Source organism: Coccidioides posadasii, chromosome 4 (assembly GCF_018416015.2).
Source record: "Coccidioides posadasii str. Silveira chromosome 4, complete sequence".
NCBI classification, from domain to species: domain Eukaryota; kingdom Fungi; phylum Ascomycota; class Eurotiomycetes; order Onygenales; family Onygenaceae; genus Coccidioides; species Coccidioides posadasii.
In genome coordinates this window covers 1,928,033-2,059,142 of record NC_089410.1, presented here as the reverse complement: position 1 = coordinate 2,059,142, position 131,110 = coordinate 1,928,033, and the positions used below count along the sequence as shown (strand labels likewise).

The following is a 131,110-nucleotide window of genomic DNA, read 5'->3' as shown; positions in this document are numbered from 1 at the left end:
TTGCTGGCCCTATGGTCAGCAGCTGGGCAGCTCGCCGGTAAGTAACCCCTAACCTAGTGAGCCTTGTCGTTCAGTATATGCTGACTTGGCTCAAGGTGGCCTGCCCAGCAAGAGGCAATAGAGCTGGTTGCCGTTGAGAGGCCAGCTCGAGCCCAGGCTGGCCAAGAGCCAGCAACACCTGCCCCTGCCGCAGGACAGGGGGGAGAGGTGGTGGGGGGGGTGGTGGCCGCGGCCGGGCGGGACGCCGGGCCTTAGTTTTTATTTTTTATTTCTTACTCCGTATTTCTTATTTTTTATGTATTTTTTACTTTTTATATTTTTACCTTCGGGCAGGTGGTGTGTGGCGGCGCGCCAAGCACGCAGTCTGAGGTAAGCCAGCCCCTCCCGTCGATCCGCCTTTGAGATCTATCGATTTGCCCCATCGTCGTCGGCATTCTCCTTCGTCCACATCACGTTCCCGATTGCTCAGATGTTTCTCGGTTTCTGACAAACTCCTCCCATTTTCTTCTCCAGATCTTTTCGCAGGCTTCAGTCGAGTTTCTAACATGGCATCTGTCACTTCACTAGATAAGGATCTCAGATCATTGCGCCTGTCTAGATACACGCCCCAGGCTGCCAATGAAATACGCGACTGGATCGAAGAGGTTTTGCAGGAGAGATTGCCTCCGGGCGACTTCCTGGAAGCGCTGAAAGATGGTGTGGCTCTTTGTCGGTATGCGCGAACGTCGCGTCTTATCAGGGACATTCGAGTGCACTAATTGGTAAAAACGCTTCTAGGCTAGTTAACCTTGCCGTCGGTTCTCCGGGAGTTAAATACAAGGTCTCAACAATGCCCTTCGTTCAAATGGAAAATATATCCCACTTTCTCCACGCTTGTCAGATGGCGCCCCTGAGTCTTCAGCCCCACGATGTCTTCCTCACAGTCGATCTCTACGAGTCAAAGGATCCCGCCCAAGTCCTCCAATGCCTCATTGCATTCAGTCGGAGAGCCCATACCATCCAGCCAGCACGGTTTCCACGCGCAATTGGCAAGATCAAGAGTGATTTGGTGAGCCCTCAATTGAGTGGATCTAGTCAGACCGGCTTCAAAGCACCCTCCGCATCTGGTCGAAATCGCGGAACTAGCAACGTCAGCGAGTCTGGTTCAAAACCGTTTAGCCCCGTTTCCGGACGGTCAAGCCCGGAAAAGCGACCTCCGGCATCTCCAAGTTCTCCTGGGTCAGCCAAGGTAAGCGCCTGGAGCACTAAGACTGAGGAGGCTACGACATTACCAGCATGGAATATCCACCAGTACGGGTATATGGGAGGAGCTAGTCAGGGAAATCTGGGAATATCCTTTGGCGCAAGACGACAGATCACTTCTCAGACTCCGCCTGTCCCAAGCTTGGCCGAGAAGGAGAGACGGAGAAAGGAGGCCGCTGAAGAAGAAGAAAGGCGGAGACGAAAAGCGGAAGAAGCCGAGCGCCAGCGCCAACTCGAACGCGAAGCTGAGGAACAACGTGCTAGGGAGGAAGAAGAAAGGAGATGGGAAGAGGAGACAAGAAAGCTACGGGAAAAGGAGCGGCTTGCTGTCGAAGAGGAAAAGAGACAGTGGGAGGCGGAGCAGCGACAATGGGAAGAAGAGGATCGCCGGCGACAGCAGGAGGAAAGGGAGGCTGAAGAAAGACTGGAGAAAGAAAAGCAGCGGAAACGCGGCCTTGCGGATGCTCGGCTGAACGGCCAATTCTTGAGTCAGTATCAGGCGGGTCAACGATCAAACCGTGGGACTTCTCCTGGTGAACCGGCTCCCACGCCAGAGAGTGAACGTGTTAAAGCCCTCGAACGGGAACTCGAGCTTGCGAAAGAAAGAGAGAAACAATACGAGAGAGAGCGTCAAGAACTCGCCCGCTCGCGTCAAGTATCGAGCACAAGCAACGCCTCACAAGATAGTGCGCGCAGCCGTCCACCCCCCAAGCCCGCAAAACCAAGCTACGACCTGACCTCTCAGGAGGAAGAGCGGAAACTCCTCCGGTCCGAATGGCAAGCCAACCAAGATGCTGCATCAACATTTGAACACGCACCACCCGCCTTACCACCGCGCTCTCTTCCCGAGCCGCCCGTATCTCCGCGTCCACTCCCGGACCCGGCTAACTACCCCAAAACTCGCACAGACCGATTCTTAGCGACCAACCCTGCACCACAAGCAACCCAGCCGGCCTCCCACCGACCCCCGGAATTCTCCACCGAAGCTGAAGTCGACGAAGAAAACCGCCGCCGCGTCGCTTCGACTCAAAAGACTCGTGCCGGGGGCTGGGCATCGAAGTCTCTCCTGGAGCGAGAAATGGAGCGAGAACGCGAGCGCCAGCGGGAGTGGGAAGAAAATCAAAAGCATACTAGAGAAGCCGCTAAATCTGGCGTGAATACCGCGGGGACGGGTCCCGGTGAAGGCGGTTGGGATGTTAACCAGTACGGGTACATCGGTGGCGATAACCAGAACAGAGGCTCGACAGGGATCGGATTTGGTGCGAGGAGGCAGATTATTGGCCCGCGCCCGCCCAGATAAGTTATCTGCGCTGTATCTGTCGTGTCGACGTGGTTGTGGGCGGGATGGCTTGAAATTAGGCCCTTATATGTTTCGACTGATACCATGCATTGTGTTATCCTTCATTTTTTTTTTTTTTTTTCCTTTTCAACCTTTTTCTCCAATCCTTTGCACGCCAAGCTCGGCTTGATATATCGTTTCTGCTTTTCGTTGCCCTTTGTCTGGCCCTTTAAACAGCCTAATTTTATTGACACGCGGCTGCCTGGAGAACTGTGCGAGCAAACCTGTAAATACATTCCGAAATAGTTCTTTCTGAAGTACATAGAATTGTGTTTAATTATGCTCTCATGTAGATGTATGGGCTTCTATCATTGACCGTGCTATCAAATCGGGTTGTAGCTGGGTATTATAATATCAACGCATTAAGGCGGTACGTTCATAAGGATCGATACTAAATAGACATCATGAGCCGGTTCCACCGGTTTCCGAAAACGAACATCCCTAAAACGGGAATATTGTCTGCCGTATGGAGCTCAGCGCGTATATATGAAGCCTGTTCGGCTAAACCACCCGCGTGGACGGAATCAACGCCGTTATGAAGGTGCAGCCAGCCACGGTACACACGGCTGCCATCTTGCTATTTGCTGTCCGGACCAGGCCTCGTGAAGAGGAACGGTAATTACCAGAATAAGATCTCTGAAATTCAACACTCGCACCACGAAGGACGGACGGTATCCTTTATGGGTAAACCACTGCCCTTTGCCGTTGGACCTCAGATACACACGTCTCCTATATCAATTTGACCAATGCCAAATTCGCGATCCATTTACTAGCGCCATCCCAATGAGATTTCACTCCACTGGTGGTTCAGGCGGTGCAACCCGCTCAACCAGGCACGTCAATCGCTCTCCACTCTCAATCAACCACGTCCATCCAAACTCCTCTGCCTTCATCTTACTCTGCCCTATCTTCGTATCCTTCAGCGCTTTCTCCGCCCTTGCCTCAATTCCCATCTCAACCGCCTCCTTCAATGACGGCCCGCCCTGTAGCAATCCGCTCGCCGCTAGCAGACGAAGCACGGACTCGAGCAAGATCGACATCCTGGCGTTGTCGATAGTATCGGAGGTGGTCGCGGCGTAGGGAAGAAAATCTAACTCCAACTTGTCCTGGGTGAGGTATGGCTCTCGGCAGGTAGGCTTCCTACTTTCGCAGAGGCGCTCGAGGAGCATCTCGCATAGGGTGGTTTGGGCATCGACGGAGAATTGACATAGGACAGAAGGCGAGACGAAAACTTGGAATATGGGCAGGGGCAGGTGGCGGATGAAGTCAACGTAAAGGAGGTATAATCTATCAACACTCATGAAATGATCTGGGATGGAGGCTGAGACGCGGGATATGATCGCCAGAAAGCGCTGGCGAAGAGCGAGTGAGTCCAGGTCGCCGAGCATGGTCAGGTTTTCGGAACAGGCTCTGTTTAATAAATCGTAGTTCTTGTCGACGTCGTCATTACCCGCATGGCGGGCTTTTGTTGTCCTCTGTCTCTTTGGGCGCGTAGGCAACGTCTCCCTGAGTTCGTTGCGGACTGAATCACTCTCGTCGTCGTCGACGTCCCACTCCAGGTAGTCCCCGTAGATCTCCTCATCAATATTGACGTTGACCTCCCGTTTCCTCGGCTTAGCGGTCTCCTCCTTGCGCTCCAGCAACTCTTTATGGAAAACTTCTCGAAACTCACTCGTCGAGCCAGGAGTTCCATCGGCAAATATAGCCCTCATCATCCTTCTATCCGGACTCGACACTCCCGACGTCGCTTTGTAATACTGGTAAATCAAACTGCCGCACAGAATCCTCTCGCACTCCGCACGGACAGCTGTTTCCCCCTCAGGATCTCTCTCCAACTCCACGACCAGCCTCATTCTTTCCCTCCAATCCGCCTCGAGGGCCTCACACAAAAACTCCAACAGCAATCTCCACCTCGGCCACCGACTCGGATGCAAAACGGCACAATTGAACGCCCAGCCAACAACATGCCAAAAGTCCTCCGCGCGCGACCACAGAGCGCCGCGATGCGCCAGCTCAAAATTCAACGCCTCCTTCTCCATGGGCTTCTCCGCTCCATCGTCCGCCACGGCCCGCCTTGCTCCGGACCGGGATTTGGTGAAATGGGTAAAAGTAAACGCGGCGTCGAAATTCGCCGCCAGGGGCCCGACCAGCGAATTCGTCAACCGGAGCAGCTCCAGGGCGATGTTCGCGGCCTGCTTGTTATCGGCAGATTTCGCTCGGGTCGTCGTGGACGGGTGCACGACGATCGTCGCGGCGACGGCGAGGAATTCAGGCGGTGGTGAAGGAACTGGCGCGTCGGGCGTTGCGCTGCCCGAGGAGACGAGGCTCAGGAGGAGGTTAAGACCATGGCAATCTGGAAGAGTTAGATTTGTTTGCTTTTCGTTTTTAGATAATTTTCACAATGTGGAGGATAATTTATGCCCGTGCGGGGCTGTTGGTGAGGGGGAGACGAACATAGTTGTTCCTCGAAGTAAACGCCGCAGTGCTCGCGGAGCTCGAACGAGAGCTGCTTTGTCGGTCGGTATTTGGACCGTGAAGGCCTCGCCTGGGTATCCATGGCTGGATCGAAGATACTCATACCATCCTTGCGATGGTGTAATGGCTGTTAGAGCGAGTTTCCAGCCAGCTAACCCAGTAACTAAGCCGTAGTTGGTTGACCAACGCGCCGAGGGGACGCGAGAAGTTAATGAGGCTTCTGGATAGCCAGGACCAGCAAATCGGGAGAGTCAAAAGAAGGTTACCGACCAACTAGTTTAGCGTGACGGGGCAAATCCACACAGCCTGAAAGTATTTTAGCTCCTAAAGGTTCCAGAAAATATGGTCGAAGTCGATGATATGAAATGGCGATCGAGTACGGATTAGGACTGCATGGACAGCACAAGAAACGGTCATTATGGCTCCCTTTGCTGTCTCCCTCGGCCCCGTTCATATGGCGGAATCAGACAGTACGAGAGCAAAGCCAATATCTTCGCTCCATCTGCCATTGAACATGAAGCCAAAGCCATCCCAAAGGTTTAATTTTCGATATTTTTGACCAGAGAGAATGGCTCCTCCTGCAACTGAATTAATCGCTGCTACCGGGCGTCGGTGTCTGTTCAAGCAACTGATTCAGGAGAGACGGCGTTACTCGGTCGCGTCTGGTTAGCAACATACAAGCATCCTTGCCCCTAATAGTATATTCCAATGACCTCACAGTTTTGTAGGTCCGGGCAGAACAAACTTGTTCTAGACGATGTTTTGAAGACCATATTCTCGGGCTTTAATGAGGACATAAACCTCGGCTTCACGAAAGTCCATATATACATAATTACCCCATAATATCATTCCGGATCAGCAGATACTTGTATACAGATATCTTCCTGATGACTTCCTGAACTTTGCCAGGGCAAGGATATTCCTAAGCAGTTCAGAAAACAGATTCCCAAAGCTTACTTGAAAGGGATTGCTGAACCACAACAGCCATGATGTTATCCGTTTAAGTGATTCAGAGCCAGTTTCCTTTTTCATAGCCCCTATCTACCTTCATCCACATATCAAGCCTGACAACATCATGGTTGACTACTGTGGTGTCAGCGTGCAAGACCTAGGCAAAACAGACGAAATCATCTCACTGCTCCATCATCTCCCATAACATCAAAATGCTGAATAACTACCCCGCCAGGACTCAGTGTGCTGCCCTCGCCGACTGGGAATTTAACAGCCACAACTCAGTTTCCGGCGAAGACCTCAGGGTCGTTGCACCAGCTCATGTGATTGGCCTCACAGAAAGTGGGCGAGACAACCCGGTATTCCTGCTGGACAGAGAGAGCGGCGTCATTTTATTAGCCTGAGTGTCCCGGGGAGATCCGGTACAACTCATCCGCCCTGCGGGATATCTACAGAGATATGATTACATTTGATATGACTACGCGCGGGAGACTGAGGCGGTATGGCGTGCCAGTGGTGCAGTCTGGGAGATCGCGGATGTCTTTGAGATTCTTAAGGAGTCCCAGTTTTGGCGGCTTCACTTTGTGCCCACAAGCAAGCAGTTGGTCACGGATGTCTACACCTTGTACTCTCCACCAAATGATGGAATGATATCCATGCTGCAGAACATCTATCACGAGCACGGCTGGGACGACTTACAGAAATATCGCACGCGAGAGTGTCTGGAAGCGGTGAAGAAAGCATTGGAGGAGCACTGTCCTTGACGGGATGGACTTATCATAGCAACAAGGCCTTGGTTTTGTGGTGTTTTCCCAGAAATTTATCTCATCCTTATTGGGATGGGCGGCTTGCCTTACTGAGGAGTGCACAGACAATTTGTGCGCATAGATGGTTGTATAGTATGGAGATATGGAAGTGAAACCAATTGAACGGTTACTCGGTTGTCCAAAATATGAAATGTACGTACACGGGTGCATCATGTACTGGTTATCGACCAGTTGTTGGGATTGGATATACATACATGTAATATCGCATCTGCGTGGACCAAAAATATAAAAGAAACATTTGGCATTCAAATTTGTATTTATTTAATCAACTAGCTTACTGACTATATGTTACGTTGTGGGTACTGATATGGCCTACCGATTGTCTTCTCCACAACTTCAACGTTGAGAAAATATATAGCTTCGTTCTTCTCCCACGAGCTGGCCTTGAGGAGTAGGCTGGCATGTTGGAGGAGTAAGGCGAGTAGTTTTACTTGGGTTTGTTCCCGAGAAGGCCATGCAACATCGCGGTGGGTTGCGTTGGATAGGGATGGAGAGGAAATCCAACTTTCACCCTTGTAGAGTCAGCATCAGGTTTTTAGGCCTCCCCCCCAGCGGAAGTGGTATCTTTCTCTGGTGTTACTCGCAAATTAATCCCTGCATTTATCTACTAGATGGTAACTGTTGGTGTGAAGACCTGAGTTGAGAAGTTTGACATTTCAACTCTCAGCTCCCATCCATAACCACCACCCAATAGAAGCAAACCGCAGCGAACTTAAATTTTCTGCAAGACATCTTGGCACTTCTACGCGTTTCGCGACGGCGTCGCCCATGCATATGTACCCTTGTCACGGACTGATCTAGCCAGCTTGGGGTGATTGCGGCTAGCATGATTTAGCCCGCCGTGCTCGCAGAGGTTACAACCCCTGTGGAAGTTCCTAGCAATTCTCCGTACTCAGGATGCCCTCTCATGATTGAAAGTGGCAGAATGATTGGGCTGACTACCTGGTGAAAGTTATCCAACCTTATCATTTGGAATACGCAGTCCATTCGTTCGTGACTGAGACACTATGGCGATGCTGACATGGATACGGTGTACACGTATACGTATACAAAGAGAGACAGATACAACATACGGAGTACTCCGTACAGAAGGGGGGGGGGGGATGGAAAAAAAGCATGACTCCTTTCCACGACCCTTTGAGTCAGCCGCGGCTGTTTGTATCGTGGTGGGAATCTGTCTGCCAGGCCCCCTGAAGCCATGCTTGAGAACCGGAGTGCTCCGTACGCCCCGTACTATATATAGAGTACTCCGTACTCCATGTATGCTTTTACACCTCGAGGACGGCCTGGTGAAATGCTAAATTGGCCAATCAGATTCTTCCGAATGCCCGTCATATCTTGGTCTTGGAATCCAAGCATCGAGCAGCGTACTCCGTACATTATTATACATATCTGCTGGCTGGTGGCCTCGGTGTTTTGTAGTAGTATGGAGCTGGCAAAGCTTTTCTCTAACTACTCCGTAAACAAAGTCGCTTTTTAAGCCCCTGGCTGCCAAGAAGTGCCCGCCAGCCAAACCTTTTGGTTAAACGATGGAAATGCCAAGGCACTAGGCCTATTTTGTTAAAAAGTGCAAAGTAATTCCGTTTTCCGTTCTCCGAAAGTATTGAATGCGAAGGACGTGTCATTCCGGAATAGAAGCCTAGTGTTTTTTTGTGAGCTCGCTTTTTTCTATCTCGATAATTCTAAGTAGAAGAAAATTGACATAGAGTGGCATGAGGACTTGGCAGACGTCGATTGCGAGGGGAGAACAAAAAGAAAAAAAAAAAAAAAAAAAAAAAAAAAAGAACACTTCGCTAAAGCCGACACACAGTTCCAAGTTACAGAGCGGGCGATGTCCCAACGGCATTCTCACGGGAGGGAGTAAAAGGGGATGAAAAAAAAAAAAAAAAAAAAGACAATATGAAATTTGCTGTTTTGCGCTTTGCTTAGACTACGAATCCTCGTCCTCCTCAACGAACCAACCAATCCGCATGCGGTGAGACTGGATGAGTGTGTTAGCTCAAATTCCCATTTTGACTCATTGGCATATCCACGATGGTCTTGCCGGGATAGAAACCCCAACAAGAGGGGAAGGGGAGAGAGTTTTTGGGGGGGCCCTCACTATCGGAAGCTTTGGAATAACGACACCAAGGACTGCCAAGAAATTGATAATGAAATATGTCAAGTCGTAATGCGTGTAGTGGGTGCTGAGGAGAAACAGGACTATTGGAACGCTGAGGAGGAACTTTTTGGCTGGGGTGTACTGGTCGCCATTGTCAATTTGCTCCCACATATTAAGGTTGTCGTAGGCGCCGGCGTTAAACTCAAAGGGTACGCCACGGACCCAGTGGAACATGAGGAAGGAGCCGAACATGTAGGATATGTTGGTGAGGGTCCATGAAGTCTCCTGGGAGACACCGGGTATGATATCGTAGAAGATCTTGAGGGCGATGATGAGGACGAAGTGGATGGTCCAGGCACCTGCAGTAAACACCCGCAAGAGTCAGCCAGATGCATTGCAAACGCGGCGGAGACGCGCCTCAGGGTCACGGCGACAGTATTTTCGGCTGCTTGAAAGGAAAAAAAAAAAAGGAAGAACCACCAACCCCCTCACTTACCTTTCGCATTTACCCAGTTGGCGTTTAGGTTCGGCAGGGCGGCTTGGTCGCTGGTATGCTCGATGGATTCCTGCGGCTCCTGGTAGATGATGCTGCTGGAGCGCCGTCTGCGGCCTGTCTTGGTTTGAGACATGGCGGCGTCGGGCGAAAGATGGTTTGGCCGATTGAGCTTTCCGGGGTCGAGTTCGGCCGTGAGGGCGGAGGTTCGGGGAACTAGGAGGGACGACAGTTTGGCGGTGTTGGGCGGGTCCCTTTCTTTTAAAAAAAAAAAAAAAAATATAAAAAGAAAATAGATAGATAAATAAAAAAGGGGGGGGAGAAAGGAAAGGGAGAGGCAAAGAAAGAGCAGAATCGGGAGTGTGGAGCGAAGAGGATCGAAAGCAATGAGAAAAGGTCGATGTAGCACTGCTAGCGCTAAAAGGCCCGGGGGAGTTCTGGCTACCGAGGCGAGTTTGAAGACAAAGCTGGCCGGAAATCGGGAGTGGGTTGTAACGGAAGGACAAAGAGGACGAAGAGGAGGATGGAGATGAAGAAGCGAGCGGAATGCAGGCAGGCAGGAGGCGCTGGGCGCGGAGACGGCGGCCGGGCAGTAGGTAGTATTCACAGGTAGGATTGTATATAGTAGAATGGCTGTCCTGTGTGGCAAGCGATATGTATAGTTGGTAGTAAGCACTCCGTAGTTATGTGACAACAACAACAACAAAAAAAAGGTACCAATGACTATCAGACCCTCAAAAGAAAAAAAAACCCCCTTAAGAGATATGTAAGCAAGCAAAAAATTGAGATTTGAAAAGTGTTTTTCGGGCGACGAGAAGAGCGGCGAGAGGGAATATCAAGGGCACTTCCAGGGCGGGTCGACGGAGGCAGACGGGGGGGGGGGGGATGGCAGAGCAGCAGCACGACTGAAGAAGGGCGGGGGGATGAAGATGTCCGGACAGGCAGCGCGATGGCGTTTTTGAAGTTCGAAGCTTCTGCCGTCGTCATCTTGCGGCACCGGCCGCACTAGGCCAGATGGGGGATGGCGTGGCTGACTAACATGTTGGCACGTGCATGCAAATATTCAGAGCGAAAACCAGACAACAAGAGACGAGAGAGACAACACAGAGAGAGACAAAAACACAGAGCACTCCTGCTGCTGCGAACGGTGTTGGGCTAACTGATTCATCTGTGAACCACCTAACTAGTTACCCCACTACTTGCTGCCGTTGGTGTGTCCGTCTGTCATGCCTGGCCGCGACCAGGGAAATGACAGCGCCGACGACTCGCGGACCGCTGCCGTCCGCCCTCGATCCAAGCAGAAACCTTCCCGCGTAACAAAGCCGCCGCCACCACCGCCATTGTCGTCGTCGTCGCAGTCCGCCAGAGGCCGTCGCCCGCCGAGGAGTCGCAGGGCCGGCCGCCAGGATCCCCTAGATTTCGTCCCGCGCGGCGCCACCTTCACAAATGCGTCGCTCCCCGTCGAAAACGGAGATTCCAGCTCAGATCAGCTCTCAGACGACGGTGGAAGCCAGCACTCGCCTTCAGATGCCGCTGCGCAACCTCTCTCCGACGTGATCATGCAGCCTGCCGTCAATTGGAACAAAGGCGGCGGGGGCGCGATCAGAACAAGCCTCCGTGGGTCTGGAGGCACATCCACTCCCGTCTCTGCGCCTGCGTCCGCCGCGTTCGACGCTGTCAATGACAGATATTGGCGTAGTCGAAGCGCTTCCGCCTCGGAAGACGAGCGCCCCAACAGCTCGACGTCAAGTGCAAATAAGCCAGGTAACAATTCTGGTGATGATGGGAGGATATCAAACGAAAGTGCTGGAGGCTTGGTGATGTCTGAGGACTCGGAGCTTGAGAGTGACGCAGAGGCTGATAACTCCATAATGCTCAACCTGAGCACGCCGACTCAAAATGAAAACGTTGTACAAACAAGTGCAATAAATGGAATGGAGACCTTTGATTCCCACGCAAATGGGCCCACTGAGACCCAGACCCAGATGCAAGAGGTCAGAGCAGAGAGTGTTATTGAACAACCACCTGTCTCTCGTGATAATGCAGTCTCTCGCAAGCACAACAGTGCAGAGAAAATTGCAGCATTTGAGTCCTTTAGTTCAAAATACCCCTCTCCTCCACGCACTCTGGCTGACCTTGCCCGAGAGGACCGAGACATGCAGATAAAGTATATTCATTACAACAAAGAACTTAAAAATGTTGATATGAATCTGCCGATTAGATGTACAGATTGTATGGCGGAAGGCCACCTTTCGGAGATCTGCCCTTATAAAGAAGTGAGAATTCCATTGTTCCCTTCCCCTCTCCTCTTTTTCACTTCCTTTCTTATTTGCTCTCGTTCTTTTTTTTTTTTTTTTTTTTTTTTTCAAAACTATATTTTTGCTTCTCTTACCAAAAGAAATATGAGCTATCTGAGAAGTTGACTCTGAAAACAGTGTAAACATTGTGGCGCTTGGGGCATACACGAAAGCAGATTTTGTCCCGCTTGGAGGCGGTGCCAGAGGTGTAGAGAACGGGGCCATGATGAGGTTGACTGCCCTTCTCTGCTCAAGGGATTGGCCTCCGAAGTTCCATGCGATTTCTGCTGCTCTAGCCAACACATCGAGGGTGAATGTGACCTGCTATGGAAGCTACCCAAACGTGACCTAGGTATAAGTCAAATCTTTGTGTCTGTATGCTGCAGTTTCTGCACGAGCAAACAACACCTTTTGGGCGACTGTCCAATCCGGCCGTTTTCTATGAACTCTTCGTCCTGGACTCTGAGAACCGTTGATCCGGCCTCTATTGCCAATCTTGGCGACACCAAGCTTTCCCTCGACGGACAGAATACCAACAGAGATGAACATCTTACAGGCCTGCGGATTAAAGGACGTGCCAATGAACGTGCGGAATCAGATGAGGAGAATGACGATTTTACCGGATCTACCCGCTGGAAGCCACTCAACAAACAGCCGCCTCGTACACATATCCGATTCGGTAGTGGAATCGGTCGCGGACGAAATCTAGGCGAAGACCGCCAGGATGGAAACGGAGGTGATAGGTACATACCTCACGATTATGGACGCGAATATCGCGATCGAGAATTCTTCGCTGGCCGTAGCTCTCGGCAACGGTCCTTGTCGCCCGAACCGTACCCTCCACGGCAGCGAGGCGGTGGTTCTGGCAGACATCCACCACCCAGATCCCCACCTCGTGGACGTGGACGACACCCACTACCACCCCTGCCGCCGCCGCCTGCTCGGGGCGGGAGCAAGAACAAAAGGGGTGGCTCTCGTGGTGGGAAAGGCGCCAAAAATTCCGATAATAGGGATGTGTATCGACCAATGCCCAGTGCCGCGAAGCGGGCTTGGGACAAACATAGGTTTTGAAAATATGCGATTCTAAGTTCTAGTGCATATTGTTTTTGACCAGCCGTGCCGAAACGCTTTCTTTTTTTCGTCCTTGGGTTCAGCCACGCGGGGAATCGAGGAATAAGTCGATGGGCTTGCAACAGCATTGCGTTGCTAATGGCTCTATTGATGCCAGAGAACATACCTGCCCGCCGTGCACTTTAGGCTACTGGGCTTATACAGTACATACACGCAGTCAGTGGCTAAGACGAGAAATGATCCTGTCCTGCTAGGTTCGCATCGTCCAGGAAATCATCATAAGGCCGATCTTAAAGCAGGCTTGTCGCTGATTGTAACAACAGAGCACATACGTCTATTTTGCAAGGGGAAAATAGTTGTCCCCGGGTCACCGCGCCCTCTGATTCATTTTTGTCCAGGAGGAACAAAAAGGGGATAGGAGAAAAAAGGAGAAACTGATATGGAACCTCCTAATTGCCTCACTGTCATGGCCTAAATAACTAGTAATTACTGCTTCGCGTAGTGAGGCCCATGACATCAGGGGCTATGGAGTAGTTTGTAGCAAAAGAATCGGGTATCCGCCATGTTTGCCATGCATAGCGCTGATCCATAGAAAACACTAGTAGCCCGCACCAAATTAAGATCTATGTTGGTCAACTCGCATGTCAGGAATTTTCTATCAGACTCATTAACAACAGATAGAACTAGGCACTACAGAGTACAGCAAGTCTATTAAAGCCATGTTTAGTTCTATGCTCAGTAGCTATTTATTTACATCATTTGTCTCTATGGCGAGTTACGGGTAGTTAACTAGTAGTAGTGCATGAAAGCCAGAGGGGAAAGGGGAACCCGTCACCGCGGGCCTTAAATTACTTAATCTTCCCTGGGAGATACAAACCCATTCTCCAAAATGTCAATCAAATCGTCCAAGCGCTCTATCCACAGATTCGTGTGGTCATGTTCTTTCAGCGCCTGGTTACGGTCGTTAACCAAGAGCACGGTGGCGGCTCCGGCTTTATGGCCGGCTGTCATGTCGTCAAGGCTGTCTCCGACCTAGAGATTCGAATATGTTATTTGCTATCTTTCCTCACCTTGAATGGCCAGGGCTTGGGAAAGCGGTCCCCTTTTTTTTTTTTTTTTTTTTTTTTAATTTTTTTTATTTTTCCTCGCGTAGGGGAGGAAAGTCGGTTGCAAACTCACCATAATCAAGTCATCTGCTCCATTCTCCAGCCCCCATTCCTTCGCAATGTGCAAGATACCAGCTGGGTCCGGCTTTGGCATCAAATCGGGAGTATCCCGAGTTACTATCGGAGTGAATACATGCGTGGGCAGATGTGTTGTCAGGAGATGCGTTACCGGCGCCCTTCAACAAGCAAATCAGCTGCCAGGAAAACAAAACAATTAGATAAAGAGGAACATAGCATACTCGAAATTTCGCGTACACAGTGCTCGCTTCATGCCCCTTGAGTGGAGGTAGTCCATGAGTTGGGTGAGGCCCGGCTGAGGTTTCTGCTTAACCATCGCAGAGCGCTCGATTGCTTGGACCTTGGCTGCGGCGGCCGTTCGTTCTTCCTGGGTGGGAAGGCCGCGAATGTGGGTTATGATGTCCACGGATTTATCGATGCCTAATGCGGACCTACGAGATACAAGTGCTGGTGTTATCATTGGGCTGGATTATCCTTTTCCGGGCGAGACGGGATAGCTGAGATGAAAGGCAGCACATACCGCATCTCTTGGAACATGTAGTGCTGTGGCAGGCTAGACTGGGGGGTTAGCTTGATGTATTTGAATAGGAGATAATGCAGCAATTCAAGTCATGAAACACACTCTTTTCTTCCCTTGAAGCGGAAGAATGGAAGCTCATCAGGCCTAATCGTTGCGAAAAATTCACGCTGAAGAGCTGATACACCTGCTTGCTCGCAGCATCCCATGGAGTGGGGGTATATATATGTCCTCCTCCATGACCATAGAATAAAACAAGGAAAATGGAAGCAAATTCCCTCCTCAAGAGACGTACATGACAAACCAAACCCAAGAGGAACGAAATGAAAGAAAAGAGTGGAAAAGAACTCACCAGAGTGTCCCATCAACATCAAACACCACGCCCTTCAAATCCGGCGCTGTTCCCCCACTTCCGAGCCGCACCCTCACCTCCGGATTCAACGGCGCGAATCTGCGCATTCTCCCCCGCTGCTGCTGCTGTTCTGACTGCGCGCGTACCTGCGGAGCAGACGACATATCTCTTTTTCTACTGCTGCGGGTTGCTGTTGGTGATGAGACGTAGTGGAGAATGTGGTTGAACGGGTGGGACGAGAATAGTCGGATGGTGTGGTGATGCGCGGATCTATGGAGGGGCGCGAGCATCACTTTTTCCAGAGTATTAGGGAGTCAGGGCAAGGGTGGACGGGACGCGGCGTGTGTGTCTATTGGGGGTATTTCATGCATGCACAACCGTCGACGTAGTTAAACTGGCTGGTGCGGTCTCTGCGGCGTGATTTCGGCGGGAGAATCGGCCGCCAAGACTTTGCTGCAATATCAGCTATTTACGCAGTACTGACTGGCTAGACCGCAGCCACAGATATTAGGATTGGAATTGGAATTGGAATACATTTTTCACATTGATCATAGGGGGGTTTAATTCATACACCAGAAACACAAAAAAGAAGAGGGGGGGTAAAAGAGAAAAGCACACGACGCAGAAACGAAGGTGACAAAACCCAGGCCCACATTTATCGCCCGCAGGATTTAACAGTCAAAAGCTTCATCATCGGCGCTGAGCTGCATAGGCAAATTAAATCGAAGAAGAGAAAGCAAAAAAAAAGAAGGGAGGCCATTGTCATCAAGTCATCATACCAATCCGCAACGAGGCTTCAAAAAAAAAGAAAAGAAAAGAAACAGCAACGCGAAGGAAAGCTAGGAAGGGGGAATAGAAAAATCATAAACACAAGGGGGAGTCAATATTATTTTTGTCTAAGGGGGGAAAAAAAGAGAAAAAAAAAAAAAAGAGAGGATCCATCAAAAGCGCTCTCCTTTTTCAACCTTTTGCATAATGGATCGTCTTCCACTTGTCGCAAGTGCCACACAGCAAAAGCGGTGCATGGGAGCACGGAAGAAATCGAAACTGATAGACAAAATGTGTTCACAGGCCTGGAAACGGAAAAGTGGAAAGACAAACAAAGAAAACTGAAAAATAGCAAATTTAATACTCGTCGTCCTCATCATCGATCTGATGCGGACTACCCTGATGCTTTGTGTGTCTCTTCACATTGGAAAAACCACCTTGACCACTGCTATATTTCCCAGAACTGGGGTTTGGTCGAGGACCGGTAGGTCTCCGCTGAGGACCAGTGCGGCCGGGAGATCCCTTAGGTGACCCAATTTTCTACAAGTAAAGTTAGCGGTCAGTCCCTGAAAAAACTAGTAGGTAACTAGTAGAGAGGATTGAAAATCTTCCAAAAAAGGAAAAAAAAAAAAGAACATACCCCATCTGGATTGCTCATATTACCAGTTTCTCGCAGCGCGACTCTCTCCGCATAGCTTGGCTGAACTCCATCTTTAATACTCGCTGGTCGGTGTGGAACTAAGGGGCCCTCGTCTCTGATCTTGGGCGGTCGGGGTGGCCCAGTGTGTCTACTGGTGATGGATGAAGTAGCCGAATATCCTCCGTCGGAAAGTGGCGACCGACGACCCGCGTTAGACTGAGGCTGATGCTGATAGCCAGCTCCTTCGACGCTATGGTTCGACGCCCAAGCTTCGGTCGCCGGTGACTCCATATGCGTGTAGTTATGCGCCTGCGTTTCAAGGTGCGTTTGGTACCGTGCGCCAGGACGCGGCTGCGGGTGTTGAAGGTTCAAACTATCCCTGTGAGCGCGATACTTCGGAATCTCTGATACCTGCGACGGGACGAGGGGAGAGGGCGGTCGATTCTCGGATCTGTGTTCACGATCCAAACTGCCGTTTGAGCGGAGTCGATCGTCACCTCGGTGGTCGTAGCAATCGTTCGTAGCATATCCGCTCAGATTCAGATCGGACCCGGAGCGCGACATTTCTGAATACGGACGCTCCTTCCGGCCCAGCTGCATGCTGTTCTTGATGTTCTCGCCCATAGAGGACGCTGTCGTCTTCGACCAGCGTGATACTCTCGGGAAGAAAGAGGAGCTGCTCGATTTGTGCTTGCGAGATTTGTCCGTGGACATCTTGGGTGTTGTCTCGTTGCTCAAGGCTCCACTGGCGACGGCAACTCGTTCAGGGGTTGTTATCGGAACCGACCCTCCTCGCTTATGGCGGCCGAGAAAATGAGCATCCGGGTTCATCTGAGGGTCAAGAAGCACTTCTTCCTGAGGCGTCAGGGGCTCTTCGTTATCCTCCATCACCGGGCTAATACGGCGTTCGGTCTCATGCTGCAGGGACAAGTGCTTGGCATCGCCGGTGGAACGAGGAGAGTTCGAATACCGCGCGGACTGATTCGAGCCGTTTGCCGGCTGTCCTTGAGACCCGAAACCATCTAAGGAACCGCGGGGGTTATCCAGTGAGTTACGAGTTTCCGTCAGCGTATTCCCCCGTAGCTGGTTCTCCTGCGTAGCCCTTAAAGCCTCCACTTCCCCAAGTAGATGAACAAGCATATCCTCGATGTGCGTCAAATCATTGGAACTCTTCAAGCTCAGACCCTTCAGCGCGCGTTTAAACACGTTCTTCTTCTTCGTCGGCGTATCATCATCGTCTTCCGACATGCGTCTCGGGGCCCGTGAAGCGCTCGCTGGCTGTGGTCGAGGTCCATTGAGCATTTGACGAGTCTGTCCATGATGTTTTTCGGTAGTATCCAGTAATTTCTCGTCCTGCGTCGCAATAAATTTTTTCATATCTTCGAAAGAGTTGCGCATTTCTGCCGCGCTGCGTACGAGAGTGACCAATATCTCAGTATCACGAGCATTTCTCTGAGCATCCCGAACGGTCAACTAGAATAGCGGTTAGTATCAGGATATAAAAAAATAAATATATATAAATAAAAAGAGGGAGAGGCCAAAGCAGAAGAAAAAACGATGGTAGACAAACATGATCCATAAGCGCGACAATATCCTTCGACTGAATCATATCAATCCCACGTCCAGTAGCACTATCGTACAGAGGAGACGCAATGCCATGAGAAAACCCACTGAGCTGTCGTCTGTGCGTATATGGATCGTCATCCTCTTCCAACGGGCTACTAAACGGAATATCTTCCAGCGCCGCCAGACCTTTCCCCTTTGGCTCTGGCGTAGCGGAGCTGGCAGATCGGTGATTCGCACCAGAGATATAACCCTCGTCTTTCCCTCCTCCGGGAGAAATCACATCGACACGGTCGTTGTGATAGGCGTTTGATTGGTCATAGTATGGCTGATCGAGAGGAGCGCTCTCTTCGGCGATCACTCCCAATCCCGTAGGTCCAGATCTGTCCATGAGCAAGGGACTTGGTTCGAGAGGGTCATGGTATTGGTTCGGATTAGTCAGTATATCTCCCTCGACGCCTGGGGGACTGGAACCAAAGGGCCAATGTTCACGACTGCCTTGCGGCATGCCGCCGATCGGACCTTGTATGATTGACGGATTCGTATTGATCTCAGATTCCTCTGAGTCCGGAATATGTCCAATTTCGGGGATCGGGCTTCCGGCGCTTGGAAGGCCGGTGGCACCCATATATGGTCTGTCATCTTCATCCGTGGAGTTTGCGACGCTTTGAGGCGGCGAACTGACTCCCATCCGTTTCTGGAACGATGTCTCAGCGGGTCCGGAGGGAATGTTTAACTGTTGTTTCAGGGGGCTTCCTTTTCTGTTTATGGTGACATCGCGAGTCAACTCTCTCACGGAACCCGAAGAACCCCAGCTGCGGGGACGGCTAGGTGGCTCGAGGACTGGCGAGTGAGTCGACCCCGCATCCACGACAGACGGATCAAGCAGAGACGCCACGGCGGATTCCACACCGATCGGCGTATGGATAAACTCCGCGTTGGCAGCGGCACCTCTTGCAACTTCGTGACCTGGATCAAAGGGATCGTCAAAGTTCTCATCAGTGTACCTGGTCATTCGCTTCGCGTCGACGCTTCCCACTTCGGTTTCCTCTCCTACGCTTCGATGGTCGTCATCGTATTCTTCGTGCTGACTCTCCTCCCAGTGCTCATCGCTCCGCGAAAGTCTGGGGGAGTCACCGTATCCAAGCTCTACACCAGATTCATTCTGATGGTCGCTCAGGGCTCTTCGTCTCTCGCTGCTATGGTCTGTGTTTCGCGTCGACCTCGCTAGGTCTGTGCTTGGTGCTGAAGAAAGAGAATCAATCGATAGTCGGTGGTCGCCGTGGGCTAAGGGGGCATGTTGAATACCTTCTTGCTCTTCCTCATTCTCCTCTTGCTCCTCCTGGCAACTTGCAACGCTCTGTATCGGGCTGAGCGCACCACGCTGTAAAAATAGGTTGCCGCCCTCCTTACCGTAGGGATAATCAATGTCGATGCCTGGGATGTCCGGGCTTGGAGAGGCGTCTCGTTCGTGAGCTGGTTCCTGCTCGATCTCGTCGATATTGAGCGGAGGGTTTGACAGATTACTTCGGGGCGATTTAAGGCTGTTTTGCGAAGCTCGTGGAGTAATATCGAGAGTTCTAGTGGTGGGTGAGGTAACTTCCCGGGGTGAGCCGCGGACGACCTCTCCGCGGAGAGGGCCGGCGCTGTTATCGGACATCTGTGATTGAATAGACTGTCTGGTGACTTGTGATTCCAATTCGCTCCGCAGGTGAGGCATAGGCGCCACATCGTGCTTCTCAAAGATAAGTTCAGTCTCGTTGATACCTCCACTGCCGCTACGTCGCGAGCCGCGTTCCCGCTTGCTACCAAAGCTCGACGTCGAATCATGGTGCTTCAACGCAGCCGCAGTAAGGGCTGTTCCAACGATCTTTGCCGCTTCGGCGTCGCGAAGACCTTTACTCTTCTTCCGGTAGATTCCTGGCTCTTCTGGGGCGAGGAATTCGGCGAATTTCGAACCCCTCCGTTCTCGTGGCGGTGAATGCTGCTTTTTCCGCCTTCGCTCTCTTCTGCTGCTATATTCGTTTGACGGGCTCCGCGGACTCTGGGGATCTTCATTGCCAACGACCAGCCGTGGCTTACTCACATCGGGAGCGCTGGCATGCTTCGACAAGCGTCTGGTTAATTCGTCTTTCGAGCCAACGCTTCCCGAGGCGCGGGAGGCACTTGTGTCGTGTTCAAACTTCGCACGGTTGGATTGCACCTTCTGATCTTTCTTTAGCTCCTTTAGCTCGGGGAGAATGAGTCGTCGAATCGCGTCTTCCACGGTCTCTAGGAGCTTAGGATTATTGAGAGATGAACGTGAAGTGCCCGATCGGAAAGAACATTGGTCACCGCCGACTTTGTTGTGTGAAAGTGCAGAGTTACTCAGCAGGCTGGACTCTGGACTGATCAGATCTTTCTCTCGATGCTTTCCGGATCGCTTTCTCGGAGACTTTAGATCGGACTCAAATATATCCCGTCCCATATCCCTGCTGTTCTGGGTTCTCTCGTTCGGTCTCTGTTTTGGTTGCGAGACGTGGTCTCTCGGCGCACTGCTCAGTTTCTCCGCGGCCTTTTGCGCGATCCTCTCACGACTCAGGCTGCGGCTCCTTCTACGTGAGGGTGTCTTCAGCAGATTATCGTTTTGCTCAAATTCTTCTTCGTCACTGAAACTATGGCGTCTGCGACGTTGGGTCTCGGAAGCACCACCCATCGTGCTCCCAAACAGGCTCTCGGGGGGCATGGAAGAAATTTCAGACGTAGGTTGTACGTATCGCGAGGAGACACCGCTATTCTGGTCCACAAATTCGATCTCTACCGGTGGTTGGCGCGCAGTCGGGGTCTCATCCGCTCCAGACGTGGCCGAGCTATCGTCAGCGGCTCCCTCTGTCGACTCCTTTGTGCGATTAGGCGTCCCGAGGGAGATGCGCCTGGTGTAGGACGGCTTGCGCCCGGAGGAAGTCTCGGTGATGTGAACGTGGTCGTCTCGATCTTTATTCTTGCGTGACGAGGACGGAGTCACCCTGACACGCACGCTGGGTCGGGAGTTGACGCCGCTGGATCTCTTCCCGCCTTCGAAGTACTCTATCAGAAGGGAGGTGTGGGAGTTGTGTCCAGAGCGCGACACCTTGCTTTCCTCTCGCTCGCGAGGCTGGGACTTGCGGCGAGTGGAAATGGTGATTGGGCTTCCGTCGTCGGGGAGGGAGTAGGATGTTTTGTCAGTGCGGCGGGATATATCAGTGGCGATGTCGGTGCCGGTGCCGGTGCCTGTGCCGCTGCCACCGGTTGTGTCGAGGAAAGTAGAATCTGTGGGTGCTGGGAGAATCGGTTTGCGGGTGTCAACACCCATCTTGATCAAGGACCCTTATCCGGCCAATATCATACTCAAGAAAAAAATTGATTAAAAAAAAAAAAAAAAAAAAAAGGTGGATGCAAAGGGAGGATGGAAGGAAGGGAGAGATAGCCAAGCGGAGGGCGGTCTTCGCGAGGTATGTATATGTTATATATGTATGGATACTTCGTGGAATTGGAAAAGCGAAAGAACTTGCAGGATTCGACTTGTGAAGAGGCTAAGAGTGCTGGCTTGTTGGAGACATCTGGTTCTGTGACACAGCGACTATTACCTGCTGAGAAATGTTCCGAAAACCATGCGATGATGTCGCCTGGGGGTGGGTGTTGTTGTTGTTGTTTGAGAGGCCTTGAGGAACGCAGTCAGCCAACCTTCTATTCACATGAGAGAAAAACCGATTTTTTTTCTATTTCTAAGGTATCTGCTTGAAGCTTGGATTGGGTTGCGAGGGAGAGGCAATGCTCACAATCTGGTTTGTTGATGTTGGTCTGTTTGCTTTGTTGTGGTTGTTCCTCGAGGCACAACGAACTAACTAGCGGACGTAACTAGCTAGCTTCACCGGTTGGGAGGTGGTCGAGATGATATCGCTGGGCAGCCAAGCAGCAGGAGATGGCAGCAGTGCGTAAGCACGATGTGGGAGATGAGTGGCCTTACGAGGGAATTGAAAAAAAAAAAAAAAAATTCAAAAAAAATCAAAAAAATCAAAAGGGTAGCATTCAGAGAGGCTCGAGGGCCAGGCGGTGGTTGCAGCGGGCGGCGCTGGTGGTGGTGGTCGGTGGTGGGGGCAAGCAGGTGATACAGCAAAAGGAAAATTCCGATCTGGGTGGCTGGAGAAACGATGGGAAGAGGAGGATAGGAGCAGCGTGAACAGCGAGAGGATTTGGGGTTGAACGAATACAGGGCGCGCGAGGTGCGTTTGGCCCAGTCAGCTAGCTGGTGTTTGATGTGTTGTCCAGCTCCTCTGGTTCTTTTTTATTTTTATTTTTATTTTTTTTTTTTATTTATTTTATTTTTCCCACCTTGTCTCGCCCGGCAGAGGTTGAGTGTGAGAGAAAAGCACCGACCGAGAGAGCAGGGCTGAGATGGGCGCTCACATTGGCGGCCTTGGAGAGCCAATGAGGAGGAGCAGGCCACTCATAACTCATCAAGCGATTCACGCTGGCCGTGACAGCCTGTCAACGCCGGATGTGCCTAGAGTTAAAAAAAAAAAGAGAAAATTCTCCCAAAACCTACAGAGTACTCCTTACATAGTTCAATGTCAACAAAAAAGGTGCAGACAGACTTTTTTGCCCGATTTCTGGAACGTTGCTGGGGGACGAGCCACAGCCGCCTGCCGCTCCGCCCACCCGCCAACCAGCAAAATGGCAAACCCAACCAGCCCAGCCAACCCGGGCCAGCGTGTCTCATGTCTCTGTCTCTCTCTCTCTTCCCCCCGCAGCCAAAACTTACTTAACTGGTTAATTGGCTAGCCTTCAGCTCCGTCACTGTTTTGCTCTGTTTACTCTTCAATCCTTCCAAATAACCATGGCTGGTTTGAAAGGGTCAGGGTTTGTTATGGAGGTACCTTTACAGGGTACAGTGCTTCCGAAGAAACTTTTGCTGGTTTCACCCAGCTCTCCCAGGATGATTTTCTTCTGGACTTACATCATGTTATATATAAGGCAGCTTAATATTTCATTTTATAATTTTGACCTCACCAAACCATTTACAAAGTTCTAAGTCTCAGGCAGTTGATGAAGAGGGGCATCTTTTCAGACCCTCATTTGGGTTCCATGTGTATCTCGACGCAAGTACTCTGAAAAATAACAAATGAGCTCCACAACTTATATAAGATCAAACTGACCATCACAGATCGTACGACATTAACTTTTCCTTTGCCGCAACGAAGGAAACAGCACTGGTCTCAAGGAATGCATCGACAGTAAACTCTTTAAATGGAGCTTGAAAGGGCATTCAGATCAAGGTGGAGGTGCTTGATGGGGGAAGGGCGGGATTTAACCTTTACTACAATGCAGTTCCAGTCCGTGTAGATATCGAGGCCTACAACTGCAGAGAAGTCTCTGGGTTAGAGGTATTAATTCATCGGATACCACAAACAAAGTATCCTGCGGGTATGTTAGCTTCTCATTCTCGAGTAATCTAGGCTTCTTTTTTTTTTTTTTTTTTTTTTTTTTTTTTTTTTTTTTTGAAGCCTCAATATACATTGGTCAAATAATGGTACTTCGTAGACTGTAAGACAGTTTCCCCAGAGGATGTTAGGTACGCCGCCCGAACTCAGAAGTTGAGAATGGATGAAACCAAAATTCATAAAGACGGAGATTGCGAATTTCGGGGCTAGATGTCTGACTGTTGGACCACATATATACTGGAGCTTGTATCTCTGTGTTTTGGATTGGAGGGCAAGAAGGTCATTCTAAGGCCTGTTTTCTCAGAGGATAAGCTTGGGTCCGGATGCGCAGTCTTCACTACCGCGCGTTCGGGCCCTTCGGAACGGACATACATACATACAGCGTGCATCGTACGTACATATGCTGGTAGCTTACGGATACTCCTCATGCCCTGAGTGTTCCCGTGAAGATCACCGAGCCTTGAAGATGGTTTTCTTTTCCCTTCCCTTAAAAAGACCACTAACCAGTTTATTATTTTCCATGCATGGATTAAATAAACTGTTTACCCCGGCGTAACGCCCTAGTTACATACATACGTATACACACGGACGCCCCCGCAATCCAGGGCGGGAAACAGCCTGCAAAAACAGGGAAATCCGCGAAATGACGCCGTATGTATGTATTGCCGACCGGCCGAATTCTCCAGCATTGGCCAATCACAGTGTGCCGTCACCATCCAGCCAGCCTTAGCCCATTCCTCTTCGGGAAAGTAGTTGTAATTGCCTGCCGGAGTGTCCGTTACGTGATCGCTGCTTGGCTTAGTTTGGAGAGTTGCTTGGAATGTTCCTCTCACCGCGCCTGTATGTGTGTGTGTGTGTGAGTGTGTGAGAGCGCTTTTGAGCCCCGGAGCCGGCAGGAGGACGTGCTGTGCTCGAATTGACATCCACTCCATTCCCGCTGAAGAATAACTAGTCAACGGCGTGGTGTGATCCCCTCGAGATTGCCCCGTCCTGATACATTACGGGAGCAAGAATTTCAGGCCAGCCATGCTCTTGTCACGGTATACCCTTTTCTGGACGTTGTCCGCCGCGCTGAGCGGATACGCCAGTGCCGCTGGAGAAGTATTGAAACGACAGGATTCAGTCGGATGTGAGACCATCCTAGAGCTTCCAATGTTGCTCAAAACGGAATGATGTTGCTAACGATACTACTGCCTCCTTCGACCGACTTTAAGTGTCTGCTACGACCGAATTACCATCTACTACGGCCACCGCTGATGCCTCCGTGTCTGCGCTCACTTCAGAGGCAGTAGAGACCTCAACCGCTACGGTACCACCCCCCACGCAGGACGCTTCTCCTCCAGAGCCCACGGATAGCGACGTGGAGGCATGCCATGCCGACGAAGGCAGCCCAGGCTACCCGTTCTGCAAGCCGCATGTCGGCCAGGAGCTCTATGTTGACGATGTTCCACATCCAGGTAATGCCAAACAAAGATAATAACTGTGCTTTCTTTGAGCAGTGCTGACTCGATATTGGGGGGGTTAAAACCACAGTAACATGGGACGTCGATGCATTCGGAATCAATTCCACCGTCATCATCACCCTCGAATTCGTAAACGTCTCGGAAAGCGAGAGCAAACTGGCCTACACCTCCGAGCCCAGACCCAACAAGATCGGCTTCGTAGATATCAAGATGGACAAGTCCTGGCTCCGAGACAAGCCGCGCAACAACCTGACCCTGCACCTTATCAACTTCGTCGCGAACAACGAAGAGCACCGCACCGTGAAGATCGGACCCACATTCTCCTTGACCAAGAAGCCGGTCCAGCACTACCCGCCGCCTCCGCCGTCCAAGCCCAATAAGCTGGGCCTGATGGTCGGCCTGCCCGTCGCCCTGGTTGTCGTCTTCTTCATCGCCTGCGGCCTGTGCATCGGTATGCGCAAACACCGTCGTATCGGGCTGGGTAGCATCATGGGCCGTCGAAGCAAGGGCTACGGGGGAGCGAAGTCGAGAATAGAGAGGCTAGGAGGACGCGGTAGACGTCGAGATCGATCCGTCCGGCTCGACGACCTGGAAGATGTGGATCGGTACACTGATGACCCGCAGGGAAGGGCTGAGATGGACCGGTTCAACGATATGGAGAGGAATCAGGGGAATGCGTTCAAGACCGATCTTGCACGGATGAAGACCTGGAGATAAGGGGGTTAATTTATATTTTTCCCTAGAGAGGGCCCTACTCCTACTCCAATTCCTGCTTGGATGAAGGCTCTTCATGCCGTGGTGTTTCCTTTGGTAAGATGGCCGGCCTGTTGGGTTACTGTGGCTTCTTTTTTCCGTCACATTTAGGAATAACAGAGGGGTCTTCATGCCCCATGACTACCCTCTGGTATTGGTAGTTTGGTGGATGCTGCCATTACATGCGGGAAACATTCTTCTCAATTGTATGATATTAGCTATTATGGATTTATTGTACACTTCTTTTGCGGGAACATGTATATACTATGGGGGAAGTAAAAAAAATGATATGATGGGTCGGGGTCGGGGTCAGTTGGGAAAATAAAAGGGGAGGCTAATTAAATAGAATAGGATACTTTTGTGATGCCCTGATTGCAATCTTGGACGCAAACTACCATAAGAGGGAGAAAAAAGCATTGGGCTTGGGTCCGGGAGTATATTAATTACCCAAGCCCAATTCTTTTTTATATCATATCCCTTTCCATTTCGGTCTTCCGCCTCTGCACGGGAATCCATGGGCTAGCTCTCTTCAGCAGTGAAGTTCGGAGTATATGAGCTTTGTATGGAGTAAATTCCTGCAAGAGCAATCCAAATATAACTACATCGGTCTCAAATACTACATCCCTTCAATTAGAGAGTTCAGCATTTTACGGTTATCTGGTGAGTAGGAGGCTAAATCCGATCCATCTTGTGGCCGGACCCGGCGCTCTTCTCGCTGAAGCCGTCTCCACGCACAATGCTAGGTAACTATTCAACAAGTTGTCGCTGGTTTCTCTTAGCGATTCAAATCGATAACTTGTCAAACAGAGGAGAATGTTGCGAGATAGAAGAATACAAATTTTCTCTTTAAGTCCTCACTTATAATCAAAGGCACATTGCCACACTGAACTGGGGAAAAGCAATCCTTACAACATCTGTGTGATGAGCTTCTAGGGAATTACAAATTGCCAGCGAGAGATTAAAAGAAACAGAAACAAAATCAACAAATCTATCAAACTGCTGAGATTGCACTTTTTTGATGTCATGCACGGAGTAAGTTAACTATTAGTCAGCAGAAGTACTTTCTCGGTTAAGGTAGTTCACCACTAAACGAGCCACACCACTAAATGAGCCAAATTTCGCCAAATGCTCCACGCAACGAATTTATTAAATATCTCAACAACCAGATCTTTATTATTAAATAGCTATTAAATATTAAATAAATGTATTCTTTAAAGCATAGAAATTAGTATAGTTAGGAAAATAAACGGGTGGACGGCCTAATATTACAGCCAGAGTGAGAGATTCGGGGGGTAGATAGGAAAGAATTCAAAGGAATGTCAACAGTAGATTTCTCGGCTAGGGAGCCTAATGCCTTGCTAGGGATGCTTGTAGAGCTCTTACTTCCCCTTTTGGAAGGTTGTATAGGCTCTCCACAATGAGGCTCTTTAGTAGGGGAGTCCTTCCGACGGCGCTTTGAAGCCGGCGCTTGAAGCCCTGACTGCCAGCATTTATTAGCACATTCAACCGCCCGTTTTTCCTTCTCTGCTAGTTGTAAAGCCTTCTTCTCCTCACAAGCAACATGTTGTGCCTCTCTTTGTCTAGCACGTTCAATTTTTTCGGCCTCTTGTTGCTCCCGGGCCTTTTTACGGGCATCCTCCCATTCAATCTGCCTTTTTTCAACATCCCTAGCAGCCTGCTCCTTTTGAAGCTCCTGTTGAAGTTTTGCCTCTTGTGTTTGAGCAATTTTATCAGCTTTTTCAGCCTCTATTTCATCCAGGCGCTCGCGTGCCTTAAGAACTTTTGTTGGAGACCAGAACTGCGCTTGACTAGGATTATCCCTATTGAGTAGGCCTAGGGGCTTGCCTTGCTTGCGGCGTTGCTTCTCCATCACTAGAGTTGATCTTAGCTGCTGATTCTCATGTTCCAGCAGTTCATTACAAAGAGCAAACTGCTCACTGGCTTGGATAACCCGTCCAATGCTCTGTGAATTTAGGCTGTGCCGGAGACGTATACCCTTGATCTCTTGTCGGAGCTGGTGCATATTGCTAGGAATAGGAGGTTTAACTGGCAGTGTAGAGGCTTGAGCAGTTTCAAATCAGTGTAGTTGACATTGAGGATCCAGAGGATTAATCCCAGTCTTTGCAAAGCCAGCAAGTATATTTTCAACTGTCAAAGCCTTCTTCCAAGCCACATTGAATAATCTCCAGAAATCCCTTTTTGTCATTTGAATATAGCCCATTCCTTGACATAGTAGTGCTTCCAGCTCATTGGAATATGCCTTGCCCAGCGGCCCAAAGATTCCAACATCAAGAGGTTGCAAATGGTGGGTTGAATGCGGCGGGAGGATCATAAGGAGGATCTTTTCATGGTCAGTGTATTCAATAAATTTCATATTTATATGGGAGGAATGGCCATCTAGTAGAAGCAGATGTCTTTCTTGACCAGCTTGTTCCTTAGTATGCCAATTGAAAACCCATTTCAACCACTCCAGTCCATATTCATCATTGCTCCAACCATTTGTTGAAGCTGCAAAGTAGGCCCATTTGCTTCCATCATAATCATCTAGCCATGTATCCTGGAGATCTCGCGATTCGCCCTGGTAAATAAGAGCTGGAGGTAGTGCAATTCCTTCAGCAGAGACTGAGCAGAGTAATGAGAGGAATTCCCAACTACCATCCTGGGTGGCGGCATTCTTTCCAGCTCGTAGGGCTTCAATAGAGACTAATTGCTTTGAGGCATGGCAGGAGCCTAGGAGGAATCCTTTTTCATCAAAGTTGTAGATGTTTGAGGGCTCAAGATTATATTGATCAATTTTCTGCTCCAACTACTCCATAAGTAGTAGTCAAATAGTTAGCCAGCATCAACAACTGCAATCACAAGTAATCAAATAAATCATCAAATTACAAGCATATAGAAGTGCTTAAAGCACTGATAGTTATCTGCTACCTGCCTATTTTGATCAATTGCTTTGAGATAAATGCATTTGATCTTGTCATTATGCCGCTCGCGAAATCAATTAACCCAGTTGATCCCAACATCCTCTCCTGTCATCTCTTGTACGATATTTCGTAGGATCTGAGGTGTAATGGCAAGGCCGCGGCTAGAGAGCTTGTTTATATAATTCAGGAGCTCCGCCTCCTGTATATCAGAGAGCTTTTTCTTATATCGGGAGGCTGCTTCATCCTGAGCAAGTTGCAAGCCTTTATGCTGTTGGCGCAGGGTCTCTTGGTTAACTGAGTACTTTCTCGCGGTTGCAGTGTAATTTGGGGTCTCTTGCGATTCAAGATCTTCAATTGCAAGCCTAATTGAGGCGTTGTTGACCATGTTGTCGCATATTGAATGTTGAACGTTGGAGGAATTTTGGTGGTGGAAGATTTGGCTCGTTTAGTGGTGTGGCTCGCTTAGTGGTGAACTACCTTATTTTAGGAGATCCGGCAGTCTCCCTCCGAGCATCATCTTCACACTTATCACAACATGTCTGCTAGCGATCTGCTGTTGTTAATGACTCACCTCGCTTCCTCTAAGGGAGCTCAGGTTAATTGGGAGATGTTTTCAAGGAGTTCGAGCGGCAGAGAGGTTAATGGCATGTCTTCTTGTTTTTCCTTAGTGGCACCGATGGGCTGAGGATTGGGACAATCCGCGATCGTGGTGGATTTGAAGATAGTCAAGGTGAAGGTCAAAAGAATTGAGGTGTGTAACCATCGCATGACGACCTGGATCATCTTCTTCCAGATTAGCGCGCCACACACGCCGCTTTATCTTCACCCTTCCTCGTCTTGCCCTCAACTCTTGTTCTCCACCAAGTCGCCCTTTACTCCAATCACTGTACTAGGTCTACGCAATGGGCTCTGTCAACTCAACATCTCTACTCTAGCAGGGGGGCCTGCCCGGTCCCCAGGCAGCTGCTACTTTTTTCTTTTCCTTTATCCAGGCTTGCCCTACAGTCATGTTGACAGGCTTGCTTTTTTCCCCCTTTTTTGTTCTTGCAGAGTTCCATTATGTCTAAGAAGATCGCTCCTGAAGAGTGGTACAGAAACTACATGCCTTCGGCTTTGACTTCAACAAATTAAAGCTAAGTGGCAAGTAGGTGCTTAGGACACTGGAAGATAGCACTAAGAGAAATTACAGAAGTAGCTGGAAGCTCTGAGAGGAGTAGTTCCCATGAACCCTAGGCCTTTGATATCTTGTTGTCTGCAGGCTGACAATCTTGGAGGTTCATGTAGGTATTATAGCACGTATGCTGAGCATGATATCCACCACAAACAGACCAAAAAGCATTTCATCATACAAACTGCTCTAAGAGACATGTGCAAAAGAAGCCCAAGGACACATACATTCACCAACAATGAAAAGATCTCACAGCTGAGTGGAACAGCCACACTGATAAAAAGCATTTCATTACTATGACCAACTTATGTGGCTATTTTCCTTTAGATATCAGAACAGAAGAGAACACCCATGATTGGCCTGCTTTTTCCTCTCTAATTTATCTAGGAGGAACTGCACAAGTGTGTGCTAATTAATTGTGGGCGGCATAAAGTGAAGTACTTGACACTGGTCCATTTCAAAATCATCCCCCAGCAGCTCTGGTGCAATGACTGGCATCTCTATCGGTATCTGATCTACTGCATATACATGCCTAGCCTGCTCAAGAACTGCATGTAAGCCTGGACAAGTACTGGAATGAACATCATGCTTGGGTTCAGGCTGCAAGTTCTATATAGAAGGAAGAGACAGCGGTTGCGAACTAACCAAGCCAGAACTTGACCATTCTGTTGCCCTCAAGAGGGACACAAAGAACATGTTCAACCAGCGGCAAAAGCAGTTCAGGCCCCTTTCCAATTTTTCCTTGTGGCCCTTCGCCACTCTCAAGCCTAGACCGAGCCCTTATCCCCCGATGACATTTCACGGGTATGTCTTGCCCTCCTCACACACCCGCTTAAACACCTCTTCCGTGTGCTGCAGCACTTTCTCCACCGCGCCCTCCTCCCTCGTCTTCCCCAATTTCTTGTTCGCTGGGAACACCTCTCCGTCCCAACTCACCCAGTAACAACCACTCCCCTTCGTACTATCGCTGCCAACCGCGACATCCCCTTCCATCCCCTCACCCTCAGCTTTGGGAGGAAACCTCTCACTCGTCGCAGCAAACAAATGCCTCTCCCCACTCTCGTCAATCGGCACCATAAATGCACTCAATAGCGGTGTCAGCACAGCAGCCAGCACGCCCCCAGCCGGCATTTCACGCATCAGGCCCGTGGCCACACCGGAAGGGTACGCGTGGACGAACGAGGTATGCGGGTGTCGCTGCGCCATGCCCTCCAGGAAAAAATCACCCATCAGGCTGGCATGCGCGCCGCAATTTTTGAGGCTGAACGTGTGCTTCAGACTGAGGTCGGAGAAGTTGAGCTTACCGGAGCCGCCGGCGCGGACGGAGACGTGCGGGTCTAGTACGGAGACTACGCGGGATAGTCTAGCATTGGCCTTGACAGAGGAGTCTTGCGCGGCCACGGTTAAGAGGGGAAGCAAGTTGACAATGAATCGCATCCGCGCGTAGTAATGCAGCACGAATTTGCGGTCCAGGCCTTCGGCCGTCTCGTCCCGGCCTTTCAGCGTCATGTATCCCGGCGTCATGAATAGCAGGTTTAGCTTTTTCTCTTTTGCTGCGATCTCGGCGCACACGCTATCGACGTTCTTAAGCAGGGATATGTCGGTTTGGAGAAAGGTCGGCTGGGCGGAGGAGTTTATGCTTTTCATGGAGGCAATGGCGGTGTCGGCGGCGGACTGGTTGCGGCCGATGAGGTAGATTTTGGGGGAGAGCGTGTGACGAGCGAAGGCGAGGGCTGTGGAGAGGGAGATGCCGGAGGTGCCGCCGACTGGGGGGTATTAGTGAATTGAAAAGGCTTACAAGAGATGAGATAGGGTAAAGGAGAGCCTTTGCAGCGCGGGCATTCTGCTTCAAGAGCAAGAATATTTTCGGCGGGAGTACGTTGGAGCACGTTGAACTTACCAAACACCGCGACGAGACCTGGGGCTAGAGATTTGAGAGCCGCATTGTGGGCTTGGATAGCTTGGAGGTTCACCATCGCTGCTTCGCGGAGACTGGATACGGAATTATCGGATGTAGGACCTTTATGAGATCTGGGTTTCCTTATTGCGAAGAACACTTGGTCCAAGAAGAGGAACTGCAAAAGCAGGGGAGGCCGTTACCGTTGGTAAATGATTAACTATCCGATAGCCCAGCTGTGCCTTGGGGACGTGAGATAAGCTTCAGCAACCGGAATGAGGTGGTGGAACCGCGTCAAGTACTCCGAGTGCTTTCTCGTGTGTGATTCATACGTTGGTTGAGCTCCGACGGGAGAAGACTGGACAGCACGGTCCGTAAACAAGGATTGGGTTTTGGATACAGACGAATAATTTACTTAAAAGGCCCTGATGGTACCGGAAGGGCCTACGCATACGATGACCGCAGGCAGATAGCTGATGTTCCAATTAATGCCAAGCCCTTCTGTGAAGCTGATGAAAGCTCAAACTGCGCAGGACAGACGAAGCAAGCCTAAGTCGAACCAATGCAACATGGGCTGGGGGGGAAAGACCAGACCACTGGACAGGTATAAGTCGGTTTCTGGCCCAAAACGGCACAAACCCGCGTGGGTTCCTCTAAACTAGGTTGAGCCAAGGCCCGAAAACTGATCTGGCTGACACGATACATCGATCTGGCTGATGTGAGCCATTGCCTGAATGACGCAGACCAAAATTGGTCGCGAAACACGTCCAGGCCTTGTTGGTATGGATCACGTTAGCCATGTGTTCGGTTCAAAACCGAGAGCGAAGAAGCCCGGGGCGCGCGCTCAACAGTGTGCTGCTTCATCTAATGATGCTGCCCTGGAGAATCTTCTGCTCCTGGCAGTTGACGCCCAACCCGACAACCGTATTCCACCCTTCCACCTTCAGTCCTTCTTTTTTTTCTTTTTAGTATAGTTAATACGTTCAATTGATGTTTATTCGCGCCGTCGAACCAGGACACCCGCAGAGATGAGCTTGGTGGGCAATTTCGGGGCTAATGACAACCGCGGTGCTGAAAGTGCGAAGGACGGCGTTTCCAGCGTGGAGACGAGGGAAGAGGAGGTTCATCAGCTGGCCAGGCGGTTCACAGAGCAGAGCACTTATTCAACGACTGTGCAGAACCCCTTTGCTGCGGATCCTGGATCGGCCCTCGACCCCAATGGGGATAACTTCAATGCCCGGGCTTGGTGCAAGGCCATGCTGCGGATGCACACCGAGGACAACCAAGCACATCCACTCCGGACACTGGGCGTAGCCTTCAGCAACTTGAACGTGCACGGTTTCAGTTCCGATGCCGATTATCAGAAGAGCGTAGGCAACGTCTGGTTAGAGATTCTCAGCCTGGCGAGAACGTTCATAGGTCAACGTCAGCGCAAAATCAAAATTCTACAGAGCTTGGATGGATTGGTTGAAGCTGGAGAAATGCTTGCAGTGCTTGGACCACCTGGATCGGGATGCTCGACATTCTTGAAGACCATCGCTGGAGAGACATACGGCCTTATTGTCGACAAGACCTCAAACATCAATTACCAAGGTACGTCCGACATCATTCATAGGAAGCCTTCCTGCTAATGGTCATCAGGTGTGAGCGCAAAGCAAATGGCCAACGAGTTTAGGGGGGAAGCCATCTACACCGCTGAGGTCGACGTCCACTTCCCCAAGCTCACGGTTGGAGATACTCTCTTCTTTGCTGCGCGGGCCCGAGCACCACGCCACATTCCTGGAGGAGCAACTGTGAACCAGTACGCCACGCACATGCGGGATGTCATCATGGCCATTTTCGGTATCAGCCACACCAAGAACACTATCGTAGGAAACGACTTCGTCCGCGGTGTATCCGGTGGAGAGCGCAAACGTGTCAGTATTGCTGAAGCTTGCCTCAGCATGGCGCCGCTGCAATGTTGGGACAACTCCACTCGTGGTCTCGACAGTGCCAATGCCATCGAGTTCTGTAAGACTCTTCGCATGCAGACTGACATCAACGACACCACGGCCTGCGTTTCCCTTTATCAAGTTCCTCAGGGTGCCTACGACAGCTTCGACAAGGTCCTGGTTCTATACGAAGGTCGCCAGATCTACTTTGGCCGCACAACCACGGCTAAGCAGTATTTCCTTGACATGGGTTTTGCCTGCCCTGACCGACAAACCGATGCCGATTTCCTCACTTCCATGACTAGCCACCTCGAGCGTGTCGTGCAGCCAGGCTACGAAGCCCGCGTGCCCCGGACGCCTGATGAGTTCGCCGCACGATGGAAAGCCTCAGCAGAGCGAGCACAGCTTGTGAAAGACATTGAGGCGTACAACGCAAAGTTTGCACTCGGTGGTGAGTATCTGGACAAGTTCAAGCAATCCCGGAGAGCTCAACAAGCCAAGGCCCAGCGTGTGTCGTCACCCTACATTCTTTCATACGTACAACAGGTGAAATTGTGCTTATGGCGCGGTTTCAAACGATTAAAAGGTGATCCCAGTATCACTATTTCTTCATTAGTTGGAAATTCCATCATGGCTCTCGTCATCGCCAGTATCTTTTACGACCTCAAGGCCGATACCAACAGCTTCTTCCAGCGTAGTGCTCTCCTCTTCTTTGCTGTTCTCATGAATGCTTTTGGTTCCGGCCTTGAAATGCTCACTCTTTATGCTCAACGAGGGATTGTGGAGAAACACTCTCGATATGCCCTCTACCACCCGTCTGCTGAAGCATTTGCATCTATGCTCATGGATTTGCCCTACAAAACTCTCAACGCCATCACTTACAATTTGGTTCTCTATTTCATGACAAATCTAAGACGAGAACCTGGTGCTTTCTTCTTTTTTGTATTCACCTCATTCATTCTGACTCTAACCATGTCCATGTTCTTCCGGTCCATTGCATCGCTGACAAGAACCCTTGTTCAAGCGCTCGTCCCTGCCGCGATTCTAATTCTGGGTCTCAGTATGTACACTGGTTTCACCATTCCGACGCAGTACATGCTTGGATGGGCCCGTTGGATTGCCTATATCAATCCTATCAGCTATGGTTTTGAGTCTCTAATGATCAATGAGTTCCACAACCGTGACTTCGCCTGTGTCAACTACGTCCCGTCGGGCCCTGGCTACGCGGGTATTGGACCTAACAACCATGTTTGCTCCACAGTCGGATCAGTGCCTGGACAGCCCTATGTCAATGGCGACAGTTACATTGAGTCATCTTATGGCTATACCGCCTCGCACAAGTGGAGGAACGTTGGCATTATATTTGCCTTCATGTTCATCCTCATGATTGTCTATCTGTTTGCTACTGAGTTAGTCACCGAGAAGAAGCCAAAGGGCGAGATCCTCGTGTTCCGTCGCGGACACAAGGCCCTGAAGAAGAGCAAGTCAGAGGATGATGTCGAAAGCGGTAGTGGCCGCAGTGTTGTTGTGGAGAAGTCCCAATCAGATGACATTGCCATAATCGAACGCCAGACTGCTATCTTCCAATGGAAAGATGTTTGCTACGATATCAAGATCGGAAAGGAGCATCGCAGGATTCTTGATCATGTTGATGGATGGGTCAAACCAGGTACTTTGACCGCGCTTATGGGTGTTTCTGGTGCTGGGAAGACCACACTATTAGATGTTTTGGCTACTCGTACCACCATGGGTGTTATCACGGGAGAGATACTTGTTGATGGCAAACCTCGTGATGAATCCTTCCAGCGCAAGACTGGCTATGCTCAACAACAAGATCTGCATTTGAACACCTCCACGGTTCGCGAGGCCCTTACCTTCTCTGCTCTTCTACGCCAGCCTGCTCACGTCCCTCGTCAAGAGAAGATTGACTATGTTACAGAGGTCATCAAGCTTCTAGAAATGACTGAGTATGCCGATGCTATCATTGGTGTGCCTGGTGACGGTCTCAATGTCGAGCAACGCAAACGCCTCACAATCGGTGTGGAGCTTGCCGCCAGGCCAGCTCTACTTCTCTTCTTGGATGAACCTACATCTGGACTTGATTCTCAGACATCGTGGGCTATCCTTGATCTCCTTGACAAATTGAAGAAGAACGGCCAGGCTATTCTTTGCACCATTCATCAACCCTCCGCCATCCTGTTCCAGCGCTTCGATCGTCTCCTCTTCCTCCAGGCCGGTGGACGCACCGTGTACTACGGAGATATTGGCGAGAACTCTCAAATCCTTATTGACTACTTCGTCCGCAATGGTGGACCCCCGTGCCCTCCTGCTGCTAACCCCGCTGAATGGATGCTCGACGTTATCGGTGCTGCTCCTGGATCCCACACTGACATCGACTGGTACGACACATGGCGCAACTCCCCCGAGTATAGACGTGTCCAGGAACACCTCGCCAAACTGAAACTTGAAAGTTCCCAACAGGTCGGCCTTGCCCGCACTCTCTCGGACCAGAAGCGCGAGGACAAGGCTAGCTACCGCGAATTCGCCGCTCCATTCGGTGCACAGCTCTGTGAAGTCCAGACCCGAGTGTTCCAGCAAATTTGGCGCTCACCCACGTACATCTACTCCAAGACCGCACTATGCGTTAGTTCGTCTCTCTTTATCGGTTTCTCTCTGTTTAATACTCCCAACACGATCCAGGGACTTCAGAACCAGATGTTCGCTATCTTCATGTTGTTGACTCTTTTCGGTCAACTCATCCAGCAAATCATGCCACATTTTGTTGCCCAGCGCGCTTTGTACGAGGCCCGCGAACGTCTATCTAAAACTTACTGTTGGAAAGCTTTCATGATATCTAACATTGTCGTTGAACTCCCTTGGAACTCGCTCATGTCCGTCCTCATGTTTATTTGCTGGTACTACCCCATCGGTCTGAACCACAATGCCGAACCTACTGACTCCGTCACGCTACGTGGCGTGCAAATGTGGCTCTTCATCTGGACCTTCCTTCTTTTTTCATCCACCTTTGCACACTTTATGATCGCGGCTTTCGAAACTGCCGAGAACGCCGGTAACACGGGTAACTTGCTCTTCATGCTCTGTCTCCTGTTCTGCGGTGTCCTCGCTACGCCCAACCAGCTCCCAGGTTTCTGGATCTTTATGTACCGCGTCTCACCATTCACGTACCTCGTCAGTGGTATGCTGTCCGTCGGCATCTCCAACACAGAAGTCACATGCGCGCCAAACGAGTACCTGCGCTTCGACCCGCTGAACGGGACCTGCGGCGAGTACATGGAAGCGTACAAGGCCACTATGGGCGGCTACATCGAAAACGAACTTGCGACCTCAAACTGCAATTTCTGTCCCATCAGCGACACAAATGTTTTCCTTAGTTCTGTCTCAGCCAACTACTCAGATGTGTGGCGCAACTTCGGCATTATGTGGGTGTACATCATTTTCAATATCTTTGCGGCGTGTGCGCTGTACTGGTGGGTGCGTGTCCCGAAGGCAAAGAAACCAGTGGCCGCCAAGACCAACTAGTGTCTGACACGATTCTTCGTGTTTAATAATATTGATTATCTTGAGTATACCTTGCTGGCTCAACTTGCCAGGACTTTACGACAACAGAATAAGTTCTTACATTGGGCCTAGTTCCTCTTAAGCATTCAGGACGGAGAAATACAAGAAGGCTTCTCCCCAAACTTCCTACATGTTTTCCTGTACCCAATAGACGAATGTTTCTTTTTCTGTTGTTACCCTGAGGTTTGACTTTGTTCTGCTTTTTGGAGATTGCTCAGAGGGTGTTATCTTTGGTACCTGCTTGCATATCTCTTTTCGGGAAAGCTATTAGGTGTGACATGCCCTGTGGTTAAGGCTCAGTTGGGATCTGCTACTTTCGGGGTTTGCCTTTTTGAAGCTGGCATGAATTGGTATATGGTCGGTAATTTGCCTAATCCGGCCATTCCCCATTAGAATCAAAACAAGTTACCCCAAGCAAAGGAATTTTGACCTGTTCTATCGTTACTTTCCTTTCATCCATGGCCTCTAAACTGCAATGGATTTCCGCTCTGATGTTATACAACATCAATCCACCTTCAGTCTCATACTCACCCTACTCCTGATCATACCCACTTCACAATGCATTCCGTCACATTCTCCTTCATCTCGCTTTCAGACTGTCTCCTGATGTCGACTGTTGTTGCTTCAGCTAGGCCTTCGACATTTGATCTAAAGAACTTCACATTGTCATACGGGATGTGGCTGTTATCGGTGGCGGCTCTGCAGGCACATATGCAGCCATTAGTCTGAAGGATGAAGGCAAATCCATCATTGTTATTGAAAAACAAAACGGGTCAGGTGGGCCACACCGAGACATATATTGATCCTGCGACCGGCACCACAATTGATATGGGGGTCCTGATCTGGCACAACATTACAGTTGTAAAGGACTACTTTAAACGATTCGATATCCCAATCACTAATTCTGCCGGTTTCTTTCAACCTGCGTTAAACTATGATTTTCGTACCGGAAAAGAAGTCACAACTCCATCGGAAGCGGAGGTATCCGCAGCCTTCGCAGCCAATACGACACAGAATTCCAAATACCCCGGTTGAACGATGGGATATTCCTTCCAAGCCCTGTGCCCGAGGAGTTGTATATGCCTTTTGGTGAGTTTGTACAGAAATATGGACTTCAAGCGGCGGTTCCCACCATGTTCAACTACAATCCGGGTGTCGGAAATATACTGGCGAATCCAACGCTTGAACAATTCCGATACTGCGGATTGAATACGGTGCGGTCCTTATCGGCTGGCTTTCTGACTACAGCCCGGCAAAACAGCAGCGAGCTGTACTCCAGAGCCGAAATAGAGTTGTCTTCGTCCTCAAGTCTTCTCCTTGATTCCAAGGTCGCGTATGCGGATCGAGGCGAAGGAGGGGCAGGTATCAAACTCGTTGTTCATACACCCCAAGGCTACAAGCTTATTCTCGCGAAGAAGCTCCTCATTGCCATAACCCCAAAGCTTGACTTCCTAGCCCCGATGGACGTTAGCGACAAAGAAAAGAGAGTCTTTGGAAAGTATATTGACGCGCTATGTCGGCATCTTAAAGAACACGGGCCTCCCCGAGGACGCCAGCATCTCCAATGCTGCCCAGGATTCGGAGTACAACTTGCCTCCTCTCCCGGGAGTGTACAGCTTCGCCCCATCTAGACTTCCCGGATTGCAAATGGTCACCTACACCACTCCGCAGAGTCCTAAATCCTTTCCTCTGTCTAACGCGATGGTGAAGGCGGACATAATAAGGACCGTCAAGAGACTTCAGAAGCAAAATCCGGACAAGTTTGGCCAAACAGATCCTGAATTTGTTGATTTTAGATCGCATGCCCCGTATACTCTTCAAGTCAGTGCTGAGGATATTAAGGTCGGATTTTATGAGAAGCTGTATGCGTTGCAAGGCCCAAGAAATACGTACTGGACTGGCGCGGCATTCAGGGGGGAAGATAGTAGTTTACTCTGGAAGTACGTGGAGGAAATAGTGGTGCCGCAAATGCTTGCAGGTCCATGAGCTTTTCGTCCAGGATCGATAGATAGATTGAACTTGCTTGCTCGGGCCATGACTCTGTCAAATCTGCGATTTAGAAAGACAGCACAAATAAACAACCGTAAATATGACTTGGACTTCATATTTCAATCCTATCTAGAACATCTAGTGCAGTTTCAGGTATATATTTTATGTGATCTGGTCCGGGTGATCTGTGTCCTGTTAACTAGTTAGCTAACTAACTAACTGTTAACTAGTTAGCTAACTAACTAACTGTTAACTAGTTAGCTAACTAACTAACTGTTAACTAGTTAGCTAACTAACTAACTGTTAACTAGTTAGCTAACTAACTAACTGTTAACTAGTTACTCCGTAGTTATTACATATGAGCGCTGCTCCGTACTCCGAGCGGTCCGCTATGCTCCGTAGTTGTGATCACATCACAGCCACTCCACTCGTCCTCACCACTTCTCCAGACTTTGTCACAGGCATTTGGCACCACACCTTGTCCATCAGAATCGCATCTGTGGCTACACGATGCCATTACAAACTCGAGAGATCAGACAACAGAGTGAAAGCGTAGCAAAGGAGAAACGGAAACCTGTCCGCCGTGACCCGGAGAAGAGGCGGCAACAGAACATTCGAGCACAAAGAAAGTACCGTGAGTGCAACTCTTCTCTCATGTCAGCAACCCCCAGACCATAGGCACAGGAATCTCTGGAGAAATAAATACTGACTATTCATCCACTAGGAGAGAAGCTTCGTGAGCGTCTGGCTTATCTTGAAGCACTTGCTGCATCTGCAGCACAGAGCGATGCTATTGAACGAACATCGACTGCGGGCACAGGCCAATCTGAGGCGGTCACAACACATGGCTCATCCAGCACTCCAACCCATATACTTCCAAAGACTCCCCCATCTTATGATGCTTCGGACATATCTGTTTCCAGTTTATCTACAGTCACTCTAGGAGAATATCAACGATTTATTCCACATTCAGATGACACCCTATCCTCACTGACCATCTGGGATTCTACACCACATTTTCTACTGTCCGATGACATGTCATCCGCACCGAGTTTATGGGATTCTCCAACACATGTTGATCCTTCCCATCTCATTCTTGATAAACAAAACGACAGTCTTGGTCCATATTGGACCACCACCATCGATTGCGGCTGCGCCAGTCCACACTTCCAGATACAGACACACGGTTCAGATCCATTTCGCTATGGCGAGGTCAGGGTACTCAAATTTAAACCGAGTGCCACAGCAGCAGATCCGTATGCCAACAACCTTCGCATTGAAAAAGTCTGCACTATAACTGCATTATATGCTCTTGGAATGCATGTTGGCATCACCGAGGAGATGATCTGTGCTGACGAATCTTTCTCACCGTTCTTCCGGTCTATCACGGAGTCGACAGATGATATGATCAAAGCAAATACGATTGGCACAGTGCAGAGAATCTTCAAAACACTGAAGCCTGACTTGAGGCCGAGTAGCGAGCAAATTACTATCCAGCATCACCCATACATAGATATTCTACCCTTTCCGACACTACGAAAAAATCTCATCACCCATCAGGAAGAGATTGACGAGGATGAGTTCTTCCTTGATATCCTTACCGGCTTAGTGTGTTGGGGAGGTGCAGGCATTGGAAGGAAGGATCGAGAAGACTCCACTGGATATGCTTCGACAGGTACACCCTGGGACGTCCGTAGTTGGGAGGCAAGGGTGTGGTTTTTGAAGAAATATTGGACTTTGCTAGGTGGTGAAGATGGAGAGCTTGTACGGCAAAGCGAGTGGTGGCGCAGTATCCGAGGGGACGACACGCTGAACACGGAGGTGCATAGCTAGCAATAGAATTCCGCAATCGTTGCTAAGCTTCAGGTTACAGATGGCCCGTGGTGTCACCAATATATGCCAAGCATACCGGACCGAGCGTAGCATTCTCAACAACGGGAGATTATTAACAACCAGCCAATCCTGCAGCAATAGCTATGAGGGCAGCGGCGCTCACTGTGCAACTCACATGTACGGACCGGAATTTTTGGCAAGCTCTCTACTACTAGGATTGGCCTCGTGACAACTGACTAGGGCGGTAAAGCGATACGAAGCACAATGATCTCAGTGGTATCAGAATTCTATCTACCGTGCTATCCCCTACCAGTCTATGAGCTCCAGTGACCATGGTCCCTGCACGAGAAACACAGGTCACAGGTCTAACCATAGTCCGTCCAGCAGCTATCCTACACTTTCAGCATCTCTAGCATCAACCTCAATGAAAAGTTCTCTTCACCGAACTTTGCTTCTAAGATTCCAACCTCCCTTTCCAACTCGCCATGCAGTTCCCTGAGAACGTCGAGCGTGTAATCCAGACTTTTTGTCTTTTTCATAGTTGCCAACACCTCTCGCTTGGCCTCAATGCTGAGCTTTCCGTCTAGCCTTCTCTTCATGAGGAATGCCCGCAGCTGCATTGCATCGCCCGCAAACTTGGGCTCTGACTCAACAGTTCGGATGCAGTGGATCAGCGTGAAGGAGAGCTTCCCTTCATCGAGGTCCTCGGCAAAGCCCTTCTGCTTAGCGTAGTCGGCGGAAGCGAGGTTCTGGTAGTCGTCGCGGATCTGGAAGAAGCGCCCCACGAGGCAACTCAACAGGTTCAGAGCGTCGTCTGACACCTTCTCGCGGACCGGGCTTTCGGCGACCATCAATCGCGTCAGCATGCGGAATAGGCCACCCGTCTTCATATCAACCATTTTCAGATACTCTGATACGGACGGGCATAGTGTATTGTGCGTCCAGTAGAGGTCATAGCTCTGCCCCACATGCAGCTGTTGCATCTCTTCGATGAAGATGCGAAGGCATGACGGGTTGCCGAGCTCGGTAGCCATACCTGTCGCTTTGACATATTGGTACGTCGCGCTGTTGATTGTCTGGGCGGTGCCATAGATGTTGTGAGTAGAGGGCCTACCACGACGAAGTGGTGAGTCGTCTTCGATGTCATCAAGCCTGAGCATCGTTAGACGGTTTGAATGAGACATGGCAGGATGGAAGAGTGAGAAAAGAAAAGGTGGGTAGCAAGGTAATTGGGCCTGAATGAGTAGAAGAAGACTAACATGAGAGATGCGCTATGCAGCATCTTGACGATGCTCTTGATCATTTTAGCCGACTTCTGGGGCACTTTAAGCCATGTGTTGAGGGAGTCTATGGCCTGGTCACGGAAACCCTTAGAAGGAAGGGAGGTGAGGTATCGATATGGTTGGAGAACAACCTAATAATTACCGTCAGTTACACCTCCGAGGATATGTCATATCTCTATTTGAGGGGAATCAGCGTAGGGAAGACGCCCAACTCACATCATCGCTCAGCTCTGGTAAATTCAGATCAACGGCCAAAGACACCACATCCGCAAGAGCAAATGAATCCGTGCTCAGTTGCGATATCTGTGCCGACTTCTTGACACATTTAGTGCCATTCTTCTTTGTGTCGTCACCCGTACCGTTACCGTTCCTCTTCCTCTTGAGGCCGTTGGCCTTGGTTGATGCATAATGCCCATTACCGTTGACAAGAGGCTCCTTACGTTCGGTTTCGACAGGAAGGCCGTTAGTTGCATCCTTCGGTGGCCACATTGCCGGGTATTTCTCCAGACCATACTCAGCTCTCAGCAACTGCAACTCATTGAATTTGGTTGGTCCGTTGTATCTCGGACAATTAGTACTCCAGGCAGCGTTTCCTGAAAGTGTGTACTGCATGACCTCTATGTATCTCTTAAGTTCATCACTGATATCCGTCCGTGCCCTGGTGTTCTTGACCACGCGGACATAGTTGGCACATTCGACGCGGATGCGCTCTTTACAAATCTCTCTTGCTTCTTCTTCGCTACAGCCGTGCTCCCTCATGACAACCAAGATGGCGTTTTGAACATTGGCGTCACCGCGCTCCTTCTCGAATGAGAATAGATCATTAGTGAGAGAGGCAGTGATCAAAGCAGGCTTCAGAAGCTCCCTCGCCTCATCCGCCTCTTCCTCGGGGATGGTAATAGCGCAGCCAAACGTGACAAGACCATGCCAGAGCCTTGATAGCAGAACACAATTAGTCCCAGCTAGGTAGGCTTAATCTAGGATGCTGAAGTCATTGGTGGGTGCGGGAGGCTTACATGTATCCCACGTCGAGGGCCCTATAAGGGATGTACTCCTCAAGAGTATTAAAGTGCGTTTCGTCCTGCCGTCTACTGGAATGTTGGACACCAGCAGCCCAGCTCTTGGCGACAGTCATTGCTCTCTCAGGGTCAATTGCCATCATCTCGCGGAGAATCTGAGCGACGATTTTACGCTTTCCAGAAGCGGCTTTCTCGTCGATCTTGCCGGTCTGACCGCCCTGTTCCAAAGCATGCTCCATTTCGTCCAAAGATGCGTTGTGGATCTCTTTATCGATGACGTCTGCAATCAATTAGCCTCATTCAGGATACTTCACAGAGCTACAGGCAATTGACCCATACCGTCATGCATGAAACCAAATTCAAGCGCATAAGCGGTAATCTCCATTCTGTCTGGGAGACATTCGGGCACCGCGGCAGTGATGAAGCTAAAGTCTGGGCCCAAGAGGCCTGCATAAGGCTTCTCTAGGGGCCCAACCAAGCGGCGCCAGTCTTCCTGAGCCCTAAACGCACCGACTTCTTCAAGGTCGCCAGCCACGTGCCTCCTGAGATCTATTCCAGGACAAAGGCCTTGCGTGTCGTAGGTGGAAGAGTCGATGATTGTCGAATACTTGTGGGCCATTTTATATGCAAACGCGAAGAATGTTTCCGTGGTAAAGAGGTGTTAAGGCTTTGAGGTCGCAGAGAAACGAGACAAGTTGTAATACATAAACACGTACAGGCTCAGCAAAAGGAGATGGATAACAATGATATTTCCGGCTTGAGCAATCGTTCTGCGGGACATCTCAGCATCCACAGTGCTGGCTTTTGAACAGTCAGGCGCTTCTAGGAGTGATCCGCTTCTCTTAAATGGCGCATTTCTACTTCTACTACATTTGCCGTATGAAGACATTCGACTCAGATCTTCTTCTTCTGGTAAAGTGCCTAAAGGGCAAGGCCCGATGCAGGACAGCGAGAGGCGAGCTAACAACCCGTAGCCCCAAGAAACGAATAGACAGGTCGAAAGATGGAACGGGCGAATTTCCGCCCCTCAAAGAGGGCAGAAGGGGACCTTGGTAAGACTCCTCAAGGCGCCGAATAGAGAATAGCCATATTGGGCGATTTACCGAGATATGTCACCCAATAAGCGACTGGGGTCGTTTTTGGGGCCGCGAAAGAGCAAGTCCCTGAAGAAGTGTATTCCGGTAAGATAGCGCGACTTGTGTTCAAGCCCTTTATAAAATGTGAATTCAAGACTTTTATCTTGTCTGGTGCCGCAACTCACTTGTGCGTCGTGATTTCACTTATCCATCAGGCCTCGTTGAACCATGAGAGGCCCCCCTTCCCCTGACCCAAGCGTCTCCCGACTTCTTTTCTCCAAGGCTCCCATCGGTCTATCTCAAATGGAGGCATACTTGCCCAAAAATCTCGGTTTGCGTGCTACCGTCGCTGTCCTCGTTATAAGTGTGTTCTATATTCTCAGCCTAGTCATATATCGCCTCTTCTTTTCTCCTATAGCAAAATTTCCGGGTCCCAAGCTTGCCGCAGTAACGGGTTGGTACGAGTTGTACTACGATGTTGTCAAGAAAGGGAAATACCTGTTTGAGATTGAGAAGATGCATGACAAGTATGGTATGTACTATGACTTTCGTGATTTTCAACAGCTCCACCGCACAAGAACCAGTGCGCATGTTGTAGAGGAATGAAGCTCACGACTTTACACTATGTAGGACCAATTGTAAGGATTAACCCACATGAGCTCTCCATTCGGGACCCAGAATACTACGATGAACTCTACGTCGCGGGCTCCGTCCGCCCAACGGAAAGGTATAAGGGTTTCGTTGATGGTATTGTCGACTTTGACGGATCTCATCTCGCGACTATAGGACATGACCTCCACCGCAAGAGGAGAAAGCCACTCGACCCCTATTTTTCTCGAGCTGGGGTGACAAAGCTAGAACCCATGGTGGCAGAGCTTTGCGAGAAGCTAATTATAGAACGGTTCGAAGGGTTTAAGGGAACTGGGAAAGTAGTGAGACTGGATCATGCCTTCACGGCCTTCTCTGGCGACGTGATCAACAGGATTTGTATTGATGACCCGCCCAATCTCGTGGACGATCCGGAGTTCGCTCCATGGTGGTTTGAACTTTTCCATAGTGGTATAGTATCGCTGCCTCTGTTCATGGGTCTGCCTTGGCTAATCCAGTAAGTAACCTCCGCATCCATAAAGTTCATTTGCTAATCCGAATAGTTTCATCCGTCTTATTCCCGAGAGCATTCTCGCGAAACTGGATGCCAGGAGTCAGACCTTCAACAAGTTCAAGCTGGTATCAATAAGCCCCAAATCCCATCATCTCTATCTTCATTTCCCTGCTGACACTTTTTAGATGTGCGACGAACATCTCCGCGTGGCCAAGCGTGAAAAGGCTGCCCTAGGATCCAAAGATACGACAGCGATGGGTGGGCGCCTCACCCTTTTCCGGCATATGGTCAGCAGTGACCTTCCGCCATCTGAGCTCACAGACGAGCGCCTGTCGAAGGAAGCCCAAGTCCTAATTGGTTCTGGCACAATCACCACAGCTGGGACGATGGGCTTCCTTTGCTATCACATAATAGCCAATCCAGCTATCAGGAAACGTTTAGAAGAAGAGCTGAAGCCTGTCATGGAGGGCTACCCTCAGAGGAAACCGAGTTGGGCCCAACTGGAGAAGGTAGCATATTTGCAGGCATTGGTTAAAGAGGGCCTTCGGTATTCTTTCCTCGTGTCTCTGGTGGCTGAAACATCATTAAAAACAGCTGACTGACTGACATTGTGTGTAATAGCCTCAGCTACGGCACAATGCACCGTCGTCCGCGTGTTTCTCCGAAACAAGCTCTCCGGTTCAAGGAGTGGGTGATCCCAGCCGGCGTTCCGGTTGGCATGTCCGCATACTTCGCGCATCGCAATCCTCACATTTTTCCGCGACCATTAGAATTTATACCTGAGCGATGGCTGGAGAACGTTACTCCCGAGATGAATCGCAACTTCATCCCATTTTCAAAGGGGTCACGGCACTGTTTGGGAATGAAGTAAGCCTGTCCTTTAAACCCGGCCCTATTGTCAATCGGGTTGACCGGAGGGGATATCGTCTCTGACTTGCCAATTTGAATAGTCTTGCCTATTGTGAACTTAATCACATCCTCGCCGCTCTGTTCCGCCCCGGAGGTGCCGATTTCAGCCTTTACGAGACAGACGAGTCGGACGTCATGCCAGCTCATGATTTGATAGTACCTTTGCCAAAGCTGGATACAAAGGGTGTTCGGGTCATGTTCCATTAAGTGCCAGAGCGCGCTCTTTCCGGACCTTGGCATGCTCAGCATTGGAGCTATGTAGTGTATTGTGATGAAGTGGTGAATGCCGTAGTTAAACATTCTGAGTACGCGCCAGTGACGAGGGCTTAACTAGTTAATAAATCCTCAAGCACCAACCTTCTTCTATATCACGCACGTAACCTTTTAGTTGGCTTAAAAACGTGTGCATAAGGATCGGCACTCGAAAACAAACTTCATACTAGGAATGTTTTACGGAGTAGAGCATTCACCTCTGTATATATCTTTCTCAAGTTCGCCGAGTCTTATTTCAGCTCGCGCCAGGTTTGCTGTCTGCGCCTCTCCCAGAACCTTGCTACCCACGTTCTTCAGGTCTGCTAACAACTCCATCACCGCCCTTAATTGGAGAAGGATTAGAACGCGGACCAGATGCTCCCATTCGAGGGGGGAACTGATCTCGTAGTCGCCTAGAAGGAGCTTTCGCCAGTCCGACGATGTTCTCGTGCGCGTTGATACGATTTGGCCGGAGTGCCTATAGTCGGTCTTGGGTGAAGAGGAACAAGCGGATGTAGCAAGGTCTCGATCCTCAACGTTGGCATGATACGAGTGGCCATCGGTGGGCGAGCAATTCGGCAAGGAGGATGGTACCAAGCCTGCCCTGGTGTCGCCGTCTTTCATACGGTACAATCTGACAATCTGTCCACAACCCGCAACGAGTCTTTCGGCCATGAAAACCAATAGAACAAGATTCTCCCTCTTAGTCATACAACTACTGCACTTGAACTTCGAACGACAGAACTTGATGGCTTCCTTCTGATACGCGATGATGGAGTCCAGTTCGGCGCGGTTGCCAGGGTTGTAACTAGCCTCAAATTCCTCGACGGCGAAGATAACTGCAGCCAAGCACCGGCATGACTTCCCCAGGGGGTTCTCAGACGAAAATGCAGTTGAGGCTAAGCTGGATATGTGTAAGGATGTGGGCGTAGCGATGCAGCCCATGTCGAGGGAGAAATCTTGGGATTGTCCGGAAGATGGGGAGTACCGTAACATCTCATCTCCTAAGCTTAATGGCGGTGATGGGAGATTTTCAGACGTCCTAGCACCCGTAGGTTGGATTGACTCAGGGCCCGTTCTGGGTAAGATCGTGGAGAAACTAGGCGATGGTGAGAGGGTATAGTTGGAGGTGTTATCTCCATCTCTATCACGAGCTCGTTGATCAAATCCAGCAAGAGAAGACTGGAAAATGTTCAGTGGGGTGTCGGTCAATCTATCTGTTGGAAGTTCTGCAAGCAACTGTTGTCCTTGCTCAGCAACAACATTGCCATCCGCCGGGAGTGAAGACACAATGGGCTGCTTGTCTGAACACAACCTTTCCTCGTGCTCGGTTATTTCGGAGCTTGAAGGGGCCGACGACGGAGTCAACAGGGCCGGCGGGTGCTCGTTCTGTGGAATATTGATGCTTGCCTTTTGTATTCTCTTATTGCCCCGATGCTTTATGGAAGCGAAAGTGCATTTCTTTCCAAGGCGCTTGCATCGGCCGCAGCCATCATGAGCGGGACTGCATTTGACCTACGGACATAGATCAAATCTGTCAGTATGAATGTCCTGATCTCTACAATGTATGTGATCCAGAATTTGCATTTGTTACCTTCTTGGCTCTGCATCTATCGCAAACTAAAGTTCTTTCTAGATTTGATGATCCGTGAGGCCTCTCAACAAACTCTACCTCGTTATTATGAGAGTTCCAGTGCAGAGTCCCAAACATAATGTAAAGCCTGCTATTAGATATATTATAGAACTGACTGCATAAGATTATAATGAATAATAATAATAATAATAATATATTATAGTCAGGCTATGGTTGCTAGGGTCTCGGGGGTGTGGTCTGACTATTTGCTTTTATATATACATGTATACTCTGTATCTGGTTTTGTTTTTGAAAACAAGTGCAAGGTTGCATCCAACAGATCCATCAAACAGCTTAGGTTCCTGAAGGTTTGTTTCATAACAAAGCTTATATCAACGGAGCTCATATTTCCGGGCCATGACTAGCTCGTCGACCGCCTCTTGCAGAATCAACCTACCAGCGCTGACGTTGGCCCTCCAGGAATGATGAGCAGTCCCGGATTGTTGACAGATATCCCCACCCTTCCCTTGGGGTTAGAATCCATGCTGCACTGGTCGGGGACGCTGAGCCACAGAAATGGTATTGACAGGTGCTTGTCCTCCGTACTGTGGGTCGCATTCACCGTACCTCAAATAGAGTGTTAGCTACGGCACAACATTGTCAGGAAATGGACGATGAAGCGGAGGGAAATTGGGTACAAAACGAACCAAACCAATCCCGAATTTGGCAGCTTGCTTTGCTGATGGCAGCCCGACAAAACATGTATCAACTGGTGCTCTAGCTCAAATTGAGGTCTTCAAATCACTCTGTGGCTTAAGGGTATCATCGGGTGGGTTCGGTAGGATAGATAAGACCCCTGGAGCCCAGAGCGGTTAAAAAGACATGCGACAGTTTTATAAATAGCAAGGAATCAGTGTGAAGCCAGATCCATTTGGCAATCGTTTAAAGTGTGTGAGCAGGGGGGTGGCAAATGTAGGATGTCAAAACGAGGTTAACCGCTTTGGCCAGAGCAATATCACCCCTCTGTGTTGCTTTGTGAACTTGTCATCCAACACAAGGCTAGAACCTCAAGCACATGGATCCTTTTCCGGACTTGGCACAATCATTTATTGGAAAATTTACACGAGGAGCGCGATTTTTGCTTGCCAGCGAGGGCTGTCGCTCACCCTGCCTTTACCCTGCTCTACACTTCACGCCCGCCTTCAGCCCTAGGCTTCAGAAAAGCCTGTCGCCAATCCAGATCAAAGCCGCTCGCCCTCAACCCAAATGCAGCCCCAGTGCCAAAAGCGGATTTTCGCTGAATGCAGACCTCCCTATGGCGCTTAGAGGTTATTTGGGTGGGGGGGTTCTTATATTACGACCATTTAACTATTGCTGGGGGCACAGGAATTATTGGCCAAAAGCTTCTCACAGCGGTCAAGTAATAGCCGCGAGTCTGTCCAGTAATCCTTGGAGTTTCAATGCCTTGCAACCGCAAATAGAGCATACCACGACGGCTGTACTTTATTACATGGCACCAGGGCTTTGTATGGATGTGAAATGTAAGTTGGTTGGTATTATACTGAGGTGGCTGTAGGCACCAGTGTCTCTATTCTACTTGGGCACAATATCTTGAATGCTGAGTGTAAGTGTGCTACAAACAGATTATCTTATATCCTCAGAAGCTTTGAAAGCTCTCGGTATCAGTGAAAGAGTGGTAGATTTAACTAGGTGTGTTCATTTTCTATATATTTGAAGCATTGATTGCTGCAGTTGCTATATGCCCACTGTTCACAGCAGAAAAGATCTCTCGATACCTAGCCAGAATCAGCTCTCTTCTACCATAAACAGAAGCTGTGTGTTCTTCTTATGAAATCATCAGCATGTCTTGCGTCCTTGATCCTGCATGCTTTTGTCATAATCAGAAGTTGCAAGAATCTCTGTGAGGCTCTTTCTGAGCTACAGATGAGCCTCTTGCCCACCAGCAAGTAGCCTGTAAGATGTTCAATCGGAGGCAACAACAGACACAAGCATCGGGATATCACTCATCAGGAGCACTAGCAAGTTAGAGACAATGGATAGCTTGATGTGTTGTATTGCTTTTGATATCTTGATGAACAAGCAAAGTGTGTTCTGCTTCAGAGATACGGCCCTTGAGCTGCTCTCACGTTCACTAGTCATTTAATCATCTTCCGCCACATCATCTCCGTATCGAGACTGATGATGTAGCTGTAGGTATTCCACTTACCGCCGGGCGCAATGCTGGCGTCAACAGCTGAAGGGTAAATGGGATGGGGTAAACCATTATAGCCCATAGGTACTTCCACAGCCAGGTGCTCTAGAGGACACAGATCCTCATTCTCCGCAGGGGCTTGCAATGGAGCCTGACCAGAGACCTGGGTTTGGCTTACTAGGTCTCTCAATGGATGGAGGGAGATCAGAGAAGTATATGGTGCTTCACTGGTTCCAGTTCTCACTTCTATAAATGTCTCTATCTGTAGTGGGCTAGATGTTTCACTCCATCTACATTGTCCAAAGTGATCACAATTGACTGGCCTGGCAGGATTGAAAGGGTGATGTCAATGATATAATAAGGACAACACATTATAGACAAAAGAAAGGAGAGGAAGGAAACTCAGCCATACCTGTCACATACTTGATTTCATGCTATTTGCCGCCGCAGGGAGCGGGCTTGACTTGGTGTCACAGCTTTCGCACATGGGAGAAGAGTCATGATTGCTGGTGAGATAGTCTACAGCCAAGATGACAGAGCATGTCATGAACTGATCAAGACATTGTAGATGTTGATCTCTCATCTGTCTTGAGGCTTGGCTCTGTGCTTGCTTCATGCACGGAAAGACTGATGGCGGTGAAAGCCACAGCCTCAATATCCTGAAGTGCCTGATTGAAGTGAAACGCATGAAGACTCTCTGCAATGGACAATCCCAACTCTGGTTCTGATTCATCTTCATGTTCATGTTGCAGTTCGCTGGTACTCTTGAAGCACATCTGTGACATTGCACATGTAGTGGATGGTTTGAACATAATGGGTGTTGGAGGTGATGCTGGGCCTGCAATCGCCTGGATAGGAGTTTCTGGGGTAGGGCTGATAGGAGGAAAGCTGGTGGTGGTCCAGAAGTATGTGTGGGAGTGGAAGCAGCAGAAGTGAAATAATCATGGTAGGCAATGTAGGTTGAGAGAGACTTGGAGGAGAGAGAGACAGGAAGAAGAGCGATGTGTGTTCCTTGAGATAACTTTTTGCCGGGATTGAATGAAGACCTTGACAACCCGGGGGTTTGGTGTAATATTATATCATCCAGATTGACTGTCATTACCAATTGGTACCCTGGGGCCATCTGTTTATGCTTCCTGAGCGATCAGAGGATATACAGATTATCGAAAGGGCACGAGGCTGTAGGGGTTGCTGATCCCTCTTGATCGCTGCAGCACATCCCCATAGTGATCCCCAGAGATAACATTCTGTAGAATCATGATGGCCAGGCCCACGTCATCTCGCTCGTGTATTCAGCTCCACACGGCTGATTGTTATATGCAACCCAATCTTTACCCTTGGCTCGTTGCGTTGCAGATTAATCTGCGGGTCTCACAACGTCTCACCAGGTGGTTCTGCTTCCATTTCCAAACAGGACAAAGAGACAAGCCTGGACTACCAGTGACAGCTGGAAGGGGGCCTGGAGGTTGGACAAATGAACCCAATCCAGCATTCTGCTTTGAACAGCAGCATAAGACAGCTGGAAATTATCTCTTGGCCAGATAGAATTGCATATTTCTTGTCATTGTACACCACCGAAGATCAATCTATTGAAGTTCATGTTCAGAGTCCCCAAACATGAGGCATTTGTGTCATTAATCAGAAGCAAAGCAAGCAGCATTGATTTCAATTCCACATCAGCTTAAGTGTGCTAGCTCAAGTGCTAGAAAAGGAAAGAAGATCCAGCATCAAAATGATGCAGTGACCACAGAGACAGAGAAGAGAGGATATAGTTGGATCGAAGCCTAGATGGTAATAGACAGTCACAGCAAAAAGTATAAAGAGTTGAAGAGTATGAGAGAGAAAAGGGAGGGGGGAAAAAAGAGAGAGAGAGACAGAGGAAGAGGAAGATGGATGCGGAGCACACTGATCTTAGATGCATGATGAATGAAGGCAAAGGAAAGGCCAGGAGAAGGCAGCTAACAGTGTGAGGGAAGTGAGCACTAGATTGAAATGGAAAAGAGGAAATGCTTGCAACACAGGCAATTGAAGGAGGTGTTATATAACTTGAAGGGCGACACGGTCATGGCATTGCCAGCAAGTGAAGACTTCCAAAGTGATAAACACAGGACTGAGAGAACGGCGCGAGACTATTTGCAGCGAGGCGCCATGCCAGATGGGGCATAGCGGGCTTGATGAAGAACTCCCACTGGAAAGATTACAAAAGAAGTAATGATCAGAAACATACTCCGTATAGGGAGTATTAAATATATTGCGTATCTTCTCTTCTTCCACAAGGCATACTCCACACGGGGTAAGCTACATTAGCTAGCTAGCTAAAAGCTCTCACTCATACTTTTCTAGTAGCCATATAAAGCAAACAAGCAAACAAGCAAACAATTTCTTTTTCTTTTTTTTTTTTGGAAAAGAAAATATAAAGTAAAAAGAAAAAGAAAAAAAGAAAAAAAATTATTAATCATGGATCATTTCAATCATTCTTCTAAGGATTCATTCCCTTTTTCCATCCCCCTTCTCCCGCTTCTGTCCTTTCCGTAGGTAGTTTAGGGAAAAAAAAAAAAAAAAAAAAAAAAAGGGAAAAAGAACAAGAAAGGAAGGAAAAACAGAATCCCATGAAGGAAGCTTATTTCTCCATTTTGTCTCCCGTGTATCGTTGAGAATATAGAAAAAAAGGGGCAGGGAAAAGAAAAGGTGAAAGAAAAGCAAGAACGCCGTTTCTTGATTGCGAGATACCACAATAAAAAAGGAAAGGAAAGAAAATAAAATAAAATAGAAAACGAAATAAATAAACCCGACCGTTGATATGAACTCCCAGATGTTTTCATTCCTCTTGTTCCTCGGTCTTTCTGTGCCTAGGGCACGTTGAGAAGACGAGTGCTTCGACCCGAATCCCAGTAAAGGCCAGTGGAGTGGGAAAGAGATGCAAAATAAGAAATGATATGATCAGAGGATTGCGGGGTTACAGTGTGAAGGAGGTAATACATAGATGAATAGGTGGCCTGAGAACTTGAGAATGAAGGGAACAACCTAATCAGCTCTATTACTCCATTGGAGCACCGTAAAAGCGCTTCAGCAAGTTAGAAACCTCCTTATATTCTTGCTTCACATCGGTAAGAACCCTGCTAGCTTTTGCTAGACACTTCGCTTGGTCGGGCTCAAACCGAGTACCGGACTCGTCCTTTTGGGCACCAAAGTGTTGGATCTTCTCGCACGATTCTTTAACCTTGTTGAGTCCAAGGGTGGCTGAGGAGCCTTTTAGAAAATGTCCCAATTGGGAGACTTCTTCGAGGTTTTTGGAGTTGCTAAATAAGCAAAACTTCCGTCAGCAAATCAAATTCAGCGGGGAAAGAAAAAGGAGGGGAAGGGAAAAAAAAGACAGGAAGAGGGGAAGCTCGTCGGATAATCGTAGGGTTTGATTGCCCAAGTCGTGGTGGGTGTATAAGGGATTGTCGGAACTTTTGAGAGAGTGTCACGAGGTATTGCGATGACGTCATACGGTGCGCTACTCACATTGCCTGTTCTATATTGTCAAAAGTGGCCTCCGCCTGCTCGAAAAAGCCATAGACGATGCCTTTGCTGAATTCTCGCTCTTCCTCGTCGTCGTCCATTTCCAAAATCTGTTCAAATGTTACACGGTCGATCAGCTCGTTTTTGAATAAAATATCAGTTTCGCCGGTCTATGGAGTAGGACAGCAGGTCAGCTCTCCAAATCCCGCATCAATGAGAGAGGATGGAATGATCTTGGGCAGGGGCATGATACCGAGTTTTCCTCAGCCGGGGTTGCTGGAGGCGCCATTTTGGATGATGAAGGGTCGGAGTGGGAGGAGGAGTATGAGGAATGCACCAAGGATGGCATTGATTATGGTGATGTCGGGTTTCTTGCTTGAAGTCGATGAGCTTCCCTCCGATGCGCCTTAGCAATGTGGGCCTTTCCTTCGCCGCACTTTCCAATATGTAGTAGAAATGAAGAAGCAAGCCAGTGCAGCGAAGCGTGTCTTGCCAGAGTTTATCACCGTCGTATGCAAGTCAAAAACCGCGGGGAAGAAAGGTGAGCGGGGTCTAATATGGTGGACTGGAGGCTGCGCCAAACGTAAGGAAATAGTTCTAGTGAGATTCACTCCTTGTAATGAAGTTAGCCAAATAATCTCATAAGTATTGTGGCAAACCAGAGAGTTTGAAAATAAAAGATCTAGAAGCACGGTGGGGTTGGAAATGCCATTGCTCCCTATGTTAACAGGGCTTTGCCACGCTACAGTTCAAGCCTTGCCCTACGCTTTTTTTTTAATACATTCCTCTCCTTTTTCTTTTTCTTTTTCTTCTCCTTCTTCCTTTTTCTTTTCTTTTTTTTTTAGACGTGCCGTAATGGCCCTCGTGGGTCGACACAGCAAGATTCGGAGAGTGAGTGGCAGGCTTTGCCGATGAAACAGGGTGTGATAGTGATAACAGCGTAGCAAAGCAAGGAAGGCTGCGGGACCCGGGGTACTTTGGTAGAACACAATAAAAATGCAAGTCTGTACTGTAGGAAAGAGGCACACGAGCAACAAGACGCCCTACTCACCCCTCGGTTGATTTCAACTTTGGTATCGCAAGCCGGAGTGATTTTGACTTCGGAAATGCCGAGGCCAATCAAGCACGTCTAAGCCAAGCGGAAAACGTCAGGTTAAGCTCAGGGGGTAATTAAGGAGTAAGAGAGAGAGAGAGAGAGAGAGAGAGAGAGAAAGAAAATGGGAGGGGAGGAATGGATGGAGTGAGGCAGCGCTGAGAGACAAGGTTAAGAGGGAGGCGGCGGTAGTGGTGGTTTGTGGTGGTGGGATTTTCTAATGGCGCAGCGGCGGGGGGAGCCAAAATGAGGTAATCAGGTAACTAACAAGTTGACAGCAACAAGGGTAGCACACAAACAGAACCAAGCACAAGGGAGGAAAATGGATATCTCCTGTTCATTCAACAACAAAATGCAGTGAAAGGGGGGAAAAAACCAAAAATGCATGCAGTGGTCAAGTCGAGGCTGGCTTGAGGTGGTAGGCCCCACAGACAACAAAGTGCTCCTCTCGGAGCTGCGAAAATAGTGATAGAACTGTAGATGTGGGTTTGATGGAATGGGAGGGGAGGGGGGAAAAAAAAAATGTTAGTGTTAAAGTGTTTTAACATCGCCCGAGATTTGGCTCTTAGGTTTAAAAGGTACACTCTGTTGCTGAAAAAAGCGTTATTTTATGAACTGCTTACCTTCACCTTTGAGGATTTCACTCTGAACAAGCAGAGAATCCAAGTGATACCACAAGAGATATGTTCTTTTTGGCTAATCAGAAGCAGGAAACAATGAAGGAAAGCTTAACAGAATTCTCAAGAGAAGGGCCGAATTCTTTCGGCTGTGTGATTCAGCGGAATGGGAGCTTTTGAGGACCGAGAGACAAACAAGCTGATAGAAAACAGGGTGAAGGAGGAAAGACAGAGGAGAATCTTCGGTGCAAGGATGCGAATCACGTTGTGGAGGAGACCGAGGAGGATGTGGGGGGAGAGGAGTGATGAGGAATAAGGAAAAGTGAACTGGACAGACGGGCGCAGAGGGAGAGGGAGAGAGGAAGACAGCGCGTGAGGGAGGGAGGCCAAAGAGGCAGCGGACCAGTCGAGTGTCAAGCTAAATAATTTTAACTCTACAGGAGTGAATAGCAGCGTTGTAGTGGATAATCAGCAGCGGAAAAGACTGCTGTTGCTGCTGCGTCTCTGCTCGTCTCCCCCTCGAGGGGCCTGCACACAAAATGAAAATCATTAATCTATCAGTCTTGCTGTTGAGTTACATAGCACATGCTCCGAACTGCCACAACCCTGCTTGCCGATGCCAACTAATCCTTTCTCTTCCTCCCCCCCTTCCCTTTTTTTTTTTTTTTTTTTTTTTTTTTTTTTTTCCCTCCTCTCTCTTTTCGGGCTCATCATTACAGCGTCCTATTTTCCCCCTACTTCTTTTTGGCATAGGGTCGAAGAGAGCTTTGTATCCATTCTTCCCTCCCTTTTCTCAGCGACGTGCCACTGGGGTTGACGTGGAAATGCGGTCTCTGCATCTGATCCTTGCGTCTGGCCTATTGACTTTTCCCCTTTATCCTCTATGCCGCTGAGAGCGTCTTGTCCTTCAAGGGAGGTGGGCTTCCCTGTTACTCTGTACGGTCCGTCATTTGACCGCTTCTTTTTCTACCTGCCTCAAGAAGGGGCTGCACCCTGCGTTGCAGGATGGGTGAGACCGAGCAGCCTCCCCGGCGAACCGCTGTGATCGTCTCTCCTGGAGCATGCAAGGAGGGCTGTCACACTAACTATGTATGTATTTCTTATTTATACCCGCACGCGTGCTCTGGACAAATTAGCCGCCCGCCTTTTTGCCGTCGAAGCATCTGCTTCCGGCCTCCTAAGATTCCGTATCGCTGGGGAGACTCTAAGACCGAGCGAGCGCACAGTGGGCCGGGTCTTGTCCAACTGACGTAATGGGAAACGCCAGGGCCAGACTCCCACAGTAGCCCTGCTTCACAGCGCTCACACCGAACCCCGTCCTGGTTCCTTTTTCTTTTTTTCCCCCTCTCCCTTGTCCCTTTTTCTACTTCCCGGAGAGGGATGAAATCCAGCATGTTGGGTTCGCCTCTCTCCCGCCGGCCTGTCAGAGGCTTGCAGGGGTCTCGTCCATAGGAAAAAAAACAAAAAAAAAAACAAAAGACAAAAAGGCGCCGGAGGAGCGTGTCGTTAATATCCACCTTGAGAAAGTAAAATCAAAAAAGAAGGGAAAAAGAAAAAGAAAGAGAGTGAGGGAAAAGACAAAAAAAAAAAAAATCAAATATTGACTTTCGTCAGATCGTCTACCCCAGCAATGGTGTATCGTCGGAGGGGGGTCTCGGCCTTCCCCCGTTGGCTGGGAGGGCGACGTTTCCGTGGGCGAGCAACTGTCCGAGCAGAGGGAAAAAAAGAAAGTTCACCCGTTTCACGCGCTGCTGCTGTTCCTGCAAGATGACGATGTCACGATGAAACCCACCAGCCACCAATCACTCTCCCTCCGCATAACTCCCCCCAACTCCGCAGGTACTTGGTCGTACTCACGACGGCTGGAGTGACTTGACTCGCTGTGACGAAGCTGCATAGAGTTCCTTCTGCATCTACCCCCTTTCCTTTTCTTTTTTTTTTTTTTTTTTTGGTGGCTTCTGCTGCTGCTGCTACTTCCTCTTCTTACCCAATCTGTGGCTCAACTAACCCCTCGGCTACCCGATCCGGCCACCCTTGACGACCGGGGAGGGAAAGAGCTCCCCCGCCCGCGTTTCCCTCCCCAAAACACCCCCGATGATGTCACTGGTGGATACCGTCACAGGCGTACTGCAGATACGCTGTGGAGCTGCCATTGTTACCAGATTCCGAGAACTGGGCCAATCAGCGCCCACAGCCCTCGTGCCATGTCTCGCTGGCCTGTGGGTTCCGGACGTACCAGAGGCGTAAGTGTGTCTTTTACCGTTATCGAGCCGCCCGAAAACTAGCCGGTTCGGGCTGCCCAATTAGACCGCGGCCCTCTCCTATCTTTTTCTTTTTTTTTTTCGCTCATCGTCGGCGCAGGTCTTGCTGCCGTTGTTGTTGTTGTTGACCTGGCTGCAGCAAGCGGGCGGTCTCAGCTTGAACCTGCAGACGCCTCCGGTCACAGGTTGACTTGGTCGTCCCGGTTGGTTGGCTAGAGCTATGTATCTGTTTCCTTCCCCGGAATCTGATCACAGCAAGGACCGGCCTTCCCCCGCTGGCTAAAGTCGCACCATCGGGGCGACCGGCCACCAGCAGATGTGCTGCAAAGAGCACTGCACTGGACAGACTGCATGCAATGGAATCCCTCAAACAAGGCAAATGAGTTGCAAATGCCGTTCTTCACTCAGGATGCTCGCGTCCTGTGCACAATGGATATCCTCTGCTCCTTTTAGGAAATATACATTCCGTACATATATATTTTATATATGATACTTTTGTTCACGTGTGAGAAAAGTGACTGATCCGCTCATACTCTCCCGTGTTGCAAATGAACTTGAGATTCTACGTCCAGTCACGAGCTTTCCTTCCCACATTCCCTTCCTACCGTCTTAACCTCCCAATCTTCCCTCTGGCTTCCTTTGACAGGCAACTGAGCACATCCAGGTGGACCTCGGGTTCTGTTTTGAACGAAATCATACATCTCAGACAACCCTAGTGGGACGTAGGCCACCACAGATCAATCTGGAAGTAACGTTGCCAGCTTCTTCCAGTACTAGAGAAGTACTTCGATCTCTTCTCCCTTCTCATCTTTCAGCTCAGCTCCTCCTGGACAACAGGACAAGCCAGCCGACGACGGATGTTGTGGGAAGAGTTAAAGCGACGGTGAGAGATTGTGAGGTTTTTTTTAAAAAAAAAGAAAAAAAAAAAATAATAATAACAAATGTCTCGCAGTTCCTCAATCGACGATAGACAAGCAAGGAGATATCTCTACTTCCGGTTCGTTGTAGCATACTTACAAAACAAGTCAAAAAGGGAAACCTACCCTTGACCAACGAGGTTAGACTCTAGACGAAGCATAACGTCTGGACAGGCCCTAGATATCTTGGAGAATCCACGCTTCAGGCGCTGGTTGGGAGGATGTTCGGGAGCGAACTTTCTGGTGAGTTGATTTCGACGGGATGTTCAAAGGGAGGAGAAGAAGGACGAAGAGAGAAGAGAATGGTTAAAGGCGTACAGAAGGGACGGGCACATACGTATCCGGATCTGACTGTGAATTGATGCCAAGCACGAGGATGGCTGTGAAGTGGAGTAGCATTTGTTCCTGACGCCCTTCCTACATATATGTTTTTGCTCTCATTGAAGGCTGGGCATGTGTTTTGGAATCTCCCAACCTGCCGATACACTGGTTTCCTGAATAGGCAGGTGGGTTGCCCGGACGGTATAACAAGTTCTACGCCATTCACCGCTTATCTACACCCTCATTCTACGTATATACAGGGGGAAAGCAGGCATCGTATCACATTTTGCGGTTTTATTTTCTCTTTACGACACTTATAATTTACCGAGACTCGAGGCTCCCTTTTGTGTAGTAACTTTTGGAGGGGTAATACCTTCTACCGAGAAGAAGATGGAAGACGAAAAAAAAAAAAAAAAAAGAAAAAGATCCCAAGAGAAAATGTCTCTCTAAATTCGCACTCTTCGGGAAGGCCGTCGCCTCACCAGGGCTGTTTCGTAACCGTTCCTCGTATCATCATCCAAAGTACTTTAAAATTATAACAACAAAAAGAAATTAATATCGGGGGCCGACCGAAAGAGAGTGTACGAGAGAGCAAAGGGGAAACAAAAGTGGCCGAAAGGAAGAAAAGGGGGTTGATGGTATAAGAGTGGCGGGGCGACCGGGGGTAAACACGAAGGAGAAGAGTAAGTAAAATTTTTAAAACCAAAAGCAGAACGCCCTACTCTATGCCTCTGTGTACTCCTTCTCCTTGGCTGCGAACTGCGCCTTCTCGTCGGCAGTGAGGTCCAGGAGGGGGTGGTCCTCGCCGGACTTGAGGTTTCTGTGGTATGCACGAATAATGCTGTCCGCATCGTCGATGGCGATAGGCCTGATGTCGGCGAGCGCCTTGATCTTGGCCGTGCACTCCTTGTACTGTGCGTCGGTCATCTCGAGGTTGAGTTGTTGAGCACGTGACTTGATGGCATTCCAGCCGGTGAGCCGGGAGGCGAAATGCACGTATCTCGTCATGCCGAAGTCGGCCGGGTTGATGATCTCATATGTGCTGGGGTTGTTCAGGATGGCCTTGGCATGGATACCGGCCTTGTGGGTGAAGGCGCAGAAGCCGGTGATGTAGTTGTTGAAAGGAATGTTGATCTCGACAGCTTCGGCGACGAGGTCCTCGATGTCCTTGAGCTTGTGGAGCTTGTACTTGCTCATCACGTAGTCGCGATCAACGGCGATCATGCGGGCCATGAGACCTCCGAGAGGGGTGATACCATTGCGTTCACCGATGCCGAGAACAGAGGTGTCAACGTGGGTGGCACCACCTTCCAAGGCACAGTAGGCGTTGGCAATCGCACATCCGGTGTCATTGTGCAGGTGGATTTCGATGTCGCACTTGACGACGCCACGCAGGACACGGACGAGCTCGTAGACTTGGCGAGGGGAGGCGCAGCCAACGGTATCTGCAATACCAACTCGATTGACACCGACTTGGTCCACGGCTGAGTACAGAGAGAGAAGCTCTACCAAATCAGATCTGAAAGAGTCTTCGCTGGAGAATCTGACCTCAATGCCCTTGGACTTGACGAATTCGATGACCTCAATCGCAGTGTTCTTGATGTATGTCATATCCTTTCCGTGGGAATGCTCGCGGAGGTAGGACGACGTGCCGATAACGACATCACTATTGAATATGTCAATGGCCTGCAAACACACGGCACAATTACACACATGCAGCAAGAGAGGCTTACACTCCATCGACACCGGTTTCCACCGCGACTCGGGCATCGTCCATGTGACATCTGATATGTGTGAGAATCTACAGCGGCAAAATAAAGAGGTCAGCTTAGTTGTCCCTCGGCCTGTCACAGCGTTAAGCACGTGGAGGCACCGACCTTAGCCTTCAATCCAAGCTTGCAGATAGCTTCACAATCCTTCCTCGATTGTTCCGAAGCGCACGGACTAGTGAGTTCAATCTACCCGACAACCATGTCAGCTTTCTTTGTTTAATTTTCTCGTCATTTTTTTATTTTTTATTTTTTTATTTTTTTTTCCCCTCCGATGTCTGACGATAAACAAATTAGGCCAAGGGTCCCCAAGGTAAGTATGACTCACATAGTCAACGCCAAAGTCGTCCAGTGCCTTGGCGATCTCAATCTTCTTCTGGGTATCAAAGAACGCATTGGCGAACTGTTCGCCCTCTCGTAGAGTACTCTCGATGATCTTAAACCTCGAGACGTTGCTGAGGAAGTCTGTGACTCCGGCATTGTGGCCGTATGGATTTCTGGCAGTGTGTGGGTGTGGGTTCTCTCGGGCAGGAATGGCTGTGTAACCTGGGTGATTGGGGAGACCTGTCCCTGGAGGCAGGGAGTGTGTCAGTAGAGCAAATTTCAAATAAGTATCTGAGGGCTGCAAGAAAAATAGACACCAGACTCACCGTTGACACCATTCACGCCATTGGCGTGGCCGTTGGTTGCGGACATTGTGAAGGCGGGGTATGAGCTCGAGGCAGAGTGGTGGGATAAGAGAAAGGAACTGAGCTTCAAAGAGGAAGAGAAAGGATCAGAGAGATATGTGAAAGCAAAAGTGACAGTGAGTCTGAGTAAATAGATGAAGCGCAATTGGCATAGAGAAGAAAAGAACTTTTTTTTGAAGGTAGTGAGAGCGGAGCGGAAGAGAAAGGAGATCCCAAGCCAGAAAATTATGACTCTTTCACTTTGACTTTTTTTCTGGTTTATTTTTTTATTTTTTTTTATTTTTTGACTGATATCGAACTCGACCAAGGCTCGGCGCGGAACATTTCACGGCAAAAACTAAGACAGGCTAAAAATACACCAAGTTTAACTGGCAGCCAGCCACTCGGAGCTCACCGCTTTTGTAATCAGCGGTATCGTTACGGGTTTGCCGCGGAGAGACAGGGGGGGCAAAGCGGTTTACGGAGTACTGTACTCCGTAATTCCCCAAACCCAACTCGCGGAAAAATACGTACAGGGATTGTCATGTAACTAACCTATTATCTTATCTTCGAGCTGCCTCGACATGCAAAGCGTCTGCATCGTTGCACTGCATCTTGTGAAGAGAGGTCAATTGGCCTTGAAAGAGAGTGGCTTCCCCGTCTCGTTTAAAAGAAGAGATCCAGGGAAGATGAAATGCCACGTTACGCCCCAGCCGCAAAGAAAACAGAAACCTGTTCTGCTTGGTATCGAATTTGAAATAATAAAAAAAAAAAAAAAAAAAAGGGAGCGACAGGACAAGCTTCTTGCAGCCGATTACGGAGCAAACAGAGGAAAAGCCAAACCCACAATCCTGGCTACCAAGAACGCTATTTCCCACCCAAACCCGCCCGAGCACGTATATTTTGGCTTTGCTTCCCTTCCTCCCCCCCACACACACACACACACCAGACATATTAGCTCCCGGCCCCCCTGGATCGCTTCGTTGGCAGACTAAGCCACAAATGACTGAGACGTGAAACCAAATGGAAAGTCGACGCAGAACATACATAAACTTGTAAAAGGGATTGACCGAATTCGACGTTGATTCTAGTACTTGCCTGTTCCTGCAGGGTCTTGCGGTGGACGAGAAACATTTGGCTCTACCCCACCGGAGACGAAGCCCATGTGTGGTGTGCTGGCTCGTCGTTCGTTTTGCGTAAGGACCTGCTTAGGCAAATGCGCCGACGATGGACATTCCGGCCGCTTTGTTGAAAGAGGTGTCAGTACTCCTCCGCTTAAATGTAACGGCAATGTCTCATTAAGCTTACCTCCCATCAAGACATAGATGAAACCGGAGATCTTCTGTTTCTTGGTCAGATGCTGGGCCTCCTCAGATAGGAAATCTTCCGCTAGAAGGTCCACGAGGGCGGCGTAGATAAGGAGACCAGAAGAGCTGGTTTCAATCAGTATATGGCTTTTCAAAATATTTCCTCCAAAATATTCCCTCCTCTCTCTCACTCTCTCTCTGTGTGCGCGAGAGAGAGAGAGAGAATCAGGTGGGAAAACAAGGTCTTACATCGCATTGAATGTTCCAACCATAATCAAACCGAACGCGCTCTCGGCATCATAAGTGTTGCGAGCAATCAACCCAATCGCCTGGCCAATCGGGGCCGTCGTGCCGAATGCCAGAACCAAAAGCCATGGACGCATTGATCCCTTTGGATAAGGTACTGCCGCAATGCGAGACCCCAGACCCAGCCCCTCAAACGCCTGATGGAACAAGATGGCGACGAGCAACACCATAAATCCTTCCGTTTCAATGGATACAGTCATCCCGACAAACACGGAGTGGAACAGGATACCGCCTTCGAGAATCGTGATGTTGAGAGACATTTTCCTCAGCACCGCCGGGTCGACTTCCCCTACTTCTAGGTCCCGAGGGATATCAGATTGCACAGGGGCGGTCTGTTTGAGCTCTATGGTTTGCATGTCATCATCGCGGCGCGCTGCTGTCCGGAGCATCGCTTGTGTCCACTCGCGCTCTCGCACGTATTGTTCATAGAAGACCATAAACCACGTTGGCATCGAAGACGGTTCGGACAAGTACGAGTCTTCAAAGCGGTTTGCACCGGAGTAGACCCTAAGAAAGAATCAATTAGCAAGCAGAAATCTCACCCGCATTTTCTTGCCAGGCCTAGTAGTCGACTGGGAACGAACTTATAGGCCGCTTTCTCCTCGTACCAGTCATCGGATGATGCATCGCTCATAACCTTGTTCTCTTTTGGCCACGAAATTTCATTGTTCCTGGTCTGCGCATTGTGATGGTGCTGGTGCGGACGGTTGATACTCTCCCCTGTGGCTCCGCCATGGCTGTGGCCCCCGGTTTTCGCGTTTAAATACATCTCTAAAGCGAAAAGCGCAAAGAGCGACCCGAGCATGATTACGCCCGGCATCGCGGGGTATTGCTCGGTAAAGAGAGGCGGTAGGCATGGATCATTCAAGGAAGTGAATGCAGTTGGGAGGAGCTATTTAGCCGTTAGAAGCGGAGCATCCAAACAATCGCGTCGCTGGAGAGAATGTACATGTACAAAAGCCGTTGCGATCAAGACACCTGTGCCGAAATGCTTACAGAAAAAGAAAGCATTCGGCGGGATCTGTAGACGCGGAATCTTTTTGGCCACGACTGGGAAACCGGCGCCTGGAAGAAAGAAAGTGCGTGAGCTCAGATGCTCATCGGCGACGTCTTCTTTAGGTTCTTGCTCATACCCATAGTACTAAACGCCAGGACGAGGACTTTATTCCATGTTAGATAACTCGTCCATGATGCTGGTGCAAATGAGTGGGGATGGGCATACACAGTGCGGCGACGTGCAATGGGAGATCATACTCCGCATCGTTCCCTTTCGCGCCGCCACATTGGGGTCGAGACATGTCCTCCATGATGATTGTCCTTCCGCGTCCTGACTGCGCAAAGATACAAAATTACCGCCCAGCGGTAAGAATCATAATCAGAAATGAACGATGAATGGAAGCAAGGAATAAAAACGGGCTTGCATTGACCAGCAATGTGCACGTATGAGAAGAAAATAAAATAATAATAATAAAAAAAAAAGAGGTCAGGATGGCCCAGTCAAAACATTATTGAGTGAAAGATGAAATGGACAAGAAGTTCCAAGACCTGCATGATATGTCACTGGAATTTGGATTTTAGCTTCCAGTCCGCGGAAAGACTGCAGGCTGGGATTTGTTAAAGCTCGCCGATCAGGTGCAAAAATTAACTACCAATCGGTTGTTGCAACAAAGGTGGTTTGATAGGGGGCCTAATCCATTCCCCGTCCGATCAGATAACTATCTGATAGTGAAGAAAAGGGGCGCTAAGCAGCCCCGAGCAGACAAACCCGGTGCTCTAGCCCGAACTGCAGTCTCCTCTCAGTCTCGTAGATTTAGAGCTCCAGTGAACAAGCACGTCGGAGCCGTCACGAAGATCCGCTTAGTTTAAACCTTCTGCGAGCGGAGTTTCGGCTAGAATCTGTCGCTGGAATAGGCAGTGCTCTGACCAGAGAATCGAAGACGTAACTTCCAGCGGTTTATCCAGTGTCTGGGGACGGCATTCTTGGACTCTCCCATCATGGCAATGACCGGCAGGGCGCTTGATGCCAAGAGCTGGAGTATTTGGGGATTCCCATGCCAGGAGATCTCAAGCTCAGAACTTTAGCTGTAGTGAGACACCACCAAGTCAAGCCAAAACAAGCAGCACCAAGCACAGCCCAGTCATGGGTGTGCATCAGGAGCGCAAAGTCTTTTTCATCAGTCAAGTGTTCCCCAGAGAAGACGATGGTGGATTTTAAGGTCTCTTGTCTTGCACGCGGCTTGGAGCCGTCGATCTTGGCATGCGGTTATGCGACAAGACAAGTTTGGGACTGCGCGGCAGACGTCTTGGCGGCCATCGCTCATGGTTACAGATCGTACCCGCGACGGTGCTCGACCATTGAGCGTTTCAGGCGAAGTTACGGCGAGAAGAGGCAAAAAGGAAAAAAATGTCGTCCCGGGGTTGCAAAGCGATGAACACTGCCTCAATGGTGTTCGTGACGTAGCTGCTGCCGCTAGAAAAGAACGGGCATCTGATGCAGCTTATAACGGCTCTCTTCTCTCGTCGTCGGCTTGCATCGACCTTACCTTATCCTCATGAGGGGGATTGTTTGCCATCTAGATTTCAGATCTTTTGCTGCAGCTCTGCATGAAGCACCGATCTTACTGTTTTGTGACACCCGCCAAGCCCCTTAAATACCTTCCTCTTCCACTGAAGGATCGGTCATGGCGACAACTCCTGAGGGCCAAAACATAGATCGAGATGTCGTTATGCGCGATGCCTCCGAGAACGTTCCACGTTTGAATCAACCAGTCCCCGGTGACGATGCAATCCTCGCAATCAACGCCCCTTTCAACGCGTCAGCTCCCAAAATCGACCACGAAGACCCTCTCGGACTTAGCCAGCTCAAGAAGGCCGACCTATCCTCAATCAAGGTAGACTACCCGGGGGGGAATCAGAGGAAGATCAAGGCGTACTACACCAAGCAGAACGCACTCATTGATCAGTTCCTCCAGAGCAAGGATGAAGAGGCCCTAGCTGTCCAAGACTTTCAGAGGAACGGGGGCAAAGTTAAATGGGCCGTGAACCTGAGTTTCATGGTCAACTTCTGTTTGTTCATCATTCAGCTGTATGCCGCGATCTCGACTGGATCCCTATCGCTGTTTGCAACTGCGGCAGACGCGTTTATGGACCTCGTCTCATCGATCGTGATGTTGACAACTTCACGAATGGCGGCTCGTCCCAAGCCCCACAAGTACCCAGTCGGCCGGCGCCGGATCGAGACCGTGGGAATCATCCTCTTCTGCGCCTTGATGACAACAGTCGCGATCCAGTTGATCATTGAGTCGGGCCGGGCTCTGGGAAGCGGCGACACCGACAGCAGCGAGGAGCTGCACATTATCCCTCTGATATTCGTAGGAACCGCCATCTTCTCAAAGTTCTGCCTGTTCTGCTACTGTTTCTGGCTCCGACGGTATCCAGCCGCACGGATATTTTTCATCGATCACCGGAATGATTTGGCCGTCAATGTTTTCGGTCTAGTCATGTCCATCGTTGGCGATAGGTTTGTTTGGTACCTCGACCCCGTCGGCGCTATCTGCATTGCGCTCCTGATCCTCGTCTCTTGGGTATCCACTGCGTTTGAAAACGTCTGGTTGCTGGTGGGCAAGGCTGCACCCAGAGAGTTCGTCAACAAGTGCATCTATGTTTCACTTACGCATGATGCCCGCATCCAGAAAGTAGACACCGTAAGCACCCCACCCCTATTTCCACAGGCTCCTGTATCCACTGGTCACTGTGGGTTTATCGTTCATAGCTCCCTTTATCCTCCTTCTATCAGCACGTTAACGTGTGATGCCTCTGTTGTTTAGTGTCGAGCGTATCATTCTGGCGAGCTCTACTATGTCGAAGTAGATGTTATCATGGACCCAACCACTCAGCTTAAGGACTCACACGACGTGAGCCAGGCCTTGCAACGAAAACTTGAAGGTTTAGCAGCTGTAGAACGGGCGTTCGTCCATGTTGATTATGAAGATGATCATAATGTGCATGAGGAGCACAAGCCGCTATTCGATCCTGCGACCTATCGGCAACCACGAACACTGAAGGAATGGTTGAAAGATATGGTGCAGCGGCGATAAACTGAACAATGCACCAAGTTTTGTGTGGGAAAGCTCCCAGCGAAAACTCTTTCTTTTTAGCGAATCGATTGGGTCTCTGCGATGGCTATGGATGGCTCGCATGCCGGCTCCTATGACTTCTCTCCTAATGATAGAATACTCGCAAAGATTAATGCACCTCAGAGCCGCTGATCCATCCCTAACCAGCACTGGATTCTGGGAACATCATGTGTGGTTTTATTCAAAGTATTTGCGTGCTTACTGCCTGGAGTACACAAGGAGCCTCAACATTCTCTGGAATAAAGCGGGCCCTCTCAGTGCCCCCCTCTGTCGTCGTCTCCTGCCTCCTGTCCTTTGGACTGATCTTCATTCATCACGGACGAGGTAAAACCCTGAGAACTCTTCCAGTTCAAGGCCTATTTTAACGTTGCTGTCACGGATCCCTTCAGACACATTTGACAGCTCTTTTATTATTTGATATAGAACGGGTATTACTGGCCAGAGAAGTATACGGCCGTTTTGCGTTTGCAATGCCCCTACCTGCCCAGCCATCATGGTCCCCAGCAAAAAAAATTTGTTGATATGCCCTTAATTTTATTTCTATGCTTCCGAGTCTTCAGTAATAATTTTGCTTTGTACTCCGTACGGAAATTAAAAGCCCAGAACATAGCAAATGAATCGGGTCACCAACATGCTGATAGAGGACTGGTGTGCTAAGGGCCCTTCCCTAAGCCAGCCAACCCTAACCGGAGCTGAGCATATGTATGGCGTTTCGAATATAGAGGCTCCTGTACTCCGTATATGGTCACTGCCATCGCTATGCAAAAACCTTCCGGCCTAAGGGCTTAACGTTTGGGCTTGAAGGGCAAAATTAAAAAAAAAAAAAAAATAAAAGAAAAAAATAAAAATTATTCCGTAAATCGAAAATGAATGCACATACAGAGTACGAAGTATGGAGGACGGAGTAGAACCAAAGCTGATTATTTGGGAGCACAAATCAAGGTTTGTGACTTGTCAACAGGTTTGCTCAGACCTGTGGTGCCCAAACAATGTGGCGGTTCGCTCTGTGCTTGCAAGTGTTTATCATGCAAGATCAACACAAAGTGAAGCCTTTGTTGTCTTGGACACAGGTGAGAGGTAGCTTGCAGCTTCATGCTTGACCAGGCACCATGTATGTAGCCCTTCAAGCTCAGGATTCCTTCTCGGCTGCATCCAAAGGTTCAAAGAAGCAGTGCTTCCGGTCCATAAGTGCATGCCCTGGGAACCAAAAGAGGCGCGTCTCTGGAATGCGCGACACGGAGGTCCTGGTCCTGGCCCTCAAAACACATGGACTGTTCCCGCTACTACAGTGTTGTCGAAAGCAACCCCGCGTTAAAGTGGACAGGAAGTCATTGAGGCGAGCACAGTGTTACTCCCTGGTTACAGGGTAAAGACACTTGGTTCCGCACCCAACAGCTTATTGATGTGTCTTTCTCGAACATGCCGGAAGCAGAACTCTGTAAATGGAGAACGGCGACTGCAAACATGGCTGGAATGAGGTAACTCGGCTGGATGCAGGTATGTGTGACTTGAGTGTTGGGGTCCGATAGTTACTCCGTAGAAACTAGGGTGTTTTGGGACTGGGCCCCAGGTTAGCAGCCTGTTCACCCCTGGTTCATGAAACAACCTTGATCTCGGTCGCACACAGCTGCCTGTCCTTGTCGTTGCACAAGCATCTGGAGCCTTCGCGTCTTCATTTTTCTTCTTTCTTCTTTGATTCTTCTTTTTTTTCACTCCGTGTCATTTATTGCCAATACACCTATCTAATCTCTTATTTTGAGGACCAGTGCTACCGAGAGCAAGCTCCAAAGGTTACGTGTCTCCTTTCAACAGCTCCTATCCACAATGCGTCTCTCCTCGACCCTCGTCCTGCTTCCAGCGCTTGCTGCAGCGCAGAATCAATTTCCATTTGCAGAGCAACTGCAAGGACTGATAGAAAAAGCGAAGTCTTTCCTTCCGACCGCTCCGGCCGTTGCTACGCCCCCGGAACAGTCCGCTGCCCCTCCAGTTGTACCCAAGAGAAAGAAGGACGTGGCCTCCGTGAAGTTAAGCAATTGGCAATCACTACTTGCGCCTGTTCCGGCCGACGCGTCACAAGAAGCGCGAGAATGGCTCGTCTATGTCACTGGAGGGAACAAGACGTGTTTCGGGCGTTGCGGACCTGCAGACAAAGCCTGGAATGTGAGTTTCCCTCCCCCCCCTTTTTTTTTTTTTCCCCGTCTGTAACAAGTTCACTCGAAATTTTTCCAACCCCAATAATACTGAACTATGCTATGACCTATTAGGAGTCGATTCCTCTATTTGCGACGGACCTTACCTCCCCTTCCCTGGGTGTTCTTGACTGCGAGAAGGAAGCCATACTTTGTTCCATTTGGTCTGCTGGTGCCCCTTCACTGTGGTACTTCCAGATTCCCGTCGCCCCAGAGGCCGAGCAGCCTAAACCTGCCACTTCGATCCACACTTTGCACGTGAACGTTACCACAGTCACGGCGGAAGACATCTACAAGGTCCATTCCGAGAAACGCTGGGAGAAGGTCCCCGCGTATGAGGGTGCCTTTCACCCGATGGATGGCTGGCTCGCCCAGTACGGTCTTAATGTGGTTATTGGCTACATCGTTTTCGGAATCGGCCAGGTCCCGAGTTGGCTTATGATGGTTGGTGTCAGTTTCATCAGTCGATCGATGATGTAAGTTTAACGACATATTCGTTGTTTTGTTCGCAGTTGCTTACACCACCTAGGAGCCGCCGACTTGGTCCACAGCAGCAGCAACAGCAACGGAGAGCAGCTGCTGCACCCCAGGCTGCAGGAACGCAGTGAACGCGCTTTGCTCTTTTCCCTGAAAAAAATTGGTTCTTTTCCTTTTTTTTCCCCAACCTCTACGGGTTACGAATCTCCGGTTCTTCGAAATGTTTTGCGATGCTCGATTGTAGATAATGAGGATTTGGACTGGATGAAAGCCACTTTATATCAATGATTAATTGGAGGGGCTAGACTTAACTATGTGATTTCTTCATGTATGTATTTGTTAGTTTTCAATGGAGTTCACGAGTATGTGATCATCTTTCTCGACATTCAGGCCCCATCGCGCTACGGAGTATGGGATATAAAAGTTGGAAGCAGAGCAATACTAAATAAAGAATTAAAAAAAAAAAAAGAAAAAAAAAAAGTATATATATATATATATATATATTCACCTATAGAAATGACTTGGCCGAGTTGAAACAAAAGTACTGTTTATACCCCGTGCTCAAACTGCAGGACATCATCAGAACCACACGCGACCAAGGTTCGATTCGGACAACCTTCCCTCAAAGTTTAACCTTCCACCCTCATTCGATACTCCGGCTGTACAGTACTCCGATTTCACGCGTTTCCATTCACTTTCAGCATTAAAATACTATGGTCTCACCCTCCATGTCGCCAATGGAGCGGCCCCCGCCAACGACGACGGCGATCGTGATCGCGACAGCTATTTTGGCAGGCGTCGCGGGATATTTTATTGGCCAAGGAGCATCCATAGGGCTTTTCGGGTCGGCGCCTGTTTTGCACCGACGCGCGCCTGCGGTGAAGGATGTCTCTGAAGACGAAGAGAACGACGAGGAGGAGCTGGAAAGTGAGGATGAGGGAGGTGAGCTTGCAACGTTCGAAGGCAATGCAGAGGAGGTGAAGCTTGTTCTGGTGGTGAGAACGGATTTGGGCATGGGGAAAGGTGAGGATTTTCATAAGTAGCCTGACCTTTCTTTTTTCTTTTCCTTTTTTTTTTTTTTTTTTTTTTTTTGTGCTATGGCTTTATCTAGGATTCGCCTCTCGATTTACCTTGTACAAACATTTAGAATAGAGGCATCTCGCTCGCCATCTTTCTGAGGGTTTTGCTTTGGCGGCGTATCGTTTGTCTTCTGCTTTCTTGACAGCGTGCTGACTCGTCACGGCTTGTTCTTCTCCAGGCAAAATCGCCGCTCAGTGCTCCCATGCTACGCTCGCTTGCTACAAATACTATTTCTCCAAGGCTCCTGACTCGCCTATCCTCAGACGCTGGGATAGAGGTGGTCAGGCCAAGGTTGCGCTTCAGGTGAAGAGTGATGAAGACATGCTACTCCTGCAGGCGCAAGCACTAAGCTTAGGATTGTGTGCTCGGGTAATACAAGATGCTGGACGGACACAGATCGCGAGCGGCAGCCGGACAGTTCTAGGAATTCTGGGACCGAAAAGTGTTGTTGACAGTGTCACGGGCCATTTGAAGCTACTGTGATGGGTGCTCTTCTTTTTCAAGAGAACATTCTTGATAATCTGTTAGACACGGGCGTTTGAGGGAGTACAAAACCACGGGAAAGAGCTGTTTGGGATAGGAAAGGTTTTCTTCAAACTTGTTTTCATTGACTATATAAAATGTGTGGCTGTATATATGGGTTTTGCGCATGCAGCAAACATAGAATTTCAGGCCCATCAAGGCCAGGGCCCTTCATACATGAAAAGCAAACTCATTTCGTCGCAAGCGTTATGGCTAAGCGAATCAATTCACAGAGGAGACAAAAAAGGTATGTTGGCTGCCATGGTTTTTCCCTAACCTCATCAGCCGACGGCCTAATCCCATAAAGGGATGTATCGGTGAAGGGAGGTGGAATATGGCGTCTTCAGCATATCAGGCCATCTCACCGAGCTCACCAAATGGGAGCTCAAGGCAGAGTGTACTCCTGACCGCTGCATCTCAATCTGAGATCTGTCGACCGGAAATTGACACCATGAAATTTAAATAGTGATGGCTCCATAGGTCGTCGAACTGTCCAGAATCAACCGAAACACAGCCGAAGACCACCACGAATGGTGGTCGACCGCTGGAACAGGATTGCTGGGCACAGATCTGTGGTTTGGTTGAGGAAAAGAAAGGAAAAAAAAGGAAGAGAAATCAAAGAAGAAAATTTTGGCCTTTATTCTGCCGGCGGAGAGTTTTCGGGACGGGAGAATTTTGATCCGCTGATCTAGTTAAGTAAGCAGGCTGCCGAAGCTTATGGCTGGCCGAGACCGTGCTGGTATTATTTGCCTCATGCCAGGCGCGGCCGTACAGCATAGCTCTGCTCTACCTTCTCAACGACCTAACAGTTAATCGCTGAAGTCTGCGACGCTTTACAGCATGGCGGACGCATTGTCCATTGAACAAAATAACAAAATTCGGGTCGCGCTTGGTCTGAAGCCTCTCCCTGTCCCCGGCGCCTCGAACGAAGATGATGGCCCCGTTTTCAAGCCATCCAAAGGCGATGAAGGGTCGAGCTCCGCGGAAGATGAGCCTGGTAGCACACTAGAGTCTCGAATTGCTCAAGGATACGATAACTGGAAGACCCTCCAGGATGAAGAGGAAGCAAAGAAGAAGCGCCAGGCCAGAAATGAAGCCATCAAACGGGCCAGAGAGGCGGCGCAGCGGATGGCGAAGTTGGAAGGCAAGGGCCTAGGAGAGGTTGATGACAATTTGGATACCAAGTCATGGTTAATGCAGCATAAGAAAAAGCAGAAAAAGATCGAGAAAGAGCGCGCACGAAGGTTGGCGGAGGAGCTGGCTGAGCGAGAGCGAATGGCAGAGTATACTTCTAAAGATCTGGCGGGTGTTAAGGTGGCACATGAAATCGGTCAGTTCGATGAAGAGGGGGAACATATTCTCACTCTCAAGGACACAACGATCGATGAAAATGAGGAAGAAGGGGATGAGCTGGAAAATGTCAATTTGAGGGATGTCGAGAAGACAAAAGAAAGGCTAGACTTGAAAAAGAAAAGGACTGCCTATGACCCCACTGACTACGATGGTTCGGGGTCGATACTGGCACAGTACGATGAAGAGATTGAAGGGAAGAAGAGGAGACATTTCACACTGGATGCAAAGGACATCACGCCCGAAGAAAGGGAAGCGAAACGACAAGATGTTACATCGAAGCTGAAAACTGGCATGGTCAATCTCGATGTTGTACAGGACACCATGCCTTCTGATTATCTCGATATCTCTGAAATTAAAGTCAAGAAGCCCAAGAAGAAGAAGGCAAAAAGCACCCGACGAAAAGCAGTTGACGAGGAAGAAATACTTCCTCTACCTGATACTACCGAGACGTCTACAGCTGGTCAATCCAACGGAGACCAAATGGATGTTGACCGTGCAGAGGGAGAAGGTAGCTCGACCCCTGCCGTCCAGAAACGGCCTCGTGAGGATATATCTTTCGTCGACGATGAAGATCTACAAGCCTCTTTAGCGGCGCAGAGAAGGGCAGCGTTCAAGAAGCGAAAGAAGATGCGGCCAGAAGATATAGCCAGACAACTTAGAGAAGAGTCTGAGCAAGCCGCTAACGGGATGGATATTGATACGAATGAGGACGATCAGCCTGGTTTGGTCATTGATGAAACCTCTGAATTCGTCGCCAATTTGCAACGACCAACAATTCCAGAGCGCCGGCACAGACCTACAAGTGAATCAGCAGGAGAAGAAGTGCGCGCGGAATCACCGCCTATAAATGTGAAGGAGGAACTTGAAGACATGGATATAGACCGATCGTATGGCGATATTGAAGATGAAGAAGAACTGAAGGAGCGGCGCGAGGGCTCACAGCCCAATATTACCACAACTGGATTGGAAGAAGAGAGCACCCTAGATCAAGGCCTTGGGGCTACGCTGGCTATGTTAAGGCAGCGTGGTCTCGTCAAGGAATCGGAAGCTAGCGGTCTCAATTCTCTTCAGCGTGACCGCCAGAAGTTCTTGCTCAAGAAACGACAACGAGAAGCCGAGGCAGAGAGGCGCGCAAGAGCTCAACGCGAGCGGGATCGTGCATCTGGGAAACTCGATCGTATGTCAGCACGAGACAGGGAGGAGTATGCCCGGTGGGAGAACAAGCAGCGCGATCAGCAGGAATCCCGTTCGATGGCGGAAATTTTCAACCGCGAATACAAGCCCGATGTTCAGTTGAAGTATGTGGATGAACATGGCCGCTTGATGAATCAGAAAGAGGCGTTCAAACATCTGAGCCATCAGTTCCACGGTAAGGGCAGCGGAAAGATGAAGACGGAGAAGCATTTGAAGAAGATTGAGGATGAGAAGAAACGAGAGGCGATGAGTACGCTTGATAGCAGCCAGCATACTGGTATGAACAATGCAATGGGGGCCACTGCACGGCGAACAAGGCAGGCTGGCGTTCGACTTGCCTGAACGACGCCGTTCCTGTCGAAGGGTTGTCAAGGAGAGTGGGTTGGGAATTTAATTATCGAGGACCTTTGGCGTTTCCTTGCTATCGCTTGTTACAAACCCAAGCCTGATAAATGGATTTCCTGCTGTTACATGGACAAAGTCCGCCCCGGTCATTTACTGCGCTTGTCATCCAATTCCCACTGTTATGGAATGGACACATGTCTGGCATCATCCGTCCATCGCTGGACTAACCGTGAATGTAAATGTCTCAATAGATATGATGATGATGTGGAGATACCCGAAGTAAGCCCTTTTGTTACTTTATCAATAATGCGCATAGCCTGTACTATATGGTAGAATCTCTACAGGTGTACCTCAGTCATGTCCCAGGCGGCTTCTATTCTTCTCTCGTGTCCATCGACATGGATTTTTGGGTGGCGCGAATAGCGGCTGCAACGATCAGGCGATTGATAATCAGACCATTTGTGATCTCGCATTCCATGATACGCTAAACTCAAAGTAGTTAATCTACGGCAGAGACACAGAATCAGATAGATGACTCAGCAGGTGGAACATGCCAAGCCATATCTTACGTACTCCAACGGCGACTTCAGCCTGCCTTCGGATCGTCATCCAGCACAGCGAATCTTGTCAGCCAGAATCCCCCAAGTTGGCCGACGTCGCTCGACGTTGAAACGACCTTTGCGAGTCAGCTCGACGGAGTGGCTACCCGTTTTGCCGGATTGACGATGAATCCCTGTTCTCGATCCCGTCGAGTCAGCGTTAATTGTCGAACTACCAAAGTCAGGCCGTGACCCCCCCAGTTCGCCGCCACCACACTCGCTACGACGAAAATTACCCGGCTGGCTTTGGAGGAAAAAGGGAACGCGCCAGACGACGGGGATTAGGCTTGTTAAATATTGCGGGAGCTCCCCTCCAACAAGGTCACTGCCGTTGTTCGGATAAAAACAAGACTACTGAGATTTAGCCATTGCCATGGCTGCAGATGATGACCAAAGGCACGATGGTAGACTTGCACCGGGATTACCGAGCCGCCAATCTTCCAGATCACCTCTGAGAAATTCAACAAGCGGCGACGAAGGGAATAGCGATACACAGGAGGAGCAAATATTATTGCAAGATTTAGGGGCATACGGTGCTCCCGAGGATGCTCGAGTGGGCCCAGTGGAACCTACCGATTCGCAAAGTTCTGCTGCAGAGCAGACTAGGAGGGCTTCAGATATAGAAGCCACAACTTTCCGCAGACCCTCGCAGCGTGTTCGATTCTCCACGGATATAGAGCGTACCTCTGAAGCTGATTCCGGCCACGATACTCTCGGGGAATTGGGAGACCGTCCTACTAGTCGCGGCAGCCGCTTTGCCGCTTCTGGGCTTACCGTTGGGACGGAAAACATACCGCTTTCGTCCCATCCCGCTCGATTGTCTCCTAGAAGCGCTGAGAACCCCCCTCGCGTCTCCCCTGGCCCTGGCGGCTCTCCTTCACCTGCCGTGACATCTCCAACGTCTCGTAGCCGAGGATATTCACTCCGACGTTCGCTCTTCAATCGGAATCTCCAACAGGGTACTTCGCCGGTAAGAGATACGTCTACTAATCCAGGACATATTGCCATCGACGGAAGTGTCACGGCCAAACATACGCGGTCGCACAGCGGCTCGTCCAACAAGAATGGAGTTATTGAAGTTGCGCGAGTATCATCCAGTAGCAGGGAAGATGATTCTGCATCTGCCTCAGAGGAAGCGGACACGCTCAAAAAAGTCCGTACATCCCGCTTACCTAGCTCCGTCGACCAATGGGCGATGAAATGGAGATTCGTCGATTGGATCATGGTATGGTTTGAATCATTTGGTACCGCATTTCAAGAGCATGTCCTTCGAATCAAGCCAATTCCACCAAGTCAAGATGGGAGGCATATCGACCTGGATGTCCACCGGACCGAGCCCCTCATTGATGAGCGAACTGGGAAGCACTATATAAGCAACTACATTCGGTCAAGCCGATATAGTTTATGGAGCTTCTTTCCCAAACAACTCATCGCCCAATTCTCAAAACTTGCAAATTTCTATTTCCTCATTGTTGCTATTTTACAAATGATACCCGGTCTAAGTACGACTGGTACTTTTACCACATTCGTTCCATTAATGATTTTTGTTGGAATTTCTATGGGCAAGGAAGGGTTTGATGATTTTCGTCGTTATAGACTGGATAAGGAGGAGAACAATCGGATTGCTTGGGTCCTCCGCCCCGGTAATCCGGATGAAGATGCACCGGAAACCCCACTAAATAGATCTGAACCAAAGGTGGAAAGACCAGAACCCTGGGCACCGACAAAGTGGATCGACATTCAAGTGGGCGATGTCATTCGGCTGGATCGCGATCAGCCTGCCCCTGCTGATATAGCACTTCTGCACGCTGAAGAACCCAATGGAATCGCCTACATCGAAACTATGGCGCTTGATGGCGAAACAAATTTGAAAAGCAAAAAGCCGAGTATTCCTGTTGCAAAGACTTGTGCCACCATTGAAGACATCATCTCAAATAAGTCTATCCACTTCGCCGTGGAAGATCCGAATATTGACCTCTATAAATTCGACGGTAACGTCGCGGTCGGGGCAGAGAAACTGCCCTTGACCAACAATGAAGTTATCTATCGTGGGAGTGTTCTTCGCAATACACATGAAGCGATTGGTCTGGTCATCTATACCGGAGAAGAGTGCAAGATTCGAATGAACGCCAACAAAAACCCGCGAATAAAAGCACCTGCTCTTCAAGCTGTTGTGAACAGAGTTGTAGCGGTGATTGTCCTCTTCGTTGTTGTCCTAGCTTCTGCCTGTACGATTGCTTATCGCTTCTGGTCTCACGATTTTGAGAGCATGTCCTGGTATCTTGAGGAGGCCAAAGTTTCTTATGGTCCAATCTTTACTTCGTTTATCATTATGTTTAACACCATGATTCCGATCTCCCTCTACGTCAGTCTCGAAATCGTCAAAGTTGCCCAAATGTTTTTACTAAACGATATTGACATGTACGACGAGGATTCGAATACTCCTCTGGAAGCGAGAACCTCCACCATCAATGAGGAACTCGGTCAAGTTAGGTGAGCAGTAGTCAATCACGTACTTTACAACAGAAAATGCTGATGATAAGGATTACAGTTACATATTCTCCGATAAAACGGGCACATTAACAAACAACTCCATGCGCTTCCGCAAAATGAGCGTAGCCGGGACAGCCTGGCTTCATGACACTGATTTAAACGAAGATGCGGAAGGCAAAATGCTTCTGCATAAGAAGAGAAGGGGCAAGAAAGTAGCCGGCAGAAAGTCTGTCGCGGATGAGGCCACAAGAATGTCCCGATTGTCCAGGCCTTCCAATGTCTCAAATAGTAAAGACCGGACCGGCACCTCACCTTCACGATGGAAGTCAAATAGGCGGAATAGGCAATACCACGGTGGACGAACAACTGAAATGATGCGCTATATGGAGCAGAAACCCCACACATTGTTCGCGGAAAAAACAAAACTATTCATTCTGGCCATGGCCCTGTGCCACACTTGTCTTCCGGAGGAGACTGAAGATGGAGACATCTCGTTTCAGGCCGCCTCGCCAGACGAAGTTGCATTGGTCCTTGCTGCTAAGGAGCTTGGGTATGTGGTTGTAGAAAGACAGCCAAATAGTATAACCATACGGAAACAGTCTGTTGGTTCCGATGAGGATTATGTTGATGAAGTTTACGAAGTTTTGGATGTCATCGAATTTTCAAGCAGCCGGAAACGAATGTCGATTGTGATACGTCTACCGGATCAACGAATTTGTATCTTCTGTAAAGGTGCAGATTCAATTCTAATGAAGCGACTCAAACGCTCTGGTTTGGCGGAAGAAAAGGTCACTGAGATCGAGAGGCGAGCGAGTGTGAGGAAGAGTATGGAGGCTAGGGAGGTGATGAGACGTAACAGTGAACATCAAGCCAGGAAGGACATCAAACGATCCAGTTTGAGTATTAGGCGTCCCAGCTTTGTTGGCGGGCGGAGATCGAGCGTGTCTGGGATGCCACGCTCCGCGCTTCGGGATAGTATTGACATGTGGTTACGAGATCGTGAGACTGACGGCGGAATGGATCTTCGAGTCGATGGAAATGAGCATTATAGCCCGCGCCCATCTGCCCAGTTCGGTGGGCGAGGTTCTCTTGCCTATTCTGATGGTCGGCTTTCATTTCAAACCGATGATGGCGAAGACCTAGTTGAAGAGGCTCTTGTTGTCAACGAAGCCCAAGTTTTCGAAAGATGTTTCCAACATTTGAACGATTTTGCGACGGAGGGCCTGCGAACACTCCTTTATGGATACCGATATATCACTGAAGCCGAATACAAAGAATGGAAAACGCAGTACCATGACGCCATAACTAGCTTGTTCAATCGCCAGGAGAGGATTGAAGAAGTAGCAGAGCAAATTGAAGATCAGTTTGAACTTCTGGGTGCAACTGCCATTGAGGATAAGCTCCAAAAGGGTGTGCCAGAAGCTATTGACAAATTGAGACGGGCTAATATCAAGTTATGGATGCTCACTGGCGACAAGAGAGAGACTGCTCTCAACATTGGACATTCTTGTCGCCTGGTAAAGGATTATTCGTCTGTTATAACCATCGATCATGAAGCTGGGAACGTCGAGCAAATCATAACCTCCACAGCATCTGATATACAACTTGGCAACGTGGCTCATTCAGTTGTTGTTGTGGACGGTCAGACGCTTTCTGTTATTGAAGCAGATCCGGTTCTTCAATCTCTTTTCTTCGACCTCGCCATCCTTGCCGACTCTGTGATATGCTGTCGTGCAAGCCCGAAACAAAAAGCATTCCTCGTCAAAGCAATCCGAAAACGGGTAAACAAATCTATCACCCTAGCGATCGGGGATGGTGCAAACGATATTGCGATGATTCAGGAAGCCCACGTTGGTATTGGAATAACTGGAAAAGAAGGGCTCCAAGCCGCTCGAATCTCAGATTACTCGATTGCTCAGTTTAGATTCCTACTCAAGTTACTACTTGTTCACGGTCGGTGGAATTATGTCCGCGTCTGCAAATATACCTTGGGTACATTCTGGAAGGAAACTTTATTCTATCTGACGCAGGCTCTTTATCAGCGTTGGAATGGTTATACCGGGACTAGCTTGTATGAGCCTTGGGCTTTGAGTATGTTTAATACTCTCTTCACGTCTCTACCGGTCATCTTTCTCGGAATTTTCGAAAAAGACCTCGCTGCTTCGACTCTGCTTGCAGTTCCCGAGCTGTACACAAAGGGCCAACTGCGCAAGGGTTTCAATATCAAGTTGTATCTTGGATGGGCATTTATGGGAACCTGCGAAGCGATGATTGTCTACTTTGTTATGTATGGGCTGTGGGGTACAGCCCCCATCACCAATGACAACGGCGTATTCGCCATGGGTCTGCTTACGTACTCGGCTGCCGTGGTTATCATATCGGTGAAGCTCCAGGTGCTTGAGATCCACAACCATTCCGTGATGGCTGTGATTTCCACCGTGCTTTCTATCGGTGGTTGGTGGCTGTGGAACGTCATCCTATCAGAACGCTACGAGATCGACGAGATCTACAACGTCCGCGACAATTTCCTCATTCGCACCGGGCGGGATCTCCTTTGGTGGACGACGCTCCTCCTCTCTATCGTCGCTGTAATCCTGTTCGAAGTTGCCGTCAGCACGGTGCGAGCCACCCTCTTCCCGACAGACGTTGATATCTTCCAGGAATACGAGCAGGATCTTGAAATCCGGAAACGCTTCGAGGAAGCCGCCGCCATGGAACTGCAGCAAGGATGGGATCGTGGAACCAAGAAAACTAGCGCTGAGCTGGAGCGCGAAGCTGCGATTGAAGCGGCGAGAGAATTACAGGTTCAAGAATTGCTCGATCGACGGAATAATGAGGAGGAGGTTCTCATTGGCAAGGGAGCGGCCACGGCCTCCGGAGCTCGCCGTTCCGGTGACCAGATGGAGGACATAGATCTCGGCGATGGAGAATGCCGCGGAAGCTCGGCTGGACCACGTCGCTCGTTGGACATTAATGAATTATTTAGTAAGGGGTTTGGAGCGATCCGGAAGGGACCGGATCTAAGATGATCTCCTACATCTCAGCTACTTCTCTGTGGAGCTGCTGTGTATCCTCTTTTCGGGCGCCTCTCCCTTGAAGGCGAGCTCCTCGTTCTCCCAACTCTTGCGTATCTTTTTTTTTTTTTTTTCGGTAAAGTTTCTCTTGTCTACGGTCAACGCTGAATGTGTTGCATGACCTTTGATGGCTTTCATGCTCTGTTCTCATACAACCGAGATTGTATATATTACTCACCCTCCTTGTCGTGCCCCCAATTTGCACATATTTCTCTCACTCTATTTCTCCCCCTCACCCCCCCCATTTCTATATCCTCACTTAAACACCCCTTTCAGCTTTCCAATCCTTCAAGAGTCAACATGGTGAGAGCTCGGAAACTCTTGGGAGACAAAGTCCTTTCCCTTCCCCCCCAACAGGTATCCCTGAAGATGCATCACCTGACATTCCAAATCTGACGCCGGTGTCTTACATGTTTCTGTTATAGGGTCCGCCACTCATGCAGGCCTTAGACCCTCTTTCACCAGGGCCCTAAACCGACATGTATCTTCACATACCCCCAAGGTTCCACTCTCCCCTGTATATAGATGGTATTGTTTTATGATATCCCTGTTTCGTTGATTGGTTGAAATAATAACTTTTTTTTTCTTTTTTTTGGTCCTTGGATTCCCTTTACGTTTTTGGATGCATCGTCGCCACTTCGATGATTCCCGGCTGTTTATGCGAGGATTCCATAGGCAGAAGAGTAGGTAGATAGGGTGAAACAACTGGTGCTTTCTTATGTAATATGTGTTATACATCTGGTTGGGGAGAGATGATGATACCGTCGATGATGTTGTTGAACCGGATAAGAGACGAATTGGTCAGGCATCGGAGTGTCCGGTGCGGTGAGTGGGTTGTCCGCCTTTTGGCCTTTTTGGAAGCTCTCCATCCCAGGTTTATTTAGTTAAGCACAACCCAAGCATCCCTGATAAATGGCGTATGTTTCAGACATATTTCAGAGTGCCTAATTTAAATAGGGCTCTTTTTCCCACTCTTTCAAGATTTAGCAGCAACCTTCGAGAATGAAGTACTCCGTATGGAGAAGCTTTCCTTGAGCACGGACTTTCTCGGCCCCCTTGCTACCACGTACTTAATAGCTGAGTGTCTTAAGTGTGAGACGAGAGAGCATGGGCAATTTCGGCGTCATTGTCAGCTTGACTCGCGGCCAGAGGTAAGGTCCAGATTTTTTTTTCAACTTATTCCGTTCGGGGAAACGAAGCCGGTTTCCCAGCGAACTTTTCCATCCAGTGTACATACGTATGTAGAGTACGTCTCGCCGCAAAGCGATATACGATGCCCCTTGACGACTATTAAGGGCAAAGATGATTCGCATTTCCAACTTCTCTCTTCGTTAGTTGACTAGTCAGATGACGATGAAGACAGCCAACATCCCCAAAATTATTAGGTAAGTGGTTGACCAGGGGCCCCAGGCCGGGGTACATAGTCTATTTCCAGGGTTGCTGGGGTGAAACGGTTTCAATTTCGCTTGACTCGGGTCCCTCTCTTTGAAAGGTGGAAAATCTAGAAATTCCTGCGATGGGATGGTATGCGTGGCGAATTACATTGTCTTACTCCGCACAGAGGACAGAGGACTGACTCACTTGCAAGATCACGCCATGAGATTGAGCGAGGAGTTTCATCAGCCGCATGTTGGGATACATTTGTGATGCAGGCATGCATGCATGCAAGCGTGCTAACACGCTGCATGCGGGTGATTGCCCTTGCAGAACTGCTTGAGTACCCGCGTGTACCTGCTTCGGGAACCGACTGTTGATGGGCCGTGGCTAAGGCTGGCAAGCGAATCAGTTCTTACAGGTTGATAGGGGTCAAATCGTGTTCGTTAAAGATGGCTACATTTGAGTTGATATACGGAGTAGTCAGCGTGTAATTACCTCCTTGAGCCATCGAATACTGCTCTTGTGCGACGATAAGGGCCACGGGGCTAATCCGCGATAGCCGCTCAATATTTCTTTCGCCAATCTATGCTCAGAACTGAAGAAACCCTGAAATTGGCCCAAAAGCTGAAGGAGGACTCGGGAAGTGGTTCATTGATTGTTTGGAAAAGGCAACTTTTTTGGGGGGAGCAGTTATCTATTGACGTAGTGGCATTTTGAACTTTGGTCTGACTTGATTTTGCGGCCAGTTTGAGTCAGTCCTTGTCATGGAGACGGAAAACGCGCCGGGACTATGTCATGGAAATGAAGTTAAAGCGCATGAGCAATGATCGACACGGCGACGGCATATCGTGAAATTGTTTTTTTCCTCTTCGCATTGACCATCAGCTAAAGAGATAAAGCATTACATAGGAAGTGGGGAGACAGTTCTCATAACACATATGTAGGAAAACGGGTTAGTTAACTCACTAGTCTCGGGCTCTCGTCGCGATTTCGAGGTTGGTAGGATTTTTTCTGGAATATCGCGAGGGCTTGTCTTGTACCACCTCGCCAGCCTTTCCGCACCCCTTTTGGCGTGCAACATTTGCTTTTTATTCTGTTTCTCAGCCTTGTGGAGCCGATTTACCTTCATTTGGCGGTTTCGCTTGGAGTCATGAGACTACGCTACAGAGAAACATGGACATGGGGACGTGCTAAAAATCGGCAACAGGACTACGCTCTAACTCGGAGCGGGAGCCACGAAAAAACACGAAAAGAGAAGATGCTTCCCAAAAGTGTTGCTTCTAATAATAGCACACTATAGCGGCCCTCTCCGGAGTTGGACGGATGGCAAGCCAACGCGTCTTCCCGCATGATTTCCGGGTTAGCCAAGGCGAAAGACGTGTTCAAGCCTCGCCCTTTTCTTAAAGTTGGGACGATTCTTCACAGAAACGTCTCTCGCATGTCGATGCGGAGGTGGTTTGAGATCTCTCTCAAGAAAACTTCCAGCGCCTTTCGCGGCATCCCCTGCATATACGAGACGAACAGGAATGCTGCAGGCAACACGACGACTCGGGCTATGTGTTGTGCCTGAAGTTTCTTTTCCGTTATATTTCATGACCCCCTTGTAATAATAGGCAAGATTGTCCCGAGCGAGAAACGTGGGGAAAGACGTGTCCGCCTTTGAGGAATTTTAGCCAAGGTATGTAATAATTCGGGTGCTTGGCCAGGACTCAGCACGGTTTTGTTAATCGAAGGCTGGAAGCTTCGAGATCCAGTCTGCAATTTCGAAAGTTAGCCAATCACCGACTACTTTCGGTGCATATAATACCGCGGATATACATCGCCAGTGCGAGAATGGAATAATTTTCCTCGAACCCCTTCCCCCCAGTTTTAAGGGAACCACCTACGGAGTACTCAGTAAGGGTAGTTAATATTACGCCTTGCTATCGACAGGCTTGCTCTGCGATTGTGCTGCAATATATCTTTGTTTCAAGTAATAAACTATCGAGTCGAAAACACCAAGATTGACGGAGCTTTGAAAGGTTTCAAGAAAAGCTTTCGTAGCCGCGTGACACGGACCCTCAAGTCTGCAAATAAAGAGATGGAGGAAGGAAAAAGCTTTTCGATAGCAATTATATACGCACCTTTCGCTCTCGTCATGGGTAGCATTTTCCTAATTGTATGCGGGGAATGGATGGCTCCCTTCCCCCTGCATCACAACAGAAAACGGCCACTTGTCGTTCGCAGTCATCATGCGTGGAACCATTTATCGGAAGCGAGACTTCGGCGGATCATTGAATATAGCTCGAATTCCAAAGAAGAGAGCGGGGGTGTCGCAAAAGAATATGAGGAAGTTTTGGGTAGAAAATCTTTGGCCTTTTAGCCGCGGGGAGAGCAAATGTCTCATTATCCCTGCGAACGATGCTGGAAGCTTCATTTCAATATTTCTAGATTAGAGAGCCACCAGAACCGGGTTTAGCTTTGAGTGAAGAACGGTTCCCTTAGAAGATTGGCATTCTTTTGAAATGGACCCCCTCGCATCTGGTGGCCTTGTGATCAAAATCTCCAGCGGTTTCGCATGCGCAATGCAACCGAACCGGTGCAGGCCCAAAAGTCTTTCATCATACCAAATGGGGTGCGTGAAGCATGGTATGAGCTGCATGTCAGAGAAGAGAGGGGGGAAGAATCGCATGGTACGCAGGGCTTGTATGTACCTGTTTCCAAATTGGCGCGAATTGAATCAATTGATGGGGTGTTTGCTTCTCATCTGAGCGCTATGAATAGACAAACGCACCCCTGCATATGCGGTGTCAGTTTTTTTCTTCTTCATCCATTATCTTAGGGCAGATCAATAGGAGCTTTGTACTCCGGACGGAGAAGCTTCTTAAATATCCGAGAATTCGGGAGGTTGTACGGACTACTCCACAGCCGCATATGTGTGGGAAGGAGAGAGGAAAATGTCAAACCCAGCTCCCAGCAGCGATCATTCCTCGGGTCAAGCGGGGAGACGATGTTTCCAGATCTGTCGGTACGGGACACGGGGTCTGGGATATGGCCTTTGCCAGGGTGAGTTTCAAACATCCCCATGTGGGTACAGGGCGGACCGGATTTGGACGCCAGGAGTGGCAAACGGGGCGTGAACCATCGCCTGCAGGAGTCGAGTTGCTGCAACGGTGCAACCCCATGACTGCTTCGCCCATTCCCTCGTCTGTTTTGGCATTGACGGTCGATGCTCAGGCCGCGATAGCTGGCAAGACTCTCTGGGTATCGCTCTTGGCGGGGAGGGACCTCAAACGGAGCATGTCTCCGCACTCATGGCGGCATGGTACTTGGCTGTTTCTGGACGAGCAACGGTCTGGTGACGTCGTCCTGGATGAACTCGGTGAGACCACATTGTCTGATCGTCTGCATGAAGTGAAAGGCGAGGTTGAGGAGCAAGGATGGAGAGAGAGAGAGAGAGAGAGAAGGCGAGCGAGAGAGACGTCCAGTGCTACCCCTCCTTCCCCCAATTTTTCCCTATAGTTCTCTCCTTCCCTTCTTGGGGTTGTTTAGGCAGTGTGATTAGTCATCATGATGCACGCACAAACAAACTTGGAAAGCGCATGCTTGTGGCGCCGCTAGTCCGGATCGGGTCCGCTGAGCAACCGAAAATGGCCAGGCACGCAGCCAATCAGCACGCGCGAACTCTTCGCTTAGGCGGAAGCTAAACTTAATCGGGCGCTGCAGATATTCCAATCAGAAAGCGCACCGTTGGGATCGAGCAGCCGCTAAGCCGGTTCGGGAAGGGTACCTGACGGCGCTAGTTCTGGATTGGGTAAGGTTTGGCTGTGCTGGCAGCGTCACAAAACACCACCCGTACGGCAGATGCACCCGGGATAATTACGCTAGGGTAGGAGGAGGAGTGACCTGGTGTGTCTTACACTCTGCAGTGTAAAGGAATGTACCACGTCTGACGGCAGGGTCTGGAAGGATACCGAAACAGGCCTAGCGGGGTATTTGGACGGTCCCCTGGGCGGTGTTTGGCTTGACCTCATCCGGGCTTGGCTGGGCTGTTTCGCCGTGACGCTCAGTCTCGCTGCAGCGTTGCTCTCTCTGTCTCTGTCTCTGTCTCTCTCTCTCTCTCTCTCTCTGTGTGTCTGTCTCTCTCCCTTCGCTCTCTTTCTTCTCTTTCTCAACCATCTTTTTTCTCTTTGGTCTCAGGCACTCTTTATTCTTTTTCCCCCACACCCTCCTTTTCCCCTCTCTGCCACATCACCTTCTTACTCTCCTTTCACATTCATTTTCATCCTCTTTTTATTTTTTATTTTTTCTTTCTTGGTTCCCCCTCTCCTTTTCAACAAGAATTATCTCTCTTATCAGGATTGTCCGTTCACTCCTTCACGGCTTCCACTCCACACTCCTTCGTGATACCAGATACGCTTTTCCTTTCCTAGCTGTCCATCCCATTCTTTTTCTTGGCCCTCAGTCCATCACTCTTCGTGGCAATCGACGACGACATTCTTTGGATAACCCCCCCGACTGACTGACCACCAAACCTCGCCTTACCGGCTTGATACTGTTCCCTGTCGCTGCCTTGGTCCAGCGACTCCTGTCGTTTCTTGATTCTTTTCTTCTTCTGGACCTTTCGCCCCGTCATCCACCCTGGTCCTGGGATGCTCCAGCGTTGATTCATCCGGGAATACGCCACTTTCCAAACGTCCCTACGTTTTGAACTGCGGTTGAAGCGTCGCAAGACCACCATCATCTTCCGCACATCCCACCGGCTCTCGACGCCTACGTTCGTTTCAAACCCTTATTGTTACCCCCGTCCGCTCTCTTCAGCAAAACAAGAAACCATCCTCGAGCTTGATGCCTCGAGTTTCTACGATCTGACGATTCATCGCTGCTTGTCGACTGGCTCGCGACCAAATACATTCTTTTCTTTTCTTTTCTCAAGTGCCCTCATCGACTGACCACACAAACATACACACACACAACCCCCCCTACCCGAACCTCCTTTCCCGTATCCTCTAGCGATCACCTTAGATCTTCACTGAGGAGACTAAGATACTCGACCAGCATGTCACTGAAGCAGGAGTCTCAGAGCATATCTGCTCCTTCGGGCGCCCCTGCACCGCCCGTTGCTCCCGCGATGGCTAATGCGCCGACGAATTCCGGTGCTTCAGGCCCTGCTACCTCTGTCCAACAACAACAACAACAGCAGCAGCAACAACGTCCTTCACGACGTCCTCCGCGAAAAAGCACGCTCACTCAGCAGCAAAAGAACCATAAGCGTCAACGTGCCACTCAAGACCAGCTTGTGACTTTGGAGATGGAATTCAACAAGAACCCCACGCCAACTGCCGCAGTGCGCGAGAGAATCGCGGAGGAGATCAACATGACTGAACGCTCGGTTCAGATCTGGTTCCAGAATCGGTACGTGTTGGAAGGATTGGGTTTTTAGCATCTGATCTTTGTGAGGAGTACTTGGCTAACCCCTAAAACTTTCTCTCACAGACGAGCCAAGATCAAGATGATTGCGAAAAGAGGAATTGAGACCGGCGAAGATTGTGATTCCGTGCCTGAATCGATGCGCCAGTACTTGGCCTTGCATTGGGACCCTTCCAAATCCCGTAATTTGTTCAATCGGGGCTATGGTTCTGGTGACCCGATGCTTAATGCACCGACCTCGTCCAGCAAAATCGGTATGTTCCCGTTTTATCCCGCGGACAGCTGTTGGTCACCGTCAGTTCTAACCAACTCTTTCCTGTCGCCAGTGATATCCCACTTCTCCTGTCGCTCCCTGAGAGTTGGAACGTGGAGACGTGTTGGCCAAAACACGATGGACTTGGTCATCTTTTATTCACCGGACAAGTCTTGTATGACATACTATATCAACAATGACTCTGCAGGATACAAGATCGAGTATCCGTTTTCATATATCAAGAATATCGCCTTGGAACCTGCGGAACCCGGTCCAACCGGTGATGCTACCCCTCCAAAGTTTGGTGGAATTGTCATCGAACTAAATCGTCCTCCAAATTTCTACATGGATTCGTCCAACTCCGGTGGCTTCTATCAGTGTGGTGACTTCACAGAAGATCAGCAGGCCACCAAATCTCTTGTTCACCATCTTGGAGGCGGCCACCCAAAGGTCCTCAGCGTTCAATTGGCGAAGCTAGTATCCTTGGAATCCTTTCAGAATCGTCATATCCACTATGGCTTTACCGGTTTCGCGTCGGCTCCAGTGTCTCCGCACATCATCCATCGCCCAGCTTCACAGCCAAACCAAATGGCCCGTCGCCAGTCTGCGATCTACCAGGAAAATCATTTTGGTATGGGGCTACATCCACCGCGTGGCCATAAACGCCAGCGCAGTCGTTCCGTGCCCGTTCCAGTTGATTTCTCCGCGATGCAAACACCCATGCCATCCTTCCACGTTCAGAACCCGTCGACGCAGTTCCAACCCAATCCGAATATCTTTGCTCCTGTACCCCAGACGCATATCCCGGTGAATGGGGTTGCAGGTGCGTTACAGGTTGACACTTCTGCTGGCTACAATCTCGATTTCCACAATTATCCCATGTCTGCAGCGACGGCTTCTCCTCCAGAATTCGCAAGCCCATCTCTTTTTGCGACCACGGCTCCCCCCGACCAGCCACAGACGACTCACTTGGGCGCGCCATACAATGTCCCGTTCTTGTCACCTTCGTCGATGGTCGACCATGGCAATGTCATTGCACACTCGGCATCTCCACTGTCTCATGTTAGTCAGGCCGAACCTAGCATAGCAGACCAGTCACCACCACTTACCACTACGCAACGTAGTTCTCCCGCTGAAATGTTTCCCGTTTCAAATGACCCAGCATCTTCGCTGCCTGACGACGGTCTCCTCCTGAGCGAGATGTATTCCAAGCAGAACTTAAATGTCTCGATGCCCTCACCCCCAATGGATGATACCACTTTCGCCTTAACATTGCAAGGCCTCCATGATCAAGGAGCTTCAGATAATGGCGTTGATTTCCATGGCATGCTTTCCTTCGACACAGTGGATCCAATGTCGCTGGGTGCCGATTCTTAATACTTGGTTCTTTTAGAAGAGCAACCATCGAATCGCAACAGCATCTCTTGGTTTTGGGTCACCTTTTTTAATATATAATTGATCAAATATCCCACATGAATTTGGAGCGTGAACAGCTGTCGACCCGCGGAACATATCTTAGGAATATACCGGACGAGAACGTCGCTGGAAATGCGTGAATTAGCCTGTTACCTACATGCATATCATCTGCATTATCTTCTTTAACCATGCGACATTTTTATCACCACGATTCGCTCATCACAGCCAAGTCTGTTTTAAAATCCTCAAAAAATTGAAAAAGCACTGTGAATCTACGGCATTCCGTCTTGCACTTGAACCGGGAAATTCTTACTGGAGAACATACCGCCAAAAAGCCCCCTACTCATGCCTTTACATCCTTGCCTACGGCTGGGCCTGTAGACGCTATATTCTTTGAATTCCGCTCAATTCTTGAAATTGAAATATCCACTTATTTTCCCTGGCCTTTTTTGTTTTTCTTATTTGAAGCGTGAAGTTCTTTTTTCTTTTCTTTTCCTTTTTTTTTTTTTTTTTTCTGTTACGTTTTTTTATTTTAGTTTCTATTCCTATCCATCAGAATGGCTTTTCATTTTATTATGATCTATCGATTTTTTATTCATCATACCATTCCTGCTATTTTACGCGTGTATTTTCGAGGGAACTTCGGATGGGATTGGGGTTTGAGGTTGATTCGCTTCTCCATTGCCTTTATCTTTTCTCTCTCCAACCCCCCCTTTTTTCCCCCTTCTCTTCTTTTATATATTCCTATTTTATTCATTTCTTTCCATTCGTCCAGACAACGTTTTGTCAGAGACCTCTTAATTGCTCTACTCCACTTTTTTTGCCCCTTCATAAAGCTTCCCCTATCCCAACTATCAGTGGGTGATTTTGTTCATTGCTCTCTAGCAGCCAGCTTTCCCAGCTTGGAGGCTCTGAGTATGCGGCCTAATATCTCGGACGATGCCACGGCCTTTGGCGGATTCTCTGCTCCCGAAAGCACCGTCTGTCTCTGGTGCAACCCTTGCCGAAGTTGCGAGCGAGCGAAAACGGGCTACCAGAGGAATTAAGGACGTAATTGACTTTTGGATGTTTACGAATGGGGAGACTTCTTTGAGAGAGTGGGAGGTGCTTGCTTCTTTTTCTTTTTCTGATGACTGGGGATGAAATTGATTCATAGTTTGTGCCCTATTTTTTCCTCTGTCATTCTGCTTTCCTATTTGTTATTTTTTTTTTTCTCTGGGAGCGGAATTGATCCTCTTTTTTTGTATCTTATAGCGGGACCTATGTATACCTATCAATGAGTATCTTATTCTTACGCCAATGAACTGGAGTGAACAAACCCTCACAACGCCAACCCTATTTTGCCGTCATCGCAATATTTAAGAAAGGAAAACCTCCAGGAAACCACCTGTCACAAGGGCAATCACTGGCCAAAATATCATCCGTCATCTCTTGGCTCACATCAGTCCGCTCCCTCCCATCCCTTCGGCACCGAAGGTTTCACACCTCTTCTCCTCAGATACGCTTCCAACCTTGCCTCTAACTTAGCCAGCACACCACGATAATCCACCCCTTGCCTACCCCGCCCCTCACCCTTCCCCCCCTCCGTCACCCCATCACGAACCCAAACACTCCACGCACCCATCAAGCTCGCCATTAACACATCTGTGCCCAAGCGATCTCCCACCACAGCGATCTCCGCAGGCGACTCAACGACGTTGCGTGCCATGAGATATTTCAGGACGGCGGGGAACGAAAATGGTTTCTTCAGCGGTGTCTTGTGGCCACCGGGGTGGTGTTGGAGGGGTGGGGAGCGGAAGACGGGGATGCGCAGGTCGTGAAGGTGGGATTCGAGCGTGGTGGCTTCGGCGGCGTAGATGGGTTGGTCTGGGTTGCTGCCGGAGGTGTTGGAGACGATGAGGATGCCGTGCGGGTTATGGGTGAGATTGAAGGGGGAGGATGGGTCGGTACGCAGTGCATGTAGCTTGGAGAGGTAGCTAGGGGGGATAGAGAGGGTGTTGGGGGGTGTGAAGGTGTTGTCTTTGTCGAGGACGAGGGCACGGATGGTCGGGGGCGGGCGCCGGTGGGTTGCGGTAGAGGAGGGCGGGAGGAGGTGCGGGCCTAGGTCGTGTGGGAGGTCGAGGAGGGTTGGGATGGTGTAGTTTGGGAGCAGGTAGGAGGGCTGGCGGAGGAGCGTGGAGATGGTGAGATTGAAGGCTGGGATGTTGCTGTTGAGCGGGCGCATGGTGAAGCTGGTCGACAAGCCGCAGATTTTGAGGAGATTGGGGTAGAGTGCTTTGGAATACGATCAATTGGTAGTAGAATCACATCTCTATGCCCTGTGGGAGCGGAGCCATGCCAGTGACGGGCAGAGAGCTGTTGCGCATAGTTTGTTTTGTCTTCATCATCATCATCATCATCATCTTGGTGACTTTTGGATCTGATGTTGGCCCGTGCGCCACTCTCCAACCTTCAGCGAAAAGACTCGCTGCGTGTCGGCTTCAGCATCATTTTGCGCATTCACCCACTCACTCACACGCCTCACAAATAGCTGCTTGGAAGTTCCTTTTCCTTTCTGCCTGAGCTGTCTTCTGTTTCCCCCCCACCCCCAAATTCGAATAATCACCACCCACCATGGGCAAGCTAACCAGCACAATCGGCATTCCAATCAAGCTTCTCAACGAAGCCCAGGTGAGTCGGCTTTGCCACCCGCCTTGATCTACACATGCTGCCCCCGGAGTGGCACCATGCCGCATGCTAGCCATAATGCATATGCTGACTCGTGTGCACTGCTCCCAGGGCCATGTCGTCACCCTCGAAATCACATCCGGCCAGGTCTACAGAGGAAAGCTCCTAGAAGGTGCGCAATACATCCCGCTCTACTTCCCGCGACATATCTCTCCTAATTCGCAATCCCACGCACTTATACTTGGAGGGAGCACACTGGATAGTAATGGGAACAACGCTAACAGTTTTTGTTTTTCGCGACGCTTAGCCGAAGATAACATGAACGTCCAACTGAAAGATATTACCGTCACGGCGCGCGACGGTCGTGTTTCGCATCTCGACCAAGTCTACATTCGTGGAAGCCATGTCAGATTCTTTATTGTTCCAGATATGTTGCGGTATGTCTGATCCTTTGCGCTTCTGACGTGTGCCATGGCGCGTCTTTTTTTTTTTTGGGGGGGGGGGGGGGGGGGGATTTTTGGGTTTTTTCGCTAGATGGGTATGTTCGATACTAACGGGTGCCGTTTTCTATATAGAAACGCACCGATGTTCCGAACAAGAGGTCAGCGCGGAAGAGGTGTTGGTTTGGCTCGAGGCAGAGCGACGGTCAACAGAGCCCGTGGTCAGCGACGAGGTTAGGTGTGATGTGATGTGAAAGACTCACGAAGATACCGGAGACAGCATGTAGAAATGGCCACGGTGCTGAAACATGCCTGCCTGTCCTTCACGGACATATCCACCGTGGCGGTTGTGCGTTTATCAGCCTACTTTTGGGGCTCCTTGATAGATAACGGCTGGCGATGAGGCGTGGGAGGTTTAATTCTACATGGGCGACGCTGAAACCCTTTTTCTTTTTCTCATGAGATAATTGATTGCCTGTTCTAACGCTTGGGACGAAACGAGAAGATTGATTTTTCAACTGCCGCGGTCTGTGTTAATGACTAGCCCTCCAGTTACTTCATCGGAAGGTGGGCCATATATATTATTGGGATCCTACCAAACCCAGCTTCAAGTAACATAAAATCCAATGCACTTGATGTGAATGGCTATTTACAGTTCAAGGCTCTCAGCTCCCCGCGTAGCGTAGTAGGTGCCCTTGCACGATACCCAAGACAAGTAACAGTTTGTATTCAATCACTTTGCATTTTAACTGCTTGTACGGAATAGATCAAAAGAGTCAGGGAGCAGCAGTGAAGTTAGTCTGACCCCATTGATATGGTATAAAAGACTGAACGCTTTCCTCTCGTTGGGTTCTTCGACTTCCGCCCCGCGTTTCTTGGTTCCTTTATTCCACTCCGCTCCACCCTCATCGCACCTCGATCATCATGTCTTTAACGGCCTCCGGGGCTACAGCACAGACTCAGAAGAATGCCAATAGAATATCAAATCCTCAGCGACTCCTGGTGCTGACACCACATGCGCATTCCCAGACCACCATCCCACCCTTTCTGCAAAGCTTGACCGGGAATCCGGTTCCTCCGCCAGGAGTACAAAATGATCCCCCGCCAAACGAAGAAACCAGCCAAGGTATATCCTAACGCCCTTCACTTCTTATTACAGTAGAAAGAAAAAGACTCTCAAGAGCTAATCTAACCGCGTTCAGGACCGGGACATCAATCAACCGCAGCGTTCGCCGGCTACACCACCCACCCACCATTGCCCCTAAACACCAAATACTACTCAGCCGATATCCCAATATGGGTAGACGAAATTCCTATCCCAGCAGTCTCTTCTCCCGCCTCATTACACTCCCAGACATCCCAAGCAGAACAAGAAAATAACACGCCATCCACCTGGTCCGCCACCTTCCTCGCTCCGCCAGCCGCCGAAGTCCGCGCCGCCATTGGCGCGATACTTATCTTGCTCCAAAAGCCGGTCAGCGTGAGTTCGGCGGTACCGAGCGGGGAAGCGACGGTGGAAAGAGAGCGAGTGCGTGAGGGTATAGCTGCGTTGAAGACTGTGGTCAAAGCTGTGGCGGATGTAAAGAGGAAGATTGAGGAGGAGAGAGGGGATAGCGGGATAGGTGACGTGCCGGGGCTGGTGATCTTGGTTGGAAGCGAGGATAAAAGGCGGAGTAAGCAATTGGGAGAGAATTTTGAAGATGCCTGTCTAGGTGGTGGGGGGGACGGAGGGCTGAGAGAGATGGCGGAGTATGGAGTGAGATGGTGGGATGAGGAGCTGACTGGGATGGGAATATATGATTTTGAAGTTGTGGGCTGGGATCCTGCTGGGGCTGAGACCGAGGGAGAGAAGAGAAGGAATGAATTTGGAGGTATGTTTTTCTACATTAATTCCTCCTTTTGAAGCCCTTCTTTTTCCGTCTCTAACGAGTATACGATAGAGCTTGAAGGGATGCCGAGGATACGGGAGGTCCTCGAGGCCAATGAATGGGCTATGGCTTCCAGCATCGGGGATGATCTGGATTCTGCTTCTGGTTTCCTGGAGGATCTGGATGACGACAGGCTAGACTTAGAAATTGGCGAACTCGAGCGGGAAATGGTTGGGCTGCGGATGGCAATTGAGAACGGCGGAGGTGACGGTGCCGACTTGGAAGGGGAAGATTTTGTTGAAGACGATCTGAAGGTCGAACAAATGGAGGGATTAATGCTCAGAGTACAAGCCATCAAAGGTGAGTATTCCTCCATTTCGCCCAAGTATTCGACTGATCCCTGTTTTTTCAGATATGGGAGCTGATCTCCCCGACTCGGAACGGAGGAAATTTGCAGCCAAAGCAATCAGGGATATCATGAAAGACTTATGATCAATGTCCGAACATTTCACGAGAACATTAGGTTGCATGTTATTTCCTCCACCTTTATCCGTACACTCCTAACAATCCATACCAACAGACATCCTTGTGCTCCGATACCGTTTTGATCGATGCACACCATGTACCCATGTCTCCCAAATGTCTTTGCAGTAACCCAATGAAAAATCACTTTCTATCGTACAAACTGCTGCGTCCGATGCAGAATTCCGGAGAATCGCATACGTATGCATCGTCTCAGGTGGCTTTTTTTGCCGCGGCTTTCATAACCTTTCGTCTTTGAGCCATCATATGCGTGTACAAGATGTACGAGCCTATATTTGAATCAGAAACCCTATGCTCCGCAACGAGATCCAACGTCATGTTTGGTCTTCCTTACCTGGGACATAAACTAACAAAATAGCCTTAAACACCCACGGCAGTAACGCATGCACCATGATCGCCGGCTCCAAGGCAAGATACATCAACACGCACTCGCTCGAAATCCCGATCGGATACAGCACAAAGAAGGTATTATACCTAGATCAACCAAAACATCAAATCAGTATCGTTACCCAAGCACTCAAGTACGCGGAAGGAAAAAAGAGGAGGGGGGAAAAGCAAGAAACTAACCTCAACCAACTAAGCCATCCAGGCACTCCATTGCCCGAAATCTGCAGCATAAAGAACCCGTATCTCACACATTCTGTCACTCCCCAAGCTCCCAAACACCCGACGAACCCCCAATCTCCCAACTTCCCTCCCCCTCCTCTACCCCCACCGAGGATTCCCATTTCCCTCCCCACCCTCTCCTCCGCAAACATCCACATCACTCCCCAAACCACCACAATCCTGCTCGCAACCTGCATCAGCGTCGTAGTCACCGGTGCCCGCACGATGCCCACCAGCGAATGCACAATCTCCAGCAGCGCAAGCGACTGCGTCACCCGCAGCAGCGGGAAGAGCGCATTGTAGGTGGCTGCCACATGGCCGGTGGGGATAAGCAGAGCTAAGAGAAGAAACAGACGAAGAGTGATGACGCTCCAGAGGGCGAAGGATGCCGTGTTGTACAGGAGGAGGTAGGCCCGTGAGGTGGTGAAGACAGTTTTCGCGGGAACGGACGAGGCGGGAGCTTTGGCAGACATTTCGTTCTTAATTTTTCGTTTTGGTGGCACAGATTAAGTTTTCCGGGGGATGCCTTCGCCTCCTCTCCTTGCACCTTGTTCGAATCCAGAAGCTGGACGGCGATTGAGTCTATATTCGCGTTCGCGTGTGCGTGTGTGTGCGTTCGTTGCGTCTTCATGAAACCGTGAACCTTACTCCGTGCCTGAGCTCCGTTTTCAGTCACGTGATAGCTCCCGCTGTTGAGCCGGGCGACGTCATTCCTCGAGCTAAGGTCAAGGCTTCAGCACAGCAACAGCCAGCTCTCGCAATAAACTACCTGTTGGGTGTAGGAAATAATAGCATATAGAGAGGAATTTCCATTTCAATGAACGACTATATAAAGGCAATGTACAGTACATAATCAACATATTCCATGCAGCCCACGATCATTCATTACTCCGTGCCTCTGCTCCTCATATTAGTTATACGAATAAACGTGGTATCATCGAAAATTAACACTTCAACACAAAAGCACATTGCAAAAAGAGGGTATATCAATTTGAGTCGGCCCATTCCTGAGGTAGAATGACGTCCGAAAGGAAGACATTTTTCGACTCCTTGCCTGTCAGTATTTACTGTTTTAAACTGGGGCTCTGGTCCCAGGAATCGTGTGAGGGCCGTTGAGCGTAGCTTCACCAGCAGCGGTGGAGAGTGACGGATAGGTGGTTAGAGGCTGAGGCGCGGGAGCAGAAGGTTCTGTAGTAGCAGGTTCTGCAGCAGCACGCTCTGCTGCCTCTTGCTCACGAGTCTTGACGACAATCTGATGCGGTTTGCGTGTGATCGGAGCAAGTGTCGGTAAGCTGCTGCTCTCGGACGCACTACCGATTCCAAAGACAGGTGACTCCCATCTTTCTCCCTTCTCGGCGAGCTCTCTGTATTCAGTGGCTTTGGTGGAGATGCCTCCGGGTAGTTCAATTCCCTTGAAGATAGAATCGTGCTGGGTGAAGGCCATGTTGACTTTGGTCTCGCTCTTCGGTTTAGCCTCCGCCTTCTTCCGTGCCTCCTCCTTTCTTTCTGCCATTTTCTTCCGTGTTGCTGCAAGATAGTGTGCGTACATGCTACGTTTGTCTTCGGGATCACTTCGAGCGGCCTCTCGGGTACGTTGAGCCTCGTTGTAGATTTCATATGCGAAAGCATCCCCCTTCGTGAATGAGTCGCGAATTTGCTTTTCTACCGCCTTCTGGATGGCTGGACGCATGACCTTGAACAGAAGGGGCCTAAACATAGTGAAGAGAAGCTTGTGTTTGGATTTCTTCAGTTTCACATCAAAGTTTTTGATTGTGACATCGACGATTTCAGGTTTGATGAAATGTTGCCTATCCTCTGCTTGGGAGGTTGATCCAACGATTTTAAAACTGAAACCTTCACCGCCTAGGTAGATATTCATGATACCGACATCCGAAATTCTTGGAAATCCCTTCTTCTTCCGTACGTAATAACTCACATCTATGGAAATGTATCAGTTACGGCCAACGCAAAGTGAAATAGGAAGACGCACCCTTCAAGTCAGTTTGGACTCCTGTGGCGGAGATCATCACTTTGTTGTCGTGCTTGTTGGTGATTTTCTTGCGTCCCCAACGCCAGTAGTTATCGCTACCAAACTCGAGCACATTGGGCATCAGGTTATCGGTTTCGACGGCAAGGTTTTCCACGATCTAGGAGTCAGTTAGTAAAAGATCCCGATGACCTCAAAGCTTGTCATCTTACTTACCAAATCTATCATCGGATCAGACACTTCAATGCGTGGGATAGGAATGTAATGAAGGTTTTCAAAGATCCCTGGGACCACCACATTGGCAAAGTCTTTAAGCAGATGTTTCTTGAAGACAACCCTTCCCTGCATATCAGTTCCAAGATTCGTCCAAAGCCGCTGCAGAGATTGAGCAAAATCTCTGTTAAGAGGATCCTGATCAAATTGTTCGCCGATAAACTTGACCTCGCCCACAAGGCGATTGCTGTCGTCTCGATAACGGTCTCGGAGCAGGTAGTGACCCTCATCATAAAGTCTCTTCCACTCTTCGTTCGACTCTTCCTGCAAGACGAATCCTTGCTCCTGGAGACAGCGGCTAAGTGATATATTAGCAACGCCTTCTACTTGCCATTCAAACTTTAACGACTTACCGAGTAAATAAATTCACGGATTTGAACCACTCTCTCAGTCGAGGATCACTGTCGGCATCTTTATAGATCTTATTAACAGCCTCGAACACGTCATCAAGAGATGTGGAGTTGGCAGAGCGCTCGAGGAGTGTCTGCTAAGCAATCAGCAAAACAAAATATCCAGCCGACCTAATTTCTTTTCTTTTCTTTCTTTTTTTTTTTTTTTTTTTTTGGGAGGGGGGGGAAGCATACTCTAAGCTTGGTTTCCAATTTCTGGAGATCGGACTCTTCCCTTGCACCCTTCAACGTTCCTGCTCCCTGCTTGGATAAGGATTTGGTGTGGCCGGTATATGTTTCTGCTACTGACAGCAGAGTTTCAATGGCATGTTGGTCTATATTGAAGCCCTCCGTTAGCAACGACTCCTTTTTTCCTAATGGACGGTACGAGAGCATACAATCAGAGTGTCCCTGGATCTCCACAATCATCTTCTTCACTCGCCACACGGTTTGCTCTCGACGCTCTTTCGGCATCTTTGAAGCGAGGAATTCTTTAGTGCGTTCAGTAGCCTCGCGCCTACGGGATTTGGCCTCTTCAGTTACAGCACCATCGACTGTTCCGTTCTGCTCAGCAGGCCCTGCTTCTTTAGCCGCTCCTTTGCGGGCCTCCTTGTCCTTTTGAGTCTTCGTTTTCATTCGGGCTTTGATGCCCTCCTTGGACATATCGGGCTTTTCATGCCACACACCCTCAGGAGCTGGTTGGTCGATTTGAGCAAGCCTATCCTCGGAAGGCCTCACGACGTTTGCGGCCTTTTGGGCCGTGTCACCAGCTATATCACGGAGGAGGAGAGTGGCATCGCTAACTGCCAAGAGGTATTAGTCCATTGCGATTGAAAAGTGAGGTTACATATTACTGACGGAGCTTTCTGAATTCGCCATTGGTCACCAAAAGCGTCCCCAAGGTTTTCAAACCCTCGGCGACTTGCTGACCGTGTTGTTTGGCACCCTCTCTGTCTACTGGCTTCTCTGGAGTTTCCACTTGAGGGCGCTGGAAGTTCTCGGCATCCCAAATGAACTCCTGCAAAAGGTTCCCTTCATTTTTAACTAGGACGAGATTCTTGGCGCTATTGATAACATTGCGAACGTCCTGTACGACCACGCGACCTTCCTCGGAGAGTTTGGTTGACGGTGAAGTAAAAGGTTTAGATTGTAGCACACTGTTTAATGCAATATCAATCTGTTTGTTCTAGTTATCCTTTGTTAGTATGTCGTCCCAAGTGGAGGCTCGATTGGCTACTTACTGATGGCACTTTTCCTCTTTTGAACGCCGAATATATGCCATAGACTTGCAATTTGCGGTTAATATCCTATCCTAGCAGTTAGAATGGAATTGGAGTGATTTAAGATGTTAGGAAGTGTCACCCTTTCCCTCTGTTCGGGGTCTAAAGGCTTATTGACAACGTTGGTTTTCGGCATTTTGAAAAACGTCTCTCAGCAATAGCTTCGATACGTAAGGAATAGTATTAGACTTGAAGAATTAAAAGCATATGTCAATTGATATCCGGACTTGGGTGGCAAGAAGAGCTGTCCAAGGGATTGAATAGACGCGATCCAGGCAAATTAGGGAAGGGATAAATTCCGTATGTATACAAAATAAGCAATAACTAGTCAAGTAGGATAGAGAGGTTCACGAGGTGGAAGAGGATCGGCATTTGTAGGTAGCGCCGGGGGTATATCCTCAGTAGAAGGACAAAAGGAAAACAAGAAGGCAGCACGATCGACTAATGTCTATAAGAACCCCCGGAAGGAGATGGGTAGCACTTGACGTCATGGAGTTCGCATTCCGTCTCCCTCTTCACTTTCTGGCAGAGAAAAAGCTATTTGGCAGGAAGGATATCTGATGGCAGGAAATGGAAATCATCTTTGCTACTGATGATGATTAGCATGTAGCCGGTGTCCAAGGACTTCTACTTGGATGAGGAAATCCGGGTTCTTCCATCCTCCTCAGGCAGTCTCGCACGGCCCTGTGGCACCACCAAGGCGCTGATCATTGTTGCTGATCGGCCAGTTGGTGAAGGTCAGTCGCATCGACGAGCAGGATTGCTCGCGTCACTGCAAAGCCTGCGTTGCAGGTCAGGGAGCTGAGTCGTCGGCTACGTCATGACCCCAGAGCCAGGGAAGTCAATCAGAAAGCAAACGAGCAGCCTCGAGAGCTGAACAAGCCATGATTGGCACCTGTGCTGCCAACAATTTGCATTAACTTTTGCTGCCTCCACACTGAAAGTCTCGACCACTGAGTTTGAAGTTAATTGGCCCGGATTTCCCATGAGGAACATGTGGCTTGCTTCCCGCTGATGGCAGCTTCAACGTTCCAGGGTCTCCCCATACTCCTCCCAAAGACTAAAGTCTGACAAGGCGCACGGCTCCGGACGGGAGGCAAGGCTTGCGCATTCGTTGAGAATTGATCTCGCCCGGCGACTGGCGGACGAAGCGCAACCGGCAGCCTAACCCCAAACTGGCAATATTGGTAAATCCATATCACGTGATATCGTGACTTCGGCGCCGCACTTTTGGACGCGTCTTGCGAGGGGCAAAACAATTGGAAATTTGACATATTTCCGTTGTCTTGTTTTCTTTCGGATATAGACTTTTATAGGCGGCTATCAAAGTGCGACGATCAGAGTTTATCTGAAGTGCCTGGCCGGCTCATCATCCTGCAATGCGCCCGAAAAGGCAGACGAGATTGAACTTTACTCCTGTTTCATCCTCCTCTCCTAAGGCGGTACACAGCTCCGCCCGAGCCACTGATCGACTTGCTAATGTTCGTTATTCTCCAACCTTTAGCTCACCGCTCGCATCAAAAGCGGCTGTCAAACGCGAGCCGATCTCAAGTAGCCCGACTCCGTTGCGCATAATAAAGAGTGAGCCGTCGTCCGATGAAGACGAGGATCCCATTCGGGCTCCAGGTTCGGCCTTTCGCTGTCGTCGATTCTCATTGCGCGAAGTAAAACAAGAACCATCGTCCGACGACGACGATGAAGAAGAAGAAGACACAGTCCGTGCCCCTCATCCTAGCCGTCGAACGGGGAAAAGACCAATTGTCGGATCAAGCGACGATAGTGGTGGTCAAGAAGACTCCGATTCTGACGATATCGTTAAGCCATCTCGCACAAAGCGCAGAAGGCACAATGAAGAAGTAAAGACTCCTGTGCGGTCTCGTGACCAATCAGATCAAGAGATGCGCGACCTAGAGGAGGATATGGAGGATCTCCGGGACACTGGTATCTCCTCTCTGTCCTTGTTTAGGCTTTGGAGAATGCACTGGTCTTAGTGACATGCCATTTACTCTAGCTACGACAAAACGCAGAACAAGGGGATACGCCGCTCAGTCGGCCAGCAAACTTAGACAAAAGCACCAGCTAGAGGCTCTGCGTCGTCGTCGTGCCGGTGAAAGACCAGCAACGGTATCCCCGCCCGAGAAATCAGAAAGTTCGCAGGAAGACGAAGAAGCGTCCATATTGTCCGTCTCTACTTCCTCGGACGAGGATATACTAGAGGATAGCGACATTGAACGTGCCGTCCCAGAAGACCTTGATAAATACGAAGATGATTTTGTGTTGGAAGACGACGACGCCGAAATTGGTGCCCCAGCGCACCTGGTTGACATGCCATTCGAGTTCTCCCGTCACCGGTACAAGCGACTTAGAGACCATTTTAGAGACGTCGTCGAGTGGATGGTGCATAACAAACTGAACCCAGCGTTTTCTCGGGAAGACGAGGTGTATAAAGTTGCGTTTATTAAGGTCAATGACGAAGTGACAGGTGTGGCGGGCTCGCAGTTGGTGTCTTCTGTCTGGAGCAAAAAGTTCATACGAGCGCTTGAAGCCCGACCAGGTATTGAAATCACCCCCGAACCGCATGCGAGGCTACTACAAAATTGGTGTGACGCCTGCAACAGATCAAAGCATCCACCTAAATTTGATATCCGCTTCACCGGGAAACCATATCTCCTGGAAACCCTGGAGCCGGTTTATGATGATGAGGACAGCATCGCTAGCGACGATGTCGTCGATGAAGAGGAAGAGACCGACCCGTTAGATCGAAGCAACATTGACCGCGAAGGCCGCCGGATCGCTGACGAAAGTACTCATTTCTACGTTGGAAGGTTCTGCAAAGCGAAAGCAACTATGGCACACACCCTTATCCACTGGCGCTTCCGCCTCAATGAATGGGTCATTGATTATCTGGAGCGCAAAGGCGTCTTTTCAAACGCGAAAATTTTGGAGCGAGAGCATTGGAGTGTGAAGAAGAAGACGCGATACGCGAATGAGGTGGTGGATGAGATGCAAGAAAAGGAGATCGATCGGCTGTGGAAGGATTTCAACTTGAAGTTGAAAGGGGCGAAGCAGGACGGAGGGGTGAGTCTTCTCTTTTCTTTTCCTTTTTTTTTTTTTTTTCCCTCCCCAAGGTCATAGATTTACTAGGGACCAGGGCTGACGGATAATTAACTTGTCAGGAATAACAACGGTGATAAGCCTTCGGAGTGATATGGTTCTGACGTACTCCGTACTTTCCTCCCTAACGATAGTAGCCCGCATAGTCCGGGTGCACTCAGTATCATGTTGACTAATTGCCCAGCAAGAAGCTTCGGTCTAGAATTTTTCGAAGCCTTCAAACCCGGCTGATATCCGTTTTGAGATACCCATACTCACCTTACTTTTCTCTTCACTCTTTAAATATGTTAAGATTAGATATCAGCCGTAATGGCTTCATTCGGGTCTTAGCGCCGTCCAAATGATATGAGTTAAACCAAATTCCCATTGACTATATACACATACAGCATCCTCCGTTGGAAAATGATAGCATTAAAAGAAAGATCCCAGGGCGATAAAACTACAGGTTTTCGAAATGTGAGAGAAGAGAGAGGATAAGGCTGGTCGTGTCGTAGCGGGAGTTCGGCAGAACGGAGGAAGAGGAAAGCAATTGGTGGGCATATTCATCAATGCCCTGCTAGGCTTAGGAGAACCGATTGAGAACGTGGTATCTTTTGCACGGTCATAAGGAGATCCACCACGACCTCGATAGCGTATTTTGGCATGGGCACGTATTTCAGGAACCGTCTGAAAGAAAACAAATTCATCGTTGGGAAGACAACCAGCCACCACAGGCTCAAACGGCATGCGAGATAAGACCTATACTGGGGGTTGCATCCCGTCGTCCGATTCAATTGTCTTCTTCTGGTTCAATTTGGACGAGTTTGGTTCCATCCGTTTAGATGGCTGGCTGAGCGCCTTGCTGACCTTGCGTCAAGGCACTCGTGGCACCGGGAGTTAACATCTGCAAAAAAGTTACCCAAGTCAGCCAATGTGTCCCAAGCTAGATATATCAATTGGAAGGCGGTCCTTTTTCAGGGGGGTTACAGACCTCGTTAGCGCCCTTGATCATGCCCTGCTCCCTCTCCATCTGGACATATTGCTGCTCCTCGGCCAGTGCGAGGGCCCAAGGCACACCCAGCAAGAAAGCACTTGTGCTCACCACCCACAGCGTCTTCCCGCCAAAGGACAAGGTTGATTTTGTGAAGGAGGTGATGGCGGAGACTGTGCTTGAGATTTTCCGCCGGGAGGATGGGGGAATGATATCTTGGAGGGCGGCGATGCGTTCATAGAGGGATTCTTCTTCAAGAGTGGCGTAGGAGTCGGTTGAGATCTCGGACTCTTTGGGATGGGGGGCAGTGTTGTTAGTTAACTGGAGGGCAGAGAAGGGGAATGGTGAAGGACATACCGGTGTCTGTGTAGTCGTCGTCGTCGTCGCTCAGGAGTAGGGCGTCGTTCTTGGTTGTGGCGGGCTTCTCCTTGAAGTGCTCGTCCTCGACCTCGGTGAGCTTGACCATTTTGAAAGTTTTACTATTAGGTAGGTATAGAGGCTAGTAATACAAGAAGAGCTGAATGAAAAGCAAGCTCACTGGCGACGGGAAGACGAAGAAGAAGGAGGAGGAGGATGCGTTTGGGCGTTGGACGGAGAGCAGCTTCGAGTCTTCGCTTTTTCGCTGAACTTCAGAAAAGAAACCAAACTTTTTCTGCTCGCCGCCTTTACGGTTGCTGACTAAATGATTAGCTAACGGGCTTCTATCCAGGGCGGCACTGCGCTTTTCCCTTTCTGGCCGCCGTCCGACTTTTCTTCCAGCATCGCGAGAAACAAACAACGCCGCAAAGGGGAGCGCCAGACTGAACGATCGAGGATCTTCGCAATGGGCACGGCCCAGTGAGCGCATCAAGAGACGGTTCAATTGCCGCGCAATCTCCTCCTGTCACACCCTTGCACGACTTGGAAAAGTCTCTTTTGGCACGTTGCACACCCGCCCAGGGTCTCGACCGTCCATTTGACTTTGGCAAACAACCTTCTTTGATATCCAGGCAGTCGGCCAGACCTGCCGCCGACCATGAAAAAGGATTCTACACAGAAAGGCGCCGATCACCCCCCGTTGCCTTTTTTTGCAAGATTTCCGTCGCCAGGAAAGGCCTGCCGCTGATACAGCTCGCTGTGCCTTTGGTCCCCTAGCTACCCATACATTCCTTGCAAAAGCGCACCCCCTCCTGCAGCGGCTGCATCCGCTCGGCCCGTATTCGCAGCGGACACAAAATCCAGATCCAGGAACAAAGCATAGAAACCGTCACCGCCGAAATGCGCATGCAGCGCCGTTCATTACGCGGCCATTTCTGACTGGATTTTAAAAGAGTCGGGGAAAAGAAGATAAGTAAGAATTATTTTTTTTTTCAAAAAAAAAAAAAAAAAAAAAAAAAAAAAAAAGAGGGCTGGCGCAGAAAAATTTCGCCTAGCTCGGTTGCAGCGGATTCATTAAATTCAAAGCAATACCACTATCGCATTTCCCGGAATCCTCAACTCGCACGACCAAATAACACTGTTCCATTCTCCCTTTTTCCTCCCCTTACCCAGTCTCTGTCTCTCTCTTTGTGCTGGATTACTTCATCAAGCGGAAATCCAACATCATGGCCGAAGATTATTTCCCAGACATCCCCATCCCTCCGCCCAAAAACCGGGGCTACCTCCAACCCTTCATCCTCCCCCCGCGCCGGCAGCACACCCACACCGTGATTCTCCTCCACGGCCGCGGCGGCAACGGTCGCGACTTTGGCGTCGAGCTGATCACCACCAAGCTTCTCTCATGCGACACGCTCCCGCAGCGCTTTCCCAGCACAAAATTCATTTTCCCCACCGCCAAGCTACGGCGGTCCACGCAGTTCAAGCGCATTCCCATCGCGCAATGGTTCGACCTGACGAATCTAGGCACGGAAAATGAGCGACGGGACATACAGCATGAAGGACTGAGGGAGAGCGCGCAGTTCGTACATCGGATCATCGAGGAGGAGGCGGCGCTGGTGGGGATTGGGAACGTTGTTGTGGGCGGGCTGAGTCAGGGCGCTGCGCAGGCACTACATATACTGATGAGCTACGATGATGGCGGGAAGGGCGGCCTGGGAGGGTACGTGGGTATGAGTGGTTGGTTGCCGTTTCAGAAAGAGATGGCAGAACTGGTGAATGAGTACTCTCGTGATGCGAACGGTGACCGATTGGACGACCCGTTTGAGAGGAATGGAGAAGACGGGCCGGCGCACCTACTAAACTTGTCGGGTGATAGCCGTTCCGATCTTGGCGCTCGTGCGGTGAATTTCTCGCGTGAATGTGTCCTTGATATCGACCCGCTTCCACCGAGGGATACGGCGCCTGGCTGCCTATCCACTCCCATCTGGCTTGCGCACGGGGCGCTCGACGAGAAGGTCCGACCGCGCTTGGGCGAACTGGCCGCTCAGACGATGGAGAAGCTTGGGTGGGACGTTACGTGGATGCTGTATGATGACCTGGAGCATTGGTTTGCGCCATACGAGCTGGATGATATGGCCATATTTTTGAGCGCGAGGGTGGGCATACCGGAGGTAGATTAGCCCGTCGGATATCGCACTTATGGAAGAGGCTCACCAATCGAAAAAAAAAAAAAAAAAGGAAATGAAAAAGGATTGGCGCAAGAATAGGTATCGTGGGATTGGGCGCGGCTGGCATGTGTTCCTTTACCGATGAGATATGGGTTTTTGGGGTTTCTTTTCTTTTCTTTTCATTTGGTCATCGATATCAGAAAATGATAAGCTCTTGCATGGCAGGACCGTTTGGGTGCTTAAGGGATGCTTTTTTTTTTTTTTTTTTTTTTTAAATTTGCTTGCCCGGGTCGTTGGTTTGTGCATTGGCATATGCGGGAATACCGCGAGTGATGCAGCTATTTTGCTATTGTGTTTTGATGCATATCATGATATCAATTCAGGTAGTTCAGAGTACTCGGTATGTACTTGTATATTAATTTCTATCACAATGCATGTATCAAACTAGAGATAACAGTAACGCCACAGCAAATTTTTCCCTTGGAAAGGTGAGAGTGTTGTACAAACATCCATTATCCTCCACTTATCCCGATGTTCATCCCCTTTCCAACATAGCAGAAATACCCAATCACCCATACCACAAGCCTAGACAGATAAAAAGGAAACCAGGGGACCACAAAGCAAAAAAAAAAAAAAAAAAAAAAAAAAAAAAAAAAGATACGATCACCTTCTTCCTAGATACCACCCGTTAATCCTATCCTGAATATCATTCCACCTCATCGGATTCAACTTGACTCCTTCCAACTCTCCCTCCTGCAACACCACCGTCGGCAGTCCCGTGCCCATCCCCTTGTTCTTCACCTTACTGAAGAACACGTCCTTGGCAACACGCCGTAGATCCGCCACCGTCACGGCCTCGATCTGCTTACACATCTCCATCGCCCCGATCTTGCGTCCGTGCACCTGCACCTGTCTGCCCAGGTCCTCGAGCTCGACCATGCGCGACTCCAGATTCATCAGCAGCGACGAGCGCAGCTGGTTCTTGGCGCGATTGACCTCGGCGAGCTGCAGGGCCGAGTAGCCCTTCTCCAGAGTGAGCGCCTGCAGCTCACCGCAGATCACATCGATCATGTGTGTCAGGCGTTGCGGGTGGCAGGAGGCGGAGATGCCGAAGAGTCCGCTGTCGGTGTAGCTGAGGTTGAAGGCCATGCAGCTCTCGACCCAGCCGTGTTGGTTGAGGACGTTGGTGTAGAGGCGTGAGTACATGCCTTTGCCGGGACCGCCGGCGGAGAAGGAGCCGCCACCGCCGAGGAGGGTTTGGAGGGTGGCGAGGGCGTAGATGTCTGGGGAGGAGATGGGGAGGGCTTCGAAGGCGATGTGGATGTAGCTGAGGCGGGGGAGGGCGGGGTTAGCGGGAGGCGGGATGGGCGGGAGGGAGAGGAAGCCGCCGGTGTAGTGGGATACTTGGTTGAGGTTGAGGGTGTCGGGTTTCAAAAGGTCTGGAGAGAGCGGGGAGACGGAGGCGCGTGCTGAGGCGGAGGTAGAGAGGGATTTGAGGAATGGGAGTTTGGAGAACATCCCCGACGATGAAGATCTGGACGTAGACGCAGAGGACGATGTTCTCGAAGACGATGACGAGGAGGAGGACGACGTCTCGGCCACTGTCGTAGATGAAGGAGAAAACGCCGGCATCGTAGGAACCTCCTCATCGGCATCGTTAACCCTGATCTCGCTTCCCACTCCCTCCAGCACCGGCGCCGTCTTCCTCTTCATATCCCCAAAGTACATCTCCGTCAACCTCACCGCCTCCGCATGCGGCACGCCGGCAAACGCAACTACCATCCTCTCCGGCCCAAAGAACACATCCCGATACCTCTCCACCGTCTTCCTATCGATCTGATCCAGCCTCTCCTTCGGACACAGCAGCGGGTTCCCCAGCGTATTATCCTTGTACGCCGCCATGTTCACCAGCTCCGGCAATATCATCTCGGGCTTCGCCCACAGCTCACGGATCTCATAGTCCGCCACGGCAAGCTGCATCTGCACCTCTTCGTCCGTGATGAGCGGCTCGCGGATCGTCTCCGCCAGAAGGCCCAGCGTCGTCGGCACCGCGGAGTTGAAGCTCGCGGACTGGTACATCAGCGACTCCCGCGACGACGCGCACTGGATGTTTCCCCCCAGCGACTCCAGCGCCTCGAGCATCTGGTCGCCCGTCCGCGTCTTCGTCGATTTGAACGCCAGCCGGTCGACGATGTGGCTCACGCCGCGGAGGCTTTCGTTCTCGTAGCGTGAGCCTGCGTCGATGTACACGCCGACGCCGGCGAAGGGCCCCGGCAGCGATTCCGTGGCGACGCGGAGGCCATTGGGTAAGGTGGTGATCTGGTCAAGCTCAACGGGGTCCTACAGAGAATAAAGAACGAAAAAAGGGCCTTGTGCGTCAGACAAGCTGGGTTCTTCTTCTACTTCTTCTTCTTCTTCTTGTTTTGTCGGGGAGGTTTTGGCTTACCTTGGTTGCGGCCTCGGAGCCGGTGGATTTGACCTGTGCGAACCGTTTAGTCCATCGAGGATCGAACCTCTGCGCTAGATGCGGGCGAATTAAAGGTCGTAATGAGCCTGGTCTTATTGCAAAACGAGGCATTGTGGAAGTGATGGCTTGCACGGAGACCGACTGTCGTGGAGCTCTCTCTCTTCCGACGCGGTTAAAGGAAAGAAAAGATCCGCCCGCCGTTTTGTGGTGATGCAACAAAAAACGGGCTTCAAGCGCGAAAGTTACTTTTTTATTTTTAGCGCAGCACATGACGAGAGACGATTTCCAGACGAGAAAAAAAAAAGAAACAGTTTCGCATCAAAAAGACTATGTACATATAAGATGATGTCTACGAAAAATATATATATATATATATATATATATATATATATATTTAAAATGTAATGTCTACTAATACTTCAAGGGATTCCGACATTCAAAAACAATTCACAAGAAAAAAAAAAGTAAAATAAAAATATAAAAATAAAAAAAATAAAAATAGTTAATGCTCGGCGGCCCATTTCCGATACCACTCGAGACAGGCAGCATTTGCAACGCTCGCTCCCGTCTTGATGTTCAATCCACACAGGATCTGCTTCACTGCGTTCTCGATCTTCTTGCCATTGGATGTCACGGGAATCTCTGGGCAGGAGTCGATGATGGCTGGCACATGGCGCGGACTCAGCTCCTTGCGGATCACGGCCTGGATGCGAGCCGCCAGACCATCAGGCAGAGTCGGCGGCTCCCTGACGACTCCGTTCGGAGTAGAGACCCCCGAGGACGCGGAGGACGTGTTGGTCAGCTTGACGAACAGGACAACCGTCTCGTCGGTCTCAATTCCATTTCTTCGCCGTCCAATGCACAGAGAGTCCTCGATCTCGTCGGCAAAATGCTTCAGGATCACGTTGTATATCTCAGCGCTTCCGAATCTCACGCCGGCGGGCTTCAACACACCGTCGCTTCTGCCTAGCATGACCAGTCCTCCCGTGACGGGATTGATCTTGACGAAATCCCCATGGTGCCAGGTGTGATCTCCATACGTCTCGAAGTAGCTCGAACGGTACTTTGCTTCGCCGACGGCGCCCGGAGGCCAGAACATGACGGGTTGCGCGGGAAACGGCTTGGTGCACACCAGGTCTCCAGCGTCATCCGTCTTGCTGATGTCATTGGCCGCGTGGTCAAAGACGGACACGGCCATGCCCAGTCCTCGACACTGGATCTCTCCTCGGTGGACAGGAAGGATCGGGCAGCAGGCTCCAAAGAGCGAGATGATGTCCGTGCCACCGGTGATGGAACCCAGCAGGATATCCTCGTGGATGGAAGAGTAGACGTAGTCAAACGTCGAAGGGGCCAGCGGAGAGCCAGTGCTGAAGATTGCCCGCAATGTCCGGAACGTCACGGGTCGGTGGGGATGCTTTCGCGGGTTCAGCGCGGCCTGCTCCAGCACGGAGAGGTATTTCGCAGAGGTTCCGAAGTGGGTGATGTGTAGCTCGTCGATCAGTCGAGCCATGGCCATGTCGCCTTTTCCGTTTTCCGGGTCCAGCGGTCGGAAAGGTGATCCGTCATAGAGCACAATGCTCGATCCGCTGGCCAGCGCGGACACGAGCCAGTGCCACATCATCCATGTTGTGGTGGTGAAGTAGAACAATCTGTCGCCGGGGCCGATGTCGCAGTGAAGCACATGCTCCTTCTTGTGCTGAAGAAGGGTGCCCAGGGCTCCATGGACGATGGGTTTCGGTGCTCCGGTCGTGCCGGAGGAGTAGAGGATGTAGATGGGGTGATCGGGCGGGAGATATTCGAATCGTAAGGGAGCGTCTGACGTCCGGGCGGAGGCTATGAAGTCGGCATAGGTGACAGTGGAACCGTTAGGTGATACGATAGAGGAGACGTCAAAGGCATGATCTCTGACGGCGTCAAAGATGACGACCAGCTGCAGGCACGGCAAACTTGCGGCGACCTCGGCGACCTTTGCATGTGTGTCGTGGACCTTGCCGTTGTATATGGAGGCATTGTCCGCAAAGAGCAGCTTGGGCTCGATCTGGCGCAAGCGCTCTAGGACGGCGTGGACCCCGGTATCCGTGGAGACGCCGCTCCAGAGGGCTCCTATGGAGGTCGTGGCCAGCATGGCGATCAAGGTGTTGGGATGATTTCCGACGAACCCGGCAACCCGATCTCCCTTGGCCACGCCAGCATCGCGCATGGCGGCGATGCACAGCCGAACCCTTTCTCGCAGGTCCTTCCATGAGATGTGTTCGCGGGTGGATTCGGTGGCAGCGATGACGGCGACGGCGTGCTCGTGGGGATTGCTGGACGGGAAGAGGAGGTTCTCCGCGAAATTAAGCAGAGATCCATCGAAGAACGGGCGTTTCGGGAACAGGAGGGCTTCCGGTTGGCAGACCTAAAGAGTGCAAGCTTTACCGTCAGCGCAAGATGTTTCTTTTTCCCTTTCCTTTCTTTTCTATTCTTTATTTTCTTTTCCTCTTTCTTTGCTTTTCTTTTCTTTTCTTTTTTTTTTTTTTTAACCCTCCCCGCCTGAAAAGAGAGAAAAATATCAAGGGTTAATTAAAACTGACCTCCTCATACGGCCTGTGAGCCTTGACGCCGGTGTAGTTCCACACCTCCTCCCAGAACTTGGCAGGCTCATCGACGCTCCATTGCCAGAGATCGTGGTATGACTCTAGACCGGGAGCGTGCTTCGAGGCGACGATGGACTTGAACTCGTGGATGCTGGTGGCCTCAGGGTTGGCGGGTCGCCACAGCTCTCTTGCGTCTTCTGCGTAGTCCCCCATACCGTTGGTCCTGTCTATGAATGGCATCACCGGGGCCAGCAGACTTGGTGAGTGGGAGGAGGGAGGGGTTTCTTTGTCTCCAGGCGGCGGCGGCGGTGGTTCTCCGAGAGCTAGTCTACTGTTATCGGAGCGGCGGATTAGAATTTGGGGTGAGAGAGAAGTATATAAGTTAACCAACCCAACTAACTAGTTACTGGACACTCCCGCGAACAACACAAAGGCCCTCCCTCTGTTTTTCTGAGAGACAACGCTGGGCTGTTCGTTTTGAATCCGCCCGCCTCTCAACTCTCTTTTCAACTCGCTTTCAACTCTCTCTCTCTTCGACTTTTTCGCTTCCGCCGCCGAAACTCGCGTCGCTCGCCGCCTTCCGAAAAAAGATCAAATTTCCGAAGCGTCGGAAGCCGAATTGGCCAATCAGAGGCTGTCGGGGCCTGGCTTGCTTAGGTAATACCAACGCTGCCTCCTGCCTAATCGGGACCGGAATCGGGTTAATATATTTCCGCCCCACCGTTTTGACCGCTGTTGGGATCAGTCACGTGAGATTATGGGGATGACTGTGCAACTTGCAACGGAGCAAACCTGCTGTATGTAGATACACTGTATATCTCATGTAGAGAGTTGCACACAGTAACTACGGAGTATCACTCAGCTAAAACTCATGTTGCCGCCGTGCATTTAACCAGTTAATTAATAAACTCACACGCCCCCGTTTGCTTGACCTCCTCCCCACTGAGAGGAAACGCAGAAGACGGCCTCTACAGGGATTCCGATGGAGGTTGGGGGTTGGAAGACACGCACAAAATTGGGTAATTGGCAACGTTAAGATAAACTAACTATAGGAATAACTCCGCCCATAGTTGGTTAGCATGTACATGCCTTCTTCCCCGTCTGACCACAACTCCCTTTCTCATTCTTCCCAGCTTCTACAGAGTAATGTGGGTGGCTTCAGCCATCCTTGGTCTGGATCGCTTCGATGATGTCTTCACAAGCAGTCTGGATTGTACGGGAGTAATATGCATGACCGCAGCTAAGAATGACGTGCATTCAACAGAGTGAACCGCTGAACCACGTCTCTGGACCACAGGTTCTAGAACGATAGGCGAAATCCCAATCATGATCGAAAGCTTACCATATTTTTTCCTCGTCGTGTGGAAGTGAGCGGTGGTGTTTTTGGGTCGGGGGGAGGAACTGCAGCTCAGCTAGACCACGCATAATTCCGCCAAGGGAGACGACGGAGAATATTTGGAATGAGCATATTTAACTCTGCAACTGCTGCAGTTCCGGTGGCGCAGCAGGGTGTCACCAAATCGACACGAGAGAGAGGAGAGAGAGAGAGAGAGAGAGAGAGAGAGAGAGTGTGTGTGTGTGTGTGTGTGTGTGTGTGTGAGAGAGAGTGAGTGTGAGTGAGTGAGTGTGACAGAATACTCCGTATTGGAGTGTGCTTCGTCCAGCTCTAGGACCGAGCGATTTGAACTTTTGTTTTCAGGAAATTGACAGCAGATCCCACAGACGTAAGCAGCCCACTGGTGGCCACTTGGGGCTCTGCGTCTGGGGAATTTGATGGTCTCGTAGGTCTGGATATCATGTTTGGGAATGTTGCATATCAAACTCGCCATCTGTAGCTATGTACCTTACCTTCCGACTCCTCACAAAGGCACCCGTATGTCATCTGTTCTTGGTGGCCACTCGGAGGCTAAGCAGTATGGCTCGCAGGAGCGATACAGATCAGACGAATATTCTATCGATCAGTGTGCTAAACTCGAGTGGACCCCGGCACGGAACGTACTTTTGCTGCTGCTGGCGATTGGGAGTGTGTCCAGGTGGATCTTTCGGAGGAAATATCTTGAAGAAGACTTGATCTAGGCTTATCATCTTACGAGAACCAGCTCCTTTGCGTCACAAGCAGAGTATCCGGGCTGCAATTCTTGGTCCGAATCCTTGAGGCCAGCAGCAAAGTAACCATGTAGGTACTGGGCGTATGGGCATCTACGCCTCCCTCAAGCCAACGTTCCTTTACACACCTGCAGATGACTTGGGCTAGGCCCCTTTGTCTTTTCTGTTCCCTTTTTTTCTTTTTTTTTCTTTTCTTTTCTTTTCTTTTTCTTTTTTTTTTTTGGTGCAACTCAGACGTCTCAACCAGAGTTCCGGTAACCGGGAGGCAGAATGGATGAGTCCTGCATGGTCTCGATAGAACAGACGTGGAACGCGAGGCTGCTCCTTGCCCACACTTTTCCAGTGTAGTAGACAGGCCAGGGGAAATTTTGCCGGCTTGTCGAATGGTAGGCTAAGATGTTTTGTGGTTTTTCCAGTCGGGTTCATTGCTTTTTGTGGTTTTTCTAAGTCGGGTTCATTGCTCCATCCTTCAAAATGGCCTACATAATATGATGACGCCTGGCACCCCGGTCCTTAGGATCCAGCCCACTCTGCACCACCACCAAGACGGAGCAGACAGCACGATAGAGGCTAGAGCGGCCGCTCAGGGCGTGATGAGACAGCAACATCCTTCGCCAGGGAGCGAGTTCCAAGTCAGAGCTGCCGGTCAACTAAATAGCTTGCCCTGCCTCGTGCTCTTTTTTTCTTTTTTTTTTTTTTTTGATTTTTATTTTTATTTTTTTTTTTTTACCAGTTCCTTCAACGTTAACTAAGCTCTCTCTCCCACGCAATCCCTCGCCGTCACGAGCGTTGTGCCCGTCAAAGCTGTTTTTAGCTGCTTTTTTGCTGGTTTGCAGTTTTGCTTTTGCTCTTTTGTTTTTGTTTTGCCCCTGAATGCGCTAGTAAAATTAGGCCGTAAGATTACTTTACTTCCCTGTGCGGTGTTGTGGTTGGCTGCGCGCGGGCGGTAACGGCGTTTCGCGTCCGAATCAAACGCAGACAGCGAAAAACAAAAACAGATAAAAAACAGCAGCAACTCAAAAGTCAAGTAAGAGACGAAAAAGTTCTCCTCAAAAAGTCTCCTAACAAACTAGTTAGTTACATCTCCAAGAGAGACGTGCAGTCTTCCCATGTCGTGAGCCTGGAGAGCTCGTCCTCGCGCGTCTGTGTGCTCTCTCTCTCTCTCTCTCCATTCCCCTCCTCTCTTCCTCTCTTCCTCTCCCCTTTCTCTCTCTCTCTCTCTCTCTCACACACACTCTCTGTGCTCTGGTTCGCACTGTTCCCGGCTGCACCGGATCGCTCCACTGAAGGTTTGTTCTCGGCCCTCTCTGTCCTTGCTCGACATGAATTTCTTCCCTCTTTTCCTTTTTCCTTTTTGGCATTTCTTTTCTTACGCCACACAGCCCTCAAAATTGAGACAAAAGATATCATGAATTAAGCGTAAACGGTCATCAGTGTTGATAGGCGTTCTTTGGAATTCCTCGTCGCTCCCTTTTTCCATGGATGCAATCGTTGACCTTTCTCGCCAGAAGCTTTCTCTTCCCAAAACTCAGCCTTCCATCGAGACTACCTCGCCAGCGCCATCAAACTGCTCTGCTCTCGTCTCCGGCTGCCGCGCCAATCGGCGTAGTTGAGCTGCGATTCGAGCCCTTCAGATAAACCTTTTTTACTTCCCTTTTAATCTCCCTTTCTCTTTTTTTTTTCCTTTTTTTTTTTCTTTAAAAAACCTTCCCCTGCGATGCCTCGTCGACCTACGAGCTCCCTCGTCGACATCTCCTCAAACTCCTCGTCCTCTGCTTCCACCGCGCCTGAGAAACTCTCGACGACGAAACCTACAAATCCAAGTCGCAACCGCTTCAGCCAATTGCTCCTCAGTGGCCCCAAGCCCAAGTCGGAAGCCGTCTCGACCTCTGGTGGTGGCTCACATCCACGCAACGGTCCTGCTGCTGTGAACGGCTCCTCTCGTCTGCCCACCATCTCCCTTTCCACCGCAGACGCGCCCAGCATGGACTCCTCCGCGACCACCACTCTCTTCCAGCCGCCCTCCCCCCACGAGGCGCACCGCATCGCAAAGCAACATGCCCAGTTCGGGCCCCTCGGTCATCCTACCCACCGCTACACCTCCCGTCACCAGGGCGGCGCCTTTCCGGACCCGATCATGGACGAACCCCCGTATTTTTACTTGCTTACCACCTATATCAGTTACTTAATCCTAATAGCGTTTGGCCATGTCCGCGATTTTTTCGGGAAGCGGTTCAAGGAGAAGGACTACCGCCATCTGAAACCCCAGAACGGTTACGGCGCCCTGAACAGTGATTTCGACAACTTCTACGTTCGTCGCCTGAAGCTTCGCATCAACGACTGCTTCGAGCGCCCCGTCACGGGCGTTCCCGGACGATATATCACCCTGATCGACCGTGTCAGCGATGACCAGAATCGCCATTTCCGCTTCACCGGCACGACCACGGACACCCTGAACATGAGCTCCTACAACTACCTCGGGTTCGCCCAGTCTGAAGGCCCCTGCGCGGATGCCGTTGAGCAGACCATCCGCAAATACGGCATCAGCTCCGTCGGCACCAGAGTCGACGCCGGCACTCAGGATCTCCACGTCGAAGTCGAAGACCTGGTCGCCAGATTCGTGGGCAAGGAAGCGTCCATGGTCTTCTCCATGGGATTCGGCACTAACGCCAGTATCTTCCCGGCCCTGGTGTCCAAGGGATGCTTGATCATCTCGGATGAGCTAAACCACGCGTCTATCCGCTACGGTGCAAGGTTGTCCGGGGCTTCTATCGAGATGTTCAAGCACAACGACGTCAACGCTTTGGAGAAAAAACTGCGTGAAGTGATCTCCCAGGGCCAGCCACGCACCCACCGCCCGTGGAAGAAGATCCTGCTGGTCGTCGAGGGGCTCTATTCGATGGAGGGTTCAATGTGCAACCTTCCGGGAATCCTTGCCTTGAAGAAAAAGTACAAGTTCAACCTGTTCATCGATGAAGCCCACTCCGTCGGAGCCATTGGACCACGGGGAAGAGGAATCTGTGACTATTTCGGCATTGACACAAAGGAGGTCGACATCCTGATGGGTACCCTTACAAAGTCGTTTGGTGCGAACGGTGGCTACATCGCTGCGGACAAGGTCGTCATCGACAAACTGCGCGCATCAAACGCTGCGGTGTTCTTCGGAGAAGCACCAACGCCGCCAATATTGGCTCAGATCTCTACGTCTCTAAGGATCATCACCGGAGAGCTTGTTCCCGGCCAAGGAGAAGAGAGACTGCAGAGATTGGCGTTCAATTCACGGTACCTGCGCCTGGGCCTGAAGCGTCTTGGCTTCATCGTCTATGGAAACGATGACTCACCGATCATCCCTCTTCTGCTCTTCAACCCCGCCAAGATGCCGGCCTTTTCACACGAGATGTTGAAGAGGAAGATATCGGTCGTCGTCGTCGGTTACCCCGCCACTCCCCTCGTGTCATCTCGAGCTCGATTTTGTGTCTCCGCCGCACATACGAAAGACGATCTCGACCGTTTACTGTCGGCGTGTGACGAAATTGGAAATGTGTTACAGCTCAAGTTCTCGAGTGGTGTCGCTGGTGGTGCCCTACCTCCTCCAGACGGAGTAAGCCCAGAGATGGAGAATGACTGGTATCGTCAGCAAACCACCGCGGGCAAAATCACTCCTCCGAGATGGCGTTACGAAGACGTTGTTCGTCGGGGGGTCCAAGACGTCAAGCAGCCTCTAAGATAACGGGAGGCTTCTATTTGTCGGCTGCGTCTTCCGAAAGGAGGGTGGATCAGTGCGGGCCGTTGTGATACCCTCCACCGTCTTCAGATGTGGACTGTCTCTTCTTTCGGTTAAGGGGTGTGTTATCACCCTTCTGATGTGAGCCGTTTGATGGCAGAGGGAAAAAGAGAAAAAAGAAAAGAAAAAAGGGAAAAAAAAAGGAAAAAAAAAGGGGGTTCCAATTGTCTAGCATTTTGCAGCGTACACTCGCTCTAGCTTTGTCGGCGTTGTTGTTGATGGGAGCTTGGTTCCCCCAGAGCTCTCTTCTGCTGTGGAGGTAATAATGTCTTGGGTGACTCAATCCCGGTTGTTTGCTTCTTCCTCTTCTTCCTTTTTTTTTTTTTTTTTTTTTTTTTTTTTTTTTTTTTTTTTTTTTTTTTTCTTTTTTCTTTTTCCTTTTATCTCTCCTCCGCTTCTTCCCTCATTCTCTGGCGAGGTTTCCTGCCGAAACTTGCTGCCAGCCCTCCTCTGACGCGCTATTTGTCTCGGAAGCTAGCCTATGTGGTATATACAGAGTATTCGATGATACATCGGGTTGCCGCTTCTGAGATTCATGTCGGCTACAGTCTGGCCCGGCTTCGTGGCCGAGACACTGACTCATCGGGCATGATATTCCCTCCCGCATGCGGTTTTGCTCTCCAGAGTTGTCTTTGGCTCTATTTCTCTGAGATTCCCACTCGTGTTGTACGCGCCTTATGCTCCGCTTTTACCTCTTCTCTTCTTTTTCTTTTTTTTGCCTTCTTTTCCCCGATTTGTCTCAGTTTCTAGCTTCCCCAATTCCTTTTCCCCTCCACCGCCCCCCGAAAAGGGAAAAAAAAAAAAGAAAAAAGGAAAAATGACTGAAGACCGCGGATTTGTACATTCACGAGAGAATGAAAAACCTAATGCCTTTTAATGGACAACTTTGCTTCTTTGCGGCTTCAACTCTTTTCTTGAGGGTTATTCTTCCTTTTTTTTTTCCCCCCCTTTTCTGCCTTTTTTTAATTACGATGTCAATAGAGAAATGTCTGGAGATGGGCATGGTTTGTAACTAAACTAATAATGCATAGCTATCTAATATCCCCGCCTAGCGGAAGAATCGGATGATGTGGCTTTTTTTTTGGAGTCCAGGCAGGATTTTCTTTTCCCTCTCTCTTTTTTTTTTTTTTTTTTCCCTCTGTCTTACTGTCTGTTCATTGTGCGGCCTGGGCTCTTGGACAACTAATGAGGACTAACATATACATACTTATCTGCGAATTAATATTACATGCATGATCCTAATGCAGCAGCGCGGTCGATATCCGCTCTTGCAGCGGGTTCACTTTTCCCATTGTCCTGCTGCGAAACCTCCCTCCGGAGATTCTTTCCATCCAACCACACTGTGTTTCTTCTCAATCTCCCCCCGGCTAGGAGCGTTGAGACATGTCTTTCATATCGGAAGAGTGTCTGCCGGCTATCACTTGGCATGTTTTTGCTCTCTCTCTCTCTCTCTCTCTCTCTCTATCTATCTTTTCCCCCTCTCTGTCTGTCTGTGCCTGTCTGTATTTTCTTTGTCTTCAACTATCCGTATGTACACGCGTGCATTACTTCTAGCCTCTTGGTACCATGGCGTCCCGCTCACTGTCAAGAGACGGGAAGACACTGCCTCCCATTATTGGACATTCAGGGTGGAAAACGGCCCTTTCATTTTCGACATGTTAGCCGTGCACACTGTCCACCTTTTTTTTTTCTCGCTTTTGGCCTGTTGATCTGCTCTTCTTTGTGACACACAGCTTGCAGGACCCGGTAGGTGGAGGGGAAAAAAGGGTCTGCGCGGATATTCGCCCTTTTTGTCTTTTGCAGAGACGGATATGTGCCCTCCTCCGCCCCAGCAGTGGCCTGTGCGTGTATGCTAGCAGTCTGAGCCTGGCTGGCCTTGGGCGGATGGGAAAGGGTATATTAAGGCCCTGGATTCCTGCGAAAAGACCAACTTTCCTTTTTTTTCTCTCATCATAATCAACACAATCATGGTCAGGATCCTGGAACTTGCTTTCACATATATAATGTTGTTCTGAGGTTTGACTGTTCGTCCCTCAAGCTGCTCCAGAAACAACAGATTCCGTGGAGCTTTCCTGGTCATCTACCGCTGTTGCTTTTTTTTTTTTTTTTCCCCATTTGAAGCTCTTCGTCTTGTGATTTTGAACCTTGCTCCAGCTTTGATTTGCAGGGAGAAAATCGATTGCCTTCGTTTTCCCAGTTATTGGGAGGCATTTCCCCCTTTGCAGCTCCTGGTCTCCCTCCCACTTCCTGCCGAAGCCTGGATACGTCGCATATATTTCCCGTCTATCCGACAATTCTCGTGAGTATACCGAACATCTTACGTGCCGTGCCTTCTTGCCGTCTTCGCTTCAGGGCTATTCCAGCCTCTTTGTCTGTCTCCTCTATACCGTATATACGGGGTTATTTTGAATATCCGCGTCTTCCCTGCTTGCCGGTGGTAAGTTACTGTTCTCTGACGTGCTGCGTCCGGTTCGCCTTCTTGATCTAATGTGTGTGGCATGTAGGATGATTCCGTTACTTCATTTTTGGCACCGTTAGTCCTCGTGCTGTTGTTGTAGGGGATCCAGGCGCATCTCCTCAAAACACAAGTTTTCAAACGGTGAGACATCCCGGGCTAGCCCCTCTGATCGAAGATCTGCCGATGTGAGCAAACTACTCTTCGTGCTCCGGTCCACCACACAGATCAAATATATACGGGCCGTCTTCGGGATTGGGAGAACTTTAACGTGGGGTCTGTTGAACGGTGATATAAGGTACCCGCGACGATACTATACAACAGCTTCTTCAGACCTCCGTCAAAATTGGTCTATTACTTGTGCCTCTCTCTCTCTCTTTCGCGCTCTCTCTGGATTTGATAGGAGAGAACAACAGTTCGCGATTCGTGAATATATTGTCCTTGTCCCGGCGGACTGCCTGACGGCTGTCAGAATTGCAATATTCTCCCCCCTCCTCGATCACAGTCACACATCTCCCGGTCTACATTATACAACTCTCCAGATTACCTTGTCAGGACCTCTTGTTCCGCCAAGTATATCCTAAATCCTTCCCTCCTTTCCTTCTGCTCCTTCGGTGTCATCGCTTGTTTTGAGCCTCTGAATTCGAAATTCATCCGGCAAAGGCTGCCTACGACACTCAACGAAGAGTATTTAAACGTCCCGAGAAAATGTGCCATCAAATTATTCGACATTGCGTCTGCGGTCATACGGAATCCGGTGGATTTCATCCATGTCAGAGGAAGGGCAACAAGAGGGATGGGTGTCGTCGGGTGATAGAGATCCCTACGGGATGGGGATTATGCTATTTGTGCCGGAGGAGCCGATAAGCCACGGTCTTCCTTCCTTTTAAGAGCTTGGGGGATTTGTTTTTTTTTACTGCTATATATACGAGACCTGGATGTCCGTACCCGAAGCAAGACATGTGCCATAATATCTCGCGGTTCGGCGTTTACAACGTTCATTCAGCTGCGCGATATATATCCAACAACGAACGGTCGGCAAAAAGTGCATTGCCCTTAAAGCTTGGGTTCTCATGCGGCTTGCTTCTTCGAATCAGGGCCGACGCGTCCGTGTCCAAGCCGAATCACCTAAGCGAAAACAACGCCCGTCTTGAAATGGGGCGTCGCTGGTTGGCCCGAATCCGCTGCATCGTTCCGTGCCATGAAGAGCTTTGATTTCAATCGATATGTTCGTATTACTGGCATCAACAAATTCACTGTCAACCTACAAAAGGAGTGGGAGACTACTGGATCCATGTCATTCTTCAGCTTATGCGTTGGTGGAATGATAAACTGCAAGGGGTAACCGCAACAGTCCTGACACGTGTGAACGGCGAATATGATATATATTATCATCATCAATGGATGATGGGCGGAAGAGATAACTATGGATGGCTTCGCACCATGCGTTCGATTCACGGCTCAAATCTCAGATTGGCCACTATATCTGGCTGGTTGAACACGCAGGGGATATCAAAATGGCGGGTCCCCTCAGTATGTATATATGTAAGGTCTTGCGCGGGTGTCTTGGAGTCGCAGTGCTACAACTATCACACAGAGCAACGGAATCCTCTTTGACAAGTATGGCTTCATCTCGGAGCTGAGGGTGATCACCAGCGTGACGGAGATCCGATGCATGTCTTGAAGAATATCCCAACCCCATGTGGCTTTCTTCGTGATCCATTGTCGAATCTGCTCAGGTTCTGCCTTGTTCTGTCAATGGTCCTGTTATCCAAGAGCTTGGAATAGCAGGTTATTTTCCGTGCTGCTTGGAATGTCATCGTTCGCGTGCGCCATCGAAAACACGGGCTCCTCTGTTGTGTCTGTAGTGTCGAAGCTCTTGGAGTTGTCTACCTGTCCCCTCTTCATCGGCACTCTTCACTCAGTGTTTGATGTATGATTTAGCTATCGGCCTCTCTTTATCGGGCGCGCTTCGAGCTGACTGTGTATCTCAAACCGTCTAGGAGCATCATGAAAACATGGGCTAGATCCTAACAGTAGCCATGTCAGTTGCGTGGGTCGTTCGCCGTGTCTTGACACTCCGCTACGAAGTACTTGCGCGGGGGCATACCAGATCCTACGTGTATGTTATCCCAACTTATAACTGCGAGCTCGGCTCATTAAATTGACGCGACAATGCTGGGATTGCATGCTTTATACATGAACTGAAGCTAGTCCATGCTTCCGCAAAGGATTCGCTCTGACTACAGTTCGGACGGACTGCGCTATTCCGCATGGAACCCTCTTGTGTGCAGTCCCGATGCCCAGAACGCTCAAAGTATATATATGACGGAATGGCAATAGATATGATACCATTTCATTGGATATTGCGATAATTCATCTATGACGGAATCAACTAAATTTCGACAATAGCGATATTAGAGGTATCGGCGATTATAACTCAAAAACACTCCAACATTGCCTCTTCGCGGTCCTGCTCAAGGTTGGGCCTAGGGCCTGCTGTTGAGCTTTGTTAAGGAGGGATGTTGTCGATAGTTTGGTATTCGTTCGATCGGTTACCTCAATCCCTATATCAAAACAGAGGCAAGCCAATCCAGTTCAGAGCAATATATAGAATCCGGATTCCGCATGGGGTCTCGATATGTGAACTTTTTCGAATCCTCCCCCTTGCAATATGAACGACACATGCGGCCGAGGCAGCATGAGGCATTGAACCTAGAGAGTCCGAGCGCTCTTTGGTTACATACTTTCTACCTTCTCTGAACTAGCTTAACAACAATTTCGTCGTTATAAAATTAGGGAAGGGCGTTTTCTGCTGCACTGGTAATGTTCATGCAGGGCTGGCTTACAGCGACTTTGACTACTGGCAGTTCATTTCTCTTCATTTCTCGATGCAGGACTACAGTACAGGGATGCTCTCCTCTCGGATCACAATGAGAGGCGATATTACGCCTCCCCCTAGGACCATGTCAATCCTCCAAATGAATACCCCTGATATGGTCCCGGGTCGGTGCAGGGGCGCACTCTTGCTTTACTACTGGTGATGACGTATATTATATATTTGTTCTACCCCTTAATACTTGAGGGAGCTTTAATGATGGAGCCACACAAACATCGTCCGGGTTCGAATGCTTGCGCCGGTCAAATCCTCTCCGCTCTGGACAACCGCCTTGATCATGAGTTCAAGCATCTGCGTACCCATCATCCCATACCGTCATATTCAGAATCCAGAATAGGAAACCAAACATGCCACCCTGGGTGTGTTTGTTTGGGTACGTCAACTACAGTCGACAAGCTATCATCCGCAGTTGTGATTCAGCACAATGCTTGCTGATCCGCCTCAGCTCTCTTGCTTGTGGTGAAATGTGCCCCACGCCCGACATGTCTTTTTTTTCCTATACCTCCAAACTTTATGATCGGACAGAATTCATGCTCCTCGCTATTCTGCATTAATCGTATCACGACCCGTTGTTCTATGCCCCCTACTGTCCGTGGTGCGGCCTGCTGCTCAAGTGTGTTCACTCGGCATGTGAACAGTATTTTCGATTGCATAACCCCCCGAGCCTTTTATATATTAAATTGTGTTCCCCGCCAGGCATATTTAGAGGCAATGTTGAACCTCATAAGGTCCCCTGGTGATCGAAATCTCAACATGGGTCGCTCTTCGCGGGAAATGGAGAGCGACACGCATGTCTGTTGGATATTTTATTCTATTTTATTATTTTGACTTTCTTGTGAGTACATTGTTACCTTCTCTTTCTCTCTCTCAAGTTCCGGTTGAACCTTTAATTTGTATGGATAGTATCAGAATCGAGGGATTCATTGATGACGCATACATTGACAGTTTTGACCGGTGCCTTCTTATCAACCATTGTATCTCTAGGTTAGTTATCAGCGAATCTGGATTCTTATATTCCGAGTTAATGCAATAAGCTTGCAACTCTGTCCTCACCCTTTCTCCATCTCACGATTCCCACCAGTCATCTGTCTGGGAGTCATCGGGTATCGGTTTTCTTCCCAGATCAATGGAAATAGACATCAGTATTGGGGCGGACTGTGCTTGGTCGAGAGATGGTTGCAATGAGGTCAAAAACTGCTTTTCAAATCTTGGCGTCGGATGCTTTGCGGATGACAAATGCGCTGGGATGAACATTATCTGAGAAGGCATGGCTATATGAAGTGTCAGGCAATGAATTGTGTTCCTAAGCAACTATAACAGGGGACTTCCCCCCCCACCCCCCACCGAATAGTCTCGCGTATCAATAAATATCCCCCAGATGGGGTTCATAAAGCCTCTTGAAGTCTGGTAGGTTTTGTGAATCGAAATGTGCATATTAGGGTTGTTCACATGAGGTGAAAATAAGGGAGTCCAGCTCCCAAAGGAAGAAATAAGCTATTCTGCTGACTACTAGGTATCTGCCTCAAGAACATTAAACCTCACAGCAGGCAAAGAATATGATGACGGCCCTCATCATCTGGGATTTGGCTTCTCTTCTGTCCCTACGCCGGCTACTTTTCCATTCGCGAAAGAGCCGTCACAATAGAACTTAACTCTCGCGCAAAAGCATCTTCTCCCTGCCTTGATATCACACGCTTCCTCTTTCGGTTACCAGCGTTCGGGCTTATCGGCCCTAAGGCCTCCCGAGAATCGAGTTCGGAGCGTTCAAAATCCACAATCATGACAGTTCCAGTATGTTTGTCGTGGAGTACATTGCGTGGTGCCGCGTCACAGTGAAGAACACCAAGCTTGTGCATCTCTTTGTAAGCTGCGGTCACAGTGTCAGTGACATTTTGCTTGTTCAGTAGGTTCATGCAATGAGCTAATGGCTGACCACCCCAGCTGAGAAATAAAAAGTGACTAAAGACACCACAGTCATAGTAGTATGGTAGAATTAGATCTACCATTCCGAGGCATACAGGGACGTACTTGCCCTGGATAGATCGGAGGCGATTGTAGATCTTGTTCTCATGCTGGAGTCTGTCAAGATCAAAGCTCTCCATGCCTTTGGCTACCATGGTATAGCTGTGAGATGACAGGCACACCTTAAAAAGAGACCCGAGCGCCCCAGATATGTAGAGCGGGACGCAGTCCGCATCGGGGCCCCGGTCTTTGGCAAGTTGTTCGCGGATAAGTTGCTGAAATTCCTGCTGGCTGATGTGCTCTGGCCCATGATGCTCGAAGTTAGGACATGTTTCATCCACTGGACCACCATTTGCTAGCCCCAGTAAGCACTTCTGGGTGCAAAATGGTCGATTGTTTATCACTCGCTGTTGCACTGGTTGCTGACCTCTTCGAGAACTGTTGGGCTTTTTGTCAGATCTTGTCCCTGGGGACATCAAGGCCTGGCGTCTACCAGAACGGTAGGAGTGCTTTGGGCTGGGAGAGGGCGGGCCTTCTTCGCTGCTGCTGCTGTCATCATCGGCCACCATGTCACTGTCCAAAGGCTTGCACCGACTCCGGGTCTGAATCGGAGAGCGTTTAAAGCCTTTCCAACGTTGTGGTTTATATGGAGTAGCGCGGGGTTCTTTCCGCACCGTCTCGGGAATGTCTCTTAGCACGTCGTCATACTCCACTGGCCAAACATCCAGGGTAGTCGTCCGATCGTGCCATGAAGCTGGGGGCGGGTCGACACTGAGGGCTTGGATAGCAAAGGCAAAAGCCTGTGCGGCAGCCGTGCGATGGAGCCTTGTTTGGTCATCGTCCATGACATCTAGGCTCGGGACACACAGTGAAAAATAAACGATTGTCGGGTCATCATTGGGAATATGCAGGAAGACAAAAGCTTCTCCTGTGCACACATAACCGTACTGGATACCCTTGCCAATCATGTAAGAGAAGAGCTGAGTAACAATCGCAGCAGCGAGGCACTTGGCTGCAAATGCAAAGTTTCCGCCATTCTTGTTGATCACATCGCGCTCTGGTTGGATTTCGGACTCGAGCCCTGTGACAAGCTCATCGAGACGCAGCTTGTGCGGTGCTTTGTACTCGATCGCAAATACCGGGATATGACCTCCACCAGAGTCTCTATAGACGCAGTACTGGTCAGCTTGATTGCCTTTTCCCCTTGCCTTGCGCCGGGGTTTGGTGGCCCCGGGGGGAACAGGTGACGGCTCGAGGTTAGTATGGCTCTCAAATGTCACTGTTCCTCGGAGGCCCAGGGCATCCCGAAGCGTGGAATCTTTGTATACCTCATCCATCAGAGTTTGTACCGGGTTCTCAACTACGTCACGTTCAAAATAACGGAGGCAGTTCTCACTGCTGAGCGGCCTCAGATAAGACTTTACAAACTGCAAGCTATGTTGAGATGGAAAAAGAGGCTGCGAAGAGAACAAGCTGCTGCCTTTTAGCTGGTTCCAGATTGCCTCCTGTTGCATTGCAAAATCCTCACCCCATGGAATGATCCGTCGAGGGAAGAGCCTATTGCTCGGGTTGGTAGGCTCCCCTTGTGTGGTCAGGGCGGGGTTGGTAACTATCTGGATCGAGAGCTGGAGTGAATGGCAGGCTTCGAGGTATTGCTCAACAGTTTGCGGCTGGGCCCCCCGTGCAAGCTCCTCGGCTGCTTCTCGACGGAGCTGTGCTTCCAATGCATTGCTCTCGGCTGCTTCTCGACGGCGTTGTTCCTCCTCGCGGAGCCGCTTCTCTTCCTCATAAAGGCGGCGAAGCCAAGTAAGCTCATCTTCCTCCATGGCGAGCAGCCGGCAGGCTCGAACGTAGATGATAATTATCACGCACAAGCCGTCTATAATAGCCCTATTATAGGAATAGATATAGGCTTTGATGTTAAATCATAGGTCAGCAAAGGGGACTGGCTGGACCTAGGGATAAGAAGGAACCTTAATTCTTCGCGTAGATATTGACAGGATATTGAACTAACCAACTGAGCCAAAAAGGATTGATCCTTTTTGGCTAGAGGCGCTCTAAGTCTAACACAGGATTGACCAGTGGGAGCCCCTTTTGCTGCTGTGGCTCGTCGCTGGGCTAGCATAGGTGAGTGGTGAAGACTTCTGTATGCGTCGTCGTCGACGCGTTGAAGAGCTGTTGTTGTTGGGGAAGGCTTCAAACCTTAACCTTCCTTGGAAATAGTGCCGCCGGACTGGAAAAACAATCCCCCGAGAGACAAAAGCTCTTAGGATAATTGGACTCACCCCCTAGGTGATTGGCCTTTTTCGTAGGTGGTCTAGATTTGGGGAGGATCAGGGAATGGTTAGGGCGGGTTGAAATGAAATTTTAGGGGATCAATTATGGGGGAAAATATAAATTTGAAGTGTTAACTTAGTTACTTTGCAAGTTTGGTTTTGAAACTTTCATCACGTTACAGCTGGTTGGGTCAACTTTGCTGAGAGCTCACGGTAGGTTGATCTGTACGCTTGTCAGTTGCCTTGCTCCTTCACTTACAAGGACAACACTGCTGAATACCAGCAGCGAGTACGGAGTACTTGAGGACAATCCAATGCACTCATCCATCATATTTCCCGTCTCGCCGGGTGAGTGCTCTTCGGGAGAAGGGTTTATACTCTCAAAAGGCCCCAAGCATGATGCAAGCCAATTTCAATAGACATTAAGAGGCCTGAGCAGCAACCACTTCGACCGAACATATTTTCTTTTTTGGCCATGATTTTACTACGGTGGCACTCTGTCACACGATTCTGACTCGATACAGACAAGAAGGAGTCAAGAATGGCTGTGAGATGCAAAGGAAAATGCTTTCCACATCGTTCTACTGCCTGAGAACTCTCTATATCTGATTTATTCCTCTTACTTCAATCTCAGATATATCCAACTCCAAAATTAACGATTCACACGTCATTATTTAAATCAACCAGGACATTGACAGGCTTTGCATCACCCCATACAATCTCTGCCTGATGCAAATGATCCAATGTGTCTGCCATTTGACTCGTCCACTTCTGCTGTAAAGAGGTTAGGACGCAGAGTACCCCGTACGTTCTAATATTATATGCTAGCAGTCCATCCAATACAGTAGTACTCCTAAAACCCGGGAAGGTTCTTTGTCACAGACTATACCGCAGAGGCTGGGGACTTGTATATTCATATATGCTTCCAATTCCCCTATTCATTTGTAGCTCTCGATCTCACAAATAATACTTCTCTCCTCACCAGCACCTTAAGAAACAAATCTTCACATCCACAAGCACTTCTTTGGGGGTCCAAAGCGAATAGTGTAAGATTTCCTGGTTGAGGTAGTCACGTAGAACTTCGCTTTGCTGGCAGCTGGCAAGTCTCGAAATAATGACAGGAATAGTCGTAGTGCCCCAGTCTTGGAGATATTCAGGATATTCATCTGTATCCGTCGCTTCGACGAGTCGTAAGTATTGGTTTAAAATAGCTAGAGCAATACGAAGATAATCAAGTCCTACGGAAAATCAAGCAGCTTCTTTTACCTGAGAATATGTCTTTAACTAATTTCATAGCTCTAAGCAAACTTAAGAAGTAGAGATCTAATACTTTATAATCTAAAAGAATCACTGATTCAAGAAAAGTTCCGTTGATACTATAAAGAGATTAAATAGAAGATTCTCTGAGTCTTTTTTAATATCTTGTATACATATCTGAAAATCAAGAATGATTTCAAGAGTCTGCTTACTGTCTGAAACTCAGATATCCAAATAAATAAGTGTCAAGACTAAAAAGCATTCTGTATTTCTTAAACAGAAAAAGAAATAAAATATTTCTTATTGAATAATAGATATCATTGTCAAGAAAAATGCAAGGACTTGAGAAGTCATATCAAGTAAGGCTTGGAGAGGAAGAAATATATTGCTTGAGCTAGAAGCTATAACAGACTTGAGTGAAGGGATCTGACTCTCTTCCTGCCACTTGTTCTGGGGTTCTGCTTTCGACCCTAGCTCCGACACAGAAGCGGAGACACTGTAGTGACAATGTCTGCTGTAGCCTTGCAACATGCATGTGAGAGTGCCTTTTCAATCCTTTCATATCTCGCGGAGATTTGGGCGACCACGCTCTGCAGTTGTTGGTCTACCGTGAAGTTGATGGTCAGGTATCCCCATCATCTACCACTTTTTGTTTGGTGTTGGCAGTGGAAACTCATACTCCGCAAGGATCAGAAATATCAGCATCAATGTGGCAGTCATTGCAGAAGTGAAAGACTTTATTCAGCAGACTTTCCAGTCATCAATGTCACATCTGTTGAGGACGACGACAATTGAAATCTTGACTTTCGTCCGATGGCTCCCAAGAAAGACGATAATATAGCTCATCTCACTATAGTAGCATACAAACAAGATCTCTATGTGGGTAACAAAGGTCACTTGGGTATAGTGTGCATTTGGCCCACTGGAGATATATAGTCAACAGAAAACACGCACTGAAAAAGGCCAAGGAGCACAAACAGGATGCTGGCTAAAACATGCTGCCATATATAGTGCACGGCATGCTGTGGGGGATCATGATGTGAACATGCTGTGTAATGTAATCGCCAAAACGCTAGAACATCGCCAATGTAAGGTTATAGGCAGGTCGTGATCATCATTGTACACTAGGGTATCAACAGGCTCTTGCGTGTTGAAAAAGGGCCAAATGGATGCTGGGGAAACAAGCAGGCTAACGAGGGTAGAAAAGAAGGGAAAAAAAAAAAAGGAAGAAGAAAGATCCCCTTAGGCCCATGTGTAAGTCTAATGGGATCTGACCATATGCACCCGACCATCTAAAAGATGCTGATGTCAATCACAAAAGAAAACAAGCATCGCATCACATCGCATAGGGTATAAAAATTACATAGCCCTCTTAAACACCACCATATGAATCACTTCCGCGGGATGCCAATAATGCTCGGTTCTCCACCGCCATCGCCGCCCGTAGAGCCTCGTTATCTCTCTCCGCCGAGCCCGAGGGGATCCAGCCCCTCATCCAACCCGTGACTTTCTTCCACCTGCTTCGGCCCTCGGCCTCCTCACGGATCTTGATCACGAGCTCCTCATCCTTCTCTGCGTACATCATAAACTGCAATCCCACCGTGAAATCCAGGACTAAGACGCCTGCGGCGCCAAGCCAGAAGGGAATCGCTCGCCCAATCCATTCCAAGCGGTCGCTACCATCGGGACCAGCCCATCCACCGCCGCCGTACGGTGGGAAATCGAACCAGGCATTTGGATTAGTGAGCAAAGAGGTCGAGTAGAAGAAATTCCCGCAGAAAGCCGCGAAGAAAAGCAGCGGCGACAGGCCGGTAGTGCTCTTCCGGCGATAGTTCTTGAAGATCTGCGGCAGGCGAGAGGCAAGATACATGATGGTGGAGGTCCAGGATGCGATACGCCCGGCGATTACTTTAACGTCGGAGTCCGGCAGCGATGGGTGAGGAGTGGTAGGGGGAGCGCGGGATTCGGGGATTGAGGCAGCATTCGAAAGAACAGCGCAGAGCATGGTGATCATGATAACCGTGCGGGGGGATGTGAACGGCACCGGGCTGCTCGCGCTGGCACCTGTGCGTTCAATAGTACGACTGGACGAACTCCTTTTCTCGCTCTGGTTGGAGGGAGTGTGGCTTTGTGGTGTATCCAGACTCCGAACCGTTTGTGTCGCAACGGTCTTACCTTCGAGTCGCGGCACCGTAGGAGTGGAAGCTAACTGGCAGCGTGAGTTGGTTTCCAAGGACAGCACGCCTTCCCATGACTCTTCCTCGTCGTCATCCTCTGGAGCACTTATATAGCCATATCGTGGGAACCGCCATCCTTTCAAGTACGTATACCAGTAGTATTGAAAGACAAGCACAATATCCACCATCACATAGTAACTAGCGATGATGATCTGCCAACCAGCCTGGTTCGTTAAGACTGAACCTATCAGATTACCCGAGTCGCCCAGGCACCATTCGACGAGAAACCACACTGACAACCCCGCTGTTGACTGGAGACTGTAATTCTTGTATATCTGCGGAAGCTGCGCGAACAGCCAGGAAACGATGCTCAGTGTTCCCAGGGTCGACGATAGCAACGCTAAGTGCGTCGGCAGACATATGTGAAGGAACGACGATACGGTAGCCAGGAAGGGCGTAGCAGGTTCGCAATGCTCAGGAATAGCCGCTGTCGATGGGTACTGGACCCATGGTGAAGGCATTATCTGATGCTCTTCGCCCCCGATCGCTTGTGATTTTGACAGTGGCTCACTCCTTGCCCATAGGTGAGTTAAATAACGTCAAATAAACGTTGGGAAAGGTTGAGGACAGGGTGGTTGCTCAAAAAAAAACAAATATAAGAGGAAGCGTTGAATAAAGAGTCCCGATGACCTCGGGAAGTTGTCAGGCGACGAAGTCAGGTTGGAGGGTTGGGAAGTCGGTGTATTAACTAAGAGTCAACTACTCCGTAATAGGGAGGTTTCAGAACGCGGGCGGAAAGCCTCGACGAGCAGCGCGTGAAACGTGAAGCCCTGTCGGATAGGCCAGGTACGTCAGAGGCTGTTTTCGATGTTCCCCGTCACTAGTCCGTGGAAGCGTGAAGGGTCTGACGTGGTCAGGTTCGCGCCCTCAGGTTGCATTCGCGGGATGAACACGCTGCTCAAAGCAGAGAGGCAAAAAAATACGTAAATAAATAAATTAAAGGAAGAGAAAACAAATGGAAGCACAACAAAACGCTTCAGAGCCAAAGAGAGTGAACGAAAGAGAATGAGGGACGGGCAGGGACTTTTTACATCACTCCCTCTCCTCACTCAACATCGATGGAGGAGACGCTCTTGGGTCGGATTAGACTTATCACGCGGACGCGATTTGGGTTTGTTCGGCGCCAGAGTTAACTTAGTTAGTTAGCTGGCACGAAGTTGACTGGTCAGTTGGCTGTTGATAAGCTGAACTCACTCACTAATTGGCGGACTGTAACTGGCTTGATGTGATCTAAACTTTTGATCCTGACAGCAACTCTGCAGACGCACAGGCAGCCTCTCTGCTCACCAGCAGACTCCGCATCCCATGAACTGTTATGGCGAGCGAGCAAAAACAGGCGCACCGCCATCTAGTTAAAGCAAGATGTGGTAACTATTGAATAGGGCCCTGTTCGTATCTTTAAAACTGGGCTGCATCCGTGTGTTCATGGCTTAGCTGAGGGCTGACATTTCACGCACCATGACTTGGAACCCCTCGACTGACTATCACGCGTGCGGGCAAGCAGTTCTGA

At 49.6% G+C, this 131,110-nt stretch overlaps 43 protein-coding genes across 44 annotated transcripts; 21 read left to right on the top strand and 22 right to left on the bottom strand.

Annotated features, from left to right (window-relative positions):
* Positions 1 to 506: 506 nt before the first annotated feature.
* On the top strand, positions 507 to 2,818 carry D8B26_007507 (uncharacterized protein). The gene is made up of 2 exons (XM_003067030.2): positions 507 to 712; positions 778 to 2,818. Exons 1-2 carry the CDS (start codon positions 546 to 548, stop codon positions 2,540 to 2,542), a joined length of 1,932 nt encoding a protein of 643 aa, XP_003067076.2. The 5' UTR covers positions 507 to 545; the 3' UTR covers positions 2,543 to 2,818.
* A 554-nt stretch (positions 2,819 to 3,372) lies between these two features.
* D8B26_007506 (uncharacterized protein) lies at positions 3,373 to 5,138 on the bottom strand (the record flags this gene model as incomplete). Its single annotated transcript, XM_003067029.2, has 2 exons — positions 3,373 to 4,934; positions 5,036 to 5,138. The coding sequence occupies 2 exons, from the start codon at positions 5,136 to 5,138 to the stop codon at positions 3,373 to 3,375; spliced, it is 1,665 nt and encodes a 554-aa protein (XP_003067075.2).
* A 3,368-nt stretch (positions 5,139 to 8,506) lies between these two features.
* On the bottom strand, positions 8,507 to 9,564 carry ORM1 (sphingolipid homeostasis protein orm1; the record flags this gene model as incomplete). Its single annotated transcript, XM_003067028.2, has 3 exons — positions 8,507 to 8,815; positions 8,936 to 9,294; positions 9,432 to 9,564. 3 exons carry the CDS (start codon positions 9,562 to 9,564, stop codon positions 8,765 to 8,767), a joined length of 543 nt encoding a protein of 180 aa, XP_003067074.1. The 3' UTR covers positions 8,507 to 8,764.
* A 1,090-nt stretch (positions 9,565 to 10,654) lies between these two features.
* Positions 10,655 to 13,018, top strand: D8B26_007504 (uncharacterized protein; the record flags this gene model as incomplete). Its single annotated transcript, XM_003067027.2, has 2 exons — positions 10,655 to 11,704; positions 11,864 to 13,018. The coding sequence occupies 2 exons, from the start codon at positions 10,655 to 10,657 to the stop codon at positions 12,794 to 12,796; spliced, it is 1,983 nt and encodes a 660-aa protein (XP_003067073.2). The 3' UTR covers positions 12,797 to 13,018.
* A 494-nt stretch (positions 13,019 to 13,512) lies between these two features.
* On the bottom strand, positions 13,513 to 15,202 carry D8B26_007503 (uncharacterized protein). 2 transcript variants are annotated; one of them, XM_003067026.2, is made up of 5 exons: positions 14,850 to 15,202; positions 14,501 to 14,533; positions 14,202 to 14,411; positions 13,976 to 14,138; positions 13,513 to 13,828 (listed from the first exon to the last, which is right to left on the bottom strand). In XM_003067026.2, exons 1-5 carry the CDS (start codon positions 15,137 to 15,139, stop codon positions 13,649 to 13,651), a joined length of 876 nt encoding a protein of 291 aa, XP_003067072.2. In that variant the 5' UTR covers positions 15,140 to 15,202; the 3' UTR covers positions 13,513 to 13,648. The 2 variants fall into 2 exon arrangements, with proteins under 2 accessions (XP_003067072.2, XP_065981640.1); XM_066125556.1 differs by having other exon boundaries at positions 13,513 to 14,138.
* Positions 15,203 to 15,381: 179 nt separating this feature from the next.
* D8B26_007502 (uncharacterized protein) lies at positions 15,382 to 21,184 on the bottom strand. The gene is made up of 3 exons (XM_003067025.2): positions 17,828 to 21,184; positions 16,258 to 17,730; positions 15,382 to 16,157 (listed from the first exon to the last, which is right to left on the bottom strand). Exons 1-3 carry the CDS (start codon positions 21,149 to 21,151, stop codon positions 15,975 to 15,977), a joined length of 4,980 nt encoding a protein of 1,659 aa, XP_003067071.2. The 5' UTR covers positions 21,152 to 21,184; the 3' UTR covers positions 15,382 to 15,974.
* A 2,925-nt stretch (positions 21,185 to 24,109) lies between these two features.
* Positions 24,110 to 25,886, top strand: D8B26_007501 (uncharacterized protein). The gene is made up of 3 exons (XM_003067024.2): positions 24,110 to 24,408; positions 24,494 to 24,736; positions 24,813 to 25,886. Exons 1-3 carry the CDS (start codon positions 24,306 to 24,308, stop codon positions 25,457 to 25,459), a joined length of 993 nt encoding a protein of 330 aa, XP_003067070.1. The 5' UTR covers positions 24,110 to 24,305; the 3' UTR covers positions 25,460 to 25,886.
* Positions 25,887 to 30,382: 4,496 nt separating this feature from the next.
* On the bottom strand, positions 30,383 to 31,560 carry D8B26_007500 (uncharacterized protein; the record flags this gene model as incomplete). The annotated part of the gene is made up of 2 exons (XM_003067023.2): positions 30,383 to 31,350; positions 31,485 to 31,560. 2 exons carry the CDS (start codon positions 31,558 to 31,560, stop codon positions 30,383 to 30,385), a joined length of 1,044 nt encoding a protein of 347 aa, XP_003067069.1.
* An 807-nt stretch (positions 31,561 to 32,367) lies between these two features.
* D8B26_007499 (uncharacterized protein) lies at positions 32,368 to 36,952 on the top strand (the record flags this gene model as incomplete). The annotated part of the gene is made up of 2 exons (XM_003067022.2): positions 32,368 to 33,074; positions 33,123 to 36,952. The coding sequence occupies exons 1-2, from the start codon at positions 32,510 to 32,512 to the stop codon at positions 36,950 to 36,952; spliced, it is 4,395 nt and encodes a 1,464-aa protein (XP_003067068.2). The 5' UTR covers positions 32,368 to 32,509.
* Positions 36,953 to 37,723: 771 nt separating this feature from the next.
* D8B26_007498 (uncharacterized protein) lies at positions 37,724 to 38,026 on the top strand (the record flags this gene model as incomplete). Its single annotated transcript, XM_066125555.1, has 1 exon — positions 37,724 to 38,026. One exon carries the CDS (start codon positions 37,724 to 37,726, stop codon positions 38,024 to 38,026), a length of 303 nt encoding a protein of 100 aa, XP_065981639.1.
* Positions 38,027 to 38,124: 98 nt separating this feature from the next.
* On the top strand, positions 38,125 to 38,977 carry D8B26_007497 (uncharacterized protein; the record flags this gene model as incomplete). The annotated part of the gene is made up of 2 exons (XM_066125554.1): positions 38,125 to 38,457; positions 38,522 to 38,977. 2 exons carry the CDS (start codon positions 38,125 to 38,127, stop codon positions 38,975 to 38,977), a joined length of 789 nt encoding a protein of 262 aa, XP_065981638.1.
* Positions 38,978 to 39,438: 461 nt separating this feature from the next.
* On the top strand, positions 39,439 to 41,322 carry D8B26_007496 (uncharacterized protein). The gene is made up of 2 exons (XM_003067021.2): positions 39,439 to 39,614; positions 39,705 to 41,322. Exons 1-2 carry the CDS (start codon positions 39,491 to 39,493, stop codon positions 40,811 to 40,813), a joined length of 1,233 nt encoding a protein of 410 aa, XP_003067067.2. The 5' UTR covers positions 39,439 to 39,490; the 3' UTR covers positions 40,814 to 41,322.
* On the bottom strand, positions 41,206 to 43,734 carry D8B26_007495 (uncharacterized protein; the record flags this gene model as incomplete). The annotated part of the gene is made up of 5 exons (XM_003067020.2): positions 41,206 to 41,965; positions 42,073 to 42,227; positions 42,313 to 43,030; positions 43,113 to 43,395; positions 43,455 to 43,734. The coding sequence occupies 5 exons, from the start codon at positions 43,732 to 43,734 to the stop codon at positions 41,206 to 41,208; spliced, it is 2,196 nt and encodes a 731-aa protein (XP_003067066.2).
* A 685-nt stretch (positions 43,735 to 44,419) lies between these two features.
* D8B26_007494 (uncharacterized protein) lies at positions 44,420 to 46,550 on the top strand (the record flags this gene model as incomplete). The annotated part of the gene is made up of 6 exons (XM_003067019.2): positions 44,420 to 44,723; positions 44,822 to 45,296; positions 45,343 to 45,418; positions 45,479 to 45,840; positions 45,915 to 46,160; positions 46,244 to 46,550. The coding sequence occupies 6 exons, from the start codon at positions 44,420 to 44,422 to the stop codon at positions 46,407 to 46,409; spliced, it is 1,629 nt and encodes a 542-aa protein (XP_003067065.1). The 3' UTR covers positions 46,410 to 46,550.
* A 102-nt stretch (positions 46,551 to 46,652) lies between these two features.
* On the bottom strand, positions 46,653 to 48,165 carry D8B26_007493 (uncharacterized protein; the record flags this gene model as incomplete). The annotated part of the gene is made up of 2 exons (XM_003067018.2): positions 46,653 to 47,969; positions 48,049 to 48,165. The coding sequence occupies 2 exons, from the start codon at positions 48,163 to 48,165 to the stop codon at positions 46,653 to 46,655; spliced, it is 1,434 nt and encodes a 477-aa protein (XP_003067064.2).
* A 5,111-nt stretch (positions 48,166 to 53,276) lies between these two features.
* On the bottom strand, positions 53,277 to 54,092 carry D8B26_007492 (uncharacterized protein; the record flags this gene model as incomplete). The annotated part of the gene is made up of 3 exons (XM_003067017.2): positions 53,277 to 53,538; positions 53,747 to 53,913; positions 53,997 to 54,092. The coding sequence occupies 3 exons, from the start codon at positions 54,090 to 54,092 to the stop codon at positions 53,277 to 53,279; spliced, it is 525 nt and encodes a 174-aa protein (XP_003067063.1).
* A 5,583-nt stretch (positions 54,093 to 59,675) lies between these two features.
* On the bottom strand, positions 59,676 to 60,729 carry LYS1_2 (Saccharopine dehydrogenase; the record flags this gene model as incomplete). The annotated part of the gene is made up of 2 exons (XM_003067016.2): positions 59,676 to 60,618; positions 60,686 to 60,729. 2 exons carry the CDS (start codon positions 60,727 to 60,729, stop codon positions 59,676 to 59,678), a joined length of 987 nt encoding a protein of 328 aa, XP_003067062.2.
* A 197-nt stretch (positions 60,730 to 60,926) lies between these two features.
* On the bottom strand, positions 60,927 to 61,417 carry D8B26_007490 (uncharacterized protein; the record flags this gene model as incomplete). The annotated part of the gene is made up of 2 exons (XM_066125553.1): positions 60,927 to 61,291; positions 61,372 to 61,417. 2 exons carry the CDS (start codon positions 61,415 to 61,417, stop codon positions 60,927 to 60,929), a joined length of 411 nt encoding a protein of 136 aa, XP_065981637.1.
* A 1,059-nt stretch (positions 61,418 to 62,476) lies between these two features.
* Positions 62,477 to 64,309, bottom strand: D8B26_007489 (uncharacterized protein; the record flags this gene model as incomplete). Its single annotated transcript, XM_003067015.2, has 6 exons — positions 62,477 to 62,822; positions 62,946 to 63,509; positions 63,587 to 63,894; positions 63,952 to 64,067; positions 64,136 to 64,162; positions 64,225 to 64,309. 6 exons carry the CDS (start codon positions 64,307 to 64,309, stop codon positions 62,477 to 62,479), a joined length of 1,446 nt encoding a protein of 481 aa, XP_003067061.1.
* Positions 64,310 to 65,683: 1,374 nt separating this feature from the next.
* Positions 65,684 to 67,653, top strand: D8B26_007488 (uncharacterized protein; the record flags this gene model as incomplete). The annotated part of the gene is made up of 2 exons (XM_003067014.2): positions 65,684 to 66,706; positions 66,830 to 67,653. The coding sequence occupies 2 exons, from the start codon at positions 65,684 to 65,686 to the stop codon at positions 67,097 to 67,099; spliced, it is 1,293 nt and encodes a 430-aa protein (XP_003067060.2). The 3' UTR covers positions 67,100 to 67,653.
* A 1,101-nt stretch (positions 67,654 to 68,754) lies between these two features.
* D8B26_007487 (uncharacterized protein) lies at positions 68,755 to 70,194 on the top strand. Its single transcript, XM_003067013.2, has 3 exons — positions 68,755 to 69,298; positions 69,403 to 69,803; positions 69,857 to 70,194. The coding sequence occupies exons 1-3, from the start codon at positions 68,963 to 68,965 to the stop codon at positions 69,933 to 69,935; spliced, it is 816 nt and encodes a 271-aa protein (XP_003067059.1). The 5' UTR covers positions 68,755 to 68,962; the 3' UTR covers positions 69,936 to 70,194.
* A 323-nt stretch (positions 70,195 to 70,517) lies between these two features.
* Positions 70,518 to 71,610, top strand: D8B26_007486 (uncharacterized protein; the record flags this gene model as incomplete). Its single annotated transcript, XM_003067012.2, has 2 exons — positions 70,518 to 70,827; positions 71,063 to 71,610. The coding sequence occupies 2 exons, from the start codon at positions 70,518 to 70,520 to the stop codon at positions 71,365 to 71,367; spliced, it is 615 nt and encodes a 204-aa protein (XP_003067058.2). The 3' UTR covers positions 71,368 to 71,610.
* A 636-nt stretch (positions 71,611 to 72,246) lies between these two features.
* On the top strand, positions 72,247 to 74,295 carry D8B26_007485 (uncharacterized protein; the record flags this gene model as incomplete). The annotated part of the gene is made up of 1 exon (XM_003067011.2): positions 72,247 to 74,295. The coding sequence occupies one exon, from the start codon at positions 72,247 to 72,249 to the stop codon at positions 74,293 to 74,295; it is 2,049 nt and encodes a 682-aa protein (XP_003067057.2).
* Positions 74,296 to 75,270: 975 nt separating this feature from the next.
* D8B26_007484 (uncharacterized protein) lies at positions 75,271 to 77,394 on the top strand (the record flags this gene model as incomplete). Its single annotated transcript, XM_003067010.2, has 1 exon — positions 75,271 to 77,394. The coding sequence occupies one exon, from the start codon at positions 75,271 to 75,273 to the stop codon at positions 77,392 to 77,394; it is 2,124 nt and encodes a 707-aa protein (XP_003067056.2).
* A 112-nt stretch (positions 77,395 to 77,506) lies between these two features.
* D8B26_007483 (uncharacterized protein) lies at positions 77,507 to 80,419 on the top strand (the record flags this gene model as incomplete). Its single annotated transcript, XM_066125552.1, has 2 exons — positions 77,507 to 77,512; positions 77,717 to 80,419. 2 exons carry the CDS (start codon positions 77,507 to 77,509, stop codon positions 80,417 to 80,419), a joined length of 2,709 nt encoding a protein of 902 aa, XP_065981636.1.
* A 3,979-nt stretch (positions 80,420 to 84,398) lies between these two features.
* Positions 84,399 to 85,342, top strand: D8B26_007482 (uncharacterized protein; the record flags this gene model as incomplete). Its single annotated transcript, XM_066125551.1, has 2 exons — positions 84,399 to 84,526; positions 84,676 to 85,342. 2 exons carry the CDS (start codon positions 84,399 to 84,401, stop codon positions 85,340 to 85,342), a joined length of 795 nt encoding a protein of 264 aa, XP_065981635.1.
* A 580-nt stretch (positions 85,343 to 85,922) lies between these two features.
* Positions 85,923 to 86,660, bottom strand: D8B26_008428 (uncharacterized protein). Its single transcript, XM_066125871.1, has one exon. It carries the CDS (start codon positions 86,562 to 86,564, stop codon positions 86,250 to 86,252), a length of 315 nt encoding a protein of 104 aa, XP_065981634.1. The 5' UTR covers positions 86,565 to 86,660; the 3' UTR covers positions 85,923 to 86,249.
* Positions 86,661 to 86,879: 219 nt separating this feature from the next.
* On the top strand, positions 86,880 to 88,880 carry D8B26_007481 (uncharacterized protein; the record flags this gene model as incomplete). The annotated part of the gene is made up of 3 exons (XM_003067009.2): positions 86,880 to 87,235; positions 87,317 to 87,504; positions 87,577 to 88,880. 3 exons carry the CDS (start codon positions 86,880 to 86,882, stop codon positions 88,878 to 88,880), a joined length of 1,848 nt encoding a protein of 615 aa, XP_003067055.2.
* A 647-nt stretch (positions 88,881 to 89,527) lies between these two features.
* Positions 89,528 to 91,283, bottom strand: D8B26_007480 (uncharacterized protein). The gene has a single exon (XM_066125550.1). It carries the CDS (start codon positions 91,141 to 91,143, stop codon positions 90,361 to 90,363), a length of 783 nt encoding a protein of 260 aa, XP_065981633.1. The 5' UTR covers positions 91,144 to 91,283; the 3' UTR covers positions 89,528 to 90,360.
* Positions 91,284 to 91,418: 135 nt separating this feature from the next.
* On the top strand, positions 91,419 to 92,643 carry SMD3 (small nuclear ribonucleoprotein Sm D3). Its single transcript, XM_003067007.2, has 4 exons — positions 91,419 to 91,589; positions 91,698 to 91,758; positions 91,894 to 92,023; positions 92,162 to 92,643. The coding sequence occupies exons 1-4, from the start codon at positions 91,533 to 91,535 to the stop codon at positions 92,262 to 92,264; spliced, it is 351 nt and encodes a 116-aa protein (XP_003067053.1). The 5' UTR covers positions 91,419 to 91,532; the 3' UTR covers positions 92,265 to 92,643.
* A 240-nt stretch (positions 92,644 to 92,883) lies between these two features.
* Positions 92,884 to 94,386, top strand: D8B26_007478 (uncharacterized protein; the record flags this gene model as incomplete). Its single annotated transcript, XM_003067006.2, has 4 exons — positions 92,884 to 93,152; positions 93,229 to 93,897; positions 93,967 to 94,254; positions 94,307 to 94,386. Exons 1-4 carry the CDS (start codon positions 92,951 to 92,953, stop codon positions 94,384 to 94,386), a joined length of 1,239 nt encoding a protein of 412 aa, XP_003067052.2. The 5' UTR covers positions 92,884 to 92,950.
* A 243-nt stretch (positions 94,387 to 94,629) lies between these two features.
* On the bottom strand, positions 94,630 to 95,658 carry D8B26_007477 (uncharacterized protein; the record flags this gene model as incomplete). The annotated part of the gene is made up of 3 exons (XM_003067005.2): positions 95,005 to 95,658; positions 94,772 to 94,911; positions 94,630 to 94,706 (listed from the first exon to the last, which is right to left on the bottom strand). Exons 1-3 carry the CDS (start codon positions 95,514 to 95,516, stop codon positions 94,630 to 94,632), a joined length of 729 nt encoding a protein of 242 aa, XP_003067051.2. The 5' UTR covers positions 95,517 to 95,658.
* Positions 95,659 to 95,837: 179 nt separating this feature from the next.
* On the bottom strand, positions 95,838 to 99,673 carry D8B26_007476 (uncharacterized protein). Its single transcript, XM_003067004.2, has 9 exons — positions 99,055 to 99,673; positions 98,934 to 98,999; positions 98,551 to 98,878; positions 98,091 to 98,495; positions 97,888 to 98,027; positions 97,657 to 97,787; positions 97,247 to 97,601; positions 97,034 to 97,190; positions 95,838 to 96,981 (listed from the first exon to the last, which is right to left on the bottom strand). The coding sequence occupies exons 1-9, from the start codon at positions 99,106 to 99,108 to the stop codon at positions 96,116 to 96,118; spliced, it is 2,502 nt and encodes an 833-aa protein (XP_003067050.1). The 5' UTR covers positions 99,109 to 99,673; the 3' UTR covers positions 95,838 to 96,115.
* A 678-nt stretch (positions 99,674 to 100,351) lies between these two features.
* On the top strand, positions 100,352 to 102,268 carry D8B26_007475 (uncharacterized protein; the record flags this gene model as incomplete). Its single annotated transcript, XM_066125549.1, has 3 exons — positions 100,352 to 100,913; positions 100,984 to 102,050; positions 102,149 to 102,268. The coding sequence occupies 3 exons, from the start codon at positions 100,352 to 100,354 to the stop codon at positions 102,152 to 102,154; spliced, it is 1,635 nt and encodes a 544-aa protein (XP_065981632.1). The 3' UTR covers positions 102,155 to 102,268.
* Positions 102,269 to 102,497: 229 nt separating this feature from the next.
* Positions 102,498 to 102,812, bottom strand: D8B26_007474 (uncharacterized protein; the record flags this gene model as incomplete). Its single annotated transcript, XM_066125548.1, has 1 exon — positions 102,498 to 102,812. The coding sequence occupies one exon, from the start codon at positions 102,810 to 102,812 to the stop codon at positions 102,498 to 102,500; it is 315 nt and encodes a 104-aa protein (XP_065981631.1).
* A 91-nt stretch (positions 102,813 to 102,903) lies between these two features.
* Positions 102,904 to 103,522, bottom strand: D8B26_007473 (uncharacterized protein; the record flags this gene model as incomplete). Its single annotated transcript, XM_003067002.2, has 3 exons — positions 102,904 to 102,969; positions 103,057 to 103,346; positions 103,414 to 103,522. 3 exons carry the CDS (start codon positions 103,520 to 103,522, stop codon positions 102,904 to 102,906), a joined length of 465 nt encoding a protein of 154 aa, XP_003067048.1.
* A 656-nt stretch (positions 103,523 to 104,178) lies between these two features.
* On the bottom strand, positions 104,179 to 108,245 carry MAS2 (Mitochondrial-processing peptidase subunit alpha). The gene is made up of 2 exons (XM_003067000.2): positions 108,028 to 108,245; positions 104,179 to 107,921 (listed from the first exon to the last, which is right to left on the bottom strand). Exons 1-2 carry the CDS (start codon positions 108,157 to 108,159, stop codon positions 106,245 to 106,247), a joined length of 1,809 nt encoding a protein of 602 aa, XP_003067046.2. The 5' UTR covers positions 108,160 to 108,245; the 3' UTR covers positions 104,179 to 106,244.
* Positions 104,314 to 105,824, top strand: D8B26_007472 (uncharacterized protein; the record flags this gene model as incomplete). The annotated part of the gene is made up of 3 exons (XM_003067001.2): positions 104,314 to 104,329; positions 104,587 to 105,584; positions 105,807 to 105,824. The coding sequence occupies 3 exons, from the start codon at positions 104,314 to 104,316 to the stop codon at positions 105,822 to 105,824; spliced, it is 1,032 nt and encodes a 343-aa protein (XP_003067047.2).
* A 305-nt stretch (positions 108,246 to 108,550) lies between the features above and the next one.
* On the bottom strand, positions 108,551 to 110,837 carry D8B26_007470 (uncharacterized protein; the record flags this gene model as incomplete). The annotated part of the gene is made up of 2 exons (XM_003066999.2): positions 108,551 to 110,446; positions 110,622 to 110,837. The coding sequence occupies 2 exons, from the start codon at positions 110,835 to 110,837 to the stop codon at positions 108,551 to 108,553; spliced, it is 2,112 nt and encodes a 703-aa protein (XP_003067045.2).
* A 3,610-nt stretch (positions 110,838 to 114,447) lies between these two features.
* On the top strand, positions 114,448 to 116,618 carry LCB2 (serine palmitoyltransferase component; the record flags this gene model as incomplete). Its single annotated transcript, XM_003066998.2, has 1 exon — positions 114,448 to 116,618. One exon carries the CDS (start codon positions 114,448 to 114,450, stop codon positions 116,458 to 116,460), a length of 2,013 nt encoding a protein of 670 aa, XP_003067044.1. The 3' UTR covers positions 116,461 to 116,618.
* A 6,136-nt stretch (positions 116,619 to 122,754) lies between these two features.
* Positions 122,755 to 123,137, bottom strand: D8B26_007468 (uncharacterized protein; the record flags this gene model as incomplete). Its single annotated transcript, XM_066125547.1, has 2 exons — positions 122,755 to 122,848; positions 122,938 to 123,137. 2 exons carry the CDS (start codon positions 123,135 to 123,137, stop codon positions 122,755 to 122,757), a joined length of 294 nt encoding a protein of 97 aa, XP_065981630.1.
* Positions 123,138 to 123,152: 15 nt separating this feature from the next.
* Positions 123,153 to 125,656, bottom strand: D8B26_007467 (uncharacterized protein; the record flags this gene model as incomplete). Its single annotated transcript, XM_003066997.2, has 1 exon — positions 123,153 to 125,656. One exon carries the CDS (start codon positions 125,654 to 125,656, stop codon positions 123,479 to 123,481), a length of 2,178 nt encoding a protein of 725 aa, XP_003067043.2. The 3' UTR covers positions 123,153 to 123,478.
* A 2,540-nt stretch (positions 125,657 to 128,196) lies between these two features.
* Positions 128,197 to 130,621, bottom strand: D8B26_007466 (uncharacterized protein). Its single transcript, XM_003066996.2, has one exon. It carries the CDS (start codon positions 130,059 to 130,061, stop codon positions 128,736 to 128,738), a length of 1,326 nt encoding a protein of 441 aa, XP_003067042.1. The 5' UTR covers positions 130,062 to 130,621; the 3' UTR covers positions 128,197 to 128,735.
* Between the last annotated feature and the right edge of the window lie 489 nt (positions 130,622 to 131,110).

Coding starts and splice junctions, on each gene's coding strand:
- MAS2 (XM_003067000.2), bottom strand. CDS start 108,159: ATGCCTCGTTTTGCAATAAGACCAGGCTCATTACGACCTTTAATTCGC. Junction 107,922..108,027: donor GCTCCGAGGCCGCAACCAAG/GTAAGCCAAAAC, acceptor TATTCTCTGTAG/GACCCCGTTGAGCTTGACCA.
- D8B26_007487 (XM_003067013.2), top strand. CDS start 68,963: ATGCGTCTCTCCTCGACCCTCGTCCTGCTTCCAGCGCTTGCTGCAGCG. Junction 69,299..69,402: donor CTGCAGACAAAGCCTGGAAT/GTGAGTTTCCCT, acceptor ATGACCTATTAG/GAGTCGATTCCTCTATTTGC. Junction 69,804..69,856: donor TTCATCAGTCGATCGATGAT/GTAAGTTTAACG, acceptor TACACCACCTAG/GAGCCGCCGACTTGGTCCAC.
- D8B26_007502 (XM_003067025.2), bottom strand. CDS start 21,151: ATGGGTGTTGACACCCGCAAACCGATTCTCCCAGCACCCACAGATTCT. Junction 17,731..17,827: donor TTGTCGCGCTTATGGATCAT/GTTTGTCTACCA, acceptor CCGCTATTCTAG/TTGACCGTTCGGGATGCTCA. Junction 16,158..16,257: donor ATATGAGCAATCCAGATGGG/GTATGTTCTTTT, acceptor CTTTACTTGTAG/AAAATTGGGTCACCTAAGGG.
- D8B26_007466 (XM_003066996.2), bottom strand. CDS start 130,061: ATGCCTTCACCATGGGTCCAGTACCCATCGACAGCGGCTATTCCTGAG.
- D8B26_007503 (XM_003067026.2), bottom strand. CDS start 15,139: ATGCTCGCGCCCCTCCATAGATCCGCGCATCACCACACCATCCGACTA. Junction 14,534..14,849: donor GATGTTGATGGGACACTCTG/GTGAGTTCTTTT, acceptor CCCCCAGTCTAG/CCTGCCACAGCACTACATGT. Junction 13,829..13,975: donor GAGCAGATGACTTGATTATG/GTGAGTTTGCAA, acceptor TCGAATCTCTAG/GTCGGAGACAGCCTTGACGA.
- D8B26_007507 (XM_003067030.2), top strand. CDS start 546: ATGGCATCTGTCACTTCACTAGATAAGGATCTCAGATCATTGCGCCTG. Junction 713..777: donor GATGGTGTGGCTCTTTGTCG/GTATGCGCGAAC, acceptor AAACGCTTCTAG/GCTAGTTAACCTTGCCGTCG.
- D8B26_007476 (XM_003067004.2), bottom strand. CDS start 99,108: ATGCCGAAAACCAACGTTGTCAATAAGCCTTTAGACCCCGAACAGAGG. Junction 97,788..97,887: donor AATTGGAAACCAAGCTTAGA/GTATGCTTCCCC, acceptor ATTGCTTAGCAG/ACACTCCTCGAGCGCTCTGC. Junction 97,602..97,656: donor TCCGTGAATTTATTTACTCG/GTAAGTCGTTAA, acceptor TATATCACTTAG/CCGCTGTCTCCAGGAGCAAG.
- D8B26_008428 (XM_066125871.1), bottom strand. CDS start 86,564: ATGATGGTGGTCTTGCGACGCTTCAACCGCAGTTCAAAACGTAGGGAC.
- D8B26_007480 (XM_066125550.1), bottom strand. CDS start 91,143: ATGCGCCCGCTCAACAGCAACATCCCAGCCTTCAATCTCACCATCTCC.
- SMD3 (XM_003067007.2), top strand. CDS start 91,533: ATGGGCAAGCTAACCAGCACAATCGGCATTCCAATCAAGCTTCTCAAC. Junction 91,590..91,697: donor AGCTTCTCAACGAAGCCCAG/GTGAGTCGGCTT, acceptor CACTGCTCCCAG/GGCCATGTCGTCACCCTCGA. Junction 92,024..92,161: donor ATTGTTCCAGATATGTTGCG/GTATGTCTGATC, acceptor TTTTCTATATAG/AAACGCACCGATGTTCCGAA.
- D8B26_007501 (XM_003067024.2), top strand. CDS start 24,306: ATGCTCTTGTCACGGTATACCCTTTTCTGGACGTTGTCCGCCGCGCTG. Junction 24,409..24,493: donor ACGACAGGATTCAGTCGGAT/GTGAGACCATCC, acceptor ACCGACTTTAAG/TGTCTGCTACGACCGAATTA. Junction 24,737..24,812: donor TGACGATGTTCCACATCCAG/GTAATGCCAAAC, acceptor TTAAAACCACAG/TAACATGGGACGTCGATGCA.
- D8B26_007496 (XM_003067021.2), top strand. CDS start 39,491: ATGCCATTACAAACTCGAGAGATCAGACAACAGAGTGAAAGCGTAGCA. Junction 39,615..39,704: donor TCGAGCACAAAGAAAGTACC/GTGAGTGCAACT, acceptor TTCATCCACTAG/GAGAGAAGCTTCGTGAGCGT.